General features: G+C 37.7%; 2 protein-coding genes across 10 annotated transcripts; both read right to left on the reverse strand.

Moving 5' to 3' along the window:
- Positions 1-291: 291 nt before the first annotated feature.
- On the reverse strand, positions 292-102,327 carry bach2b (BTB and CNC homology 1, basic leucine zipper transcription factor 2b). 4 transcript variants are annotated; one of them, XM_084432540.1, is made up of 6 exons: positions 102,013-102,315; positions 88,517-88,792; positions 34,340-34,594; positions 16,002-17,495; positions 6,748-6,954; positions 292-4,986 (listed from the first exon to the last, which is right to left on the reverse strand). In XM_084432540.1, exons 2-6 carry the CDS (start codon positions 88,580-88,582, stop codon positions 4,510-4,512), a joined length of 2,499 nt encoding a protein of 832 aa, XP_084288666.1. In that variant the 5' UTR covers positions 88,583-88,792; positions 102,013-102,315; the 3' UTR covers positions 292-4,509. The 4 variants fall into 4 exon arrangements, with proteins under 4 accessions (XP_084288666.1, XP_084288668.1, XP_084288667.1 ...); XM_084432543.1 differs by lacking the exon at positions 292-4,986 and adding an exon at positions 6,088-6,663 and having other exon boundaries at positions 102,013-102,316; XM_084432542.1 differs by lacking the exon at positions 88,517-88,792 and having other exon boundaries at positions 102,013-102,327.
- A 13,280-nt stretch (positions 102,328-115,607) lies between these two features.
- Positions 115,608-134,889, reverse strand: map3k7 (mitogen-activated protein kinase kinase kinase 7). 6 transcript variants are annotated; one of them, XR_014629933.1, is made up of 18 exons: positions 133,776-134,859; positions 133,285-133,395; positions 133,093-133,158; positions 132,921-132,966; positions 132,181-132,319; positions 130,585-130,709; positions 128,826-128,954; positions 128,581-128,711; positions 128,391-128,472; positions 127,676-127,782; positions 127,436-127,586; positions 126,717-126,797; positions 123,228-123,295; positions 122,488-122,551; positions 121,215-121,276; positions 120,669-120,784; positions 118,370-118,636; positions 115,608-117,279 (listed from the first exon to the last, which is right to left on the reverse strand). XR_014629933.1 is itself a non-coding variant. In XM_084431527.1 (17 exons), exons 1-17 carry the CDS (start codon positions 133,860-133,862, stop codon positions 118,456-118,458), a joined length of 1,746 nt encoding a protein of 581 aa, XP_084287653.1. In that variant the 5' UTR covers positions 133,863-134,859; the 3' UTR covers positions 115,608-118,455. The 6 variants fall into 6 exon arrangements, 4 of the variants coding, with proteins under 4 accessions (XP_084287653.1, XP_084287652.1, XP_084287655.1 ...); XR_014629932.1 differs by lacking the exon at positions 126,717-126,797 and having other exon boundaries at positions 133,776-134,889; XM_084431527.1 differs by having other exon boundaries at positions 115,608-118,636.
- Between the last annotated feature and the right edge of the window lie 9,290 nt (positions 134,890-144,179).

The following is a 144,179-nucleotide window of genomic DNA, read 5'->3' on the forward strand; positions in this document are numbered from 1 at the left end:
TAAACTCACCAGAGTGTGTGAAATGTATAAATACAGTTGTGAAATTTGACTGTGAAATCTAAGTTAACCTCTTCTTTTATGTGGACATGTTAGTATTTTAAAAACTCGTTATTCCTTATCTCAAGAATTAATATTACACAACATTTTTCTAGACAAATTTGCTGAATAAATGAATTATTTGTCTATTTATCATCTTATTTATCAAAGTAAATTAAAAAAAGACTATAGAAAAATGGTTGTATAGGCTACACTCATTCAACAATGGGAGAATCAAGCAATCACAACACAATGTACATGATATGTTTCTTTATTTCATAAACAGAAATGGTGTCTAGACATAATCTGTAATTTATATAACACTAGCAATTGAAATGCATGAAAATGAGTTCTGCACAATACCGTATGTACAATGGTTTTTAAGTCATTAAATGCATTAGGGTCATGTAGCATTTCAAAATGAAAAAAGTAAAAACTCTTAGTACAGAATAAGCAAAGAAACAGCTACCTCAAATCGACAATATTAACACAAAACAGTCTTCTAGAAAAAATGCGATAAAGAGAGTCAGAAAGAGATAGAGAGAAGAAAACAACTCGTGTGACTACTAGCCAAAGAGCTATTCCATTAAAAATGATGCACCAAAATCTACCAATACAATAATCCATATAATCTGTGTAAAAAGCATGTAGAAAAAACACCTGATGCAGTTTGCTGATACAGTCATTGACCAGTAATGAGAGGTATGAAGGATTTCACAGGTAGATAAGTGTGAGAGAGTCCGCTCTGCTAGCCGAAACATGGGGGCTCACAGCCCCTGCATACACACTTCACTTGAATGTGAACTATGGCCTCTGGAAGTTCTAAGGCAAAAGTTGGAGGTGCACTTTGTATTCATGGTACACTGGAGCATCCCCGTCGGGCGAAAAGACAACTTGAGGAAAAGGAGCATAGTTATCAAACGGCCATTTTCTCTGTTCGCTTGTAAAAACGTACAAAACAAAGAGACAGAATGCTAAACCTATCCATTCGAACGAGCCTCACGATTTCTATGTACATGGCAAAATTCTCGTAAAACACAACACCTTTTTTGTAAACATTTTGCCTTTTTCTTACGCCTGCGCGTTCAGTCCGAATATCAAATGTTTTATAAAGTTAAGCAAATTGTGAAAAAGGCAAGTTTTCGAGCAACCCTTTGGAACGCCAGTGTTCATATTTCCGAGAAGCAGCACGAATGAAACAAACCGACCAAATGATTCAAATGACATTAAACAGGAGCTTACATGTTAGATGAAGAGATGTAGGGTGTTTTCCTGTACAGTATTGGGTTCTCAATACATTTACAGAAGCTTAAAATACGCGTCTTTTGACCGTAATTGCAGATCGAAAGCTTAAACGATTAGCTGTATCAGCCGATTTACAACCAAAAAAACTAATTGCTGGATTTCATTTTAGCCCTTGTTGGGTTTTTTTTTAATCCAAAAGAATTGTGCAAATCTAGGTTTTCTCTATGCATCAATTATTCTTAGCTTAGAAACAAAAAAAACAACAAAAAAAACGTTCACCCTTTAGCTTTATGAGAAGACAAAAATGCAAGACACAAAAATAAGTGACAAATGAAAGCTGAGCTCACCAGCTCCCATCAAAAATGTCCGAAGACCAAATAAAAATAACAAAAAGACGTTGGCACGCACCCTGAGACAAGATACAAGAGCAACCACGAGTCCGATACGAAAATAAAACCTCTGTAAACCAACAAAAACTAGCAGAAGTGTTGTTGAGAGGAGAGCTAATAAGCTTATTTAACCTGCGAGGCTTTCTGTGACCAGGACGAACCCTTGAAGTCACTGTGGAGGCAAACATGATGCAGCTTTTAGTAACAGAGGCTAACAGAGGTCAGAATTCCAATCCTTGTCGCTCAGACTCTCGGCTTCTTCCACGTCTTCATCGAAGCATCCCCAGGCTCTTAAGGCCAAGTGTGCAAGCGTGAGGAGTCAGCCATTTCATGTACAGCCCAGAAATACACAAGTACACGACAAATACTTTGCTATGCGAGGAACATAAATAAAAGCAGATTTGGGAAAATGTTTTTGGATAGCCTTGATGCAGGTGTGACCTTTTAGTTTTTAAATTGTGTACGACAGTGTGCTTGTCAAGTGGAAGGTCATGCTTTCCACGCTTCATTATTTATACAACAAGAAATAAGAAAAACGCATCATTATAGGGATGATTTGCATATGTGTGCACAAATGTCCACTTGGACCCATAAATCTTTAGTTCTAGTCTTGTACCTGATTACAATTTAGAAATGGCAAATACTGTTAACATTTCTTTAGAAAAAGAGAAAGAGAACAGATCCACAATGAAAACAACAGCACAACTATCCATCACAACACCTCTAGATTCTACATCCCTAGGAGAGACACGTTCGTGTGTGCGCGCGCGCGTGTGTGTGTGTGTGCTTGCATACGAGAGGGAGAGGGGATGTATTACACCTTGAAACGTGTCTGAATATCAAACTATCAGACTCGCAAATGCACAAGCACGCACACATAGAGCTCTAAGGGTCAAAGGTCATTCAAATAATATATGGGAACTATGTTAAATGAGTGGCACTCCCAACTGTGTCGCATTACTTATTGAGAGATCCATTTTTTTTTTTTTTAAGATAAACGCTCTTAGTTTTCGCTCAACTAAACCGTTTTTCCGAGGCCTACATTTTGAGGCAAAGAAACTCTAAACAAACTATATAAAACATACAGGCAGCATGCAATCCCATTAGTATGGATATACGTGTCTAACAAATGTACAATAAAGGGAAATATAGGACGACTTTAAAGAATTGGCTTATTCCATCCAATTCAGAGCAGATTTTCGATGCTCTCTAAAATAGCTTTTTAGTGTCTTCCATAAATATGCGATTGAACTTTTATTTATTTATTTATTTAAATGAACCTGAAAACGTTCTTTAAAAGATAGCGTGTCGCTAAAGATCATCTGCTTGGAGAGACACTTTTAAGTGTCCGCGTTAAGTGCTTCAATTTCAGACTTTTTAGGGTCCTGAAAAAGAAATCTACCCTTTTCAGAAGTGCTAAATGGTCAAAGAGTGCTGAGGGGGGAAAACAAATGTAAGGGCAAGGCCCTTTAATTGAGTTCAACATCATTTCCTGTTCCTGTCCGAGCAGTAAAATGGGGGGCGAAACTGAAAGTGTGTGGGATCGTGATGACGTTTGTTTTACGTAACACTGTGTCTGCAAGCACACTGCAAATACTGATAAAAGAGCACGTTTTCACATTTAAAGGAGAACAGCTCACCACTACGCACACCATTTACATCCAGGTTACATGCAAGGGCTCTATGCGCTGCACTGGGGGGCTCGTATGCGAGCGTGTGTGTGCATGCGTGAGTGTAAGAATGCTAGTTTCCTGAGTTTAAGCACACCCATCGTCATGGGGAATTCATTCGAGACAGGAAACAGCAACGATTTTTCCTTCGTGGCAAAAAGGTGCTTGATCAAACCCCAGAGAAAAGAAAGAAAAAGAAAAACGAATCAACGGAAAAAAGCCATCTAAACTCCTACCTGTACAATATTACAGAGACCGTCTCCATGCGCCGTACTATTTACAATACGCTTTCTGCCGAGCGAGCACTCCTCGAAAAAAAAACATCCAATGGTACGGTATTGCTGACGCAAAAGGTGGCCGAAACTGCGATTCGAATCGTTCGTCTTTCCGTCGTACTTTCTTTCGTATCAGTGCTGTGGAAGGCAAAGGAGGAATGTTTTTAGATACCACCATCTGTACAAATTAAGTGTTGCGGTACACAGACACTACAAACGTATGATGCAGAAGACATTTTTGCATATGGACATTTACAGTCTAGCTGCTGTAGAAAAAAAATCTGTATTCTTTTTTTTTTCTTTTTTTCATGAGTTATACTGAACATTCAGAATATTTCCTGAGTTTGAATTTACTGTGACAAGGGCCACAAAGAGAAAGAGACGAGAGGTGGAGTGATAGAGGTTTAGAGGTAGAGGGCAGAAATAGGGAACGGAGGTGGGGTGGGGAAAGAGAGAGAGAGAGAGAGAGAGAGAGAGAGAGAGAGCGCACAAAATGCTGCTGCTAGGTCCATAGAGGTCTGAATTTGAGATGTGGTCAGAGCCCATCCCATCTGAATGGACTGTAATTGGAAACAGACAGTGTTGTACTGTCATGGAAAGGTGTAGCACCATCGTGAAGTTCTGTGAGAAGGTCTCAGCCACTGCCATGGCTGAATGAGAAAAAACCTGGAGAACAGTATTGCTGCTGTTAAGACAACTGTAGTGTCAACCTTTGTTTAAAAAAAGACAATTACAAAGACATAAATATGTATATAAAATAATCAAAAACACTGGCAGAGGCTGGCCATCTCAACAGCCCTCGAGTTTTGAGGGGTTGTCAGAAGACGTAACTAAATTAAATAATAAAAAAAACATCCAAAAAATAAATCAACACAGAGAAACAAACCACCATCATTAAGTACAGTCCTTTCTGTTGGGCTGTTCGTCGGTTGTACATTTATCTGTCATCTCCTGACAGAAGTCTACTGTCACCGTCTGATTGGACTGTTCCAGGGACAGCCCCGCCTCCAGGTAGGCAGAGCCGGCCTCTTGCTCCTCCCTGTCGTTGCCTACGTCTTCAGACCCGTTTCCGGTCTTCCACTGGGCCGGTCGCGGTTTTCCGTCTTTTGCGTTGGCCGATTTAAGGAAGCTCTGTTCGGGGGTGGAGCAAGTGGTGAGGTCGATGCTGCCGGTGGGCAGGGCCTGGTTGCCGGGGGCGACGGAGGCGGTGTTGCCGGGGCGCAGTATGGGGCAGTAGTGATGGACCTGTTCTGGGCTCAGCTGCACGTCTCGACACACCTCCTCAGACAGACAGGAGAAATTCTCCCATAACTCTCCCATGCACGCCTTCAACTGGTTGCGCTCCGTTAAGAGCTTCTCCTTCTCACACACCTGTGGGGTGGACACACATAAAAACACATTTTAAACCTGTGTGTAAGGCAGCTTATACACTTTTTGACCAATAAATAACCCGTTTTCTTTGCACGACCCTTCCAATCATTTGGGATTATTTTTAGAAATCATTTTGCAGAGAAAATTTCTGGCAGATTTGTAGGTCAAGTGACAGTTTATACTTATTAATACATTTTCATGATTTAAGCAGACATAATATTTCAAATTAAGAATGCTGAACAAACTGCATAATAGTTTCCACAAAAATATTAAGAAGCACAAATAATAAAATAAAAACATTTAAGCACCGAATCAGCATATTAGACTGATTTCTGAAGGATCATGTGACACTAAAGACTGGATGCTGAAAATTATGCTTTATTTAATATATTGTTTTTAAAATCTATATTAAATATATTTTATATATTATTCTATTTTAATATATTAAAATATTTTTTTTTTAGCTCTAATAATATTTCATAATATTGCTGGTTTTACTGTATTTTTTATTGAATTACACTGAACATAAATATTATAGAATACCAGCATACATTCGTTTTTTACAATCACTAGGACACATTTTCTTAGGTTACTTTTTCAAAAAAAAGTATTGAAAACAAAAAAAAAACTGTAATGATTTAGTGAGTTTTGGTTTTACACAGCACTGAAATATTTCATTACATCTATATCGAATATAGATATATTAATTTGACCAATTTCCATGACTTTTCCAAGATTTACAATCACAAATTCAACCCTGATATTTACAAGTTTTGCTTAATTTTGGGGGACCCTGTACATAGAAATAAATACTTTTTGAGAATATGTACAGTATGTTGGTTTTCATTTAACATTATTCAGTATGTCTATTAAAGGGATAGTTCATCCAAAAATGAAAATTTTTGTTCCAAACCTGTATGAATTAATTTCTTCAGCTGAACACAAAAGAAGATATTTTAAAGAATGCTAACTGTTAGCAAACTGTTTGGTTACAAACATTCTTTAAAAATATCTTCTTTTGTGTTCAGCTGAAGAAAGAAATTCATACAGGTTTGGAACAGTCTGAGGGTGAGTAAATGACAAATTTTTTTTTTTTTTTGGCGAACTATGACTTTAATAGACATACAGTACATACAAATCATTTCGGGATCCCCACAATGCCCTTGGTCTTCACAATGTAGTCAAAACCTGCTCCACACGCATGCATACACGCTTTGTTATGAACGTACAGTGATCTATAGGGACCAGCTGAGATATGTAGGTCACCCTGCAGCACTAACACCGTCATCCCGCTCTCAGTCTCCATGGATATCTAACACACATCATATATTTCCTGTCCTCATAAATTCATTCATTCTACAACTTCATTTCAGTTGTGCTTTAATACAGCTGTCAAACTCCAAGATAAGACCAGGAGGAGGAGGAGAAGAGGAGCAGAGGTATCACTCCTGCTGCTTTCTGCGAGATTATATGGAGGATGCGCATGTGGCATCAAAGCGCAGGCTGTCAGGCTTCATGCACATACAGTACATGGCTTCACACATCAAAGACATTCGGCTCCGCCTCCATCACGGAAACACGTGACCGGCTCTGTGATTGACAGGTAGCCCTGCTGCCATGGCAACGTGACAGCCTAGGAGATGAGTTCCCCTGCCGCTTATGGGGATTGATAACAACCTGAAGGCCGAGGTGTACAATAAAGATGTTTTGTCACACACAACAGGACCGAGACAGCGAGAGCTGTTTGTGTAGGCTACTTACCAGTTTGTGTATTTCACACTCAAGGTTCAGGATGCAGTCAAGTTTCCTCTTGCGGCAGCGCTGGGCCGCGATGCGGTTCTTACTGCGTCTGCGCACGTCGTGGATGAACTCCAGCTGCTCTGAGCTCAGCTTGTGCATTTTCACCATCATTTGGAAGTCGTTGCGTGGAAGATTTGTGATTTGATCGACGGGGAATGGAAGCTTGACCTGTAAAGACATACATTAGCAAAGTGTTACTCTATGAACGTTTTGCTTTTCTTCCATGAGAGCATTTCTCCTCAAGCCATTAAATCAACATAATCTGCTGATAGCAGAACAAGAGAATTCAACACAATCAGCATCACACAAGGAGATTTACTACGCCATTCGTTTCAAAAAACATCTTTCTCCATTGACCACCACTGAAAATGATCTATGTATTCTGATGAAATAAAAACGTACTAAAATGTAACCTAACTTACTTGCAATGTATTTCGTCACCACTAGATGGAGGCAGAACACAGTTCTTCACATTCACAAAGTGAGGTCTAACAACACAAGCTTATAACACCTAACTAACTAGCAGCATCACTTATTAACAAAGAGGTCAAAAGAGTAAAAAACAAAACAAAACAGAGGCTGAGAATAAAGAGTGAGAAAGACAGGAACACGAAAGCATCTTTCTGTCAGAGAATTTTCTGCACAGCTGCTTTAGTCCTTTCTTCCTCTATTTCACACTCCTGTCAGGTGATTTCCAGAGGGCATGAGTATGCAAATTACAACTGTTAACGAGTTAAGCTGTCAGCGGATTCTGAACATATCACCCAGTAGGTAACAATGTCTCCTTCATGTACAATGAGCATGATACGCAGGCTGTTTGACAATATAAAGCAGCATTTGACTTCTCTCCATCATAGTCTGGGTGGCATGTTCTGATAGACCCCCTGCTGTTGTCAGAGAGAGCTTTCATGAGGGATAAGGGATTTCAGGTTAAGAAAGCGAGAGGGATTGAGCCAGTTCTCTATAGGTGAATCTGCTGAAGTGCAAAGTCGATCAGGGTTTTGAGGGAGACATTGACTCTTGTCTTTGGACCTGCTTAACACTAGATACTGGTGACAGTTTCTTATATCTGAAAAAAATATTTTTTTATGTGTAGCCTAAACATCATAGTTCATAAGTTCATTTTTTCATGTCTTTAAAACAAGTATTGTATGCACACCAAGACAAGTACAGTTAACAGTAATATTTTGAAATAATATTTTTACAATTTAAGTATCTGTTTTCTATTTGAATATATTTTAAAATGTAATTTACTCCTGTGATGGCAAAGCTGAATTTTCAGCATCATTACTCCAGTCTTCAGAGTCACATGATCCTTCCAGAAATCCTTCTAATATGCTGATTTGCTGCTCAAGAAACATTTCTTATTATCATCAACGTTGAAAACAGCTGTGCTGGTTAATATTTTTGTGGAAACCATGATTTTTTTTTTTTTCAGGATTATTAGAAGAATATAAATCAACAGCAACGTTGTTAATGTATTTACTACCACCTTTGATCCATTTAATGCATCCCTGCTGAATAAAATAATAATTATTATTATTTACCAAACTCCACATGTAAAGATGGAACATAATTTGACATACATCAAATGCACAATATATAGGTACCTTATTGATAATCATTCAAGTTTTTATCCTTGTATTGACCGATATTGGATTGCGTTCAATTTTCCCTATATTTACATTTAGATTACCTTTGCCATCATCAATATTTAAAACACTAATAATTCAATAACACTTTTAAATGGCATCTTTAGCAAATCTCAAAATATGTACAGTATTTTCATACTGTACATTATAATTCCTACATTTACTTTCAGCATCACAATTTTTTTAATTTATTTTTTAGCATTTTAATTTTAATTTATTTACACAAAACCTTACAGAATTTTTATATTGTCTATTCATCAGTTTTTGACCATAACATGAAAATAATCTAGTGTGGTAAATGAATGAGGCAACCATAGTGTAACCAGTATAGTGGCTATATGTGCTGCCCTACTTAAGAACTCACATGGGTTTAGTGTGATTATGACCCCATAAACCTGGACCACAGCGGTGCAGCGACTCTTCCATGTGAAGTGCACCGCTCCGCTGGGAAGCCCACTGTGACTCTGGTTGGGACTGAGAGAAGATGAAAGTGTAGATCTGGCCCAGTCTGGCTCAGAGCAGCAGGGGGCCCGGAGCACTGGCAGGTCGGAGCAGCATCATTAATAAATGATGGACAGACCTACTCTTTTTCTACTCTCAGCTCAGCCGACATCGGGAATCGCTGTGTGTGAATTTGTGTCGTCTTGATACGATTTTTAAGCTAGACTAGGCGGAGAGAAAGGTCTTTTTACACGGTCCAAGGAGACACTTTTTCTCTATGACCTTCTCATGTGTCCTTTCCTCTCTCTGGTATATTGGTTCGAGGTGTGTGTGTGGCAGTAGCCTAAGAGTGATGTCTATATTTAGTGTCTTACCACCAGAACCAGTGTAGAAAGCCGGCAGAGATGACAGAACGTACACCGGTGGCGTTTATAAATTCGAACGTGATCCCGATTCTGTCTCTCTCTCTCTCTACTCTTGTCCCTTTACTCTTTCTATAGGTCATTATTCTTGAAATGGGTCTGGAGTGAAAAGTAGGACTCCTCTGTTACTGGGAGCAAAGTGGCCCCACTCTTTTTGTCCCTTACTTCCTTTCTCTTACCATGGACATCTGCAGCAGGGAATTGTGGGAAGGCGACGGACAAAAGAGAATGAGCGAGGCCAAATGCCTGAGGTCTCACACAGATATTTTAGCAATTTTACTGGCACAGTGCTTAATTTCCAGTCTAATGTGAGTAAAAACTGTAATGTGTGGAAATGATTTAAATGCGCAAACAAGAAGGAAAGTTAGCCGTTTGGTCAGTTAAATGCCTTTAGCGGCAATTAGATTATCTGTTTGCTAAATATCATTACTGTCCTTCAGAGATTCCCAGAAACGTTACTGTGCTGCTATGCATCTCTTCGTTTCACATGTCTCGGTAATGAGACGCCATGTGACACAGATAAGAAAACAGTCTGAAACAACCCCTAAGATATTCCTCTTTTTTTCTTCTTCCCTCCTTTCTTCTCTTGTTTTTCTTCTCTCAGCCCTGTTGCTATTACTGGAAGTCTCCACAGGGGCTGAGTAATGGGGGAAAGCTATCCGCGTACACACACATGCATGCACCCCCCCTTTCAAAGACACGGGACAGACACACATGCACACACTCACTCTGTCTAATGGAGTGATGGGCCTGTCCGTGGTCACCATGGGGCTGCATTCCCATCAGGACCAAAGTGTGCTTGTGCGGGTATGTGTACACCTAAGATAAATGGTGAATGCCTGTCTAGGTCAGTGGTAAATCCCTAATGTAACACATCTGGAGTAAAAAGCACCATCCTTTCTCTTAGACGGCAATGAGATTAAATGGTGAGCAAATGGAGAGTTAAATCTCTTTAATCAGTTTCTCACATTTTTCTTCTGAAAATCATGATTCCAATAATGCAGTTTCAGAGGAGGTCTCAAAGTGTGCTCGGATTTCCCAAGATATCAAAAATTTCAATGTAAACTAAAAACATTTCTTATTCAACAATTATTGCAAGCCCACATTATATGAGCAATAGCAATAATAATTGTATATCCTATATTTACAATTTATGTATGTCAAAAACTATCTTTTTGATTGATTTTTTTCCCAAGGAACTGAAGGAGAAACATAATATAATTAGGGATGCACGATATGTTCATTTTTTATGTTATCGTTATTGACGATATGTTAATACCGATAAATAATGGATTATTTCCTTCAGCTGAGACACTTCAGATGCGCACGGTTCGTCATGATGGTTTTGAATTGCTTGAAATATGATTGAAATCACACCAAAAAGGAAAAAATGGTTTGCATGCAGGTCTTCAAGCTACATAAAATTATAATGAGAACATTATGTAATTGTGTGGACATGGATTTGAATGGTGAGACTTTTGTTTTTGTAATCAGGCTCTCAAAACGCACATAAAAATTTGGATTTAGTATGTTCATGCGAAACAGGACTGTAAAATAAAGTACAGTTGTGCTGCTTAATATTTTTGTGAAAACTCTTAATGACCCCAAATTTTTGAACGATAATGTCAATTCTATTATATATACAGTATATATATACACATATATATAATCGAATTGGCATAACTGCAAACTGCACTCTACGTGATATCCACGTCTACTTATACAAGCAAACAGTGAGCGTTCATAATATTTCAAGCTTTCACCTTGAACATATTTCAATCGTGCGGTTTTACACCTCACCAATGCGACGTCTGACGAATAATTTGTAGACCACAATCGGCTCATATTGAGAGAGCGGCTTGGCTTTTAAAGTCGGAATGAGAGGAACAGAAATGGTTCTGACTTCACTCTTCACTTCCTGCGATGCAGGCGGCTTCACTAAAGGGTTAATGCTTCTTGCACCGTGATTTTTAAGAATGAAAATGAAGAACTGAGAGTGAGATTTTCGTCTGTGGGCTTTTCTGATCACACCCACTCACTCCGAGATCAATACTTCACCCAGTGTAACCGAATGACTAAAGAGCGTAAAGAAAATGATAGATAAATCTTCTCAAAGATCTCAAGATTTGATAACTGTCCTTTTTTTTACTTCAGGACCTTTCTTTGCCCCCACAAGTGAAATCTTTCCGGTCAGTCTACAGCGAAATCTTCAGGTTACCGTCAGAGTGAGTAAGACTTCAGTCCTCCAGTATCGGCTTCAAACAGTATGTATTATTGTGTGTGAAACAGATTAAATTAAGGACAAATCAAATGATATGGCAATATTCTTGGACCTGAGCTCTTCCTGTTTGAATAGATGCAGGTCACAGAGGGTAAGTGATACTGCATATGACTCATGAAAAAGAGAGTTCAAAGTTCAAAGACCTGACTTCAGTATCTAGACTGGCCTAGAAGGACTACACTAGTGCTATGATTAGCCTACAGTTTAACAACTTCCTTCCTCCTTTGAATTCATTGTTTCGAGCAGCAGGCTGAAGCTATTTTTGAGATTGTGTTTCCCTCTTTGTGTGCTGCTCATCTCTCTCTCTCTCTCTCTCTCTCTCATGCTCTTTCTCTTACATGCCATTTGCTGTGCAACAAAGGACTGTCTGACAAGTCTGTGTGTTTGTATTGCATATCACTAGGAGAGAGAGAGAGAGAGAGAGAGAGAGAGAGAGAGATTTTCTTTAACTATAAGTTAAGCATGATTTTTATCACAAAAAAATAAAAAATAAAAAAATAAACCATTTTCTTTTTGTTATAGACTACCATACAAAAGATTTTGGTCAGAATGACAGTAAAGACATTTATAATGTTACAAAAGATTTCTGATTCAAATAAAAGCTGTTCTTTTGAACTTTATATTCAAAAAATCCTGAAAAAATATATATATCATGGTTTTCACAAAAATATTAAGCAGCAACTGTTTTCACCATTGATAATAATAAGAAATGTTACTTGAGTAGCAAATCATGGTCACACTTCAGTTTAGGGTCCAAATTCTCAGTATTAACTAACCATTAACAACGACTTTTGCCTCAATAAACTTAATTACTGCTTATTAATAGTTAGTAAGGTAGTTGTTAATTTTAGGTATTGAATAGGATTAAGGGATGTAGAATATGGTCATGCAGAATAAAGCGTTATTATGTGCTTTATAAGTACTAATAAACAACCAATATCCTAGTCATATGCATCCTAATAAGCAACTAGTTAATAGTTCATAGAATTGGACCCTGAACTAAAGTGTTACCCAAATCATCATGTTAGAATAATTTCTTGAGGATCATGTGACATTGAAGACTGGAGTAATGACGCTGAAAATTCAGCTTTGCTACCACAGGAATAAAATACATTTTAAAATATAATAAAATAGAAAACATTTATATTAAATTGTAATAATAATTTACAATATTAGTGTTTTTACTTTATTTGTGATCAAAACATTTTTACACTTGGGTAAAAAACAACAAAAAAAACAAGCATAACAAGTATATGAAAAGCATATATGAAAGGTAGCATTTGCTCTCGAGATGAAGTTTCTGAATAGAAGAGGGGAGATTTTAAGTCCTTTTCTCAGACTTTCGTCATCTCAGCTTCACAGAAATGGTTAGGTGTTGATGAGAAAATGAACAACACCAAGAATGCAACTGAGAAGAAGAGTGAAAGCTGGAGTGAAAGAAAATGTATCAGATACTAGACTGACGAGAGCTTTCAACTTCAGCAGCTATCTGAGATCTTGACCCTCATTTTGAACATCTGTAGATACAATTCCAACCCCGTTGTACTTTAAATGAATCCATTTAGTGAAGTCAGGAATCCTTAAGTGATTTTGTGTCCGTTTCTAAATCAAAACTGGAAAGAAAAGTAAACTAGTTGAAATACAAAGCTCCATTGAAAAGTCAAATGAAGAGTCAGATGCACTATGAGTGTGTGGGGAGGGCAAATATTTTGAGGCCGACTTTTTCAGGTCGGGTGCAGTGTGTCTCAAGTCTTTTACAAACGAAACGGAAACAATGCACAAAATGCTGAAAACTAGCCAATTCGCTCCTGAGTGCTCTGTGTTACCATGGCAACAAACCATTTTCTCCATCAAGGCCCCCACATGCATTTCTAAAGGTCTCACCCCCAATCTCGAAACATGATCTCTCCTTCTCCTTTATAGTTATTTGCTCTTTTAAAATATACAGCATCCCAAGTGAAACTCAACTTGCATCCAGATCAAACAGCAGCTTCACTCTATCCATTCTTTCTCTTCATTCTAAATCTCGACATTTAAACTCTTTTCTATCAGTGTCTCACCTTTCAGTGATATTACAACTATCAGTAAACAGACACTCATTTACTGACCGTCATTTAGAGGAATACAACTATTTGTTTTCTACATCTCCCTTATTAATAATTTTGCTTTGTTTATTTTGTGTCAAGAGAACATATACAGTGCTGGTCAGAATTATTTGCCCCCTTGGTAAATATGATCAAAGATGGCTGTAAAAAGCACCTGACAAGAGATCAGAGACCATTCCTCCATACAGAATCTCTCCAGATCCTTCAGATTCCCAGATCCATGTTGGGACTTCTCTGTGGTTTAGCCCTCTCATTTTCTAAAGGGTTCAGGTCTGGGACTGGGATGGCCATTGCAGATGCTTGGTTTTGTGCTCAGTGACCCATTTTTGTTTTGATTTTGATGTTTGTTTTTGGATCACTGTCCTGTTGGAAGATCCAAACATGGCCCATTATAAGATTTTGGTTACCACAGGGATAAAAAAAGTACCCAATGTGTAAAATGAAATACTCTGCTGTATCTTTAATGCTGTGGGCCTAATTTTCTGCCAGAGGTCCTGGACATCTTGTTCAGATACATGGCATCATGGATTTGATCAAATACCAACAGATAAAAAATCAAAACCTGACAACCTCTGCTAGGAATCTTATAATGGGCCATGTTTGGATCTTCCAACAGGACAGTGATCCAAATACAAACATCAAAATCAAAACAAAAATGGGTCACTGAGCACAAAACCAAGCATCTGCAATGTCCATCCCAGTCCCTGACCTGAACCCTATAGAAAATGAGTGGGCTGAACTGAAGAGAAGAAGCGCCAGCATGGATCTGGGAATCTGAAGGATCTGGAGAGATTCTGTATGGAGGAATGGTCTCTGATCTCTTGTCAGGCGTTCTCCAAACTCATCAGGCATTATAGGAGAAGACTCAGAGCTGTTATCTTGAAAAAAGGAGGTTGCAAAAAGTATTTAAGTATTTATAAAAGGGGGCAAATAATTGTTCCCAACGTGTTTTGGAGAAAAACATTTATTTCATAATGTGATTTCCCCCCCACTTTCAATTCTTTTACTTCAATAAAAGGTTTGATTTTTGCAATTTTTTAAAATAAAATTTCAAAAGGATTAACAATTTTTTTATAGCCATCTTTGATCATATTTACCAAGGGGGCAAATAATTCTGACCAGCACTGTATGCTATCTGAACTACACTGTATATTATGTTTGCAAAAAAACAGAATATACAGCAAACTTTGAATGGCTGTCAATGGAGAACGTCTTTTCTGCATAGACAGATTTCTGCACCCAGCATCTACCAGCAGGGGCTTCATGGATCATGCTAATAAATAAAATGTTTGACTGATCAACCAAACCTTTGACAAAATGAAGAATAGCGTGTGACTGTGCCACTCACCATTAAAGGGGAATTTCTTTAGAAAGAAGCATCGTGTGCCTTGAGCTTAGGAAGCACTGGGGCTTGGTGTAGGCACATGTGCTCTGGCTCTCTTTTCTCCTCTCTGTCTCTCTTTAACATGTTCAGAGGATGAGGCTGTGAATCGTTGCTTAGTATTAACCAATCACAGCACAGAGCAGACCCACACCCCCTTATTAGTAATATGGTATGTGAGCAACATATAAATTAAGTTTCATATTCAATATTACTCTGCTACAGTGTACATTGCTGTTTTGCATTGGGCTATATTGTTGACATATTCTTAACTGCCCTATTTTGCCCGGTTTTACTTTTAATTTTCAATGCTCCTTTCTGTTGCATTGAACACTGTCAGACGAAAAGGAAAAACAATGAGACTTGAGAAAAATGGTTTCAAATGTTTTGACTGAATTTTGATTTGAACGATTTTAAAGGGATGGTTCACCCAAAAACCTTAGGTGAACTATCGACTTTCTCAGAATCTGAGCAGAGGTAAGCCAAGCACTTCTGTTACAGGACAGGTCATTGTCTGGGAGACCCGATTCCAGGCTTAGCTCAATTTTGATAAAGTGTGTAGTTACTGTGTTTTCTCTTTACACAACAGGAATCCAGACTTTATTGTCAAATTGAGTTTGCTCCTCTCTGCTGTATGCTACTACATTAGTCTTCCCTAGACACCACACAAAAGGTCAGAGTAATATCATTGCAGTTATTCCGTTTATGTCAGCCCAGACATGCAAATTATTACAGTGTTCATTGGTCCATTAGCAGTCAGCAGCTCTGAATCAGTGAAAGTCAAAGGGAAAGTCTCTAATAGCATAAGGGCAGCATGCACATCTAATTGGTTCCTGCATGAATGAACGTTAGGGTATGAGATGCAAAGTGTGCTTTTGGAAGGAATTAATAGACAACAGGTAAACACATGAGAGAGAAATTGGTAAGACTCACCTCAGGGCCTTGCTCTCGAGCATGACATGATTCACTGTCCCCCTCCGAAAAGGACCCTGACTCATCACTGGAATTGGTTCCATACGACTGCTCACATTTTATCTTTGGCCGCACCCGTGTGAAGAGAGCATCTGTCCCACCGCCTGCCTCCTGCGGGTCAGTGGTGAGACACCGTGTCGCATTGGGGCAAGGCGAGGATGAAAACTCAAACTGTGGAAGGCTGCAGGGGGACCCGCCGCTCCCGTCCTCAGCATAAGAATACGAAGAACAGGAACTGGAGGTCCGGGTGCGGGTCTCTGAAGGGGGCGATCGAGAGCATACCTTAATTGGCACTGGGCAGCTGGTATTGGGCCTTTGGCGGCAAAGCAGGGGCGGGTCACTGGCTATGGTGCTGGGGGAGTAGGTCTGGGAGCTGGGGAGGGACTGGCTGGCGCCGGCCCACAATCCCTTTGGCATGTGTTCTGAGAGCTCCTTCTCCAATGAGTTTCCGCTGGGATGGGAGTGGGTGGGAGTACCCAGTCGGTCACAGGCCCCTGGGGGGAAAATGACACTGCGGCGGTCCAGCTCCACCTCTTGCTTGCACACACCATCGCATGAACCCGACTTCAACGAAAGCCCTGGCGGGAAACCATCAGCGTCTTTGGGGAACGCCACAGGCATGCCAAGCTCATTGACAAGCGAAGGCCTGTAGTCTTTTTTGTGGTCTGCCTGAGTGGTTCCTTTATCCTGGGCATTGATGAGTCTGTTGACAAAAGGCTGCTGGGGTGTGCTAGGCAGGTCCTTACTGAAAATAGTTCTTAGGCAGGTCGGTGACTTGTTGCTGCCTTTTGGTTGGTCCACTGCGATGGAATCATCCAGCTCCATCTCAGCCACACCGTCCTTTTCACCTCCGTCCTGCTCGTCCCCTGACAGGCAAAGCGAGATGGACTCTTCCTCGCTGCGTGGCTCCTGCTTGATTTGCATCACTGCTGGCCTGCTCATCTCCTTGAATGTGCTTGGAAAACCTGAGGTACTGGTGTGTGAGGAGGCGTCGTTATTGTGCTTGTTGCATGCCCACTGGTACTTCATGTACTTAGGGCATCGTGGCAGGTCTGAGGTGCCGTGTCGCTCAAAGTCCATCAGGCCATCAGCGAAATCTTCCGTTGCCACCAGCTGCTCATGGTCTGGTCGCCGCAAGGAGTTCAGGGTCTCTGCACAACGACGAGAGCGTGGAGAACCGGACAGGGTCACTGCAGTTGTCGTTGTTGTCAGCAACTCAGGTTGCATGCTCTCATCCTCCGAGTGATTGCTCTCAGGCGCCATCTTGCGACACAGGAGCAGGCCATCCTCCTCGCTGCGCAGTTGGGCTTCCAGGAAGCGAAAGCAGGAGTCTTCCAGGTTGTGAATGCGCAGGAATTCGGCACAGCGGATGACCTCCTGGATGTTTTCTCTGCTGAGCAGCAGCTTAGCCGTATAGGCAAACTGTAACAATGGAGCGAATCCCCGGGCACTGACCTGCGGACACACACACAGAAAAAACGGGAAATTGCCAATGTTACCATCAGCACTGCTATTGTTCAAGGCACTTGGAGTGTGTTGAGAGAACTAGACAGGTCAAATGACCGTAAACAAACACTGTAAAGTGCCAGTTAATCTTTTATCAGGTCAGCACCGAACGTTCTATACAGCGGGAAATAAAAAGTGAAAGGGTGGAGTCTGGCAGTAAGGTCAAGAGACCAGCCTCATTTATGTAACAAAGACATCTGACATTCCACTCTCTGCTCAAGTCAGCCCTGTAGGTTCAGCTTGGCCCCCTGTTTGTTGCAAATGATATTGCAGGAACAGGTAGAAGCATGCAGGCTTGTAAACATAATTTCACTTCAATCCCTCAGGTGAGGCACCTTAAAGCCTAATAGGCTCTAGGACTCTAACAGCTTATCCCTACTACAGCCATCCCAAGCTTGCTGAGAGAGAGAGAGAGAGAGAGAGAGAGAGAGAGAGACAGACACAGACAGATATGGAAGCTTTCCATTTGACCTAATGCTAGATAATTAGGTAAATGCCTGAGCCTGCAAAAGCTTGGCTGGCCCACTGTGGTCTTTGCGCTGTAAGGGCATACGAGTAAGTGAATTTAAACAAGGAAAAATAATAAAATAATAACCCAAGCTCACAGGTTTTCTTTTCACAGGTGTGAAGCAACTTGTGGAACCTGTAAACATAGGTTCTATAACTCTCTAGTCTCACCTGTAAACTAGAGCTGTCAATCAAATACAGAATTTGAATGGAATGCTGCTAATTAATAAATCAGACTAGTAATAGCGTAATAACAAACTACTAATTAACTAGCAAACTATCATATTTATCAATATTTGCAGAGAAAAGCCTCCAAATGAAGATAATTTAAGACTTCTTATTGTGGCAGCTGAGTAAATCATTTCACAAGAGCTTTAGATGCCAAAACAGCTATTCAAATGGTGTTCTTTCTCTGACAGTGAGTCAGACTCTGCCTGTGCTATGCTGGAGTCAAAACGTCATGGACAGACATCGATGTAGGTGTTGTGGTTCTTCGTTCTCAGACACATTACAATGGCTGGACTTTGATCTGGGTCAGCATTGTTCAGTCCACAAAGCGCTCTCTCTTCTCCCTCAATTACGTAAAGTGCTCAACAGCACAAGTGAACTTGTGCTCATAGATGGGAGGGAATGAGATCAACACTTTATGTTCAATGAATGAGGACAAGACACTGTTTACTATGAGTTTGTTTCTTTTGTTGATAGGGACAAACTGCTAACTCTTCATAGATGTTATCATCAGATGATTTTTTTTTTTTTTTTGTGGTTAGAAGGGAGTGCAGATTATCTCTTTCCTACTATAAAACCAGAACCATATAATTTGTTTAGTAGATTTTTCCATGTGGAAAAAACTATTTAGAGTCAGGGCCAAGGCATGGAGGGAAAACCCAAGTCTGAGGTTAAAAGGGCTTTTTCTGTTACAATGAGTTGAAACACAGCTGATTACTATAGTGTGGGGAATGTGAAACAAATTAGACACACACAACATACAGACTCCCGATTAAGCAAACTGATGTCTTTTTGATTATAGCAAAGTCAAACACAAAAGTGCACATTCCAAGAATTCTGTAGTACCATTTCAAGCCTTCTTTCCTGTAATAATCCTATTAATAATCAACTATATCTGTATATTTTGAGAAGGAAATACCAGTGTCTGAAAAGCAGAACAAGCACGGTGTTAAACTTTTGGCTTTGGTTCTGTTTTGAAACTTTAATCTTAAATGTAAATTTGAAATAGAGACAAAGTAAAAAATATTTTCAACTGGATATTAACTCAAAATAAACCCAGACAGGTTGATCAGAATCTTTCTGAAGGGGTTTATTTTGTAATAATGATCAGCTGACTGTACATTATCCTCCTTTTTATATGGCTTTTTTGCAAATAAATAAATAAATGCTCATGAAACACTGATTTGAGTCAAAATGATTGTTCTGTGTGAGAAGAAAGATACAGCAGAATGATACAAAGATATGAAACAAGCACAGTTATAGGAGATTGGTTGCCAGGGAAAACAGTAAACTGCTTGTCATTATACAAAACATTTGACTGTGAAATGCTTTCCAGAGATATGTATACTGATGTATGATAATCTTCACATTTATAGACTTCCATTCTACAAAGAGTAGAATGAAGAACAGATCAAATCTTAAGAAAGGGTTAGAATGGATAGATCACATTTATTTTCCATCTCCTTCAGAGATGCTCATGCAATCATACACAAACAAAGGATTCTAAAGCATCCACAAAATATGCACACAAACAAAACTGATGACTACTGACTCTGAGTCATCCGGGGCTGTCTGTGTCCAGTAGACGCATTATAGTACAGAGAGAGAGAGAGAGAGAGAGAGAGAGAGAGAGAGAGAGAGAGAGAGAGAGAGAGAGAGAGAGAGAGAGGCTCATCTGCCTGCTGGCAACACTACAGCGCCAATCAGTCACTGCTGAGAGGAAGCTGCTGACTCGTAATCTTTGTGGGGGATGGTGTGTGCTAGTGTGTATTGTATGTGTGTGTACAGTGTGTATGGGTGTGGGGGAGGATGGCATGTAGAGTGTGCATGTGTGTGAATGGGATGATCATGGCTCTTTGATAGGAAGTGTGTCCACTTAGGAGAGAAAAGAGGAACCAGAAAGAGGGAGAGATTTCATTCAAACATACAGTGGATTTTTTTTAATGGTTAAAGCAGTCAGTGCAGCCTTATCAATCAAGACCCCTAAATTAGTGAATATAATTTAGCTGGAGATATAAAAATGAAACATTACGGACGATTTTGATGCAATTCTTCTTTCCGTTATTTTCAATATTTTAATCACGTCTCTGATTTAAGATTCAGCAGCAATTAGAGTTCGATTCATTTCCAAGAATCAGTTCAAATTGTCAATTTGAATTAACTGTTTAAATGAAGCATTTAAATTAACGTTTCTCTGCATAGGAATTTTCATATATTAAAATGTTTGAGTAAAAATGTAGCTGAATATTGCTGAAAGTGATTCGGTATTCTTCCTAGTGTTAATTTATTCATCCTTTAGTGTTAATTTTTGCTGTTTTAGTTACATTTTAAATTTCCTTGGCTAAAAAAAAAAAGAGGAACAAATACATGGATAATTAGCAAATATATTGATCATCATTAAAAAGCGGACACATTTGTATATTCAAGCTATGCAGCTGTAGTGCTCTATAATGGGCTCAGATCCAATTGGACATACCAGGTTGTGACTGAAAGTGGAGAGAGACAGTGATGTTGGGGGTGTGAAGGTATGGAGAGGCTACGGCTGACAAACAGCTCTCTCTGCTGGGGGAAAAAGTGCTGAAATGTGTTTTTCAGCTGACATCAGCAGCATCGGCTGCACCATCTGTGACTGCCACTACAAGTGTTTCTACGACACACACCATCAGCCTGATGAAAAGAGAGATGAGGGGTGTGGACAAAAAGAAAGAAGAAAGGCAAAATGGATGGAAAGGGAGTGAGAGAATGAAGGAATGAAAAAGAGAAGGAATAAAAAGGTGGAGGGGTTAGAATTAAAATGGGATGGGGGATGGGGGATATGGTCTGAGACAAAGGCTTAAAGGTATAAAAATGCATTCATTATTTACTCTCCCTCATCTCACTATTAAAATAGACAAACATTTAGTCTGTTTTGTTACGACAATCTTTCCCTTCAGTGAGCTGTTAACCGTTGTGACTGGACCATCGAGTCGGTGAGTTGAACTTAAAAACTGGTTCAGTTTGAATTATCATTCATGAACAAACCATTCAGAAAGGTTTGTGAATTGAAACAACCGATTTATTCAAAATGATTTTGTTCACAATTCTGACATGAGGTTGAGTAAATGATGACGCAAATTTCATTTTTGGGTGAACTATCACTTTAGCCGCGTAGCGCTACGAATACAAACAACAAAAGAGAAGATAAAATGTGCTCACAGAAGAGGAAAAATAAAGCACAATTGCAGCTCATTAAGGGACTGACTTTGACATATGAGCCACTGGACCTGTTAACAACATTTATTATGTGGGAAACAGACAAAGGAGCAAATTTATCTCCACGACAGATCTGGGACATTTATGCTAATTCCGACTACAGACTGTTCTCCCTCACTGGGCCTCAAAAGGGTCATATTGTTACAAAGCAGGAAATTACGTGAATTGTGTATCATATATCCTGACAACTCCTGACTATTCGGGAATTGTGCCAAGCGTTTCCTTCCATGAAAAGGTTGCAGAATGCTATAAACCCCATCACACCTGCCCTCTCGTTCATTCATTCCCTCTCTCTTTGATATTCTGCCTTTCCCCTCTCAGTAGCAGAGACGGCTAATTTATGTAAATTTGCTCCGCCAAATTCCTGCATGTCATGAATGTTAATGAGGCAAAGATCCGAATGCAGGGTGTACAGGGTTGTCTGAAAAAATACAAAACCTCTACTGAAGACGGGGCGCCTGCGATATGAAATCTGCTGACTAACCTGACATTAAACTCCACATGCAGACACAATCAAATGAGCCGCGGTGCAGCACAAAGTCACGGCTCACGCTGAACTGGAACATGCGGGGCTACGGTAAGGGCATTTATTGACTGTGCTTTAGAACCTACCGAGACAGCATTTTTAGCCATCATTATAGGCAATTTGAACGTTCGAACACTAAATTGAGCAAGGCAGTTCAGCAGGCTTTGAAACACAGACCTTCAAATATGCCACAAATACCACATGTAATAAGATGTAATAGAATTTTAATGCTGCATAAAAAGTAAGAAAATGTCAAAAAAAATTATGAAAGGATAATGTAAGGCTCAATGCTCTTTTGTTTTTGGTTTAACTATTAATCACATTGATGTGATGTGAATACTCCTCTTTTATGATGAGCTTGTATTTCTTTTTTGAGGTATAAAATACAAAATGTCAGGGTGATATGACTGTCCTGATATCATAATGAAGAAAAACAACCTCAGTAATATAATAAAATTCTTAAAAATAAAAATTCGGCATAACGTTTTATTATTATTTTTAAAATATTTATTTATATAAAAAAAAAGTATATATATACAGTATATATATATATATATATATATATGTGAAAGGTTTTGTCCACATAATCACAATTATGTGAACAACATGCAGAAAAAAACAGGACATGATACTTTGATAGAAAAGACATGAACAATTAATTTCTAAGAAGTTAATTTAAAGGAACATTTTCATTCATTTTCAAGAATTTCCTTTCAATTTCACTTCCTTACGCTATTTTCTTTATTGTGGACATCTTGTACATCAGTGACCCACAAACAGCTAATTATAATTCTCTCTCTCTCTTTCTCACACACACACTTTGAGTTTTTTACGTTTTATGGGAACTTTCCATAGACATAATGATTTGTATAATACAAGCTGTATATATCTCCTAACTCTAACTCTACCCCTAAACACAACCTTCACAGAAAAAAAAAAAAAAAAAAAAAAAAAAATGCCAAGGTCAAACATTTCTGGCATTACTATCCTGATGGTCCCCATAAAGTAGGGTTTACCAAGAAAAACACTAACACACACACACACACACACACACACACACACACACACACACACACACACACACACACACACACCATTTCAGTTGGTTAAAAGTAATTGGAAAAATAGCTAAGTTAATTCTGCAACATTTGTTTTCAGATACAGACTTTATGTGTGTCTAAGGTGCCCAAATTCATTTTGTGTCCACTGTATAACATCTCAGACATGTACACACACACAAAGTCACAAGCAGACGGTAAACACTTGACAGATTTAGAGTTAGCCCTGCCTATAGTGCGATGGATTAAATCAGATACTCTACTGGATAATCCTCTCAAAATGAGGTTTACGATACACAACCAGACAGAGAAAAGGACATGACCTCTCTGTCTTTAAAAGCTAGACGTCGCTGTGTCTTCTGGCCTTTAAGACTCTTTCACTCTTGTTTCCCTCTTCTCGAATTATTTCTCTTCTTACTGAGATTTCCATTTAACAGACGGACTTCCTCTCTTTTTGGCTTTCCCTCGCAGCCCAACCCCCCCGGCTGTGATAGAAGACAGATCTCCCTCCATCTGCATGATAGGCTGCAAATGTGTGATAGTCTCGTGATGGCATTTATGTAGTCTGTTATTTCCTCCCTGACCTGCTCTATCCCTCAGGATTACCCCCTCGACCGTCCCAGCCAGGTCCTGACCTGCTCAAAAGCCTCTCACTATGTTTGTGTATATCACCAATTAACCGTAACACCTGTTAAACATTTAGCCTTTCTCTCAAATGTGACATTTTCTGTATATGATGTGGTCCGACTAATAACCAACAGGGGGGTGTGTTTGAGAAATCTGTTTGGAAACAGTAAAATTAGTATTGTGATGCTAGTAGCACAGAAATTTAGTTATAAAAGTTCAGTAGCAAAACCAAGCAGAAAAATATAATTCTACAAAAATACAAAGAACATGTAAAAGTAAACCAATAAACGATGACTGGCAACATTTTAGAAAAAGGTTAAATTCATTAACAAATGCATTAGGTACCATGCACTAACAATTAACAATACATATTTATACTTGTATTACTTTAGGTTAGATCAATTACTATAACTAATTAAATAAATATAATATTGTTTATTGTTAATTCATTTTCATTCATAATATATTTAGCTTACATTAATTTATATAACTTGAAATGTAATATATATATATATATATATATATATATATATATATATATATATATATTAGTTTATGTATTATTACAATTGCCACTAAGTGCAAATAGCCAACCTTGTTGGCAAATGCTATTTACACTAACTTCGCCTACTGATGTCTGGTTGGGGCAGACAAAATTACAGAAGACACTAGATTGTGTATCTAAGTAAGGTGCGTGGCAGAAATTTTTCTATGCAAATCGACCTGAGGTTCGAATCCACTTTTTGAGGAATTCGCTCTACTTCACTTTTCCCATCACATATCAGATCAGAAAGGCATTTATTTTCACAAAAAAATGAAGAAAATATTAGAAAAAGTGGAAATAAAGTGTCTAACGTGTGTTTATGGTTTAGGGTTAGGGGTAGGTTTGAGGGCTTTATTGTCCCAATAAGGCGGCATCCATTTAATAATTTTAATAAATAAATATTTTAATATAATTATTGCATACCGTTTAATGTAGGCTACAACAACAAGGAGGTGCAAATAGTATCTGCCACTATTTATGAGTATAAATATCATCTAACTACTATTTTCCACTTATTGCAAAGAAAATACTGCTATTTTTACATAGTGTAAATAGAATCTATCGCTGTTTTCACTTAGTGTAAATAGCAGCTATCACTATTTGTACTTACTATTTGTAAAATATGCTATTTTCTCTTAGTGTAAATAGAATCTAGTTGCTATTTACACAGTGTAAATAGCATCTATCGCTATTTGCACTTAGTGTAAATAGCCGCTGCCTTTAAAAAAAAACGTTTTCTAATTGAATATACGTTAACGTTTACAATTATGTACGGATATATGTTAAAATGTACAATTTATTCCTGTGATGGCAACATTGCACACTAACTAAAGTTGAAAAAGTGAAAAAAGCATAATAGGACCCTTTTAAGAGAAGGAAATCTCTTTTCCAAGCCGAAATGGAACGACCCCCTTCAGAAGGAAGGTCCTTCAGGTTTTGAGGAATGAGGATATTTTGCAAATCAATCTAGTAGGGGTTGTGATTAGTTATGTGTTTTGATGAATGTGTATTTTGCAGTGATTGTGTATGTGTATATATTTTGGTTTGAGAGTGTTGCAATGGTGCTGAATTTCATGTGGTTGCTGTTCACAAGTGGCTCCATGTGGAGGACCGTAAACTTTATAACAGGAGGTGGTTTGAGGTCGCTGTACAGACTAGTGCTGAATCAGACTACCCGAGACAGACATACATAAACATAGACACAAACCGACACTGGCTGTCTAAAGCAATGCTGAATCACAGTGACACAGCTGCAGTGCACAGCTGCGGGACTCGATTATGCACACACACACACTGGAATACATCAATAGTCAAGTCCAATCAAGCTCTGAAGGACTGCATTAAAATAAATTGTACTCGGCGAAAAACAGAAAATGGAAAACAGGTAGAAGGAGGAGGCTTTCTCTAATGATGGGCTAATGACTGTACATTATCCTGCTTGTTATACAGCTACTCGCCTAGGGATGGGACGATACACTTAATCTCACGATACGATGCACCTCGATATGCCAGGGTCACGATACGATACGTCACGATACGATATCAAAAAAGAAAAAAATATTACTGTATAACAACAACTTTATTATGGTGACGTTGAAGGTGGTGGTTCATGTTGGATGTGTTGGATGTGGTGTACGGAATGACAGCATGGCATAGCTTACAGACAGTCTTAAGGCCATTGCACACTGAGTCCGAAATTTTCGTATGCGTTTTTTCGTGTTCGTCAGCCTTAAAATTCGTCACGCACAGAAACCTTGCACACTGAGTCCGATGCGTATTTATTAAACCTTTGCGCAAAAAATACTAAATGGATTCGTCAAGCAGTGAGGATGATTTCGTTGCCCTCTTTCTTCTTAAAAAGAGAAAAAGAAAGAGGAAAATATTGGGTCCATCCAATCCTGAGATTGCGCCGAGAGGAAGGAGAGTTTCACCTCCTTATCAAGGAGTTGCGAAATTATCCCGAGCAATTCAAAATTTACCTCAGAATGTCAGTGGAACAGTTTGATGCTTTGCTAGCGATACTGGAGCCACATATTAAAAAGAAGACGACCAATTTCCGTGAACCAATCGATCCTGAACAGAGACTGGCAGTATGTCTAAGGTATGGACACACACACACACACGGCCGGCGGAAGCGCTGGGCAGACAGAACCGAACAGCTGGATTTTGTCGTTCGCTTGCACGGTGGCTCTGAATTGTCAAACACCATTCAAAATACAGGCTGTGGATGCGAAAAACGCAGAAAATCGAAAAGAAAAGGTGAAATGTGACGTTCAGAGATATGTCTTCCTCAGCATAGGTCTTATGATACAATTTCCGGTTTCTTCGTGTGGGAAAATCACGCATTTATATTACACTGTTTTCTATTGCAGGTGCTCACCGAGACTGGGGTTCGAATCCAGCTAAAGCCAACTTTTTGTAATATTTATTATTGAATTAAATAAGCATTCTTTTTGAATGCATACTGTTCCAGTGTCAATAAAATATACATATTTTATTACATATACTACGCAAATCATGCAGCAGTGCCATCTATCTTTATTTCGCGATCCATTTTTTTCGACCTCGATGCGTTTCGTCACGTTTTGTATCGCGATATTTCGTCAAACGATATTTCGTCCCATCCCTACTCGCCAAATAAATACGCAAGTGGACATAAAACATTGATTTTAGTTTCATTTATTGTATAATATTACCTGCATATTATCTAAAAGCTTCTGCTGAGAACAAAGTAGTCCATTATAATGTACAAAAATTTTCTGTATAACAGCTCTGCGAGAAGTAGCGACACTGACAAGTGGAGTATTTTGAGCTTAGACTAAAGGCCATTGCACACTGAGTCCGAAATTCGCATCCGAAATTTTCGCACGTTAAAAAAAAAAATTCGACCTCACGTTATGTCAATCATGCTTGCACACTGTCTACGAAACTTTCGTCCGTAAAAAAAAAATTCGGATTGGGTTCGATTTTCTGCGTTTTTCGCATCCACAGCCAGTGTTTTGTGAGGTTTTTTGAAAATTCAGAGCCACCGGTACGACCGTACACCGAACGACAAAATCCAGAATGACGTCTGACAAGTTGATACACTTCGTCTCGCAGCACAAGTACTGTATGAAAAACAAAATGCGGATTACAAAGACACTGAATAAAATATAACCTGTATACAGCTGTTCTGTCTGCCCAGCGCTTCTGCCGGCCGCGTGTGTGTGTGTCCGTTCATAGACATGCCAGTCTCTGTTCAGGATCGATTGGTTCACGGAAATTGGTGGTCTTCTTTTTAATATGTGGCTCCAGTTTCGCTAGCAAAGCATCAAACTGTTCCACTGACATTCTGAGGTAAATTTTGAATCGTTTGGGATAATTTCGCAACTCCTTGATAAGGAGGTGAAACTCTCCTTCCTCTCGGCGCAATCTCAGGATTGGATGGACCCAATATTTCCTCTTTCTTTTTCTCTTTTTAAGAAGAAAGAGGGCAACAAATTCATCCTCACTGCTTGACGAATCCATTTAGTATTTTTTGCGTTTTTTTCCGCAAAGGTTTAATAAATACGCATCGGACTCAGTGTGCAAGGTTTCTGTGCGTGACGAATTTTACTGCTGACGAACACGAAAAAACGCATACGAAAATTTCGGACTCAGTGTGCAATGGCCTTAACACTGCAAAATTATAACAGTAAAGGCCATTGCACACTGAGTCCGAAATTCGCATCCGAAATTTTCGCACGTTAAAAAAAAAATTCGACCTCATGTTATGTCAATCATGCTTGCACACTGTCTACGAAACTTTCGTCCGTAAAAAGAAAAATTCGGATTGGGTTCGATTTTCTGCGTTTTTCGCATCCACAGCCAGTGTTTTGTGAGGTTTTTTGAAAATTCAGAGCCACCGTACAAGCGAACGACAAAATCCAGAATGACGTCTGACAAGTTGATACACTTCGTCTTGAAGCACAAGTACTGTATGAAAAACAAAATGCGGATTACAAAGACACTGAATAAAATATAACCTGTATACAGCTGTTCTGTCTGCCCCGCGCTTCTTCCGGCCACGTGTGTGTGTGTGTGTGTGTGTGTGTGTGTGTCCGTCCATAGACATACTGCCAGTTTCTGTTCAGGATCGATTGGTTCACGGAAATTGGTGGTCTTCTTTTTAATATGTGGCTCCAGTATCGCTAGCAAAGCATCAAACTGTTCCACTGACATTCTGAGGTAAATTTTGAATCGTTTGGGATAATTTCGCAACTCCTTGATAAGGAGGTGAAACTCTCCTTCCTCTCGGCGCAATCTCAGGATTGGATGGACCCAATATTTCCTCTTTCTTTTTCTCTTTTTAAGAAGAAAGAGGGCAACAAATTCATCCTCACTGCTTGACGAATCCATTTAGTATTTTTTGCGTTTTTTTCCGCAAAGGTTTAATAATCGGACTCAGTGTGCAAGGTTTCTGTGCGTGACGAATTTTACTGCGACGAACACGAAAAAACGCATACGAAAATTTCGGACTCAGTGTGCAATGGCCTTAATAGTAAATACGGAGTCCTCTGAGGTCATTTGGGAGGAATGTCCATGAGAGGAATGATGTCGCCAGTAGCGTCTGCATGAAACACAAGAGCGAGCAAATCTGCAGTGTGACAAGATATTATTTGGTTATTGAAGTATTTTTCCCATCATTTTTTCCCATAGGGCTTTAAAAAAGTCTTCGTTAAAGAGTTATAAGCCTTGAACCCATCCAACCAGTTATCAGGAGAATCAACATATTACAAACCTGATACGAATCAAAAAAATCATTTGAAAATTGGACAAAAATACAAAAGGTACAAGACTGTGTACTTTACGGTTTTAATGAGGGAAAGAACTACAATCCATGAAGCATTTTAAAATGACAATCAAATTAAGATGATGGGGCAATATAAAACTACTGGTTTACAGAATTTACAGACTTGCAGATATGCATATTATGCATAGAAATCTTTAAATAGTCCGTGCTTCATGCGAGTGTGTGGGCGCTAAAGTGTTCTTCTGCTGTCGTTTTGTGATTGGTGGAGATTTCTCTGCAGAACTATGGGTAATGCAGTGTTGCATCAGGAATTCTGCTGTTTAAATGACTGTTTAAAAAATTAGTTAGGCTGATGGCTTCAACAATGGTTCATAAAATCATAGTTCACAGTAGGTCTTTTTTAAAAGGTTTGTAAGTTAACGTTCAATTCAAAATAAATGGGATGTTTACATCTGGAACCTGACTGTTGCACTATATTAAAAAAAATATAAGAACATATCGGACCACTGGATGATGCGATTAACCAACCAGAACTAAGTATTCCAGAGAGCTGTGCATAATAAGTGCACTGAATGATGGTTTTATTACATGACAGCTTTAAGACAACTCTCGAAAGTAATGCATGAGTCACAAGAGGAGCAGTGAGGGGAAAAAAAAAGACAGACAGAGATGAACCAGGGATGAAAACATGAGCTGGGTGGTGTCACAAAATAATACAGAAGAGAGAATCACTTGAATCAGCAGAGGTTACACGGGTACGGCAAATTATATGATTAAGGAATATAATAGAGGAACAGAGAAGTGAATCAGTTTCCCTTGAAAATTAGTCACACTTAATACTGTTTATGCCGAACTGTGTCTTATTCACAGATGAAGAACGAACTAAAAGAGATATAAGCTGACAGAGAAAGACCTAACGCACGGTTTCATCATGTGGCGAATGGCCATTCATAGGGTGCTGACAGCGCTCGACTGCTAAAGCGCCAGCTAATGAGACCGATTCACACCCATCTGAGTATCTAACTGGTAGATTGCCATCTTGGTAACACCCACTGGCAGTTATTTTTATGTCGTTAATTTGCATTTTAACTACAATACAAGTGCAGACCAAAATCTCTGAAAGTGTTTACCAAGATTAAATTGCAATATATTTCAGATCTGCAATAAAATTGGAGAATCGGAGTTACATGAAGCCAATCGAACGAATGAGCAACCAACCAATCAACCAACCAACCAATCAGCTGCCAAAACTACAAAACTTCTCCCATTAATTTTATGAGTGGTTCACCTTTTGCTGTTACTGTGTTAATGTATTTGCTTGCATAAGTATAAAAAAATTAAATGCAAGTAATCATGTATGCAAATAAGCTTGCATAGCAAAATAAGTAGGATTATCACCTTAAAAGGGGAGAAAAAGCTTCCATTATCTTTTAATGTAGACAAAGGCAGTGCAATCAAACTCTATGGTATTTTGATGCAAATTCATGTGTCAATTGGTAATAATTAATACTAAGAAAATATTTGGCCCAGTGTTTATTCCATGTGTTAGACTGGCAAATCACTTGTTCATTTCCTCAACCTATGTCATGTTAACAATTTTGCATATTGTTGTGCCTTATGCAGTTCATGATCATTTTAATAGAATTCAAATGTCAATTTTGTTCAAAAACTATTTTGGTACGGTGTTGGGTTGCCATTAGTTGTCCAATATAAAATCTGTAAAAGAGCGAAACCATTAGAAAACCACTGATCTAATGTGCGGTTTGTCTCTTAATGACTGTGGCTGGAGGGAATCCAAGACCGTCATCAAAGCAAAACCTCTATTGTGATAGTCAAATAATAACCACTACTGACATAATAACCATATTAACCTGATAATCATAATCAGACGTACAAATACAACCTATGCATTATTCATTTTTTAGGCATTAAAAAGCTTCAAAGAAAATCTCTTTGTGTAAAGACATGGCAGAAAGTACAGACAGTGATTTCTTCATGGATCTCTTCGTATTGGAATCCTGGAAGTCTAATACTGGTTTTTTTTGCATCTCCGTAGGGGGTTGAAGCTGTTTTTCTGTCTCTCTTCATGATCTGATTCCCAACAAAGAGCCGATTAAGAGCCCCCCCCCCCCTCCTCTCTCTCTCTCTCTCTCTCTCTCTCTCTCTCTCTCTCTCTCCCCCCCTGTGCTCAACATTCGCTGGCTAACATAGATGATGTCACTAACCCGATGCGGTCCCCACGACTCAACAATAACAAGGTCATCTGGGAGGGGTGGGGTGGATGTGGGGGGTGTTGCAGAGGGGAAGAGAAGGAGGTGGCAGTGCTCTTTGTTTCACATTTCATCTGCAGTGGATTTTTTTTTTTTCATCAACCACCCCACCAGCACACCCCCAACCGCAGCTTAAACCCCCCATTTTTCTTTGCCTTCACTTGCCTCATGTGACATGTAGGGGGCGATGTTCAGCAAACCCTGAATGCTGTGCTGAAATCACTGGATGCTGCGGCGCACAAAGCACAAAGTCTATACATATTTACGGCACAGCAGATACACCGCCTGAGTCTTTCAAGAGCTGCAGACTTTGAATCAGCATGACAAAACAAATCATCCATTATTATACAAAAAAAATAATACAGAAGGCTCTGTTACTAAAAGAAACCGGTTAAAAAATTTGAAATGCTCCTCAATTTTCTGTGCTATTGAAAAAAGCCTTAAAACAAACTTATCTGGAGTATGCATGACATTTACCTGTATTAATAGTAAGAGACATTTTCTGTCACATCTGAGGCGAAGATAAGCACTCAATTAAATCCTCAGACTCTTTTTTTTTTAATCTTTGAAAGACGCAATTCCTTCCTCGTTCACACTCACACCTGAGTATGAGAATGAGAGACTGATGAATAATTGATGGAGGAGGCAAGATGTGAATGAAAGAATTATTCCAATTAGCTGGAAGTCTCTAGAAATCCATTAAATCGTATTAAACACTATATTTATGCACAGAAAAACCTGTTAACATGTTCCTTCCTAATTCTTAACATTTCTCTATCACAGAACAAGGGCATGCCAATACTCTTCGACAGGCATAAGATAATAAATACATACTCATCACTAATGTTGTCATTGGCATTGTTATTTTACTGTTTTATATATTTTATTATATTATTTATTCATATTTTAAATTGCCTTTTATTTTTATATTTCAGTAATAGTGATTTGGTTATGTGCTTTTGTCATTTTTATTAGTTTTAAAAAATAAATTTCTAGATGGCTTTAATGTATTTTTCAGTTTTAGTCATTTTGGTACTTCAACAAACGTATTTATTTCAGCTAGTTGTCAAGGCAAGATTTATAGTTTTCACTTTAAGTTTAAGTTTATCTAATATTTATATGTTATTTTACTTCCACAGTACTCAGTTACCAAAAATAAACTTCAATTGTTAATTGTTAGCAATAACACTGGTCGACGCCCACCGTAAACCACATTACAAGTGTCCCACTTCTGAGCATGTGCATGTGAGAGAGAATATAGGAGCAGAGGTGTGAATACATCACTGGAGGCGTTCTTATGTCACATTAACACCCCTGTGGAAAACTCAATCACTGCAAAAGTTGGAAAGCAGGGGTGTGTGTGTACATGCATTTCTGTGGTTATGTGCATTGCGATTGCAAAATCCCAGCATGCCCTTGGAGTCCAATGCTGGGCTTGGATCACCGTTTTAATGGTTACATTTCATTAAATGAATCAATCACATTGCTTTAAAACATCTAGAGGTATAGATTGCTACAGTCCGATTTATAAGTCATTACAACATTACAAACTTTGATTTGAAGTACAATGAAGAATGGAATGTAGAAACTACTGATTTAAAGACATTAGTTATATACACTGAAACAATATATTTTACATTTATTGTAAAATATGCATTTTATGCACACAAATATGTATATTTGCTATGTTAAATATTTGATTTAAAAAATTACTTCAAATAATGTGGACTGGCGGCGTCAACAAGTTATTGTTAAAAATGAATTCCCCTATGGAGAAAATGAATGGAATTTTTACTTCCGGAACCAGACTGTTGCACTCTATAATATTCAATTCTCTTATCCATCAATGTGGTAAATCAGCAAGTATGCCATCAGTCAGGACAGAGACAGTGGGATGCTAATGAAACACACGGTTTGCTAACTAAAATAATGCTTGTCACTACAGTCACTTTTTAAATCTGAAATTAGTCTCTAAACTAAGTCTTATTATCAGTATTAGAGTATCAGTATAATTTTACTCTGTTTACCAATAGCTACATGAATTGTTTTCTAGCTGCTTGCTAGCTTACGCAAACTTTAGCTTCTTTGAAAACTCAGCCTCGATTAAACATTTTTATTTTATGCGCAAGCACCTTTCTTAAAACAGTTGTTACGGACTTTAAATGTATGCACATGTCATTAAAACACTAAATAGCTACTTGACAGGCTAAAAGGAGGATATGGATCAAGTACATCCCATTAAAATCACACTGTGTTCTTACTGTGCTACGTAACAGAAACCATAATAAATGCATCCATTTGTTATGCAAATGCTCTGCTTTCAAGAAACTTTGCATCTTAATTTTGGATCCATGGACCAGAGAGTGGAGATGGAGGGTTAATGCAATAGATGCTAGTTCATTAAATGTGCACTTTGGGCTGTGGGAGAACACAAACTCATGTAGGTGCATGAGTGCGTGTTGGAGAGACATGGCTATTGCTCATAAAGATGGGGAAAATAATGGCTGCTGCCATATGGTAGTTAGACAGGTGATGAGTGGTAATTATAGTCATTCATTTATGTACAGTGATCATATAGCCATTTTCATACCTTATACATTAAAAAAGCTGATGCATGGAAGACCATGCCACAATTTTGTTTTCCTAGCAATACCTTTTCTATCAGACTTTTAAAAGCTTACCAATAACATATACTACCATTCTAAAGTTTGGGGTCGGTAAGATTTTTTTGGGATGTTTTTAATAATATTGTGAAATATTAATACAATTAAAATAACTGTTTTAAATACTACATATACAGCATTTAAAGTATAAATATTTTGTAACATAAATGTCTTTACTGTTACTTTTGTACAAATTTAATACATTCTGGGTGAATAAAAATGAATCTTAAAAAAAAAAGGAAAATCTTACTGACCCCGAACTTTTGAACAATACATTATTAAAACATTAATGTGCATGATAACAAAACATTTTAAAATCTGTGAATGTGGATGTGTTTATTTCATACCTCCTCTGGCATGCTGAGAACCAGTTCATTGTCAGTTTGGGTGACGAACCCCTGTAGGAAGTACCCGCTGCAGGCCGCTAGGACAGCCCTGTGCGCGCGGAACTCCTTCCCCTCCACCAGCACGGTCACATCACAGAGCAGGCCCTGCTTCCGCTGCTCATTGAGACCCAGCAGGATGTTGGTACAGTGCACCGTCGACTCATACACGTACATGGGAGCTTCAGACTTCTCATCCACGGACATACCGCTCACACCCTGTGCAGAAAGAGACAGACAGACATCGCGGGGTCAACTTATGTCATCCAGATGACCGCAGCAGTGCAACACAATGCATCCAAACCTGGTCCAAATTTAACACTCAGGCTTTGGAGAGCTAGAAAGGGAATACATTTCAAATCTGAAGTTGTTTTATCTGGTATAAGCGACATAAGCCAATGAAATCAAAGACAGGTGCACTATTGAAGTGACTATCTAATACCGATGGAAGTGTTTGTGTTTACATTGCACACAGTTCTCTGATCTTTTGAAAGCAGCTTGTAAGTGACTGTCGTGATTTGTGCATCTAACATTTGGTCTCTCTAAACCCTTTTTCCGAGAGCCTACTCTGCTCTGATTGGTCAGACAGTCCAGCCTATTGTGAGTGGTCTACTGCTTACAGCACGTATCCGGAACGATACGATACTATTCCTCAGCACTTGATTCACAGAGAGCAGCAAAATTGGTGTTGGTTATTTCATATCAATTAAAGTGCATTCAAAGGGAACTGGCAGGGCTAAGAGTATTGACATGTCGACAACACGAACCAAACTCTTCCAGGCCTCAGCTACAACTAGTGTAAGAGGGCGGGTCAAAGTAGACATCGTTCATGAGCAGCCAATGAACACCATAGGCTGGCATTATGCTAATTTGTTACATTGTTATGTAGGTGAAGTGAGACTTTAATTACTGACGAGTTTTTTCGGCAGTTCAGAATTGATTCTTTCTTTTAGTAGACAAAAACTTTAATTGTTGTGCATTTTGATCTTTAAAACTTTGCAGACCTTTTACAGGTAATAAGGTAGAAAGGTAATATTCGCAAAAGCATAATGGGGCACTTTAATATGTTTTCATGAACTAACAAATTAACAATGAGCAATGGTATAAACTTAATCAATTATATACATTTAATTAATATTTTTCCTAGATTAGTCAGTGCTGTAAAAATGGTTATTTATTGATAGTTCATGACACCTATGCATTATGTTAATCAACAGAAACATATTTTAAAGTGTTCCTGTTTTCTCAAGGTAATTTTGCATTCTGGCTTCAAGGCTCAACAATCTCACCGTGACCACCTCCTCAAAGATGCCACCTACAGAAAGCAAACGCACAACCACACACAAAAACAAAGCCCCAAACCCTCCCACACGACCAGTGTGGGGATCAGCTGCTGTCGCACTATTCACACTCTCTCTTTTAACATACACCCCCACGTATAAGCAGGTTCACACTTTAAACAATGATCTTATGCGCACACACAGTGGTAGATTAGCTGGGGAAGGTGATTTAGCTGTCAAAACAGTGGGGTCTCTGCTATCGGTTCTTTTGTAGGAGGCACGCAGAGAGATTCTGGCGCATGTGATCTTCAGACATCCAGTCACAAAGATTACCTTGAGCTCTTTTTCCTTTTCCTTTCCCCTTATTTCACCCATCAAAGCTGCTCAACCGGTGGATGTGTGATTAGGGACTTAAGTGTCTCAGGAGTCTGGATCAATTGTGTGTACACAAACCTGTCCTGCCCCCGTACCTCAGGTCCTGTATCAGAACCCTTCGACAATCGCTCCTCACAATGACTCCGACGCGTTTAATCTCATCAGACCGGGAGCGGGGATTCTCGTCGGATCGGCTGCCTTCTGGCTGCCAAGTGAATATCACTAACCTCAAATTAGCATTCCGCCCTGCAGCTGATTTGAATAAGTGCAGATTGAATATGACGAGTCAGGAGCAGACCTCAGCATAAAGCGCAAGCTTAAGATCCTCTCAAGGAATTTTATTTGCAGTATTGGCAAGGTGTGCATGATCTCTGAACATATACCAGCCAAGACAAATCCGTTCATTTAGAAAGAATCGAAAGAGAGAGATGGGCTTGAAATTGTTACCCCATGCAGTGCCATGCTAAACCCTAGGTAAAAGTAACTTTAGAGACTTGAGATGAATTCAGCTTGCCATGGGCACATGACCTGCTTTAATAACACAAAGTAGAATACAATAGGGCTAATAATATTACATGGTTAAAAAAAATAAAAAAAATAAAAATGTAAGAGTACGGTATCTTGTTCACGACAGTTTACATTTTCATTATTCTCTCAGATGCTGAAACTAAACAAAATGCAAATGGTTCAGTGACTGTGCATTCAGAACTGGATTTCACCAAGTGCAACATGTTCCTGGATCCACATCTTTGTTAAACCTGGAACAAAATTCCAATCAACCAATCAGATTTGAAGGACGCGTTTACAGTTTATGTCAAGTTTAGGCTTACAAACAGGCTTTGGTGCTTCTACAGAGGTGTCATTCACCTATCATTTCCCTCTGATTTTACGGATAACTTAGGGTTTGGTTTAGGTGTAGGGATACGGTTAGGATTAAAGCTTCGGACAGGAATGTTGTTCCAGGATCAACAAAATATTTTGACCCAGGAACACGTCTGACTCAGAGAAATCAGGACATGGGCCTGTGCATAGCGCATACATAATTAATAAGGTAAGCACTGTGTAGTTTATGATTGGTTGTCCGATGCTACAAGATCTCACTGAACAGAATAATTTTACACGGTTAACATCAGTGTTGTTATTGTCAACCATTTTTAATCGCTCTCAGTAATTGAAATAAAGCTGAAATATAAATATTAGTTGAATAAGGTATATAGAAATATAGCAAAAAAGATATATTACAAAATTGCTAAAACTTAACTGAATAAAGAATAAAGAATAAAATCTAATTCCAAATATAATAATAGTATACATATATAAATAAAATATTTTACATATTCATAGTATAAAATATAATGAATTATTTTATTATATTATAAATGATACATTATATTATGTTGACGCTTTCATATATACCATATACTAGAATTCATGTACCATAGTATTAACATGGTACTCCAAGGTACTTCCAAGAAATCCCTTGGTACTGGACCAAAAATACATGGAAGTATTATTTTTTATGTTGTACCACTGTAAAAAAACAAAACAAAACACGGTAGACTCATGCTACCTCGTCCAAAAAGCCATGATACTTTGTGGCACACATTTTCAGAAGCTTCCCCCCCTAGAATTACAAGTACAAACGTTGCATTGCTCGGGGTTAAAAGTGCATTTTGCCTGGGGTTTAAAAAGCTGAACAACCAAGGTTAAGCACAGCATGAAAAGACATACAGAAAAAGAGGATGCTTAAGCTCTGAATCAGGCAGATTTAAACTGCTTTTGAAACTACACAATCTCTACTTTCAGTCTCTGCCAGTAGTCTTTTCCACAACACACTGAGCTATTTAAGTTGTCCGGGGCCAACTTCTGCTTGCGGAATGATCGGTGCATGACTAAACAATTCCTACAGAGCTCTAGTGGCAGCCAACACTGCTCTTTCCATCCCCGCTGAAGCCAGGGCTGCCCCTGTCTGCCCTGCTGCGGTGAGGATTGTGCAGCCAGCGCTCCTCCCTGCTCCCACAACCACCACTGACTGCACCTTAGGCAAACTCTGACCCACAGAGACACAGGCCTGAGATTTCTTACCCTTGTCATCTTGATTTAACTCCTGACTGGGTAAAATTGGCAGGTTGTGTACTCCGTACAGACGAAACAGACGGACGCAAACCCTCAAAGCTGGGCTCCACAAGGCAGGTTGCATGCGGTGGATATCGTTGTAGGGCTCCTTCAATCAGAGCGAGCCTGTAAAAGCCGTGAGCCTTGACGAACGCTGACGGTTTACTGCAGCACAAATTAAAACATGAAAGAGGAAAGTTGTCCTTGGTCATTGGAAATGGCTGTGTGCGCAAATGGAAACTCCTCAACCAAGAGAATGGAATCAGTGGGCCCGACGCCTCTCTTTCTTATCTCTCTCAGTCAGTCTCAGAAATTCAAACCACACGGCATGTGGGTTTAGGGATCCTATACTGCAGTGTGTGAGTGTGTGCGCGCATATGTGCGTGTGTGTGTGGGAGGGACACTGTGGTTACCATGAAAAGAAAGAAAACGAAAGACAAAGATAGGTGGCAATAATGCATCTGTGCAAAGCACCAATCACATCCATAAGAAACAAAGAATTATTTTAACCCTTAAATGCATGAATGTTTCGCCAATCATTATTACATATTCAGGTGTTTAGCGACCCGGATCTATTTCTAACACGGATGGATCTCTACGCGTCACGATAATATAAAACTCTCCTGATATTAGAATAACAATTACAGAAGAATAAATTAAAGCATATTTTGTTACCTTTTGGAGCTTGGAAGAGTTCAGTTTGAGCAGATGTTTTATACCATCATCACTGTCCTCTTTAGAGCTAATTTCCCAGTACATTCAGCATCTGGCTCATATTCGTGATCTCAACCATATTCTTAAAACTATCATTTTCAACGTCTTCAAAATCAATATTTTGATCGCTGAAAGCTTCTTCACCAGATCCACCAATATTTGATTGCATTCAGTACTTGCTCGGTAGTAAATCACTGAGCCATTTCAAGTTTTGCTGATGATTCATCCTATTCTTTTGTTTTCTGCCTGCGGTGACTATGAGTGAAAGTCACTTCATCATTGTGTATCAGACATTGCTACCTTGTGGAATAAAGTTTATTTGCACTTTAGTCAGTCATCAAAGATTCAGTTATTGTTGTGCAGAGCCTCAGTTCGTTAGCGACCCTATACAAATTTGACAAAAAATTAATGGAAAACCAGGCATTCTTTTATCATTTTTTTATTGTTTTGCTTGTTAAATAGTTTATGATGAATTGATTGAGGAATACTAAGAAGGCTGATGTCTAACTTTAAAAAATGAATGAGGAGGAGGGTAGTGAATGTCGTCCCTGGTCACTAAAGATCTGAGGTAAGTGCTTAAGGGTTAAAATAATTAATGTAAATTTTACTTGTGCTGTATGTTTTTGATTTGCTAAAAAGAACCGGTTTAGGATTATACAGCACAAACAGGTTAGTTTGATTCCTGAACTAGTGTTTCTTTTATGAGCCGGTCCTTTTAATCAAATCCAAAACAAACAGAGCAAACAGTCTGTTTTTGATTCACAACAAAGAACCATTTCATGAGATTCAGTTGTTCTTGAATTCGACTGCACCGGTTGCGTCGTATGTTGTTTAGGCCGCAGCCTGCGAGGACAACTCAATAATAAGACATTTCTTGTCAGCAGTATTTCACAGTATACAGCCCCTTTTATCGCATCCCATTCAATACAGTCTGCAAACTCTCATTCACAACAATTTATTTTGCCGTGTGACTGAAGATTCAGTAGCGGGGGATTGCCGCTGCTTTAAAAGTGGTGCAGGAAATACTGAGTCGAACTGTGAGATTTGACAGAGCTGTACCCATGTATAAGCAAGTTTGTGTCCTACATTCCCAGACATTTAGAGCAACAGTCCAACTGGTCACTCCAATTATTGTTTTTCGTTTTGTTTCTTTTCCTCGCTCTAAATATGTTTTCTATCCTGCCTTTGGTGGATATAATGACCTGTCTTCCAAGAATAATATTTCCAGATGTGGTTGCAAGGTTCATATGATGCCAAACACACTATTTCAAAATTGGAATGTGCTTTCTTTCCATGCTGTGATTTTCAGATGTGTGCATTTTGTGCACAAAAGGATGATGCATGTGCACACAAACTCACCACAAATGACTACTCTCGGACGTGTTACCGATTAGAACTGCTGAGGGATGCAAGGGGTTTGTGCTCCGTCTCGTTCCCTCGAGAAGTTCCCTTTCTTCTTTTTCTTCCGCAGGCCTTTCTCAATCTTGTTAACTGTGGCAGCTAACTGGTTTTGCAAGGAACACTCCCACACACATCAAAAGCAGAGCCCTGTGATGGGTTTCCGACAGCTGTCGCTGGCGTTCTACTTTTGCCCGCTTAAGGGCCTGAAAGACTACCAGAGCACTGGGACTATTCTGAAACCAGCCGATTGAGCATGGAGCCTTACTTTCAGAGATGAATACCGCCAAAACAATGAACAATTATTGTGTATCCAACAATACAGACTCCGTTACCAATTGCTAGTAAAAAGAACAAGTTTTCTCAAGGTGTTCTGATATGATGGAAAAGGACTATCTGTGCTGACTCGAGAACCTGACTGATTTCAGTCTGATTTGAGAACGAATTGTTCAAACTGGTGTGGTGAACCGGTTCAATTGATTCAATTGAAAAGATCTGATTCAAAAGAACAACCCAGGCTCATTGGGAAAGCATGTCTGTAGCATAATCAAGTAACATTTGCACATTTCAAGACACAAGGTTAAATGCCACTAAAAGTGCTAAGAGTTTTATCTGAAACAGATGAACATGAATCTGGCAATGTTTTATTACGTTGATTGTTGTACGTCTCGCAGCAGTCCGGAAATGAAATGTCCAGTGAGTGGCGCTAAAAGGTTAATGCTCTATTGCGCTTAAAAATATAATGTACTACCTACACTAAACCCTACTGTAAACCTAACCAATAGCATCAGTAAAAGCAAATGTGAGATAAAAATGCATTTGCTAAAGCAACCATGTCATTTTAGCGTGCTTCTGAAAGTCTTTAAGCACTTATATAGAGTGTTGTGACGTGTTTCATGGGACTTATATCGCAAATGCAAAGCTGTACGATACACTATGGTAAAAGTGTTTTCAGGTCTAATATAGTATCGTGCAAGGAATCGCACTAAAATAAGAATTTATTAATTGATAAGCTGCCCCGTAATAATAATTTGTGTGAAAAGGAATAAAAGTTGTTGGTGTTTTATTGCCCCAAGTGGTCATTTGAGCTGGAACTCAATTGGCAGTGAATTGGACGTAAAGGCACGTTTTTTGAGTTTTGGAAAAATTTAGGTAGTAGCACGTTTTTCCGAAAGAACAGTTTATTCACAAATCGGACATAACTGTCCACTTCAGTTTTAAGCTGTTGAAGAATGCATCTCTCATCTCTTGTAGTCCCCCTGTAGTGTAAATCAAGTTTTTAATAAACACTTAAATGTCTATGTGGTGTTTTTAATATGCTTTAAGACAAACCATGAATAAATTCATAAGTCAACACCATTGCTGAGTATTTTCTCCTTAAAACTCCAGTGAAACAAAAACACGGTTTGAAATCGCATTTGAATGCATTTGAAATACATTTGAAAAAACGTTTAAATACTGTATGTAATTTTGGTGATCAAAGATTAGTTTTAAATGAAACAATTATTGACTACAGGGGGACTTTAAACTACAGCCCTTATCATCTTCTTCCAATTCTCTCTCTCACTCTCTATGACCACATTTAACAAAGCAGTAATTTTCCTGATATAGAGTACACTGACCTAATGTCCTTATAATTAGCACTTGAGCAGTCTTCTCTGGGCTTATTCAGATTTCAGACGAACTCTTTGGAGACCCTAAAAATAAACAAAACCCCAAGAGGCCTTCTTTACAGCTTCACTATGCCAACAAAGCAGATATTGGTGTCTCCATGCCTGTCAACCATTAACCAGTTTAAATATCTCAGCTAACATCAGTAAATGACAGCTCAGATTCTGTCCTGAATGGGAATGCGCTCCGCAGGAAGGCCTGACATTGCGGTTTGGGGGATGACAGCATTTGATGCGTTCTGTGATGCATGTCCTCTTTCCCGACTCCACAGACACTCTCTGCTGCTGAGCAGAACACTTCTGACAGAAAAAAGCTGTCTGCGCTGCTACGTTAACAGAAAACATTCAGCTCACCTGTGACAATCTCCATACACAAGCCTTGCTAAAATTACCACAGTAACCATGGTTTCCATCCAGAGACCACAGTTACAGACCTAAATACACTTCAGTCTGATACTTCTACAGATTGTTACTACTCGGGTAATACAATAAATCAGACAAATGATCAAGATTACGATTACAGCTGTTGCGACAAGAAAAGTATCATTTACAGCATTGATTTTGGTCAAGTTTCATTCGATCAAAAACATGCGTATCTTTCCCAATATACTGTAAATCAACAAGACAAACAGTGTAAATAAGAGATTTATTGCGCATTACAAACAGCTCCACTGACAGATTGAGTGACATTCTTGTCACATCGCTTGTTTTATGTGTGTCATTTATTCAAAATTGTAATCACAGTTTTGTTATTTATGCTGCTAAAAGGATCAATGTGAAGTTGATTTACTGATGAACTAAACAGCAGTAAATTAACTCAGAAACAGCCTGCTTTGTATGAAATCAACTTGTTTTAAATATCTACACTACTGTTCAAACGTTTAGAGTAAGATTTTATTTGAAAAGAAATTAACACTTTCATTCAGCAAGGACGCATTCAATTGATCAAAAGTGAAGTGACAGTAGAGACAATGTTACAAAATTCTATTTCAAATAAATGTCTAAGATTTGCAAAGATCACGGTTACCACAAAAATATTAAGCAGCTCCACTCTTTTCAACATTGATGAAAATAAGAAATGTTTCTTGAGCACCAAATCAGCATATTAGAATGATTTCTGAAGGATCATGTGACACTGAAGACTGGAGTAATGATGCTGAAAATTCTGCTTTGCATCACAGACATAAATTACATTTTAAAATTAAAAGAAAACCGGTATTAAGCATATTAATTGAAATGAATAATCATGATTACATTGTCACTGTAAATAATCAAGGAGCTATACTTGCACAAGTCTAAAAAGCTGATGGTAATATGGCCACTGAGTGAACTGGACTTTAAAGGAATCAACCAAAAATCAAGCTAAAAGACAAAAATTAAGATAGCAAAACAATTGTGCAAAGCTTCTTCAACTGCACTGTTTTATAATCTCACATTGATTTGTGATGGTTTTACAGTGAAACAAACAGATTTTATTTACATGGTACGTTTTCTTCTTAAGGGAAGTGCCAACGACACCTTTCTCAAATTGCTGGCCACTTAGATTCATTGCGCTACTGCTGTCAACATTAGCATCAGTAACTAGTTTAGCCGATTGCATAATCATTACCAACACTCATTTTACCATTACTGCAGATGAAGTGTTAAAAGCCATTGATTTGCTTTATGCTAATCCTCACACTAAATCCTAGCATGATATAGGTTTACATTCAACTTGGCATTTTAGCAAATGATCCGATGAACTACGTAGCGGTTTTAGATGTGATGACACCAAAAAGCCAAACCTGCAGTTCGACGGGTTTGCTGCCCACCAGTAATTATTGGCTATTAACTGTTAAAAGCCCATTTACCTTGTGCAATCAGAGTACACACGTGTGAACACACACACACACACACGCACACACACACCTTGTACAGGCTTGTGATTGAGCCTAGAAAGCGGTAGTACATTTCCTTCAACCCTCTGACACTGAAACAGACTTAATGGCTCATTACATTCCAGCTCTGCTGGGTATTAATCATCAGCGTCTATGACTAATCCTACTATTCCACATGCACATACTCTGGCAAAAGTGCACACTCACTAATGGAGCCCTTTTAATGGTTCTGTCTCAGTGGGCTTGAATGACAATAATGGACATTTAGAGCAGCGTTTGATAGTGTTCATCGTCTCGACTGTTACCATGCTGGACTCTAACAGCTCTCCTAGAATTATTTATCTTAATTGGGTAGGAATCTTAGTAAATACCTCTTGTTACAGAGGGTAATGTGTAAAGACAAGGGCCTGGAATGAGCATAATTCCTCGGCTTTGTTGAAACATTAGCCACTGGCTACAAATTGATTCATGCGCAGCAGTGCAGGAACAACCCTCTCTGGACCTTCTCACATGCAGTGGGCTTGTGAGATGCTGAGAGTCGTTGTTCTCGATCATTAGATGACAGAAGATGGATTTTTTTCCATGAAACACTCTTGACTGCAGAAATAAAGCTAAATGATACTTCAGACCCTCAAAGGAAAGTCATTCTGGCTCTTTCCGTGCACGAGTGTGCTTGTCTGAAGGAGATCCTCCACATGCCTCCTCAGCGGCAATCACTCTTTTCCAGTTGTGCATGTGTGCAAATCTGGTGCATGAAATGGCATAATAGGCTTGTGGGAGTGTCCAGAAAGTGTGCATCACACATTCATATTACTATTGATCCTGCAGGTCTCTGTGATTAAGATCAAATGAAGAACTAAGAAGCTTATTTAATCTGTGCATGAGAAAAAAATATATTATTGGGTGTGGTATATTATATAAGCTTCTAGCAAAGTTTGGCTTACTAAGTGCTAAATGCTTAAACTGAGACACATTTATGATATTATTTATGTTGTGACATTTATCCTACAGATATTTTATTTTATTTTGCTGCTTTAATTTTACTGCAAGGCTGCAGGGTTGTCAGGCAAAACTATATAAACAAACACATTTGCAAATGCATCATCTGGAGTCCTGTTTGCAGTCACTGCCAGATGTTTTTAATTAAGCTTTGAATGAATGTGGATTTTTGTCATGTTTTTTAATCATACTTCTACTGACTAAGGGAAAACGGGTGCTGGATGTGGTGGGAATAATTACAAAAGCCTCTGGGAAATATCACAAAACAACACAAGATATAAAAGCAGGCATTACTTGTTGCTAAGATTTTTGCACCTGTAAAGAATCTGAATCTAGGCTGTTTTTAAAAAATAAAAAGACACGTCAATGTTTTATAGACAGCTCTCTGGAATACTTGATTCTGTTTGGTCAAATCTATTTGTATTGCTATGATCATCCCAGGCATCTGATTTCCTACATCACTCTGCTGTCTCTTTCTTTTCACATAATAAAATCATTTCTCAAATAAATAATTGATATCTATTTATTTATTAATTTGGCATTGTAATAAGCAGGTAGAAAAATGTGTATTAAGCCAGTTGTTATAGCAAAGTAAACCCCAACATTATGATACAAGACCACTTTAATATTTTTTGATTTTGCAATAATGACTGGCTAACTGTACATGATTCATTTTTATTTCTGATAAAAAACAGGCTCCAGGCTCATACCCTGTTCCTTCAAATTGATCTATACATGCAGAAAGCCTTAACCTTGCAATCATATCGGTAATAAGCATTTGATGAGAATAAAATGACTTTATAAATACACTTTCAGTGATGTTCCTAATGGGATGCAATTACTATTCTCAATGCAAACTGTATATCCAGGATACATAATCATGCTTCATTAGTGCCGAACATAATCAGTCTATCGTTTCTCTGTGAGACTCTCCTACGCACTTATGAGGAATGTACCTCTTTCTTTCTTAAAGGTCAAGAGACTTTACCAACTCACTTCTTATTACTGACAAGAGCAGAAAATTTCCACTTTCCCACTAAATTTGTTTCAATTTCATCACTTATGCAAAAGCTGAAGTCTAGATTTCACGTGTGGGTGCCAAGTTTTTGATGGGTGATGACCTTAGAACACATCCAAGATATTGCTCTGCTCTGTCTGTGTATCCATCCAATTATTAATCACATTTTTTTTTCTTGCTTGTCCACATTAGCTAATTGAAAAAGCTTATCAACTGATAGTGTATATGTTAATATAATCTATCCACATAGTTTAATTTAGTCCTCTACTAAATTTAAAGCAGAACTCGGCAACTCTAGTCACTTCTTCGCTGATTTTCCCTTTTGTTGTCGCATGTTTTCCCCAAGAGCTCCCCATACAGCTGTGGGGGGCGTATATTTCACAACACGGTCGTAAAAAACTCACTTGCGGCGGCCTCCTCCCCCTCTCTACCGCTGCTCATGTGTGTTTATTTTGATCGGAGCAAGCCAACTGTATCGTGTGGAGCTATGTCTACCGAGTTGGGTAATCTGGTAATACATCATACATGCGTGTGTGTTTATGTCGAATTGCCGTAAAGCAATTTGTGTTTCGCGCTCGTTCTCGTTTCTCACGAGACTTCCAATTTCTATCTTGCCGGGACGGTAGTCCCCAAGTTGCAAGGTTGGTTTTCCACCTGGGAACGCTGGGGGGAGCGGGGAAAGTCACCAATATCACCAGAACAGGTTGTTTCTCCAAGTCACCAATATCACCAAATGATTTCTAGACAGTTTTATTAAGTTAAAAAAAGTTACCAAGTTCTGCTTTAAAATATGCACCTCAAGCACCATATGTCGCTATAGTCAAGGCCTAAAATCAATGTTATAATTGAATGTTTACCTGAAGTTTCAACACTTAACCATCATTTGTTCACCCTCAGTCCTCCCCACTTTATTTCACCCTTATCATCCATTATACAGCTAATGACGGCTCATTCCTATCCTGCCCTTGTCTGAGACTACTCAATAAATCTTCTTGAGAACTAATTAAAGCCTCTTTAAATTTGGCTGGGTCTTGACACAATAATTCACAAACGATCACACACATAAGCATCGCACAGGGCACCTGCTTTCAGCAGACGTCAATGAGTTCAGGTGTTTTGTTTTATGGAAGAGGTCAAGGCGGTATATTGCCACAGCATTGTATATACATTTAGGTCAAAAGCACACCTCACCAAACATTTGACAAGAGGAACTAGGTTATGTGAAAGTGTAAGAAACCAAATCGCCTGACACTATTCAACACCCTTCTTTCAGTATTACTAACAGTTGTCTGTGATTTACATGAACAGACAGAGAGGCAAGGAGAGAGAAAACAGCAAAAAGCTGGTGACAAGAATGAGAAACGACAAAAACAGACAGATTTAGAAATGAGAGGACAGGAAGAAGGGATTTTTCTTTATTCTTTCATTGGGGCTTTCCAGTTCAGCCACATGCAGATAAATGACTGGGGACCTCTGGGTCTGCACGCAAAAGGCTTGATACAGTACTTCCCAAACTTTCTTTGCCCCATCATTACACACTTTACCTTTAACAAAGCCATGTTTTTACTTCTGGTTGGGAATAACTGGCACAGTAGACACAAATTTGGCTATGCAGTTTTGTTTAAGATGTGATCTAACTGGTCCAGGCAGTGGAGAAAGCATGAAATCTTACGCATGGTGATGAAGTTCATAAGATCTTTGGATCGATTGGGAATGTGCCTGTTCGATGCAGATATCCCATTATGCCTCTGGAAGCCTTGACCGACATCCTGACTGAGCTCTTTTGTGCTGAATACACAACTAAGTGTTATCTGAGCTCACTTCAGTCATACTTCAGACATGCTTATCAGATTAAAGTCAACACAACCGCACAGTTTCATAACCGGCAGACACAGCAGACGTAATAAGGATATTCTACGTATATGAAATACCGATAACCATTTTATGACTTCACTGCAGATTGAGGTCAAAAGTTGTTCCTTCTCTCGTTTTTAAAACTATGATTACACACACACACTCATATGTGTGTGTGTATGTATGTATATATATATATATATATATATATATATATATATATATATATATATATATATATACAGTGTGTATGTAATTATAGTTTTAAAGATTATATATATATTTATTTATTTATTTATATTAGGGGTGGCATGGTTCACAAAACCCACGGTTCAGTTCGTATCACGGTTTTAGGGTCACGGTTTTCGGTTCTGTATTAGTTTGTTATTTTTTCTTTTAATCTTTAACACTCCAAAAATGTACTTCAGCATATGATATATAGCTTAATTATCTAATTATTAATTTATTTATTTCATAAATGGGGCGTGTTTGCAAAACGAAGTAATATAGTGAGTGAGCGGTCACTGTGAGGAAACTTTCATTGGCCCTGGAGGTCCATTCATCTGTATTGAGAGCTACGTGGGCTGTGTTGGACAGTTCTTTGTCAATTTCTCCTCGTGTCTCATAGGCGTAATTTACGGGTGGGACATGTACCCACCACTTTTTGCCAGGGTCGAGATCTCGCGGCGCGGATGTACCAATACAAATAAATAAAACATCTCCAGTTAACTAGCAAATTATTCGTTTCGTTCGTTTGTTAAATAAGAAGCAATCTAGCGCTGAAATTAGTTTTTTTTTAATCAAGTGATCAAAGTGCTCGTTGCCACTGCGATCAGTGGCGCTGATACAGTGTTCTCTTGTGGCTCGCGCACACGCCGCACAGTCTTCACTCGGACGCACGCTTCAATCCGTTGAGGAGACTCTCTATTCGTTCTGGTGAAATCACAAAAAAAATTCACACAAATCTGTCCCTGCTTGATATACAACCACTGATAAACATAATCGGTTTTGATGAAAAAGAAAAATATATATACGAGTGTGGATTAGAACTCAGAACCTATGACACGCTTGGCAGAAGTTCTGCCACTGGACAATTAAAGTAGGCTACATAGGCTACGTGAAACTGTCGATCTATTCACGTGAAAAAACAACCTAGTGGAGTAGATCTCATTAAATGTCTAAGTAAACCCAGTGTAGCCAACTATTTAAATCGATTGCTGGACATCATAATGTTATTCTACATACATCTGATTTATGATTTAGCATTGTATTAGCACGGGCACGAGGCTACATTGCGCATGCGTCGAACCGTGCGACGCACACACGCACCGAACCGAGACAAGCGAACCGAATATTGTATATTCTATTTTTTAAGTGATATAGGCTTTATATATTTTTTTATGTAATAACATTATTTTTTCATTTTAAGAGGTCATCACGCTAATAAAATGTGAAATATTACAACTTTATAGGATATTACAATCCTATAAAGGGGCCAAACATTTCACACTTTCATCAACATTACAACATCGCTGTTGGGCGGAAACCTTGAATGTGTCATTATATTATTAACATAATAATACAACGTTTTTGAAGTTGAACCAGCAATTTTAAGTTTTGTCCATCATTAGAATGGTTGCATCTGAGGCAATCAGTGCATCATATTACGTTTTCATAAACTTACAGGTTATAAAGTTTACTGTAGCTATATGGGCACTATGTTTTTTCTGTCATTTGGCCAAAATCCCATGTTTTTAAAGATGAAATGCTATACACAGGCTATTTAAAGCTAAACAAATGCTAGACTAAGGGTGTGTTCACACTTGTAGTTCGGTTCGCTTGGTTCGGACCAAAAAAAAAAAAAAGGTAGATAATTTGTCCTGGTCCACTTAACACAGAACCTAAAGATACCGAAACTAAAGGCATAGGGGAATGTTCACAACCTGATTGGTCGGCTTTTGTTGTGTATATTTCGCGACGGAACTTACCGAACATCCAAAAAAATGCTGTGTGCTAGAATAAATGTGCTCGTTGTGTGTGCGTAGCCTACATATGACGGTATGCCAACTCGTGAAGAGCTTATAAAATGTGTAAATGAATCAAAACAGCGGCAAGAATCCCTCCGTCACACACACAAACGACGATCTGCTGCGAAGAGAACTGTGATAGGCAACATACATCACGACTATGATGAGAAAAAAACGTTTCTGTCCTTTTTAGGGTCGCATCTTGACATCATGTCCCGTTTTTTTTCCGTTCGTTTGGAAGCGGACCGAGACACATCTTTTCAGTGGTCTCGATCCCGTTTTTTGGTGCGCACCAGGGTTCGGATGGCAGCGTTCACACTCATTCAATTAACCCGCACTAACAGAGGAATCACACCAGGGTTCGTTTTAATCAAACCAAACATGCCAAGTGTGAATAAACCATAAGACACTCTTCTCCACTCCTCGAATACATAAACATTATATAGTCTTTATATATAGTGTTTCTTGCGTAAAGAAAACGCTGTACTTACTCAAATGATCAGTTCTTTATTTACACTTGCATTGCGATGCCATCTTTATACATGTAAGCATGGTGATCTAGTTGTGTGAGGAAAGTTCAAGGTAAAGGTATGAAGTCATGTCTGTGTTCATTATGCCCAGCTCAATCTCTAAATGGATTCAAGTGCCTCTTGCTCAGGCAGAAATCAATAGTATTGTCTGCTTGTGCTACAACCCTAGGGAGAGAAAGAGCTATGCATCATCCCTTTCTCTCTCTCTTTCCTGGAGTACGCAGAGACATTGTTAATTATTCATGACTGAGACTGCCAGCTGTGTGTGTGAGTGCGACTTATTCATAATGGAAAATGTAGAGGGGGCACGGCTTTGCTTGAGTTATTGTACAGCTGGGGTAGGCAGAAGCCCAATCCCATCATCATCAATCTCTCACGACCCCTACCGCCCGAGGATCTGCGTGTTGCAGACATGTAGAAATAACAAAAGCGACAACAAAATATTACACAATCGACAATATCACTGACCCTCAGATGTGTTAGACCACTTTTGGTAGAACAGTTAGAAATCAAGTGCCAGTCAAAACTAGTCTTCTCTCACCGTTGTACTTGATGTCACAGGGAGACGCAGACCAAAACACTCTTTGAATAAATCAATACTAAACACAGCCATCTAGGAAAACCACTCAGTAAAAAAAGCACAATGTCTGCCTCAAGATAGGTGGCGTTTATCTCCGCTATGATATGTTGCTTAAGATTATTTCTAAATATGAGACAGAATACGTGTATAAACGGTAACATTTTCAATCATCCGCAGAACATTATGCCAAATAGAGCATGTCAGCATTTAATATAACACAATATAATATAATTAAAATAAAGTTTATATTTATTTTTTAAATATAATTAATCAGCAAAAGGCAAATTTCAAACTTCTCAAATGTTTACAATTTTAAATTCCAATTGATTACGCATAAAACAGAAAAGCCACACATTAAATAAATCAGTACTCTTGTCAAAAAGCCTTCACAACAGAAAGCCTGTGATCTGATGAAAGCATCGTTACCTCTGAATGATGTCACAGCAGAACCATGTCAGTGCAAGGGGTGATGGGATAGTCTGGAAATTCCAATGGCAAACAAAACCATTCCAATGAAAAAAAAAAAACTATTCATGTTGTTTTAGATCTACGTAAACGTAACCTAACTTTGAACTCAGGCCACTGCAAGCACAATGACACAAGTGTGGCGGCATCTGTGGAGATGATCGTTTCTGTGTGTGTGAGTGCAGGGGAGGTGGGGTCACGCATGCCGGAGTATTTTGAGCTGAGGTTGATTAAATGTAGCTTGTATGAATCATGACTTCCCACATTGCAGGTCACAAAGCAGCATGAGTCATGAACAAGTCTTATATGGTAACAGGCAGGGCACATACACACACTCTCACTATGTTATGCCTGAACGGGTGCAGATCTCTGCTGCTGAACTGAAATCGTTACACCCTGAATCATCTAACTCAACCGCCTCAAGAATCAAAGTAAAATGCATTTAAGACATTTCAGACATACAGCTATAACCACATTCACAAAAATGTGTGACTCTCGAATAATCCTGTTCACACACAGCTTACAGAAGCGATGTCAAACAACTTTTATATTCTCTTTCAAAATGTTTCTGTATTGTTGACAAACTATCAATCCGTCCGCCCGTCTGTCTATCAAATTCTTCACGTTTCCAGACACGCACACACAGTTTTGCTTCAGCCAGTGTCAATCATCAAATGCATTATTGCAGCTACCCTGCAGAGATTTCCACCCAAGACATCACTGATATGACTAATTAAAAAAATGCATGCTTACTTGCTCATAAATCCATTCACACGTAGATACAGTATCAAACACCATTGACAAGCCTGACCGCTGAATCAACAAACCCAGATAACTAACTGGTGGTTAGACCCGTTAGAGGACTGTTTTAGAAAATGGGATGCACATCTGCATCACTGGAAGAATTTAATTACACATAGAAAAATCATATTAGAGTTGGCAGGATTTTTTTTTTTTTTGCAACAAACCTCAACCCAACAGAAGCTGATGGAAAATCTCCCCATAGGAAAGAAGTGACACTTAGAACCACCCACATCTGCACTCTCACAAACTGTGTCATGTGTGTCTTTGAAAACAATGCTAGTCTAAATGGAATATGAACATTTGCACAGATTATATATGTGCAATTTAACTCTCTTTGCACATTCCTTTTATCTGACACACTTCCGTTTAAACTGCGTCTCTCATGTCAGAAATATATTTCATCGTTGACGACCACTGTTCACGGATCACCTTTTTTTGGTGTCAATACAATAGCTGCTTCATTGATAAAGTAGCTTGTTCCTTTTCTGCAAACCTGTCATGTAGGCCTATACATTCAAAGCACTATTCATTCAAAAGGGAACTAAGATTTTTTACGCTGAGGTTGTCAAACTTTATATTACTATATTACTCCAAATACAACTACTGTACATGCTGTTTACCCTTGAGTAAAATGCAGTCCCTGCATGCGTTAAGAGAAGCTACAAAGTAGAAATAGAGAACGGACTCCCTCAGGATCAGATAACGTGCTGGCAGCCCTGGTGACAAAATGCTAAGAGCTAATATAAGCACATAGAGATGTGCATTTGCTAGTGAGTGTCTCATACGCGCACGTAAGACACGTAGGTTTCCAAAACAACGGAGGTTCTCCGTTCATAGGTCTCAGCAGCTGAGAGATGCGACAAATATAGCGAGAGAGAAAATAAAGGTGTGAAAACATGATTTCTTCGAAAATGACAAGAGAAGACAGGAATATGGACTGGGCCTGAGTGAGTCTCAGACTATCAGGGGCCGCAAAAGCCTCAGGCCGCACGGCCCAACACTGCCAAAGGATGCTGAATGTGCATAACACAGGTCCCCTCTGCACATACAGCGCAAGCTGATCACTAGGGCCCCCAGACACTATTTATAAGTGTCTAATGTTAGCCAAACAAAATTTCCGTTTTTGTTTTTTGTAAATCTAAACTCATTGTCTGTCTGTCTATTTCTCTATATGCTTGTCTGTCTATCTAGAAGTCAAAATTTTATAAAAAATAAACTTCTTTGAATTAAAGTTTTTTTAATTCTACGTCCTTGCATACAAATTGCATTTAGTTTGCTACCTCAATTCAAACTGAGAAATTTAAAAAAGACATTTGGGTGGTGCTGTAGAGGTCTAGACATTGTGAGAAATGACCAATATTTTAAGACAATATTATTGCCATTTTCACCTTCCTCTTCTTGTATTCCATGAAGTCATGACCCATGTTTTTTCCCCTCTAAACGGCTGTGTATTTGCCTGGGTGCGTGAGTGCACATACTCTCCTTCAGATAAATCATAGTTTTAAAGGTTATGATCCCAAGTGTGCGCAACTGAGACTAGCTGTGGGTTTGGGGTTAAACACATATGAGGCTGACTAAGAACTAGAGGACAAATATTTCTCTCTCTCAGACGCACACACATAAACATAAAATGGAAATATTCAGATCAGCTTAAACCTGTAGAGTGTTTAACTGATGTCAGAATGTGGGAGGCTTCTGCCCACTGCTTGCTTTGTGCTAGTGACAGGGTTTCCTTTATCAGCCATCTGACATTTGGGATGTGATATTTATGCTGTTGACCTATTCGAATATTATCCGTTAACTGTTTTTATACAAGGCTCCCACAAAAACTCAGCACTTCAGTCATCGAGATGCTCTAAAAATGCCAGAGATCTGCCTCTTTTTCTTGCACACTGACATCCACCCACACACATACGCACTTGGCCTGTTTCATATCAATAAAGATGTAGCATCTGTTTTCATACTGATTATGCCACGGAGTCTCGCTAGCCGATGTAGGGTCACCGGCAGCACTGAGGGATCAATATGAATCTTGCAGAATATTGATTCAATCTTGATTAAAACACTGAATCTTAACACCGTGTGTAGCCTTGGAGAGTAGTAATGCAGATCTTTCTGAATTCCATCAGTATCGATACAGTCCAGGGAAGCGGGGCGAATTCACACATACATTTGCATGAAGGGCCCAAGGGTCCCTCATGGGATGTACTGGCCAGCTGAACTGTACAGCTATTGTCTCAACTCAATGCTGCTCTACATTTACTTCATGTGCATTTAATTCACTGCAAGTGCCTATAGAGGTTGACAAGTGTATGGCAAATAATGTAACAAACATTTGAAATGCCAGATATCTGCAATATCCTGAAGTTTGTTTTGAAAAGAATGTTCTGAAAATGTGTTGCGTCCACAGCATCCAGCACAGGCTCTCTCTGCAGTTACCCATTCTGCACCATACCTGCCCGCAATTGAAGGGGCAAATTTTTTGTATCTTTTGAGTGTGGCTTAGTGGTTAAAGATCTAGACTGAAAGAGCGCGTGTTTGAACCCAACAATGTGTGATGAAGAAATTCTATCACCAGCACTGAGCAGGGTCCCAAAAGATACACTTAAAACTAGATACGCACCAAATTTCCCAATTGTGAAAAGTTTTGATGTCAAATTAATAGTGGTGTCAATAATCGATTCGGCGATGCATCGCAATGCGGGGCATGCACGATTCAGCATCGATGCGGCAAAGTGCCATAATCGATTATGTCACTGTTTTAGGGGTGTAACGGTATGCGTATTCGTACTAAACCGTTCGGTACAAGGCACGCATTTTCAAACCGAACGGTTATTTCAAATGTAAGCGCGTCGCGAGCGCGCTTATAATGTAGACGCTGGCGCGACCACAACATCAAATGGCAAACGCAATGTAAGCGGAACGAAACTGAGCTACTCGTGACGGACTGTTTATCAGTTTGGACCAACGCAGCGCGAGCCGATCTTGTACTACACAACGCTAAGAGATCCAGTAAAGAAAGCATTTGAACTCGCCACTAAAGTAATAACATCGCTGCGAGATCTAGTGAGAAACATTCACATTTCTCCGTTATTAACGGATCAAACAGCGCTGACGTGGAAACCAGGAAGAAACATTGTGACAACTATCCAGTGTCCACAGATCTGCAATATTCACCATGGATTTACTGTAGTAGCCTAACACTAACTGCAACTTTGGAAGTTTGGCAGGGATAGTAGGCTATAATGCTTTCAAGTAACGTTATGTCGGATTTATTTCGACATTATGAATAACATTGCTGCCCTCAAATGTTAATCTGAACTAAAATAAACATTTGTTTATAAGCACAAAATATTACATTAAATTTTTTCCAAGGAGCTGTTTTGTTTTATATGCTCCTAAGAAGAGTCAATTATAGCTCCATCATTGCTCAAAGAAAAAAAATGTCATACTTTATGATGTTAGTTCTAATAAAAAAAAAAAAAAATCAAGGAAATTTCTCTGGCATTTCTTTCTTTTTGCTGTATCGAAAACGTACCGAACCGTGCCACAAGTGTATCGTATTGAACCGAACCATGAATTTTGTGAACCGTTACACCCTACACTGTTTATTTTCTGGCCTTGAGTTGGACAATAAAGTTGAAATTTAATTTCAAATGGTTCTCAAGCAGAGAGAAGAGAAACATTTCTCATTCAAAGCACTGAAAGCAGTGATTTATGCTTTCTTTTTCAGGTTTGAAAATGCCATATCCAATACCCTGTACCATTCAATTTTATTTTATTTAATGACATTTATGTCAAAGATACAGGAGAGTGATAATACACACATAGCAGCCAATAAAATCTGTTGTTCAATATCTGACTGCTTGTATTGCCTCATGACTGATGAAAATTTTGCCTTGTTGTGTGCAGTAGAATTCTGATGCATCGCAATGCATCGTAGAATCGAATTGAATCGAATCGTTACCTGGTGAATCGTAATCGAATCGAATCGTGAGGGCAGTGCCAATGCACACCCCTACAAATTAATCTTGTACAGATAGTCAAGACATTCTTGATTACATTGAATTCCATTCAATCTTCTCAAATCATACTGGAGAACATGATCATCAGGTTTGATCATCAGCTCAAGTACTGCTTTTATTAAAGCAAAAGCAGGGCAATCCGAATACTAAAAACATGATATATTTGAATACAACTTTTCACTCAATTGTTATGCTGATAATATGTAAACATGTTTATTTAGGAAAATGTAACACTCTTAACATGTTTTGAACCCCACTCTGTACATTACAAGCTGAGGAAAAATCCACGAAGATGACTTTTAAGAAAGAGATGGATTTATAAGAAAGAGAATAAATAGTATCTTATTCATAAAGTAATAATGATATTACCAGTGATCATACATTTCCAAACAATAGAAGAAAAATCACACTAGAATGATTCAGCTCGGGCCCAGGTTAGTCATTCAGTGGCAGGGTAACGACTGAGGGAATTCAATCAGACGAAGGCTGTTACAGTCTTGAGTCAATCTGAATGACTCAGTACAGTGAGGACAGGTAAAAATGAGCCCCTCTTTGGAAACCACATTTTCCAGTAAGAAGCTTTCGAAAATCTACCAGCTGTCATTTGACTAAAAGAAACCACTTCTTGAAATAGAGCTTAAAAGGGATAGTTCACCCCAAAATGAAAGGTTTGTCATCATTTACCCTCCCTCAAGTAATTCCAAACCTGTATGACTATTTCTACTGTAGAACACAAAAGAAGATATTTTGAAAAATGTCTAGCTGCCAGATTTTTTGGTGCATAAAATGGAGGCCAGTAGACTATTTGGGTGTTTCGCAAACAGAGATGACATGTTTTTGTGGGCGGAGCAGTAGCAGTCTATGGAAGCCATGGGATAAAAGGGTGAAAAAGGTCTATTTTACTATTTTTACTTGTTTTCTTGTAATTCCAAGTTTATATCTCAAAATTCTGAGAAGAAAAATCTGATTTTCTGCCTTTTTCCATCAGAATTATGAGTTTAGATCCTGCAATTTTCTCAGAAACATAATATAAACTCGCAATTGCGAGTTATAAAGTCCCCTATGAACTGCATAAATGAATATTATGTAAACTTATCAAATTCATTTTTTAATAGTATACTAATCATTGCAGGTTTCATCAGACCAGTCTGTCCGTTTAATGGCTTGTTACTATAAACGTCCACATTTAGCTTCGAATGGCATCTTCGACCACAGTATTCTGTAAGAATGAAGACTCTCTTTTATTGCATTCTGATTCTGACATCCAAAGCCACAACAAGACATTTTGTCTCTTATTCCGAGGATTTCGCCTGTTTTCCTCCATTTGTTACCACTGTTTTTCTACAAACACAATGCAGCTGCAGTGACAACTGTGACGTCTGCTCCCAAATAGTCTATGGTAATGCATGAATGGTATGATCCACATCAATGGTATGTTTCAGTGTTTTTTGGAGCTTACTGGCCTGTTGTAGGTAAACACGTAATGACAAGTTCAAAAAGGTTAAAATTCAAAATAACTTTTTGTTCCACAGAAGAAATCATACAGGTTTGGAACGACATGAGGGAATGTAAATGACATTTTTTGTGTGAACTATGCCTTTAAGAGTGTGCTGCTAACTGTACATGTTAATTATTGAACCCTACAAATCAAATATGGATGAAGTCTCCTTCTCTTTTAATTTATGAATATAGCCTCCCCGTTTTTTATGATGTGATGCTTCAAGCGCTGAGTAATAGAAAGACCCAGTACGATTTCATCTTTGTCTCAGAGAAAGACAAAGGGATAGTGAGAAACAGGAGGAGGATGACAAACAATTAGCATGAGAGAATAGAAAGAGAGAAAGGAAAACGTCCCTTCTGAACCAAGTGTAGTAACGGCCCTCGCTAGTTTCGCTTCGTAGTGAAACTGCCGTTTCTATTTGCAGACAGGCCACGCAGCAGGTCAGCAGGTTGAAATGACATGTCTGAAACTGCCTCGTCTGGTCCGGTCCGGCTTGGTTGGACTGGTCTGGTCTCGGTGCAGTTCTCAGAATGCGAGGGCTGGTGCGTGCCGCTAGCCACGGATGCGGTTTAGCATCATTAAGCGTTTTGGCCCGTCTCTTGCGTTAATACTCCCACGCGTTGGACTCCAGGCTCCATGTTTGCGTGCGTCTCTGAGGCAGCGAGCGAGAGGGAATCATGCATCCGACAGCGCCTGACCGAGGTCAACCTCCCACAGGCCACAAATGACTCCCTGTAGCCCTGGGCAGACGGGTCCGCCTAGGCCAGCGGCGCAGATCCACGCTTGTTTGTTTATGAAGGAAGCAGCGCACTAATTCCCACTCTGCGTAAGTGCCTATTTTTAGCGCCTTTAATCCTTCAATGGATTTATAATGGCTCAGACTGCAGAGATGAAAAAACAAACAAAAAAACATGAATAACATGGAAAAAGAATGAGAAGGATAGAAAAGATGATGTCAAAGTATGTCAGAGGTTTTTATGTGATCTTTCATTATATTCTGGGTGAAAACATCCACCTGGAACCTGCATTTCCAGTATTTTCCAGTGTCACGTTTAGGTTAATAACTGTGCCATATTTAGATTTATAGTCCACCATATAACTATTCCAGGGATGATTACTAAGTACATAGACAGGACATGGTACATGGTAATCCACACTGGACAGGATTTTGTCCACCACAAAGAGGAAAAAAAATTAAAATCAGCATCTTCTCCGTCTGTGTGGCATCCTGTCTAGCCCATTTGTGACTCCGTTTAACTCTGCAGATACACAGACGGCTGACTGTGAAAACATGGCTAATCTGCTCTCTTTATTAAACAGGGATGTGAATTCCCACACTAAACGCGGATCGTGCTCAGGAATGAAATATGAATCCAACTCAACTCTCAGATGATATTACGAAACATTCTATGCAAGACAAGACACTCTCTCATTATAAACTGCTTAAGAAATCACTTCTTAAAGGGGCACTCAGTACATTTTTACACAGCAAAAAATGTTTTAGCACTTAAGAAATGGATAGTACTTTGGACAGATATGTTTAAGATGACGTACACTAACGTGAGATGAAGACTCCAGCCGTTTAATTAGCCTAATCAAATTATTTTTTAGTTCACATGGAGGGGTGGACTCATCATGGGGGCAGCCATTTTGAAATCACATGACCTTTTTGCTTTTTCTTGGTAAACCTGCTTGTATATCAGGTTTTTCTTGAATAAACACACTCTTGTTATTTCTACAATTGAATGTTTGAATTTGCATGATGTTGCATCGACCAGGGAAAAAGCAAAAAAAGAAAACTAAATAAAAAGGTCAAAGTGCACCTTTAGTGATACATTTTCTGCAAAATCTGTCTTTCAGAAAACATTTTTATTTATTATTATTGCTTATCTTTATTACCACTGGATCAAGACAGTGAGGACACGCAGGTAAGTGTACAATACAATCTCTCTGCTCTCTCTGGAGCTTAGCCAGTTCAGGGAGCAATAACAGGACCTTGTTGCTGGTCAGCAATAACTAGTAATTACTCTCTATGATAGGAGTAGGACTCAGCCTAAAATATTAAAACAATAATATTATTGATAATAATAAGAAATGTTTATTGAGCACCAAATTCAGCATTTTAGAATGATTTGAATGAAGGATCATGTGACACTGAAGATGGATGGATGGATTGACAGACAGACTTGTAACAGGATCAAAATCAATATATTCTCATTTCCACAATCATATCTCTTACTGTGAGAATTTCCATTTAGTTGACTATTGTTTCTGACTTGCTGAAATTGAAGAACTGTTTTGAAAGCAATCTCCAGCTTCCATAGCCACAATCATTTCACATGCTCTCCCAGCATGTGTGTGTGTGTGTGGCCATTTACAGCTGCGTCACTCAATCTGCTCAATGTTTGCTTCTACAGACCTCGCATGGACCCCGGCCATTGATTCATTTTGTTGAATGTGTGCGAGTACATTCTATGTGATTGATGCCTCACATGAAAGGCGATAGGAATTGAACACTAATTAGATGCACAATTAGTCACATGCATTATAAGGCTCGGGTGATAGGCTCAAAAATACATAGATGTGGAATTCGCAAAGATGCTTACCTCCTTGTATTTACTAGTACCTGATAACAGCACTGAATACACTGACTATGTTTGTCTGTCTAGATTCTGCACAGATTGAAGAAGAATGCTCAGTGCAGACATACTAGGCTCTGAATGAATCACCACGCATCAAGCTGTGCCTCTCATACTGTAATCATTGAGCCTGATAAAAGCCTTTTCACAGCCCTCCACCTGCCAGCGATCTCGAGTGATGACTCACCAGGCATCCATCACCTCGCTGCAGAGTGACTCAGTTACAGCAAACTTGCAGGTCATTTAAGGGGAGCGCTGACGCACTGCACCGTCTGAAAACACCAAAACTACAGCCTCGCCCACCGAACCAAAGTAACCTATGAAAGTTTACAACAACAAAATCAGTTTCCTGTTTACAAAGGTGCACTCAGTGGCACAACAGATGTATAGGGTGCCATTGTATAGCATGTTTAGCAACAACCTTCAGGCTAGATTTCATATCAGTTCATGGAAAATAGGGATAATAATTACAAAATATCTTGCTTGGTGTGTATATATATATATATATATATATATATATATATATATATATATATACACAGTGTTGGGTGTAATTAAGTACTAAGTAATCTAATTACTTTTCCCATGAAAAAGGAAAGTAAGGGATTACTCTTAATTTTTCTGTTATTTAATTACGGTTACTTCTGATGTATTTGCATAAAATTCTGTATAGACAATACAACAAGTCTAAATAAAACAACAGATTTAACATAAAAATGTAATGTTAAAATGTATGTTTTTAAATGTAACCGTCTCCCATTACACACTTTGGGCAGTTTAAGAATAATTTATGGCATTTTATATTATTTATTTGAAAGAATTAAAAGAGCAGTTTCATGTCTATCCTTGTATTGTTCAACTGGTCGAGGTTGATATGGGATTTAGAAAGTAATTAGTAATAAGTAATCCGATACTTTTTAGAGAGTAATTAGTGCAGTAATCTAATTACACTGTTGAAGATGTAATTAGCTAGTAATTAATTACATTGTAGAGTAACTTACCCAACACATATTTGACCTAGGGCGACCTTTTGATTCACACATTTCTTCATTTTCATTCAAATACCTCTTTGTTTATTGCATTTTTTTTTTTAAATAGACTGAAGCAAAGTCAATTTTGTCAGAACCAATGAAACAGTAATTTCTTCAGAATCATGATCTCTATGAAAAATGTTATTATCAGTTGATCCAAAATTGTAAAAAAGAAAAAAAAGGGGAAATTAGCATTCACAGTTAGATATTGTGAAAAAATAACTTGAACTTGAGGGGAAACTGAGGGGATCCGTTGGTTAAGTAGAATAAAATGATTAAAAAAAGTGAAGTTCACTTAGTTTGATATTTTGCTGTCTACCCAATAAATTTCAAGTTCTTTAAATATTGCTTGGGTGTCCAAATCCTTTTTGGATCTACATATAAAGAAACTATTAAAACATACACGTACACTGTGTGGTCCCTGCATACTCCACAAACCCACATGCATACTTGAGATGAAAGGATGCACCTTTCATGTCAGTGCCACATGTAAAAAAAATATGAGTTTTCTGAACTTTGCACCAAAACTCAAAGCAAAGACAGAACACCTCAGGGGAGAAGTCTACTACAGGAAGATAATCCTCTTTTCAACTTTACGTGGAGAAATCCCCTCTTCCTAAGCTCTCGAGGCGGTGCTGTCCCCTTTAAGAGGGGAAAATGACAGGTTGAGGATGGTAGACTGGGGCACGGGGTTTGAGACGAGACGAGGAAAGAGCTTGCGAGGGGTCCAACAGATAATTGGGACCACAGCTCTCGTTCAAAGGGCCTCATAAACTCCACGCAACACCCACCGATGCAGTCTCTCGTAAACATGCTCATGCGCACATGGAAAAATGCTGCTGTGGTTGTACGGAGAAATAATGCCACATATGAACATGCACGCACACCCACGTGCAGAACACACATGCGACACACACTAACTGAGCAGACGTGGTTGAGATGAGATTTGCATGCACACAATCTTCAAATGCATTAACAGCCAAAACAAACAGCTTCACAAATTCTTGCCACATTGTTCTGATTCATATTTTCTTTAAGGCACACATAATTCACCAGAACGAAACGTCTCTCACCCTGAACACACACACATACACACTTGAATACACACGCATGGCACAGAACACAAAGAATGTTCTGAGATGTGTGTGCTACTTCCTCTGAGTCATAATTTTTCAGTGGGTGCCAGAGATGAGTCATAGAATGTTCCACAAGCCCAATAGTACAGACTCGCTAGAAACGCCTGAATGACTTCCAAACACACTATTCATATTCTGTCCACATTTAGGTAAACAAACCACATTTGCGCTGCTATTATTTACTGAATGAATAAACACTCTATAATGACATATTATAAGCGTCTCCTCAGGTGTAACGGTACTTTGAGTAACCTTTCTTTAGAGGTGAGCAGGGTTAGAAATCTCAGTGGGTAAGATGTGTCACCTGCAAACTAATCATAATATCTGGTGTTGCACCATAAATGTATCATATTTAGAAAAGGCTGTTCATATGTATGTATGTATGTATGTATGTATGTATGTATGTATGTATGTATGTATGTATGTATGTATGTATGTATGTATGTATGTATATATACACACACACACTACCATTCAAAAGTTATGGGTCCATAAGATAAAAAAAAAAATAATAATAATAATAAAAAAAAAAAAATATATATATATATATATATATATATATATATATATACACATACATACATATATATATACACACATACATATATATATATATATATATATATATATATATATATATATATATATATATATATATATATATATATATATACACATACACAAGACTTATACACGTTGATGAATTGTCAATGTAAAGAACACAGAAATTCAACATTAGTACTTTATTTCCCTCCATCCACTGTCTTTGAAATTCAATTCCGTTTGAGAAATTAATTGGCTTTGCAGATGAAAATGAGAAATGTATTGTGAAATGTTGAGTCTTGAATAAGGAGGCTTAGCAAACATGCACCACATCAAAGGAAGTTCAATTAGAGCGGGACTCTCCTGTGTAACCGAAATTTGGGAGTAACTGATGAGAAGGGCGTGTCAGAGAGGGGTCCCGTTCATTATGCATTCAGTAACTCTCCCTAGACGGCTCAAGTCATGGAAGCGCTTTCCGAACGCGCTGAGAGTGTACTGTATCACTGTATTGTGAATTATCCAGACGGCTGCGCATAAATATGCCCTGTCCGCAGACATCCTCACACTTACATGAACATGTGATAATATACAAGATGATCTCATTTGGCTTGGTTGAAGCGGGGCACAGAGAAGAGCCTGATGTGAACAGACTGTGATCACATGGCTGATGTCTGGCTCTCGCTCACAACTCTCTGTATGTTGATACATGTTCTATATTGTACATTTTTCAAAGGTGCTCAACTGGGTCAGTGACAAATGACAAAATGTCCACAAAAAAGAAATATCCTCTTTGTATTCATATTGGCTTCACAAGGTTTTGAAAATCCTATGTTATGAGGTGTGGAACCATCAAAAAAGAGAAAAAAGGTCTTAAATCTTGGAGTGTACACATCTTAATATTTATTTAGAGTTATATACTGTTCAAAAGATTGGGGTCAGTAACTTTTTTGTTTGTTTTTTGAAAGTCTCAAAATTCAGAAAAACAGTGCAACACTGCAAAACGTTATTACAATTTAAAATAGCTCTTTTCTATTTTAATATATTTTAGCAAGGCTGGATTTTCTGCAGCATTTCTCCGGTCTTTAGTGTCACATGATCCTTCAGAAATCAGTCTACACAGTAAAAAAGTTGCTGTCTAAAATGTTTAAGAACAATAAACTTGTATGTTTAAGTTATTTCAATTTAAATTACATTAAATTGACAAAAAAAAAATGACTTAGAAAAAATATATAAAAAAAGTTGAAAATCGTTTAACTTATTTCGATGAGTTAAAGCAATGTAAAACATATATTGTCATAGCTTATTGATCACAAAATGTTCTTACAGTGTAATATGCTGATCTGATCTTTAATAAATGTTTCTTATTATTATTATAAATGTTAAAAACAGTTTAATATTTGTGTAGAAACCATGATGCATTTTTTTCCAGAGCTCTTTAATGAATTTGTTTGAACATTTATTTGAACCAGAATATTGATACTACAACTTTTGATCAATTTATCGTTTCCTTGCTGGATAAAAGTACCAATTTCTTTAAAAAAAACAAAACAATCTTACTGACCTAAAACTTATGAACAGTACTGTATATCATAATATCTCATTTGGCTTGCCAGGAGTGATTCAAGAAAGGACCAACACGCCGCTCACATGCTGATAATGTGGTGAAAGTAAATCAAGATCTGCCACTTTTGTCCCAGACAAAGACATCCCTGCGTCAGGAGGATTTGCCTATGGGTACTACTACAGTTTCTCAGCAGAGGTTGAGCCACTCGACTCCAGAAGAAGGCAAAAGAAAGGATTAGCATTTGAAGGCCTGCAACACAAAGCGTGGGTTCCCGGCTCGTGAAACGAGAGAGTGCCTCTTCCGTCACATTTATTGTTACCATGTGAGCCTCAAAAGGAATTAGAGGCATTCATCAAACCTCCAGAGCCACTACCCATGCGCCGACGTTTGAAGTGCGGTCAGCTTTGCCAGGCTATTCAGTTGTCGCAGGGCTACAGAGCCAAAAAAAAAAAAGGGTAGTATAGAACGTGAAAGGGCTCTTTTGTTCTAAGTGAGGAAGAGACGTCAACTGTGTGTGGACGCAATGTACAGGGATGATTTTCATAACGCCTGCTAAAAAAAAAAGAGAAAGCTCTTCGGGCAGACGGACACCTTATGATGGAGGACACATTCCTGGAATAGTCCAAACTAAAAAAACGTATATTTATCCTGTCTTCCGTGGGCAATTGAGGGGTTCTTGTAGGTACAGGTGCTGTTTTGAGCATTAGGAGGTGGTAATCTCTACTGATGGAGAGGGATTATCCAGACTCAGTCTGATTTATTGCTTCCTTTATTGGGTTAGTCGGCAGTTCGAGATGCCATCAGCATCTTCCAGCAAGCTCTATTCTTTCTTGCAGTGATAACTATTGATTTACAGTCACAACCCTTATGAGTCTTTATGTTGTACTGTCACTAAGAGGTGGTGTGCACCTTCTTCGGATGTCCAAAGGAAGGAGGCTGTCAATAAACCCATGGATAGCAACAATAAATTCACCTCGTATACAACGGCTAGGGGAGGCAGAAGTCAGAATGTTTATTTTATGATTCAATAAATTGCCGCACACGAGCCTCACAAGCATCAATCAACGTCCAAAAGCTCTGAGGTCATCATTTTAACTGTGATCAAATCGCTGACCTCTCCTTTGCAGCCTGAGCATCAGAGGCGGGATTAGCGCAATTACAATACCAACATTTTAGTTGCAAATGTGCTATTGAACACACTTTATTAGTTATACATTAGAGTATGCATATTAGATTATAGCATTTCTTAAAGCTTTCCCCAATATATTTACGACATATTTTTGCAGGGTTGAGCATTGTAACCAATCACAGATATCTCTGCTGAGCACATTTGTAATGGCCAATCAGAAGCATTTAAATAAGCCAGGTGCAGAAGATATGGATTTCTGTATTAATTATACAGCATTTTTTTGTTGATTCATTTTAACATTATACACAGTTTTTTTAGCATTGACTTTGTACCAAAGTACTTTACACATCCCTAACGTCTTAACAATAAAGATTCTTTATTGGCATCCATGGATACATGAACAACCTTTAAAATACAGAAACCTTTCCATTGCAAAAAAGGTTCTTTATACTGGAAAAAGGTTATTAAAATGTTCTTTACAATAATAATAATAATAAAAAAAAGGTTCTTTAGAGAACCCAAAATTATTATTCTATGGCATCGCCTTAAAAGCCCTATTGGAACTTTTTAGGAGTGTATAGGTGAGACTGTAGAAAATAAGGTGAGCAAGTGCACTTTTCAGTGAGCGTGCAATCTTAGACAATGCTGAGAGTCACTGAGAGCCTGCAGGGCCCATCAATGGCTGTCAGTGTCCTATGGGTCTCTAAGTGTCTGAACATGGAGGGGATGGAGGGGGTGATAGAAACACAAGAGCACCAAGATCTCAGCGCCTGATATTGATGTCAGTGCGCATCTCCACATTATCCCTGCTACTGATGAGTCTGATCTCAGTTTGAGGGAGAAGTGTGGTAACCGTGTGGTCTCTCTTTCGACTCGCATCACTATAGCACTTGCCTTGATGACCCTGACCTTCAGCATTCTATTAATTACAGCATAGATTCTCATACAGATGCAGTTCATGCTGAGTGGAGACAACTGTAAAGGCCACACATTTGTATGAGAATATGAAAATCTACAACTGTGCAAAGCATCTACAAAACACCACTGCATCTAGCTAGTAAATCTGCATGCATTTAGCTAGTAAATGCATTAAATACTTCTGAAATAAAATTGCACACTCAAGTGCAATGTGCAATAATGAACTAGCTTATTTAGCTGACCAAGGCTGAATTTATTTGATCAAAAAATACAGTAAAACAGCTATATTATGAAATATTATTACAGTTTTCTATTTGAATATATTTTAAAATGTAATTTATTCCTGTGATGGCAAGCTGAATTTTCAGCATCATTACTCCAGTCTTCAGAGTCACATGATCCTACAGAAATCATTATTATATGCCGATTTGATGCTCAAGAAACATTTCTTATTATCATCAATGTTGAAAACAGATGTGCTGCTTAATATGTTCGTAGAAACCGTGTTACATTTCTTAAGATTCTTTGATGAATAGAAAGTTCATAGAAACAGCATTTATTTAAAATAGAAATATTTTGTAATTTTATAAATATTTATTGCTTTTATTGCATCAAGCAATTTATTGCATCAAGTATTAATAAAAAAAAAAAAATAATAATAAAAAAAAAAAACTTTTGGACAGTTTTTTTTACTGTTTTTTGGACAAATATTACATATTTAAGGCATGTTGTCCATGCAGGTTTTTTTTTTCCACCAAATAAAAAAAGAAATGCTTTTCTTACACGAGCCAGTGTTACAAGAATATACTACAACATTTACAGTACCATATATTTTTTCTAAAACATTTGAATTTCTGAAAAATGCCACACAGGGAACATTTTTGCATGACAACGCAATTGTTGAATAAAAGTTCTGAATCGATTAATTTAAACAGTTTTAATTAATTCATGGAGTGATACAGATTTAATTGAATCAAATTGACTAACTCAAACAACATTTCATCTCGGATTTAAACTTCATTTGTAGTAAAACATCTGTCTTTCCATTCATATGCGTTTAAATTGCAAGGCAAGGAAGGAATCCCACAACTTTAGAAAACGTAATAAATTAATTCAATTTTATATCACCAGCAAAATCATCCTTAATACAACATAAACATTCAGTACATCACCCGGCCATAAAATGAATACAGTATAAAATGTTTATCTACTCCAGTGCATAAAAAAAAAAAAAAAAAAAAATTGACTCACGGTCTAAGATATCAACATGCACCATTGGCCTCAATGATGGAAACTTGAACTCGCCCACTGTAACATTTAATGAAATTAAAAGAGGAAAGGAATCAAAGACACGTGGGCTGGGTCTCTCTCACCCTCAGTATTTCCATAAAGGGAAGCAAAAAATGCATTTTCTGCATCATCATCATCATCATCATCACAACTGGTTATCTTTTATCAGCGAAAATATGTCAGGAAAAATCTGATTAAACAATAGAGTAATTTCACCCTTTTTTGTGGTTGAAAGAGAGTATTGATGACTGAGCAGTGTATTTTTTTTGCTGCCTCTCTTGTCCATTAGAGAGCCAATAAACACAGACATGACTGGAAGTTCTCTGTGAGTGGCTTTCCCGCTACAGGATCATTTTCCACAAACCGAATATGGCACGCAGCCATTAAGATAATGTGCAGCAAAATAAATGATGATCGCCAAAGAGGAAAGAGTTTCATTGTGGTGGAATGACATCACCCAGGCCGGCTCACCTCTCCACCTTTCTCCCTCTGTCCTTGCTCTTCCAACTCCTTCATTCATCTCCAGCTCCTCTTTCTTGTAATGGAAGGTGTACGACATGCTTAATTGGTCCTCTGCCGTCTGGTAGGACACACTATCCGAGTCTCTAAAAATATCCCCGTGTGCACGTCGACTCATGTGCACGGGAGCCCCGAAAACAGTAGAAGGGAAGGATTTCGTGGAGTATTGATAACGGAAAAAGACAGATAAGATGCATATCCGCGGCGACCTGAGAGGAATAAGAATGTCTCTGACGTCACCAGAAACTCGAGGAGGTCTGGAAGAGGAATGAATTTATGCTTTTTGCACGCTTCACTCAAAAGGCACATCACATCAGGTTACCTTCTCACGGACTTCAGTTACCCATCAAAACACTGTCTCTCAATGGGCTGACCTCATCTTTCTAGCGGGGTCTAATGGATGAAAATGGAGTGAAATTACAGTGCTGTTTAAGGCCGATGATAAACGGTCTGGGTACAAGATGTTATTTTTATAAGAGAGAAATGCTAAATATGAATGTAGAATCTTTTTGTTCATTTTAGAGATGCACGATATAAAAACTGAATGGCTGATAATAAAATGATATAAAATACAAGTGAATTTATGCATCACATAGGCCTAACAATAAGATTTACAGTATGATAAATATTTGAGATTTGCTAAAGTTTGTATTTAACAGTGATATTAAATTATTCGTGTTTTTAAAGATTGATTTTAATCTTTAATCAAATTAAATAGATATTTTGAGCATTAGATGACACCAAATGTAAAAGTAATAATAGGGGAAAGAAGCATGAACAATATATATATATATATATATATATATATATATATATATATATATATATATATATATATATATATATATATATATATATATATTCTGAATAAGAGTTCAGATGCAAAAGCCTCTAAGTGCCATCTGAAATTTTCTTCTAGAATGATCATTTTTATCAAGCTCGTATATTTAAATTCAGTAATTTCACTTAAATGGCAATGAAAATTACCTATTTATTGTCATTTAAGTGAAATTACTGAACTTAAATATACAAGCTTGATAAAAATGATCATTCTAGAAGAAAATTTCAGATGGCACTTAAGAGGCTTTTGCATCTGAACTCTTCATATATATAATATATATATATATATATATATATATATATATATATATAAAAAAAACATTGAATATTTAATTGTTCATCGTATATATATAGGGTTGTTCAAAACTAAATATTTCTAAACATAAATTTTTTATCTTTATTTTAATCTTATGTATAAAGGTGCAGTCATATTAGCAATATTTCAGCGAAAAAAACTCCATTGTTCATAGTTAATATAGCAATTTATGAAGCACTGCTTACACATTAGTCAATTTCAAACCAAGCAGCTTTCTGTTGCCGAATTTGGGTGACCAACCTAAACATGACGGGGAACATTTTCGAGCTCACGCGAAACTCCCAGATGTGCAGATTCCTGTTGAAATGACTGGATTTGGGCTGTGAAATTTCATTAAGGCCTGCATGGGACACACTAGACTAGACCATTCTCAGATCTGAACTGATTTTAAAACTGTGGGAGACCACAGACATAAGGACAGTTTCAACAGATTTTTAACATTATAATCCTCTGAATGCACACACAAGGCAGTTCGGCCAGACCACAAGACAACACACACCTGACGATTGTAGTAACGATTTCAGTGGCAATTCTATTCCACAGACACGAGATCTCACAGAAACACGCGTAATCAAATGTGACTTAGGACGAAAAACAAATATGGAGGACGCTCGACGTCGTCATCGGGACCAAAATCGTGCATAAAATCTTCAAGTGAGTGGCCAGCATAAGCAAAAGTAAATATGACGGACAATAAGGCAGGTTTTACGTTCAATGAACATCAAAATAAGCATTAAAAAAAAAATCAAGATTAAAGATGAAGATGGTTGCTTTTTGACATTGATTTTCTGTAGGGCATCACAAATGAACTGCAAATCAGTATCAAAAAGTCATAATCTCCATTTAATTTTCTTTAAATTGTTATTATGGATTTTCACAGATGAATTTAGAACCAGCCTTAAGATTATAATAGATTTAGAAATATGTAGTTTTGCACTGTCCTTATCATGAGCCCTTGAATTAAGCCAAATGTCTGTGTTGAAATCAATCATATTAAATAAACACTCTCTTGGGCTCTGGTGAGAGAATAGTAGGCTATTACCTTTCCCCCCACAAATCCACATCCACCTGGCAAACGGCTGTCAGGCCTGTGGGTTCTCGGTGGAGCAACCAAACAGTGTAGAATATTGTTAGGTCTGATCTTATCTCCCCTGCTTGTTTTTCTGGGCCTGGGTTCAAACGATAGACGAGTCATCAGAATATGAGAGGCTTCCAGGGGACAGGCTGAAAGAACAGTTAAACTGAAAAGTGGCGGTAGGCCTCTTTTTGCCCTCATGAAACGAGAGGTGAGGAAGTGTGTGTGTGTGTGTGTGTGTGTTTCTGTGTGGCCGCACTGCCTGCTGCTCTCATCTTATGGAGGGTGATGGAAACACATGTCAAAAAGGAACTGAGTGTTTAACGTCTCCTGTTCAGCGTACTTCCTGAAACAGGAGGTTTGTGTGTATGTGTGTGTATGCATGCTTTTGTGTAAAAGTGCTGTCTCATACTTTGTCTTTTCCTCTGATATTTCACTGACCCACTTTCAACACACACTCAACAGTGTATATGGGCCTGGGCCGTCAACGGTGCGTACCCTGCATACCCAGACGCTATGCCACTGGTGTGAGCGTGTGCAGTTTACCTTGTACAACAAAAAGGCAAAGTACCACAGGCTTTGTTTTACTCATAAATTAAAAAAAAACATCATAAAACCCTACAGGAAAATGGGAACCAGGAACGAATTAGTCTTCAGGGGTTTTAACGGCATCCCTGCACCACTCTATAGTATTTGAGGTAGCAATGAAAAGAGAATAAAATTAGAATAATCTGTTTTTTTAATGAATAATTACAATAATTACATTATTATTTAATATTAATAAATGTATCATGCTTTACTGTAAATAATACATTTATGCAATGGTGTTGGTTACTGGAAACTGGAATACCACAGAAATAGTGTCAGTAAAAGAGATAACTTTTCTGAAAAATAGGTAAAAAAAAAAAAAGGTACAAATTTATTACCAAATTATATTATTAATTATATATCATTATAATTAATAATATATAATTACATATTTATTTTATAAATAAATAAAAGTATATATAAACAACTAATTTATACAAGAACAGTAATAATGTATATAATCATTTTCAGAAGATTAAATTATATAAATCCATATATTGTGTAGTATATGTAACACACACACACACACACACGCACAACTAATTTATATAATTTAAGAATTGTAATAATGTAAATAATAAAAAAAAAAAAAAATGAAAACAGGTACTGCCTTTAAAAAGCAATGCATTTAATAATATATAATTATAATTACCTATTATTTATTTTATAAACAAATAAAAGTATATGTAAACAACTCATTTATATAAGAACAGTAATAATGTATATAATAATTTTCAGAAGATATATATATTAAATTATATAAATCCATATATTGTGTAGTATATGTATTACACACACACACGCACAACTAATTTATATAATTTAAGAATTGCAATAATGTGAATAATAAAATAAAAATATGAAAACAGGTACTGCCTTTAAATAGCAATGCATCTCACGTCTTTATGGAAAAGGACTAATATTAAAGCGAGTGTGTGAAAAAGCCACCAGCACGAAGAGGCACATCTCTCTGCATGCTTTAGCAGCTCTGTAGTGCTAATTGAGCGAGCGGAGTTAGCGCCAGCTTTGGAGGCCAACTGTTCACAATCCCCCTCAGAGCTAAAGATAGATTCTCCCACCAGTTAGCAGCAAGCAGCACAGGTTTGCAGAATGACATTACAACTACTATATCACACCCACGCACGCTCAAACTTACACACTGCCAGCAAAAGAACTTCTGAATCAGCCACACATGTACACACACTGCCATCACTGGTTTATAAAATATGATGAGCTCCTGTTGTAAAGTCATGTTGAGCTCACAAAAGGAAAATGTTTCTGCCTGCTACTATCTCACTGGGTGGATAGAGGGAATTCGTTTAATATTTTAAAACACACAATTTCAATAATAAAAAAAAAAAAATAGGATCTAAAGTATTTTCAACGTGACTCGAGGGCATCATGGCATGATAATAATACTTTTGAGCATGATACCTCATATTATATTTCATTTTAATACTCACATCCGCACCATCTGACTCTCTGAGAACGGAGATCACATGTCAATGTGCGGAAAGTGAGTGACAGGGTGACAGTGCAAAGGACAGGAAAATCCACACAGTCATGGATAACAACCGCTCAGAGAAACAGAATCTTGGCCTTGTTCACCATGTCAGCTTTGGAACAATGGTAAAAATCACTACTGGAAACTGTAATTATTAATGCAATATCAATAATATGTTGATTTATCGAGGTTTAGGACTACATTAAATATCTATGGAGAGAAACTCTACGACTATTGGTTGCAAACAACATCTGGATAGTTAAACTCCAGGGCTAAATATGTAAATACTACCATTCAAAAGTGTGAAAGAAAAGAATACTTTTATTTCAGCAAAGGCACATGGACATTTATTATGTTACAATATTTTTTTTTCCAGATAAATGCTGTTCTTTTGAACTTTCTATTCATCAAAGAATCCTGAAAAAAGTAAAATTACAATTTAACTTAAATTGTTTAGTACAATCAACTTGGAAGTTTAAGTCATTACTTAAATGACATTAAACTGATTAAAAAACTTTGTTGAATCTTGTATAACTTAAAAAAAAGGTTAAAAATTGCTTAACTTATTTTGAGGAGTTAAAGCAATGTAAAAACATATGTTATCATAACTTATTGATCTTTTTTCAATAAGTATCACGGTTTCAACAAAAATATGAAGCAGCAGGATCACGTGACTGAAGACTGGTGTAATGGTGCTGAAAATTCAGCTTTGCCATTCCAGAAACAAATTACATTTAAAAAATATATTAAAATAGTTGTGTAAAATATTTACACAATATAACTGTATTTTTTAAATAGAAAAAAAAAACAAAAAACTAAGAAACCATTCATAGTAATAAAACAACATAAAAATAATAACTTTAATTTATTTGAATCATATAAATTCTCATAGTTACCCCTGGAATCACTGCTGTATTCGCTTTGCACTGATACATGACAGCTTAGGACAGAATGTGCATGATTATCAACACACAGCTCTTCATTACAGATAAACAAAGATCAGTGCAGCATTTCAGACCATCCGGGAGAGAGAGAGAGATGCGTGTCTTAGAAGGTCAACGGACAGATTATCCCGTCTAAAAGAAAGGGGGGTGAGGGCTAAAGGGTGCAGATAATGATATTTATCACAGCAAAAATGACTCTTAAGGTTTACATGCGTTTATGGTGTTGTTATTAATTGCTCTATTATCTAACGGCTCTGAGTTTTACATTCACCAAAAGGGAGAGTCTCATTGCCATAGATGTTTCATTACCCATTTTCAGCATATGTTCATCCTCACCTCAGCCTAGACAGGAGGGCGAGAGGAGGCGGCGTTAGAGGGGGAAGGGTTGTTTTTGACACTGAGCCAGGAGTTCTGCCAATCACACAGCAACAGCTTGAGTCTCAATCGATGAGGGGGGTGGGGTGGGGGTGGAGGGGGGGTAGGGAGCGAGAAGACGGGACTAAAGAGAGAGGGACAAAAGAAAGAGCGACAGAGAAGGACGAGGCCCTGACATGCGGCGGGCTGATGAGGAAGCCGCTGACTCAGGAGTTCCTGGTGTTTAGCGAGTGAATATGTGACTAAACTGAGTGCATTCCACAGCCTTGAGTCACCCTGCTCCCTTCCCCCCTAACAGCCGCCCGCCCAACCTCCCTCATGCCTTTTTTTCCAGGGTGATCCCTACATTTCTCTCTCTCTCTCTCCCTCTCTCTTTTCTTCATTCTTGGTATGTCAACACTTCCAGACTCACTCTATGCCAGGTCCACTCACTGACCACGGCACTTTTAATTGGGTGCGTTTGCCACACAAGGATCGCAGCCACCCCCGCCTCCCCTCTCACTTCGTCCCAAACAAAAACATCCTGAGGGCCAGGCCTGCTCAGGGCTCCACTACAGGAAACAGGGATTGAGCCGAGGCCAGGCACAGACCCAGACAATGTGTTATAAGTCAGGAAAAAAAAGGGATGTTATTCTGGAAACAATGATTCGGAGGCTTTGTGAGCGATATATTGATGTTAGCATGTATGCTAATTGAGGAATACATCTAGCTATGAGTAAGATTCCACACAGAATCTATGCATGTTTTACTTTTCTTTTCTTTTTTTCACTGATTGTGAGGGAACGTGTGGAACTGAATGAAATGGAATGAAATTGGTCCGAATTTCAAAATATTTCATAAAATTGCAGATTTTGTGAATACAGGCAGAAATTCTGTGGAAACAAACTTTAACCATTTCCAGTAAAATGCTATACATTTCTTTAAAAACAGATAAATATATTTGAGAAACTAAATTATGTAAAATAATTAGACTTCTTTTCAGATGATATATCTCAAATCAAGTTGATTTTTTTACCCAATTATCAAATAACAAAATTAGAGGTTTATATACAGCTTTTTCATTACAAGAATGAACTACATTTTAAAATGTATATATATATATATATATATATATATATATATAAAATGTTGATTACATATAAAATCAAAATATATTTGTAAAAATATATACAAGTACAACAAATAAATGAACAAAAAAAGTGTTCATAATTCTTTATTAAAATATTTATATATAATTAATATTATAATATTTAATTGTCTTGTTTTATGGAAAAACAGTTGACAGGGTAAAAACAGTTTTATATGATATTAATGTGCACCCGATTCACCCAAGTCATTGAATGTTAAGTATCTGCCGTTACCAAGTCCCAATACGATACTTGTATTTTTCTAGTGTTTTTGCATCAAGTACATTCAAGTTATTCAACTCAATCCAATGTTTTCAGGGCTGTGTAGAGAGTTTCTCAGGGGCATCTATCACTATAATTCCAATAAAACAATTATATACACAGAATAGCCGATATGGATCAGTAAAAAAAAAATAAAAAAAAAAAAATAAATAAATACAACTAAATCGGCCCCATTACCGATCCTTGAGGACACCCCTAATAATAATTATATTATTATTATATATTTTCTGACAGCAATTTTAAGGATTTTCCGATATTTTCACTGGCCAACAGGACAAAAATAAACATTAAACAAATAATTTTGCAATAAATCTACAGAGCTTTCTGTGAAATCCCATGAGTGCAGACTGAGTGCAGGGATAGCGATGAGCTCTGCTAATAGAGCTGGCCCTGTAAGGAAGTATGTGTAGATTACCCCCAAAGCTATGAGGAAACTAGCCATGGCACCATCTGCCCAACTTCAGCTAATCACCTCCGCCAGATGGAGGAGAATATGGAGCTTTTTTTGAGGTTGTTTCTGCAACACTGCTCCTCTCTGGCTGTTGCAGCTATTGTCAAAAAAAAAAAAAAAAAAAATGCTGTGTAACACAAATGGAGCAGGGATTATTTATTCACCTCGCATACACCTTATTAATAGTGCTTTGTATGTTTTTGCGCCATTCAACCTAACTCACTCAACATAAGCTCTAATTTTCCTGGCATGTCCTGTCACACGATTACAGGATTTAATCTTAATGCATTTTCAAGAGTCATTGATTTGAGCAGGTTTAGCTTAGGTTAGGTCCGCAAAGAGTGAAGTCGGCCATCTTAGATTATTGACAAATCCACATTCATCAGATGGCTCTGTGAAGGGCAGCCAGTCCTTGACTGAAAGCCTTAGTATTCAGCTCAGCTTCAGCTCTCAGTCAATATGTCTGACTTGAGTCATCGGCTCTTTCATTTGATGGGAATTTGATTGCGACAGTGCACACTTTTCAATGGGTGCTAAAAGAAATGTGAACACTATTATCAATCTATGATGCCTAATAAAAATTCACAATTAAGATCAGTACCATGAATTACTCCATGTTACTTTAGGAGGAAGCTAAGCAAACTGCGTGAAGAGACAAAAGCGAGGCTTTGCAATCTGCCAAACACGCTCAGCTTCCAGTAACCCATTATAGCGGTAACCATGGCGATCGTGACTTCAGAGCGTGAAAAGGAAGCCATTCAAACTTTCAACATTCATGCTTTTATAAAACCTGTTTCATGACAGTGGAAAATGTATTCTTAAATAATTTAGAAAGAATTGAAAAATGAAGAATGATTTTTATACTTCTCTTTCCAATCACATTAATGATGGTGTGTAGTCATTCCTTTACATTTCATGTGCTATTAAGCCTGCATTCCCTCACGCGTCGGTCAGGCCTCAGAGGCGTTCATAGTTTCCCATTGGAATTCAGTCAACTTTCAGTTTCCAGCACACAGTGGGATTTAATATGCCTCAGGAGATCTTTAGCATCGTCACTTCAGCTGAGACATTATACAACAAGTGCATATTAAATGTCTTTATCTCCCAGTGGTGAGTATATTGACATAAAATGGCTGCCATCAAGCTCAAGAGAGAAAATTTACGATGTTTTGACTGTTTTAACACCAGAGGGGTTTTCCCTTTGAAATATAGCACAGGAGGTCATTTTAATGTGGATATTTGTCTTTCGGCAACCCACATTTGAAAGCAGGTTAGAGCTGACGGATTTCTCTTCTCCTTGACACTTGCATTACAAAATTCCCTACTAGGCTTTCTGTTTCTTTTGGACTTGAATGACAAATACAGCAATTGTGGGATAAGTGATTGGAGAGTTGGCCGCTAACAACATGCTTCAGAAGACTCACTCAATCAAACACTAACTAAATCCCAATAACAGCAAGAGATCTGATCAATAGGTGTGAAATAGAGGCAGAATGCCAGTGAGCTTGAAAAATTATTAAATAAAATATAAAATAAATAATACAATTAAATAAAAAAATAAAATGATGAGAAACTGGAAATTTGGTAATAAGAAAGCATTTGTTGAAAAAATTTAAATAGTTATTTAATACGTATTTTTTCATTTATTCTTTATCTCAGTTTTTATATATAAAAATAAAATCAACTAGAGTTTGGATTTGCAGCATTCCTCATTTCTAACTCAAAAAGTGTCTGCTAAATGAATACATGTGAAACACATAAATAAATAAAGGCTGGTTTTGGTGTTGAAGGACTGGTAGATGGAGCCTCAACACATTTTTATAACTTGTATATAAATGTTAGCTTGAGTTGACACACCATCTTAAAATGGCAAAGCTCACCTACTAAACATTGAACGTCTGATAGACGTGCAGATCATGTCTATATAGGGTCTGTCGGTCCACATAGGTGTGATTGACAAAGGACAAAAAAGCAGGAAATTTTTTTGCGCGCGAGTAATGAATTTGAAACACTCGCTCTGCGCCAGTGGACGCGCTCCGTTATGACTTTAATCTCGAAATGTTTCGACTTTAATCTCGAAATGTTTCGACTTTAATCTCGAAATGTTTCGACTTTAATCTCGAAATGTTTCGACTTTAATCTCGAAATGTTTCGACTTTAATCTCGAAATGTTTCGACTTTAATCTCGAAATGTTTCGACTTTAATCTCGAAATGTTTCGACTTTAATCTCGAAATGTTTCGACTTTAATCTCGAAATGTTTCGACTTTAATCTCGAAATGTTTCGACTTTAATCTCGAAATGTTTCGACTTTAATCTCGAAATGTTTCGACTTTAATCTCGAAATGTTTCGACTTTAATCTCGAAATGTTTCGACTTTAATCTCGAAATGTTTCGACTTTAATCTCGAAATGCTAATTTTTTTTTACGGATTTCTTTTTTTCTTTTTTCAGGGCTTCCGTAGGCTATTCTGATCATGCTATGACATTTTCTCGTGGTGCAGCTGCTCTAGAGGCAGTATTTTCTAACCATGTCGGGGGAGTTATTCTTATGCGTTTTAGAATAATGTCACTTGCCAGGTCATGTAAGGGGTAGACTACAGAATTTATTATACTCGTCAAAACTGAACTCCACTATGTCTCTCTTTACATTTATTTTGTCCCGTTGTCGGCTTCAGCTAAGAAAAGAAATAGTTCACCCCACACGTCCAAAATTCTTAGCACACTTTAGATAACCTTCGGCAACGAGCGCAGGCTCTTTAGTGGAGCTCTGCTTTGAATGAAGTTCCATCGTGACAAATGAATGGACTACTTGCGGAGTGACATGAAGACAAGAATCAGAGGCACAAAAAACGTTGACAGCAGTGAGCGGTCATTATGTTTACCAAATGACCAAAAAAGCGGATTTGCATGATTTACGAGAGCATAATTTTCAGGATTTTCGGATTTATCCGGAAGGATCACACCCCTGGGTCCATGACCAATTCTGGACATCTATTCGACGTCCAAACTAGGTCCCCTATTTGGACATCCAACCATGACCCAACTTGGACGTCATATTGACGTTCAACATTTGACCTTTGAACTGGGTATTTTTTTGTCATTTGGACGTCTATGACAGGTGCAGGAAATTTACATGATTAATAATATTGTTGTTATCAACATGATTAATACATATGAATACAGATTATTTATAATTATTTAAGATAATTTTCCCAAAACTCCATTTGATTGTCTCAGCAGCAGGTGATAACTGGAGACGCATACAAAGGTGTAATGCTGTAGCTCAAACAGTAGAGCGTTGGCGCTTGCAACGCCAAGATCATGGGTTCGATTCCCAGGGAAAGCTAGCCTGGGTTCCCCCATGCTGCCTTGCGCGATTTTATTCACGCTGCTAGGTAGCCTGGATTCCATGGACCAGATTTTCGCCTCAGCGAGGGGACCAATCACAGAACGGGGAGGGAGCAGCAAGACGATGACGACGTCTATGCGACACACCGAAGCAGTTTGTTTATATCTATGGATCCAACATGGCAGCAGACGCGAAGTTACCTTTCGATGCAGCCTTAGATAGTGTTCTAAGTAGTTTAGTCGCTGAACGCCATCGTGTACACATATCTCTGACCCATCGTCTTCTTCCTCGTCGAATTTCTGTCGCTCTGTATACGTCATCTGATATAATTGAAACGACTGGCTATGAGCTACGTACAGGCGCATTTGATAGACATTCGTAGCGCCCAATAAACGGTTCTGGGCATTCGTAAACAACGCCTCAAATACGAGAAAATGAACATGTGGTTCCCAGACCACGTCTCAATGAGACGAGGTCTGACGTTAGCCAGGCTAAGGGAAAGCAAGAACTGATAGGAATGTAAACGTGTAATGCAATGTAAGTCACTTTGGATAAAAGCGTCTGCAAAATGCATAAATGTAAATACATGGTAAAGAAAACATGTCCTCCACCCTTTTGAAACATGGGACTACATTTATAGAAGTTGTATAAAAACGATGTCTAAAATTAGTCTAAATTTGATGTTGAAAAGACGTCCACAAACGACCACATTTGGACTATAAATAACCCTTACAAGGAGGTCCCACGGACGTCAACATTAGACATGCGGTAGACGTCGAAAAAAGACGTTGCATGGCGTTACAATACAACCCCTTCAGTGGACAGAAATTGGACGTCCAAAAATTACATTGAAAAGACGTCACTCGGACGTCACATTGCGCAGTGTGCATGGTCGAATCCTCAAAAAATGATCTGTAAAACCTTTTTTACTTTGCAAACTGTTTAACAGCTCAAGCACAACACACAGTCATCACACTCATTATTTAATACACTATTAAACATACCACAATGAAAAAAATTTAGATATACCATAGTCAACTTCACTAATCGACTAGCCGACCATCCTGAAAACCCACAAACCTGCTGGTGTCAGACAGCACGTACACACACATTCTGATGTGGTAGCGGCCTGTGCGGTGATGTCACACTGGATGAGATGTAGTGTATAGGATGTAGAAACAGATAGATAAGTGAGGGTACATCAGGGCCGTGTCAGCGCCTGCTGGAGCTTGTACTTAACCATGGTCTGACTCTGAACCCTACCTCAGGCTGACAGGCAGGACAGATCCCGACACCATAATACTCAAATTAGATTTGAGAGGTGCTGAATGAAAATAACACTGACAACACTGGAGGGATGGAGTGGGGCCACAGATGTTACATGTCCATGTCCGACATACTAAATTTATACTGTTCTGAGAAATGCATAACTCAGAAAACCAAAATTTGCTTTTTGGGGAAGAATAAAAAAAACATTATAAAAATCTCCCACAAGCTTTTCAAATGCATTTCAGCCATTACATAGTTTTGCTGAATCATGCCAGCTCACCAGTAGCCAATTGTTGACTGACTCATCAATAGTTAATTAGCCTGACGCTGCATTCTTAATTTGTAACTTGGTTTAGATGAAAATCACCAACTAAATGAATACTTATAAGAAAGAATTTTATTAAAAATAAATATATAAAATAGAAAAAGAGAAATAACCAAAAAAAGAAATAAGTAAATAACCAGAAAATAAAAAAACACAAGCACCCAGACACGTGTGCAAACACACACTCCTCTCCTCCTTTCCGCCATATATCTAAAGAGAAACATAATACGGTGTGGCCCTTGCATAATACAAACCATAAATAAGCGTAGTGGACACTGAACTCAAACCATGCTTTAGAGCGGGACTGGAGTCTCTGGAGTGCACGCAAACACATTACAGCCTGAAGAGAAGCGGTCAGACAGTAACATGCAGGTTAATAGGTCAAACTCAAGGCTGACACTTGCCTCTTAGTGTGTGTGTGCGCTTTTCAGCTTGTTCTGGCTTTACTTTACTGCTATGTTCCAGTCTGCTGTGAACGCTGGACTGGGCAGGCAGTCAGGGCAAGAGAAAGGGAGATAGGAAGAGAGGAACCTGGCAGGCACCTCGGTTCCCTCCCCTGCTCTCCGTCTGCCTGCTGTGTGTTAAAATATCTCCGTGCACATGTCTCCCCTTCCAGAGTCACTAGACATTACCTTATAAAAGAACCAGAGGGGAACGTACCACCTCTCTCTCTCTCTCTCTCTATCTCTCTGTTGCTCTTTCTCTGTCTCTGATCACATCCCAACCCTTGACTATATCTGGACTGCAAAAGAATCACTTTCTTAATCCTTTTTTTTTTTTTTACTAAACCTATTTAAAAACATATTTTTCATTTTTACGAACACATCTTAGATTTATGCTAAAAACTATTTTATTTTATTCTATTTTCCCCCGGTTGGCATTTAATTTTTAAGATCAATTGTTAGATTTATGCTTAAAATCATTATTTTATTTTATTATTTTTTACCCAATTTATGTTTGTTTTTAAGAACAATTGTTAGATTTATAATAACAAACAAACAGATATAAATATTACTAAATAAAATAAATAAAAAGGGATTAAAAAATATAAAGTAAAAATAAATATTCCCTGAAAAAAGTTTTTTTTTTTTTTTAAATAAATGTATAATTTAAAACTTTTAAAATAAATTTTTACTTGAAAATAATTAAAAATGCTGATTGAGAAAACTACATTTTGCAGTGTGTCACCCTCATAAAGCAGTGGCGTCTGTGTGTAGTGTGTACACAGACTCACATGACTCAACATCTCTGGCGGTCTGAATCCAGCCTCAACCCTGCTCTGTTTTTCCCAGGGGGGAGAGGAAGAGAGAGTGTGGGGATCGAGAGAAGAATGACGGTGTGGAGTGGGGGGCTCTGGAGCATTGCCCCGCGCTGGCTCAAATTTCCCGCTTGTCAAGCCTGATGGATTTGGCTAAAAATAAAAGAAGGTAGAGGCCCACGTCGGGCGGGCGGATCAATGAATGAATGAACTTAGCTGCAGCTTTACCCCCTACCTCATCCAAAAAACTAAACAAAAAAAAAACACTCCCCAATAACCCTCGGCGGCAACTCCTAGACCTTCCTCCCTCGCTTTCGAACAAAGATGTTCTGATGCCAAGCGTGGCTAAGAGAAGTGCATTCCAGAAACAAACGTCCCCCTATTTCCCAAAGTCCAGACAGTGAGAAATCACCAGGGAGAGATAGAGAGAGACAAAAGGGACACAAAACACCCAAGAGCTGCACGAAGACTGGGGATTCCTCTGCTTTCATTAATGCCACCCCCTTTCAGCTACATGTACAAACATAAGGTTTATGCTGGACAAACTGCTGCATATTATACAGTGGGGGAGCTAGTTGTAGTCACAAATGCTACAACTCACTAACAATAAAATAACAATACATGCATATATAAACACACACACACACACACACACACACACACACACACACACACACACAATGCATACACTGCCATTCTAAAGTTTAGAGTTTGGGAAATTAATACAAGGACATTACCCTGGTAATCCAGAGTTCTCGCGAGAGCACAAGTTGAATTTGCTCAGCGAGTTACTCTGGTGTCGAGTAATGATGCTCATTAAATATGCCCCTCTATCTGAGCTGCACCAATCACATCGGGTTATCTGATATAGGCGGGCCAGAGGCGAGATGACGACAGCGCTGCGACGTCGAAGTCATTTGTAAACATTGCAAGATGGCTATGGATGAACACCATTTGTTTGAAACGGCTTTGGCCGCTACAATGAAAGATTTAGACTTTTTCTCCAAAAGAGGAACAGAAGACGCCGCTCGAATCGTTCCGTTCCGACCGGATACGGTAAGAGTCTAATCTACTAGTTAGCTCCGCTGGAAGCTAAGCGATAACTTGTTGTGATTGGTCGAAGTGTTATCCAATTGCGTGCAGTGAGATTTTCAAACGCATGCTTGGTGCCGCCCCTCGAGCTGGCCGATTTTCATTAGTCGACGCCAGACCATTAATCTTTTAGATTTAGGTCTGGATTTCCAGGCTATAAGGACATTACATTTGATGTAATTTTAGATTTGTGTAATTTTAGATTATGTAATTTATTTATGTAAAAAAATCTTACTGCCTCCAAACACAAACTGTATTCCTTTTCAAGTGCAGTATAAAGTCAAGATTTTTATTCATTCTGTAGAGAAATCAATTTTCAAAAACTAACCCCGGTCGCCCCCTATCCCGACACCCCACATGAATAGGGTAAGGCAGCGGCTGCATCATGGGAAAAATCATGACTTGGTACAAAGAAATAGGCCATTCCCAGAAACCAACTGGAACAAAAGAGACACGTGTGAAGGAAATAAAATAAAAGAGAGGAAGTGAGAAGGATTCAGTGTCACCTTTGTCAGGTCAGAGATTTATCTAATATCTGATTTATCTATTTATCTAATGAATGTCATCCCAAAATGCATTTGCTCATACCCTTGCAGGCATGAGAAAAGCATTCCCCAGCTATTTACCATATGTTTGAACAGCGTCTGAGCACTGCAAAGGTACTGTACTGTGCCATCTGTGACTGCAGCTGTGGTAAACACTCCATCCACTGCTGCAAAACAGTTCTAGCATATATTCAACAGACCCGTTAAGTGCCACTGGCCACTGTGTAATGTGCATACACAGTATATTGCCATGGCTGATATATTGTCCTATATTTGGTATTTTAAATGACTGGCATCGACTGCTAAGTTTATCAGCCAATACGTTTCAGATTATTTGGACAGCAACAGGACTTTTACTTTGACAGCGCTAGCAAAGTGACATCTTTAAATCTTTGATTTCAAACTATGCTGCCAAATGACCAGTTTACCGCTATATTATCATTTTTATATTTAGAATAAACTGGTCTTTATTTGACAAAATATGATTCCCAATGCACACAAACTTACCAGATTACCGAAAGCACAGTTGATTACAGTGTTTACTTCTTTTTATTCATGTTTTTAACCATTTCTTTATTTGCAATAAGTAGTACTATAACAGGGTTACAGAATCAAGTTGCTAAAGCATAAATCTGTTTTTTTTATTTTTTATAAATTTAATAAAAAAAATTTATATTGATATCTAATATAGCAAATACAAATGTTGCAGCAACTGTTATAGGCTATTTATTTACTGGACAGTGTGATATTTTATATGTCTTATCTCAGCCAACAGCCACTCTTGCTCTCCAACAAATCGGTATCACCATTGGCCATAAAAAAAATCCATATTGGTCAACCACTACTGACCATGGATATAGATTTTTCTTCTTCAGAAAGCATAATTGGATGAAAACATGAGAAAAGAACAGCACCTGGTTTCACCTGGCCTAATACCCAAGAGCATCCTGAAATATCTTCCCTCACCCAATCTCATGGTAGGAGGTGATACATGATACAGCAGGGTTAAAAATAACCTCTTTCGTTCTCTATGACCTTTCGCTCCGTGCTCTCCTTTCCGCCCGGAGCATCGGAGGAAGCCTCAACATGCAGCTCTTTGACACAGAGGAGACTCCTCGAACCAAACACACACCCAGAACAGGAGATGGTGTCATAGCCCGTAGTTTCTCACGGGGCAGTAAGATGAACTCAGCGGCCGGTGTCACATTCGTGATTTATAGAAGAACCAAAGGAAATAGCTGAAAAGAAGCCATGCAAGCCAACACAAAATGGTCATTTACGCACTGAATGCCGTCAGTCATTTCCAAAGGTCTATCTGTCATATTAAAAAGCACACGAAACATCAACTAACCCCAAGGGTGCCAATGAATGATTCACTCTTTAGGATATGACGAAATGTTCACTTGCACTCCTTTTTTGAAATCAATAGGCAATTTTCTGTCATTTAATCCTTGGAAACCCTTACCGACTGATTTCCCACATAGCGTTTCCCCTCGCTGAATGGACATAAACGTCGCCAAGTTCCATGACGTAAGTGCCAAAACTCACGGAGAGCAAACGCTCCTCTGCGACTCGCCGAAAACAAACGAGCACGTGTTTCGAGAAATCTTGAAAACTTTGTTTTCATATTTGCGTTGATCCACTCGTTTACCAGACCTCAAAAACATTACATCACTGCTCGCCGGGAGCCCCCCGTGGCATCAGGACACTTCACTTGTGTGGTTTCATCAATCAATGCTCTTTGAGAGAAACGAATGCATGAGAAAGAGGGAGAGACGTGAAAGCCATTTGTTTTCTTTGTTAGGCACAAGCGGAAGACTTGAATCAATAGCCGAGGCCTGTGAATCAAACTCTGGAGGTGGTCTGCTCACAAACAAGCCGTTCTGAGTCACACGTTTTAACAAGTCATTGCTCTAGGACATGGGAGAGAATGAGAAACACACCACTGTACGGTTCGGCCCTGATGCAGCTGTGCTGGGCATCTTAATCCATGACATTACAACATACTCAAATCACTCTTTCCTTTATGTTCTTTTTCCTCCATCCACTTTGTTGGCTGGTTTAATACATAAGTTATGTTCCCCAGTTACATCACTTAAAGAGATAGTTCACCCAAAATTGAAAATTCTGTCATTTACTAGCACTCATGTCAATACAAATGTTTTGACCATCAATGGGGATCATGTTGTTTTGGACCCCATTGGCTTCTATTACATGGAAGGACATTATAAATAGTCTTTAGAATGTTGTGTTCCACAGAAGAAAGATTGTCTACAAGTTTGGAATGACGTAAATGATAACAACTTTGTTTTTTCAGTTGAATTACCCTTTTAAGAAAGCTGAGTGACAATATCACTGAGTTTGCGACAGAGATAAGAGAGCAAAAAATAAAAACAAAAGCGTTAAACGCCTGCTGCTTTTCCCTTCCACACAATCCAGTCATTCAAAGGCATTTCTGGTGCATGATGGGGGAAACTTCACCCACTCACTTAGAGTTATAAGTGCATGCAACATGCCTCACTACGACACGAACAATGTCCTCTTTCACTGGCTTCACCCCATGCTGCACACGCAGAAAAGCACACTGGGAACGGGACAGATCGCTGCCTCACAGTTTGCACACACTCTGAGGAAAGAACTGAGGATAGATACAAAAGACTGACGTATATATAGGACATACAGTAAACTTACAGTAAAATTTATGAATATGCCAAAACAGTAGATCACATGAGATAACTTCAGATGTACAAAATCAATCAATGTGCTTTAAAGCCAACTTGTTTTTTTTTTTATTATGTTATAGGATGTTTGAAATACCCAACTATTTCAATATTTATTTGAAATATATTTACTGTTATTATTTTAAATAAAAGTAAATATAAATTTACACCATGCTGATAACTTCAGGTGTGGTGCACTTGGAATATAACTTTTTTTAACCAGATGGTTAATAAAGAGGATGGTACTTGAATCATATTGTAGTTACATTTTTAAGTTGACTAGTTAAACATAAAAAAAAAAATATTTAAAAAAATCGAAACCGAAATTATAAAATTCAAAAAAAAAATTTTTTTTAAAGATTTTAAAAGATTTTTTTACCTTGTTGTAATTTTTTTTAATCAAAATGTGATAACTGGACTTCTCTCTGGTGACAAATGCCAGTATTTGTCCCTGCAGGCTTGCAAGCAATGGCCACATATCAAAATCCAACAAGAACCAAGTCCTCACCCTAAATGTTTTCTTTTTCAAAAAATCCATTACACTCAGATATACAGTATGTCACAATACAGAAGAAACTCTGTTGTTAACTCTGTTTCATCGTGACAAAGAAATGCTATGTCATAAAATGAATTGGAAATATTTTGAATTGTGGACTATTTCTAGTACACTATAAGAAGTAAATTTGTGGCTGATTACGTGATTCTTTGCACAGACAATCGGATGTTCTTGCTTCCACTGACGCTCAAGATGCTCTTTGGGTAATCTCAAATCATGCTGGAGAACATGATTATCATCAGCTTTGACACAAACTTGTAAAGTTCATGCAGCTCCTGTCATTAAAGCAAAAGTCTGAAATTCGGAAACTTTTGAATCAAATTGTTATGCCGAATTTTGTATTAAATTCGAAAAATGCAGAGGCATTTTCACTATGCTGGTCTCAGACATTTGAATTCCCCTGTCATTACAATAGTCAGGTGTGGCATGGCTAACATCAAAAGCCTTTAGAGATCTGCATACGTTCTGCTCCTAAAACAAAAATCATTGTTTTGTGCTCTTCTGACCTGCATTGCACCCAGAAATCTGATCTCACACTTAAGAACTTTCTTCTACACAACAACAGAAAACGCTGAATAACCAGAAGCATCACCTATGCAAGTCTGTGAGTGAGTACAATGACCCTGAGACAAGTTTTCCTTTGTCCTTTTTAATAGTTCACTAATGAAGATGGGACATGAAGCTTGACTTTACATACACATTAGGTGTATGCGAGACCGTTAACTCAAGGATTTTACGTTTCAAAATGATCAAATTTTTCCCTCTCACAGCATGACAAGCCGCTCCGCCGTATTAATAGTTCGACTGGAATGTGTGACTGAACCTTCAGGGAAAGAAAGAATGGATCCAACAAGGCACTACAATGCATTCATAATTAGATTGAATCTTTTTTGCAGAAATTCACCAACAACGAAAGTTGTTTTACAACATCGAGTTAATATTACAGTCACTTTGCGGCTCGATATTTATTTACACGGTTGATATTTGCAGCACCTGGAGAGGAAACTGAAAAGGAAGCTTTATTTCCTTTGTAAGGCACTTTTAGAAATTGACGTACACAAACTAGTGCAGAAAAGCAAAACTTTGAACAAATCTTTTGTTTATTGGTGCAGTTTCGCCCTCAAAGTGCCTTCTCCTCAAAATGGCAGACTTCCTAACTGAAACTAAACGCTTGATATGCAATTTTTTAATGGAGATATTTTGCAAGATGGTAGGTTGTTTCATTCAGCTCTACAAGGGGACCACTGGATATCTGTAGGGACGTTTGAGGACACGTCAAACATTTACCCGCCCCGCGACTGACCTGATACTCTGCTGTGAACGTGATCCACTTCATTGATCTTTTGAGGCTGTTGGGTGAGTCTATACAAAATCTGATAACGTCTTAAGTCTTTCAAATCACGTCCAGCAAAACACAGCAATAGCAATCCCAAACCTGGTGACACAGCCGGACAGAACAAGCCGCCCATTTTTTATGCATATGCATGAGGTGTAAAAGCAAAAACTCAAATTTGATCACTCACAGTGGTCTGTTCCATTGTTTGACTGCTCTGACAGGAGGTGACAGTGACAGCTCCGAGTGTTAGCATGCGCTGAGATGCTCCTGTGTGACTGTGGGATTGAGACGCATGTTGTGGTGCAGCGCCAGCAACGGTTCTCGGCTGGGTTGTTCGGGTTCGACAGCACAGGCCTCCTAAGAGAGGAACGTCTCTCTGTGTGTGGAGTAAGCTCCACCTCTGTCACGCTAACACACGCCCCTCGGACTTCATCAACTGTAAACCCCAGCCATACTTCCTTTCCTGTAATGAACAGTGCAATTCTTATTATCATACATGATATCTTTCTCAGATTAACAGGCTTTACGTCTTATCAGGCAAAACAGACAGGTTTAGGTGCTCGCTCTAGATCACGCTTGTTCTAAAAGAATGATGTCATGAACTTCTGGCAGAATCGGCTGTGAAATATAGTTTACAAAGTGATCGACGTGTCATGTTTGAAAAGTGATCTACATCATTTGTAGTCTCCGAAACATTTGAAACTTAATTTGGCAGTCATTTGATTCTGTGTTGGAAACCTGTTAACTTACTAATGTGTGTCAAACTACTTTTAGCATTCTCTGCCAGCTGACATTTTTTGAAGACTTTCATAAATAGAAATATTAAAGTGGTTTATTTTACCTGCACATCACCATCTATGTATAAAATGCATAATTCTAATAGAATTGATTTGACCATTAATTATATTAGATTTGCATTTGACTTTTTCTTTTCTGTCTTTCTTTAGGTTTAATTTAGGTATTACTAAAGGTTCTACTGAAGTTTAAAACTTCTAACTGTAAAATTGAAAAGCAAAATGTAAAGATTTTCTGTAAAAAGTTTCAGCTTCACAGTTGGTGAAAAATATATTCAATGGTAAAATAAACAATGTAATGGTTAAAGATAAGAAAATGATCTAAAGATAATGTTCTAATGTAAAAAAAAACACAATATGATTTAGAAAAAATTTATATAAAATGCATTTATTGAATAGAAAATCATTGAAAACATACAAAGAAAGAAATACATGTCATAATATTTTTTTTTTCTTTTGGAACAAGCTTCATGGAAACATTTCTAAATGTTGAAAACCATGTGTCAGACAGGCTGAAATGTTACATCACCCCACATTTTTGCCTTTCTCTTTTTCCACTTCTTTTTTTTTGTTTACTTAGTAATTGCTGTAAGCATTTGCCTTTTGGCAAAGGTGGAGTCCTGTTCTGCAAGACATTCCCGGTCTATGTCTATATGAGAAGACAAACAAACCGGACTAGTTATCTTCGGCTTCCGTACATCTGCATATAAACGTTCCTCTACTACACGGCATCGAACTGCACAAATATTTCTGAGTTAGAACACCATGGCAACTTACACACCTGCATACCAAAACAGAACGAAATACAGAAATTACTGAGAAAAATAACACAGAAAATAAAAATGTTTTGCTTTTAAAAAGTCTACAACACATATAGGAAGATTACAAATAAATGGCTCAATAACAAACAAATAGAGGAAGATTAAAAATAACTTAATTTAAGATATGCCATAAAAATGAGTTAGTTTCAGAATGTTTCTCAGAATTAATCTTATTTACAGTTATTAATGTTGCTTTTTTGTTTGTTCTTTAAAATGATCAAATGATCTAAATAACAAAAAACTTTTTTTAACAGCCATTTGAAAAAATAATATATATATATATATATACATACACACACACACACACACACATATACATACATATATATAAAATAACATTTAATACTTATTATTATTGTATTATGTATATTTTATTAAATGTTATTTAATACTTATTTAATAACATTATATAAAATAACATTTAATACATTATTATTATTATTTTATTATATATATATATATATATATATATATATATATATATATATATAAAATATAATCTATATATAATAATAATAATAAAAAATACTAAAAAAATAAAATAAAATAATAATAATATTTATATATATATATATATATATTTATTTTTTTATTATTATTATATATAGATTCACTGATTTTTTTTTAAAGTTACATATTAAAAACGTTTCTAAGCATATGGCTATGTATAAATAATGTCCACAAAGAAAAATATAGCACATAATAACACTCAAAGCAATCTAAAACACTATTAACCAGTGAGTCTTTGACTATTAGAGGCTGCTGCATGTTTTCTTTCAAGACACTCATCATTGGAATGGCCAGGTCTCGGACTCATTGACCCCTGCCACTTCAACCTGTTGACTGTAAGTTAAGGTCGCAACTATTGACTGCAGCACAGAGCTGCAGTCACATAAATCTGTCCGTACCTGAAGCTACCTAATAAACAGAGCTCGACTCTGACCGGTGTGCATGCAGAGAGAGATCCATTTATGGATCAATGCATTCTTAACAGCAGCATTACACGCGTGTATGTACAGAACATTCAAAGCTTTTGAGGTCTGTGGTCGTGACCATTGCATTCTCGGGTTAAGGACCTGTAACTCTGTCCTGCGCAAACTCACGTCAAGCTTCCCACCTCAGGCAAGTCAAAGCGGCATTCTATACATCAAACTCAACTATATGACGGGGCGAACTCAAATACCACGTCTAATCTTTTCCATTCAGCATAGCGGGGTGAAACATCATTTCCTTTCACCTCAGGCTTTTCCTTACGCCGTTGTTTACCACTGCAACATTCGGCAAAAAGTTGTGTTTTGTGTGTGTGTCGCAAACGATGTACTGTTGTTATCGTTCTCCCTTAAGACACCGCGAAAAACATCTCTACACGAATAAAGACAGAACAAAGAAAAGCTGTCTCGTTCTGCAAGCCACACTGCAAGAGCTCAACCAATGAGAGGATTCTGCCAGGCAGCGTAAAGCCACCACCGGTGCACGGTGTTGATTTGGTAAAAACACGACCGATTTACTGTACATTTGAGACAGGAAGTGGTCACGCCACCCCTGCTGCTCCACTCCCACCTCTTACCCCTCCCCCTCACCACCTGTGCGAGTCTCACAGGATGCACGCACATTTACACACCTCCAGCTGCACAAAGAGTAAAACCACATATCATGCTTGTTTTTATTCATTCACACCTCAGTGCCCCACAAATCATCAATTTACTACAGAAAACGTAAAACGCCTCTCAGACAATAAACTGTTGTTTTGAAGGTTAAGTTAACGGTCAGTCAACGATGCATATTGAGATCATAACGGTGACAAAAATAACGAAACGATAAAACGGAGGACGGTCCGTGTTGTCTAAAAATAAAATGGTAACACTTTACAATAAGGTTTCATTAGTTAACAACAACTTGTTAACATCAACTAAGAATGAACAATACTTCTACAGCACTTATTAATCTTAGTTAATTGCAACAGTTACTAATACATTATTCAAATTAAAAGTTGTATTTGTTAACATTAGTTAATGCACTGTGAACTAACATGAGCAAACAATGAACGACTGTATTTTTTATTAATAAATACAGTAACAAATGTATTGCTCATTGTTAGTTCATATTAGTTAATGCATTAACTAATGTTAGTAAGACCTTATTGTAAAGTGTTAACAAAAATAGATCTAAATGAATTATTAAATATTAAAACACTTAATCCTTTAATATTAATGATTTCTTAATCTACTTTATTATTTATTTATAAAAATTATAATTATAAAGATTGTAAAAATACAGTTAATAGTTATGTTATGCAAAAAAATATTACTAATAAAGATTTATACCAAGTTATTCATCTAAATATCATTTTAATTGGCAAAAAACATTAATCAGATTAATCAATGAATGATGCTGAGTTAATTGTTAACATAAATGTATGATAAAATATTTGTTTAAAAAAGTAACTGGCTGTTATATGTCACTGTTTGAACTTTGCCAGCTAGTAAACATCCCTTCAGTTCATTATCTAAAAGTATCACTCTGAAAATTTTTTTTTATATATATATATATATATGTTATATACACTATGTGAAACTGGTCACCCCCCAGATCACCCTTTTTTAAACCTTCAAAGCAGTTAGTGTAAAGTAATAAATCCAACAAACTTGTTGCCATTTTTTTTCACACACACACAAACTTGTGTTAAAACCTCTAAGTTACCAAACACAGTGAGGAAAGCTTTACAACTTGAGGTGAATACATCCATCACTCCTCTAGGGTGTTAAACATCACTGACTTGTTTGCGCTGACGACTGCTGAAAGATTATTATTTATTCATGATTATTCATACAAGCGTTCATCATTTGCAGATGTTTCCAATAGACCGCTGTGTAAAACAACCTCCACACACACAATGGGAATGTTTTGTTCTTCGTTTCTGAAGTGCAAAGCAATACAAATAAATCCGTCTGGGAGGAATTCTGACCTTTGCCAGAGCCGACGTTCCCTCCGAGTGCAGTCCGCCTGCTGAGTCGCTCTGGCAAACGGAAAAACAACTCGCCACACAGGGGTCACCCCTACTGCCCTCCCTCCCTCCAGCTCTGATTCTCCTTTTACTTGCTGTCTCTCTCTAAAACAATGATCTCACCCACTTACCAGGAATCCGCTGATTGTTTAAATACCTTCCACTCTTGTGGACTCAAGTCACTTTTTCCCATCCAAAAAAAAAAAAAAAAAAAAAAAAAATGGCAGAGGGGGAAAGAAAATGACCTTGGCAGGAAGTTCAGAATCTAGCATGCCTGAGACTCAGTTCATTCAGGCTCTTAGCCGACATTGTTTGAAATTACTGCTGTCCCATACAGCAATCCAATACGAAGTAATGGAGAAAAAGTAAGAGGGAACGAGGGGGAGAAAGAGGTCAAAAAACATTTTTCTGCAAGTTAGGGTTGGCTGGAAATCGAAGGAATTCGAAAATTAAGTTGCCAAGGTGAAGGAACCGTCTCTTTTGTTTTTTCAATCTAGCAAAAGCATTTCTCTGACGAGGTTTTGACAGCATAGCTGTGGTATGTTCACCTGGGATAAGCCTCGACAGAGCATCCAATGACGCAGGGAAGCGGAGAAAAAAAACATCTACACTTCTGTAAATCTGACTTCTGCTGGCACAGGTACCCAGACGGACATTTCTCTTAAACTTTTAAATCGTTCACGTAAACGTACACGGTTCGGGTGTGTAAATCTGGCATGAAACATTTATAGCAGCATTTCACATTACCCCTGGAATGCTCTATTTTTCATATATGCTAAAATACGCATTTGATACCGTCATCCTGACAGAAGGGGGAAAGAGAGAGAGAGAGAGAGAGAAAAAAAAAAAAAAAACATTTTCCAGGCTGGGCGGCACTAGTGTGTGTGTATGCATGTGCTTTAGGAAGTTTTGTGGTATAGTGTGTAGGTTTAGGTTATATTTAGACTGAGCATCAATATTGACACAGCACAATGCATATGACTCATCCGTCCCGACACAGGCCAGTGACACCCCTGCCCTCCCTCACAGTTTCCTTAGTCCTTTTGTGGTGTGAGACCATTTTAATTTGTGTGGGTGTGTTAGTGACAGCGTGTCATGTATGTATGGATGTGTATATATATACTGTGCGTGTATGTAAATTGCCTGAGGCTATGCCTGGCCCACATTCACTGCAGCACTTGGACCGGCTGTTTGCATGGCGGGGTAAAGACACTCCTGCCTGCTTCACTCGGGTCACTGATTGCCGGTTTGTCATTTCTGGAGAGAGTAGCGCTGAAGTGGTAGCGCTTAAGGCTTCAGAGCAGCCAAGCATTGATAAGGTGTCCTGGAGAATTCTGCAGACAGCAGCACATCAGCGCATAAATAATGCTGGGACAGTTAAGAGAGTGAGAAAGAGAGGGAGAGTTGCAGACAGAGATCCAGTGACACTACCTATATGCTGCTTTCCAATTCCCATGGTGCACACTACTGTACACTCATCCCTCCATATACTGGACACAGGATATCTGGAGAAGTTAACTTGGCGTTCATTTGGAATACTCTGCCATGTTAAATATTATGCAAAAAACATACTTTTAAATACATAATACAAATAATGGATTCAGTAAGATTTAAAAAAATACAATTAATGCTATTTATTATTAATTCAATTAAACTAAATAATACTATTATTCCACAAGGATGTATTAAATTGATCAAAAGAGAGATTAAAAACTTATATTACTAATATATATATATATATATAAATAAATAAATAAATAAATAAATAAATATATATATATATATAGTAAAAATGCTGTTCTTTTGAACTTTCTATTTATCAAAAACAATATACACAACTGTGGTTAACATTGATAATAATAAGAAATGTTTCTTGAGCAAATTAAAATATATTCAAATAGAAAACAGTTGTGTTCAATTGTAATAATATTTCCCAATATTACTGTTTTTTTTTTTATAATAATAAAATAAAATAAATGCAGCCTTGGTGTACATTCATATATAAATATAAAATCTGCATTTAAATATAAATGTAAACATAGATTTAATATTTACAATTAAATGTAAATATAAAGTCTTAATATTAAAATAATATATAATATTTAAATTAACATAATGTGTCAGTCATTAATGATTGTGTGAAAAGATTTGTTTAATTATTAATACGTATGTGTCATTGTAACAGTCGCTCCGCTTATTTCCGCAAAAGCACATCTGAGATACATCAAGCTTACAAAAAACACACCCTCAACTCCTTTTCACCACATTTATTTTAGTACTCGGGTGGTGTGCAAAAACTGGCGGGTAATGTTCCCTCATCACCTCCTATTAAGTCATGATGCGATAGATGTCGACTTGTTCAATATATGCCTGGTTGCTGTCTTTATTACGGATCATACATGCTTCCAATGATCTGGAATCTTTGAAGGCTACCAGTTGGACCTAACTGCTCTAATGATAGTGAGCCACCTGTTGGACCCCTCTATCTATTGTTAGCAAGTCAGCACAGCGTAAGCTGTACTGTACATTGAGATAAGACAGACAGAACTGAGTCAGCCTTACTTGGATCTATAGTTTCTATTGGTTAAACTCCCACTCTAAGAGGAATGCAGAGGAGATAAGGAGAGGAGAGAGATGTCTGGCACATGGGAAATGTGAGAATGAATGAGTTGTAGACTGCAGAGTAAGAACAGCTACATGAATGAGTCTGCAAAGTGCAGTGAAAGTCTGAAAGATGGAAAACAGTGTGATATAGTGGTCTGTAGTTCTCCAATTGCAGTGCACATGTGACACAGCAGCTGCAGGCATGGATATTCTGACAGGAATGACGGATCTAAATTTAACCACAGAACACACACACACACAGGACAAATCATCCACAGAAATCTCCAAGAGATGCACTTAGCTTTATACTTATATAGGTTGTTTTGTGCAATACAAAATCAGTACTTCTTTAAATAATTGCGAGATAGGGTGCAAGTTTAAGTACAAAACGGGTTAAAAACACAACCTAAAATACATATTGATATGGAAATAAGTCACCGAAAACACAGTAGAAACAGTAATATTGTGAAATATAATTACAACCTGATATAACTTATTTTAATATGTTTTAAAATATCATTTATTCCCGTAATGGCACTGCTACATTTCCAGCTGCCATTACCCCAGTCTTGTGTCACATGATCCTTCAGAAATCACTATAATATGCTTGTTTGGTACTTAATATGTTTAAGGAAACGTGTATTTTATTGATACATATTCAGGATTTTTTGATACACAAATATTTTTTTTTGTTTTTTTTTTAAACTAAGTAAGTGATCACCATGTCCATGGGAAAAAAATTAAACCGGTTTGAAGAGACATAAGGATGGGTAGATGAACACATTCAGACATTCAGTTTAAAGCAAATAATCTGCTGAAGGAAGGTGTGACTCATGATAACTGCCACAGCGTTTTAGACTTTTTTTTTTTACCTAGAATAATTGTGCTAATTCATTTTTAAAGATGAAAATGACATGGAAGATGCATTTAAACCTTCTTGGCTCAAAAATTTTGAGTACAAACTTTGATTAGAAATATTATTAAACGTGTACTTTACATAAAGAATCTAAAACTTGCAGGGCAACGTGCTCAAATGGTGAAACCAAACTTGTCGTAAATTGAAACTGAATAGTTTCACAATGCTGAAGAACTTTGCGGTTTCAATACCTGCCAGAGAAACAGCAAAACTAACAAATGACTGCAAATGATGTTCTCCTAAATAAGAGTGACAGATGAGTAAACTATGACACTTATCAGCTTGATCTAACAAAAAAACAACAACACATGAAACGGCCCCTCGCTGTTACTCAGACAGGTACGGCTAGTTTTAATTTTTCTTAGACAAAATTAGAATGGCAGTAAACCCGCTTCTACACTCCTACACAGAGCTCATAATGACTTGGATCTAAATTTAAGCTAAACTGACAAATTATGACAAATGTTATTAAGTCTTAGAACAACTTGCATTTATACAGGTTTGGGATCAGTACGATTTTTTAATACTTTGCTACTTATGCTCACCAAGGCTGCATTTATTTAATCAGAAATACAGAACAATACAGTAATATTGTGAAATGTTACAATTTAAAAATATTTAGTCATTTATTCCTGTGAAGACAGGCTGAATTTTCAGCATCATTACTCCAGTCTTCAGTGTCACATGATCCTTCAGAAATCATTCTAATATGATGATTTGCTGCTCAAGACACATTTCTTATTATTAGCAATGTTAAAAGCAGTTGTGCTGCTTAATATTTTTGTTAAAACTGTGATACATTTATTACAGGATTTTTTGATGAATAGAAAGAACAGCATTTATTTGAAACAGAAATCTTTTGTAAATATCTTTTCTTTCACTTTTGATCGTTTTAATACTTGCTATGGTAAAGTAGGCTATACATTTGTTGTTTTGAATGATAAAAAAAAAAAACAGTAACACTTTAGTTTAGGGTCCAATATGAACTAGTTGCTTATTAGCATGTATATTGCAGCATGTTTATTAGTACTTATAAAGCACATATAAATGTCATATTCTACATAATCCAATACCTAAACTAAACAACTACCTTACTAACTATTAATAAGCAGTAATTAGGAGTTCATTGAGGCAAAAGTCGTAGTTAATAATTAGTTAATAGTGAGAATTGGCCCCTAAACTGAAGAAGTGTGACCAAAAAATCTTACTAAAACCCTAAAGTTTTGAAAGGTACATTGACAATCTCCATCTAACTGATAATCAATGAGATAGAGAGCAGAACGGGAGAGGTTTTCTATGTGCGAGACGGGCTGACAGTATCAAAACAGCAGCTGTGCTACAGAAAATCCTACAGACACGTCATCCATTAATAACTACACACATAAATCCCCCGATTCAGCATAAAAACAGAACTCCCGCAAAGAAGGAGTTTAAAAAGCAATAATCCAAACGTGGCGGTAATTGTGTTAATTCAGCGCTCCGAGTGGAATTCTCTTTCTGCCCGCTGCCGTGGGCCGGAGAGACTGTTGACTGTTACGGAATTCCTGGTGTGGATTTTATGGGCTTCCATTGAGTCGAACGCTTCCACTATTCCACCCATAAACTTCCTGCTCGTTCGCGCTTGTTGTTTTTAACTGGAGCTCAATTCAGGCCAGATGTGGAGCAGCCTGTCAATCTTTTCATTTATACGTTTATTTGCGTGTAAGAGCATTGGATGACAAGATGGGCAAGTGGATGCCAAAGTGCACAGACAAAGTGATTTACAATCCGAGTGAGGTAACAGCACACAGGCACGGCAATCCCAAAAATCCTAGAGCAAAATGGTCCAGTCAGGATTTGGCCTGTGGTTACAGCCAGTGAGATTTGCCTTGGCACAAACACTGATGAGGGCGAACACAGAGAGATTCCTTCTACTGTCTGTGGGATTGTGTTCCATTATAGACACGCTCACTGCACAGTGACTGATGATGCCAATCACTCACTGCCACCCAAAATGCCATGCGAGAACAGAAAAAAAGTCTCGTCTGAACTTAAATGGCTCAGCTTGCTCTCTCGCTCTCATTTTTTTTCTTCTTTTTCTCCTTCTCAAAGGCTGGAACTCGGTCAAACATGCCTTAGTGCTGACGTGGGACGGCTATGGGAACATGTTTTCATACCCAAGGCTCTTATTCTCTGCGAAGAGCTTTACTGGTGGGCTTATTCAAACAGGCGGGAGAGAAGAAATGCTAAAACTTGTAAAAACTCAAATGTACCAGAACACTGCTGTTCAAGTACTATGATGCATGAGTGTTTAAAATACACTTAATCCAATAACAATCATTAGGCATTAATGAGGTCGACGTAAAATATCCGTTTGTTTTCCTACTCCAGTTATTCAACGCCATCCGTAAACTCAACCAAAATGGGATAGGCTCTTTAGAAGAATTATTGTTAAAACCTGTCAGTTTATGAATCATCAGCATGAGAACGCCTGGACAAAAAAAAAAAACATTGCTGTTAAACTGACCTTGAATGGAGTAAATTCAGTCATGTTCTTTAAAGAAAGAATAAAATCACAAGAATACATTACAAATAATACAAATCATTAATTTAGGGAATTTGCATTTGATGAATAATTCATTCTAATTCTAAATATCTAGTTGTGAGCAAAGCAAAATTAGCAAATCATGAGAGAATGACTTGCAGAGAAAACAAACTGAGGGTGGATTTATATCAGAAATGGAGGAGGATCTTAATAAAGCTATTAACTGCGCTGCAGACTCATCCTCCCTGAGAATATGATTTTATTACGAGTGCTGACAGTGGCCTTTCTTTCCCTATAAGAAAATGTATATCTGATCAAATTGAACAAGATAGCTTGGCATAAGGAGGAGTTTTATGCATAGTACTTTAAAACAGGGGTTTTCAAACTTTCGGAGACTCCGAGGGGGCTGAAAGGGAGTACCATGGAAAAGTTTAGGGGAGAAAAAAAACTGTGTAAAAAATGCAAAAATAATAATAGAGAGAAAATAAACAAATTAAAATGCATTAAAATACATCAAAATAAAAAGACGTTAAAATAATAATAAATTGATTTAATGAATAAATGTGCAGTATTTTTAGTAGACAAAAAGAATCTAAATATTTCCCATATATTATTTTCCACTTTTCACAATATAAATGGGGTCTTTATGTATGAAAATATATACAATAGCTGCCTTTTAAAATGACACAAGGATGATCATATTTAGGGGGTCTGTGGAATCTAAAAAACTGAAAACCCCTACTTTAAAAGAGAGCACAAATACTTTTGTTTAGGGGGAAAATCTAATAAACTTATTATTATTATTATTATTATTATACAGTTCAGGTAAATTACCTTAAACCAGACCTATAGCACAACACAAAAATGTGTAACAATTATTAAGATTATATTCAGTTTGCATCATTTACTTGTACTCGAAACCCATAGGACTACTTTCCGTGGAACACAAAAGGAGTTATAGGTAGAATGACAGCTTTAGTCACCATTCACTTTCAGTGTATGATGCAAAAAGATGCAATGTTAGTGAACAGTGACTGAGGCTGTCATTGCCCAACATCTCCTTTTGTGTTCCAAGGAAGGAAGAAAGTTGGACAGGGTTGGAATAATATGAGTAAATGATGACAGAATGCTCATTGTTTGAAAAATAAAAAATAAAACTAGCCTATCTCTTTAAGGCATCTGCTGATGGCAAATGTATATAGCCTATCTTTGTGATCTCCATCAGGGAGACAATGGCGTCATATATCTACAACACGAGATTATGCACGTGTTTCTATACATTCAAATCGATTTACAAACCTAAAAATCATATTTATTTTAAACAAGACAATATTTGTTGGTATATTTTGTTGGTTTGCTACAGTCTGTCTTAAAGGCTTATAATAGAAGGGGGAGGGCGCAAGTGTAAACAGTTTTATAAAAGGGACAAGTGTAAAAAGAAGCAATGCCAAGAATAGGCTATTAGGACAATGTGAAATTAATTTAACATTCAAAACTACGTAAAATTACTTAACGATACGTTGGCGGTTGACCAATTCAGTCTGTGGGCAAATGAAAAATATCCTGGACGATTCAATAGCGCCGCAGACAAAGGAATGCACGCGCAGCTCAAACTGCTGCATCACCTCATTTCAAATGCCTTCATTACATTGATTCATTCAGACGCTTGTCAACTCACTTACTGAATAACCGGAATTAATTAATTAAATGAACTGAATCATGTCCAAAAGAACAAAAATACATAGGTCTATATATTTCTATTCACATATAGCCTACATTATTATTGTCCAGGAGTCCCAACACAAAATCATCCTTCCGGTTCATGCCTATTTTTATTATTACTGAGTGGCTTTTTGTGTCCATGTGTGGGAATTAGTGATTTAAACCTGCGAAAAAACCGCCAAGTCATTCATAACAACTTAACCAATTCACATAAATAAATAAAAAAAAGAGTAATTATCACATCGCATTCCCGAATGCGCGCTCGCGCTGATTACATCCACCTCTGCCGGTGTCCGTTAAATTAGTCATATTATTCAAGGCGGAACTTAACGTGATAATGCGAAACACCTGCATCACAGAGTGCAGTTCGTTGAGTTTGTTCATCATCATTGAGGGAAGACCGGAGATCCAGCATTCCAGCGTGCGCGCGCTGAAAACGCTCCCTCGTTCCTTTAAATGGTAGTCGAGACGTTTGCATTGGTTGCTGAACCAAATAAGGCTCGCCGTCCCTTACACAGCAAATATGCTGCTGGTTTTATGGGGATTAATCAGAGTGTGTAATGCAATGGCTGTGGTTTACATCAGAGATGTGCAGAACAAAGACAGCTTGCTTCCCATTTTTACAACCCACTGCAGTAAGCACATTTCCCAACCAGCCGTGTGTTTTTAGCCGATTGCTCTTTGAAACAGAGATGAGCTGATATATGCAGCGCCCACACACTCGTGTGTGATTCTGATAATAATAGATCACGATTTTAAAATCAAATCACGTTAAGAATATTAAACGTTGCGACATTTATTAAACTACTGCGATAAAAAAATAAAAAAAAAGCCCCACTTTAATTCTCAACTCCTCCATTCATGGGAAGGAAAGGAGGCGGGAATCTACACCGGGGGTCTCCGTCGTTGTTATGATCGGTCAAGGCCGAGTGACAACTTCTTTTCTTTAAGCGAAAACAAGCCATGCCTGACCCCTCCTCCTCCCCCCGGGATCGCAGTGCATCCCACTACTAGCAAACACACTCAAACTATTGTCACTGCTGCACAACAGGATGTGGTAACTACGTTAAAACGGGAGTGTGTTTTCAGCTGAAGTAAACCCTGGCAGGCATGCGGTCTAGCTTTTTCCCTTTCTGTGATATTTGCCTGTATAGCGTGAAACAAAGCCTCCAAGAACTGTGAAACAGCCCACTCAAAAACACAAGTTTGTCTCTCCGTTTCCATTTACGACAGATGAACCGCATGTAACGCACAGGAGGCATGGATAAAAACATAATAATAATAATCATGCAACTCACCTTCAGCCTAGTTTTTTTTTTTCCCTTGTGATGCAGCCCTTTTGTCCGTTTAGCAATTTTTTTTCCTCTCACATGATGACTTCCTTGCAGACTCCTAAAGTCCCCGGGCTGCAGGGAGATCACGTTTTTTTGGCGGTGCACTCTTACAATAATTCTTTTTCTTTAAGGGGGAAAAAAAATAAAAATCACGTTTATGGTTGTAAAAGTGTTTATAAAAACGCGTGTGTGTAAATGTGTGTGTGTGTGGTGATCTCTGCAGCGTGCGGCTCCGTCTCCTCTGTTTGTTACACTCGAATGAAACGCCTACTCTCAATCGCTACATTGTTGACATTCGCGCACTGACGTCATCCCAGCCCTCATTCACAACAGCGCTGCGCTGCGCATTGCGTTGCTGCCTCCAGTGGCAAGGCACTTTACTCCAAATATGTGCGCTGCCGCGGTTCGCGAATCAGAGTAGCGGGGAAAAGCGATGTGTGTTCCGACGCCAATTTCACGAGAACAGGCTGATCCCAGACGAGGACTGGGACCCACGTCTTGAGAGACTTTCATATAGAATAGATACAGATTGAAACTGACATGCGGTTTGAAATGCGGTAGGCGACATAATCTTCTGCCATGCTGTTATTGTGTTTTCACTTTTTGTAATAGCCCTATCAAATAAGTTTATTCAAAAATGGTTGTGTGTATATACACACACTTACAATTATTTTTGAAAGATTTTTTTTTTTTTTTAAGAGGGGGGTAAACTTAACTAGCCTACAGCTACATGTTTTATTTTACTATATATATATATAAAAAAAAAAAAACTCACAGGAAAAAGCATACATTAACTACATGATTAGTTATTAATATTTCATTGGTTCTCTCTTGTTTTTGCATGTGTTTATAATTTATTATTATGACAGCCCAAAAATTATGCCCATATTTCATTGTTAATACAAATAAAACAACTGACTCAAAGCAAAACTATGCAATATGCTTACAAAATCAAATTTATTTATTAGGATTTGAATATAGGGTGAAGTCAGTTCTAACATCACTCGAGGTCACTACTATGTTATGACTTTCAAATTAGTCTATTAAATACATTTTTATTTGTTTTACTTTTGTTAGATTTGTTTTACAAGTGAAATTTTTCAGTGTTTATTTTTGAAAGTCGATTAAAATATAGGCACACATATATCTTCAAGTGTTGGTTAAAAAAAAAAAAGTGATTATTTCCACTGTTATTGTCTTACATAAATAAAGTACCAAACCAATTCAGGCAATGCAATTAATACATTTACAAGACAAAGCAAATGTGACAACTTGCCCCGTCCTGATATTCATAAACAACGCTCCTGTCCTGTGAAGTTCAACCTTTCAGTTAAAATCTACCTTCATTAGTTGACTCTTGAATGAATTTATGCCAGTGTGATTTCATTGTGTTAATTGTATTGCAAAAAATATGAAAATGTTAAAAGCGTTTTAAACCAACATACAAAATGCATACAAAACACTGGTATAAAAAGATACTATTAACGCAATAATAATAATAACAACAATAAGCTACACTGATTATTTTAAACATCCAAGTACTAGAGAGCTGAGATGACTTAGTGCATCAGTGACTTTGTATAAGCAGCCTATACCTGCACACAATTCCAGCAAGCTTTGTGCCAAACCATCCTACTGTTTGTACAAGAGCGCTTCAACTAAAAATATTCTCATTTCTAAAGTAGAATTCTTCCCCTAGGGAGCATGCATGTACTGTAATTATGAATTATCAAGCCGCCGCAGACACTTAATTTGTTTTTCTTATTTTATAATTCAGGGCTCCCCATCACAATGTGGATTTTAGCGTACACGAAATTGAGTAGTTGCTTGATTTTGAAAAGAAATAGAAAGTTATTAAAAAAACAAACAAGCTAAGTATAGCTTCTGTCTATGAAGTGTACTTACTTATCAAGTTACCCTTTTCTTCCACCTTAAGAACATCATCTAGTGCTCCTAACTTAATAATATTAAAGTTATTGTATGATTCCCAGGCAAAATGATTTAAACGTAATCTTCCACACTGCACCTTACATAGATATAAAGCATTCCCATTAGTCTTTTTTTATTCAAGGATCAGAACACTTCAATCATTTATGGCGTTGACTGTTGCACAAGAAACATTTTACAAGGATTAAATGTACACATACGAAAGTGCCAAGGAGTTCAAGAAGCATTCCTGCACTTTGTGACCTTTCCCTGTGGTCTTCTCCCAGGGGCCCCACAGCGCCGTCGGATTGACTGAGTGACTGATTTAAGGCAGACCATCAAAGTCATGGGACTTTTGATTCCCACCATCGCTCTATAGTGGACAAACAGACAGGTATAGGGAGAACAGGCGAGATATAACGTAGACTTTGCAGTTTGGACGGGGCCATTTATTTAACTAACTAACCTACAAGTGAGAGAAAGTGGCCCCTCACTGGTGCTAAAACAAACAAAAACCCACCAAATCTTCCCTCTGCAATTACCACTTCAACACAGTGTCATATCTAAGGCTCAGATGGCACGTTTGCAGAATGAATTTCTCTGAACCTCCTCAAGCAAGATAGTGGACAAGTACTGACACGCATGTATGGAAATGTATATATATGGTAGAAAGCACATGTTCATATACATATGCAATTTAAAATAAAATTTTTCTCTGAATATATTTTAAAACGTAATTTGTACTTGTGATGGCAAAGCATTACTCCACATCGTGCTGCCTAATATTTTTGTGGAAATCATGATCATTTTTTGATCTTAGTTCAGCATTTGCAATATAAACTTTTCACATTGCCATTTACCTTATTTTTATGGAATTGTACCATCCGTACAAAACCTACTGGGAAGTTTCTAATTCTAAAGATCTTATTTAGCTCTGCTAGGAGCAGGATTGGACACCCCTGGTATAAGAGCTTAAAATTATTGTTTATATAGCGTATCGGAAAAGATAATCAGAGTTCTGTACAGGAAGAACTGCTAAACAGTTGCATGAAAATGGCTAAATAAGTGGTTTTATTGTTCTGGTTGAAGTTCGCAGAGGTACAGCGCAATATCAGACGACATGTCAAATCCCGCAAGCTGCCGAAAGGTATGAGTCATAACAGTAAGGACTGGTGTAAAATCAAAACAGGCCCCCTTGAACCAGTCGAATGCACGACAGTCGGCCACACTTGATGACTCATTTCGGAGAAGATTAATTGACTTTGCGGTCGCTGCAGAGCAACACGGTGCCAAATGACATCCTTATATTGGCTTGCTAAGGTGCGAGGCAAGCCCCGACAGAGGTGCAAAGACGTAAACTCCGAGGCCAGCCAACGAAGCAGCTCAAGCCAAGCGCTTTGATTACGTCAATCGCTGCTTCCCCGGCAGAGCCTCGGGGAGCAGGCTAACCGCCATTCACAACACGGATATTAACAACAGCTCAGGTTACCTACAGGACAGGTAACACTTCCCCCCCTGAGAACACTGCGCAGCTCTGCACACAGGACGTACACTTTCACCCACACTCTCACATATACTTCATTCACGTGCAGGCTTAAAGAGAGAGAGAGAAAAACAAGAAATAAAAGAGATTGTTCCAAAAAGGCACATATTCTGAAGTTATACAATTCATACAAGTCATTATTCACTGAATATTTGGACCTCTTATTGAGAGAAGTAATGCCTGATTGATTTGTGAGAAAATCTTTTTTTTGAATGGGATCTTTTCAGGTAATCCAGTTCACAAACCTGATCTGAATGATTTTGTTCGATCTGGTCCTTGAGTTTAACTTATACTGCAGTGTTATTTTAGTATAGTTTATATACTATTATAGTCATTTTTAGCTTAGTAATTAGCTTTATTTGTAATTTTATATTTTCCTTTCAATTTTAGTTATGTGCATTTGCCATTTAAAAAAATATATAAAATGTAAAATGTTTAGTTTTAGTAATTTTAGTACTTTAACTTATTTTTTTGAATTGCCAAATTGAATTTTGCCATTTAAGATGCACCTGCTTCACTGGGAAGCAGAAATGAAATCATATAAAAAATTATATTTTATTTTAATTTATTTCATTTTATCTCAGCTTAGCTTACTTTCAGTTACCGCAAGCCTCCGTCCCCATTCATTGCGACAGCAAGGAAAAGAATGACCAGCACATCATTTAAAATTTCTGAGGAAAGAAAGACAGAGGTTTTGAACGACATGAGAGTGAGTAATCCTTTAAGCTTCGCTTTTGGCAGGGGTCTCTTAAAATTCTAGACAGAAAATTGTACTCTGCAGAACATCTTCAGACATTCAGATGAAAGACAGAACTTCCATGCTTGACAGGTTGTTATTGTTCATTTGTCAGCTGAGGCCAAGAGTGGGTGTTTATGCGTGTGTGTGTGTGTGTGTGTGTGTGTGTGTGTGTGTGGTTGGTTAAAGGTTCTTTTAGAGTTCAAACTAGAGCCAAACCAATTTTTGTTCTTGTTCTTGGCTTTAGACACTTTAGCCACATCTTGTACTGAGCAAACCAACCAGTCAAACAATAACAGCATTGTGTTTACTTATTTATCTCAGTGATGAGGTTTGTGTGAAAAATGAGAGTGCACGGAAAAGGAAATGACATTTGTACTAGATTTATCAGCGATGAATCATAAGTGAAATCTTGATATCAAAATGTTTTTTTCTCCAGGAGGATACTTTCAAAATGCATGCACTTAAAAAACAAACAAAAAAAAACACCTTATTAGATAACAGATGGGGCATTCTAAAAATAATTACAGCACACGAGTGCACTAAGATCAGCGTAACAAGAGATCTAATCTATTTGTGCACATTAGAGAACTTTTGCACACTATAATGAAGTGCAAAGACAGGAACAATGGCCTGGCCCTTTGTGCAGTTTATAAAAAATTTGAATCTGTTAACTCAGGTGCTTTAGTATGTTTACGTCTAAATACAAGAAATATCTATAATTGATGCTTTAGCACACAAAGAACCACAGGAATTTGCGCTGTGCTGGAAACAAAGCTTGAAAACACCTCACCACAGAGCCATGTGAAAGTGTTGCTGTTCAAAGGTGTTGCTGTGATACCGCTGACACCCTACGAGCTGTAGAAATTAAGGATCGTACACTCAATCTCAAATTAATACAAAAATATCAAAGCTTCTCCGCAGAAAACATGTTCCTTTAAAAAAAGTTAGAGGCCCTTGAGAATGTATAAGTGCATAACTTAGAGGATAAAGCTACGCAAACAGGATACAGTAATGCAGTCTCAGGCTATCATCGTCTCCCCATGTGGTCTGCTAGTGTCTGTGTGGATAAAGCCCCTGTTAGCTGGATTAAATGGATGAAATCCTGTACATCCAGACTCACTAATTAGATTTCTGTAGGTGAGCAGCTACAGTGCGCCCTCTGGGCCATGTCTGACTAAAAACGAACAAACGGGGTGTGCGAGATGACTCATCAGTTTTGAAACGGAGACTGAAGCTCCTGTGTTGTGCGGGGAGATGTTCATCACTCCACATGCTCAAAGCCATTACCTTTCCACCCACACCATTTCGCCCACTCACATACACACACGGGCGATCACAATAATATAGCTGGTTGCACTTTGTCTCTCCCCCTTTCTCTCACAGTCACATTACCTTTCAAGTCACTTACGTTTACCTTCATTGAACTTAAGACTTTTTTTCAGAATAAAGCGTAGTCGTGCAGTCCGTTTCTTTAATGTGCTCCATGGAGAATGCAACAGCACTGGGGCTTTTCCCTGTTTGCATTGCTCTGCTTGTCTGTGTTTGAGCGTTTCAGTCTGCTCTTTAGAGGTGGGGATTTTTTCAGTCTTCAGCAGGTATTTATGTCCAACAAGGGACTTTTTTCAATCATTGAATCATTCACTCAATCGATTCTTTCAAACACTGATTCATTCAGGAAAAAACCAAAAGATTTGCATATCCGTCCTGAATAGTATTCAAATTTAGAATTAGGTAAAGCTAGGGTGGGGCGGTATATCGAGTTTGTGCGATATATCGATATATTTTTTAGAAACGGAATGGAATGAGGCAATACAATTTATATCAATACGGTAGTTTGATACGAGCACATCTGAAAAATGTGTGAGCTGCTGCAGTGAAAGTACATAGAACAATTTGTCCTAAACATGACATAATTAAGGGCTTCAAAATAACTGGTAAGTTATAGTTAACAAGTTTAAAGCAGCTTGCCCTATCAGACACTCTGACAGATACTGTTGCTGACTGACAGATAAATACTTGCGCTGTTTAATGCATAATTTTGAGATGTGGTGCTTTCCTCTGTGCTTAACTTACATTTCACAGGTATATTCTCCATCTGTAAATGTTAGAAAGTCAAACAAATATGTCCATTTCACTATCAGGAGAGCCTAGGGCGAGCCTTCTGCAAGTAAATCTCCGCTAAAATTCAAGCTTCTGTGAATGAGCGCCGGGGCACAATAGAATAGTAGCGCAATAATTCTGACAAAAATTTACATATCGCTCAAATATTTGTTGTTGGAGACAATAAATGTGCCATATGTGGAATTTTAAACCTACAAGTATATTTTTATGAAAGTATGGAAGCTTGTTTCCGCCACAGAATAAAACATTTTAAAAGATAATTGCGACTTTTTATCTCACAATTGCGAGTTTACATCTCGCAATTCTGACTTTATTTCTCAGAATTGCGAGATATAAAGTCAGAATTGCGTGAAATAAAGTCGCAATTGTGTGTTATAAAGTTAGAATTGCGTGTTATAAAGTCAGAAGTCGCAATTACGACTTTATATCACGCAATTCTGACTTTATAACACATAATTGCGAGTTGATATCTCGCAATTCTGACATCTTTTCTCAGAATTCTTCTAAAGACTGGTTTCTGAAGTAGGCCTACTTCTTCCTGCCTCTATGTATTAATGCTCATGGGTAGCCTAAATGGGTTCCATTCAGACCTTAACATTTTTACTCATTTTTAAGTATTTTACTGTTATGTGTTAACAAGATTGAACTAGACATTTTCGCCTGGCTATACCCAATGTTTAGATCTGTTGTGGTATTTATGCAAATTAGCACATATGTAATTAGATTATGCACCGTTGTCCATGTTAACAAACAATAAAAAAAACTTGTAATACATTTTTTGTTTGTCTTGTTGTAAGTAATCAACTCAGTAATTTTCATGGTGATATCTAAAGGGTAACATTTTTACCCTATTCACGTAAGAAAAAGAATGATTAGGTGTATGAATAGGCTACATTTGGGTCTTTTTTCCCCAAAACTTTCCCCTAATGGGATTCTTCTGGGCTTTTTTTACTTACTCAGGACATATTGAGGATACAAAATCAGTTTGAGTTTGCTTCTGTTGCAATTTGTTCAACCTTTTTTCATAAAATGACTGGACTACAAGGACATACAATACAAATATATGACTAATTCTCAAATAGTCATATATTTGTTGTGCTGTACTTGAAGAAACTGGGAATGTAAAAACCTGCTCAGAATGGTTTGTATGACCAGTGAAAGGGACTCACAGTTTCAGCATTGAATTGCAGTTTTGCAGTCTTTCAGCAGATATTTATGCCAAACAAGTGGTTTTGAATGAAACACTAACTTTTTTTCGACTGATCATTGAATCATTCCCTCACACTACCTTAAACTAAAGACAGAATCAATCTGAGCGCGAGTCAGAAGAAGAAACATTGGAAGAACTCGAGCAGGACGTTTCTCAGTGATACACTACTCAGTCTGAGGTATATAAAATGTTGCAACTGTAATTCCTCACCATTAGCATTAACAAGTGTATGTCCATCAATAATCCAATGGGTTAACTGTTATATTTCTAATTTATTACGGTGAACATGCGGGAACTGTATCAATAACGGCCGAGCACTAAGGACTAACATAAACATTGGTAAAATAAATCTAGCTCCATCATTCTCTTTACTCAAAGTAGTGAGAATGACAGACAATCTGCATTAATAGACATAGTTTTAGGTAATAGTGGCCCACAACTGATTAACAGCTAACTTAGCATAAGTATTTCAGTAAGACTGTAATAACGTGAGTTAACGTTAGCCAGTTAGCAGGAGACCTACACTAAGCTAAAACACAAACTTGAACACTGGTAGAAAATAAATACATCAATAATTAGTCATACTTACAGGCTGTGATTCTGAGGAGCAAGTTGGTCCAAATAAACTGGGTAACGTTACTGACCCATCTTTCCAGAGAGCGTTTAGCGAATCCTCCGTTGAACTTGAGAAGCAGTCGTCAGTAAAATGAAGGGAACACAGCTAAAGTTTAGGATTTAAGATGCATTTTAACCACTGATTCTTCACAGCCTCATCCTTTAGAAGTGAAAATAAACCGAATTTACTTTCACAGAAGAGAGCACTGAATCTTGACGACATGATATCCACATAAATGAACAACAGCAAGATTATTATGGCGGGCATTATGCAAATTTAGTAAATCGTGACATATGAACTTCACGAAAATAGATTCGAAATCCAAACGACTCGTTTGAGCGGTTCAGAGTCGACTCTTTCTTTTAAAATAAACTAACTTTATTTATGATGCACTTTCAGCTGTACAACTTTGCAGACTGTTTATATTCGCATACAGCTATATCACACACTGCATGAAAGGTCATTTTCAAAAATCCATGATAGGGGCACTTTAACTTTTAAATTCATCGTTATGCAAACACACGAGGAGAGTCTCCGCATGAAAGTCACAAGAATGGCAGATCAACTTGCTGCTTCATTTCTCTCCGACACGGTAGGAAATTAAATTAAATTAAATTAAATTAAATTAAATGTAGAGGATTTTAACTGTGACAAGATAATTGATATAACTAAGCGGCAGAGCTGTCCGTTAAAGACGCAAAATTATGACAAACTAGTAACGTTAGGCCTATGTCCCAAAGCTTGCCTAACGTTACTCTTATGCCATAGCCTACACTCAAAAAAGTATCTACTTTTTCTTCACAAAAACAGTACGTAGCCTACTTTTAGGGCATAGCATAAATAGGCGAATTGGTACGCAGCAGTTAACTTTATAAATTAGCCATTTGAATCATTCAATCAACCGATTTGTTCAAAAACACAGATTCATTCAGAAACAAAACAGACTCTTTGAATCATTCTCTCAAACAATTCTTTCAAAAACAGATTCATTCAGGACCGAAACCAATAACTGTCTTTATGAGTGAGTGATTGAACTGACTTGTGAACTGAATAACTGATTAATTTGGAAAACGAAACAACGAAACAAATCAGTGCCTTTATGAGTGAGTAATTTTAATTATTCAGTCAATTTATTCGTTTGAAAAGCCACTAGCCCTACTATGTACTACTTGGGGTCGTGTGGCGGTTAATCAACTTTGACCTTGTTTGGAACTTTTGGTGGCAAAAAAAACCCTGCCAATATTGTTTCTAAATTGTAAGTAACTCAAGATTAATTTCTTGTTTTATTGAAGGCAAGTTTACAGCACCCTGACTCTTAGCTCAGTGGTGTTCAAACTGAAGGTAAAGCACAAGGTCGCATACATTACAAATGTGACCCTGGACCACAAAACCAGTCACATGGGTCATTTATTTTTAATTATTGATAAATAGATGTATAGGCTACGTAATTTGAAAGCTGAATAAATAAGCTTTCCATTGATGTATGGTTTGTTAGGACAGGACAATATTTGGCCGAGATACAACTATTTGAAAATCTGGAATCTGAGGGTGCAAAAAAAATCTAAACATTGAGAAAATTGCCTTTAAAATTGTACATTTATGTTTGCACTTTTGCTGCATCCACTCACAAAAATAAATGTTTTATATATACCCGTGCGACTTTTGACTGGTTTTGTGATCCAGGGCCACAAATGGCGTCATACCGAAATGCTCCAGTCACCGCAACAAAACTGATTCTCAAAGTGTCATAGATTTGTTGTTTTGTACTTGAAGAAACTGCTAAAGTAAAAACCTGCTCATGATGGTTCGTAAGACACAGGATCCCTCAAACCAGCGACAGGGAGTGGGACTCACAGTTTCAGCAGTTGCAGTGTGTGAAAACGACACTGTTAAAATCAGGCCGACATCTCACATCTTAAACGTGCTGATTCGAGTGAGAGGAAACATGCATCTTGTTAAAAAGATCTAAAGCATCTTATCAGCATACAAAAAACCTTTAGGGACGAACTATTCACATTATGTGTCAGAAGATCATTTTGAATGTTCTCTGTCCTTTAGATGCAGAAAGAAAGAAAGAAGAAGAATGAAACACCTCAGACTGTTGCACCAGCAGCAGTGAGATCTCTTTGTCTCCTCGGAAGGGTCTCGGAGGAGCTGTGCTTGCAAGCATGTGAAGAATCGCCCATAGCCACGTTTGAACAGGGCTGGCCAGGGAATCATTCTGATTAATGAAATAAGTTATCTGGAACACTGTGCAATTTATAGACTGATATACAGATATTATGACCCAAATTCTGGCCATTACTAAAAACTGCAACCACCTCTACCATTCCTAGCCTATTTCCAGGCAGTTACCATGGTTACAGAGAGAGAATGAGAGGGGGAGAGGAAGAAAGAGAGAGAGAGAGATCTAATACAAATTTCAGAGAAACTTTGTCACCAACAAAAAAAGAGAATGATGCTGCATTTAAAATGAGTATTTCGAAGGAACGCCGCTAAACAAAAGCCTTGCTGTCTGCGTAATGCGTCACATTGCTATTAACAGCTCATATGATTTTATTGCATCAGCTTTTAACTTACAGTTTATTCACAAACTGTACGCCTGGTACACAGAGACACAGAAATGTCACGACCGCCCTGCAGTTTCTGTAATGCGTAACCATTCCTGATGACCTCATCGAAAGCCCTGGGTCCCTCCGGTCACCCTAAACCCTCCGTAGTCTGCTTCTCATTTCTCGCCATCACCATCGAACAACAAAAAACAAAAGGACAGGATGACAGCATCTCATCCGATGGCCCCTAAACAATACCCTCAGTTCCTTTCTCAACCTCCTGAACACAACGCTGGCCAGAGAAGCCACAACACACAATAAGGAGAGAGGAATGACATCATGTGGATTGAATGAGTTTGATTCAAGTGGCTCCAACCTCAAGCGCATGGCGTGACAACAACCGAACTGCGCAGGTAACGTGTATGCATAATTTGCACAATACTTGTTATTCTAGGCTGTAATACACACCACCTCCCAAATATCCTTTTATCTGAAGATTTTGGCTTCTACTTATTTTGCTAATGATATTATTTTAGTTCAGGCTACTACTAAGGTAAGAAATTACGGTTCACTTATTTTTGAAGAAATATTTGAGGCATGCTGTTGTGTTTATCAGAGTATTTATTTATTTATTTTAAATCAGCATCACATCCACAGCAGATTCCTTTGTTTGAGAGAGGAAGCGTTTGCGCAGATGAAGAGCCAGCTTAACCTCTATCGCCCTCTTCTGGTTTAGAGAAGCATTACACCCTCATTACAAAGGGATTGTTCACCCAAAAATGAAAATTCTGTCATCATCTACTCACCCTAAAGTTGTTCCAAACCTGTACCAGTTTCTTATGGAAGTACTATGGAAGTCAATGGCTACAGTCAACAGTCTGGTTACCAGCATTCTTCTAAATATCTATTGTGTTCAGCAGAAGAAAGAAATGAATTCAAGTCTGGAACAACTTGAGAGTGAGTAAATGATGACAGAATTTGCATTTTTAGCTGAACTGTCCCTTTAAAGGAATATTTCGGGTTCAGCACAAGCTAAACCCAATCGGTGGCTTAAAGTTGATTACCCCCCAAAAAAGTAGGGGAAGTGCGGGGCACAACGTAACGCGGGGCTAGTTGTAACAGTTGTTTTAAATTCCACAGCATGACGAAACTTACTGTATTTACTAGTTGCCATATCAACATTATATAGAGAAACAATTGCGCCAAAATTCAGAAATCTTTGGAAGCTATCACTGAACATTTATTTAACCATAGCAAAATTAAATTTCTTACTTATGTTAATTTTTCATCTCTGTTGTTTGTGTTTATTTAAAATTAGACAAACCTGATATTATTTTAATCTCCAATATGTTATTTAACAGTTGATATAGTTATTTAATGCTTCGCTAACTAGCAGAAGACACTAGCCGGGTTCAAATCTCACACTGAAACAAATGATTAGTTGAAATTAATTTTAAAAAATGATCGTAAGTGGTTGCATTCAATTGATTTTATCTACATTTAAACAAATGCATTAAGTTGAACTAAAAGTGATTAAGTTCAACTTAATGCATTTGTTTAAATGTAGATAAAATCAATTGAATGCAACCACTTACGATCATTTTTTTGATTAATTTCAACTAATCATTTTTTTCAGTGCATGTTGCTCAGATGGGGAACGTTGTAACACTGCGTTACAATGAGCCCCTATTAGAACTATTCTATTCTATACTATTATGAATTCTATTGAGAAAACACGAGAAAAATGCCATTATTTATTTTATATGAAAAAGTTAATAATTGTATTTTATTGAGAAAATATTTTAGTTTGTCTTATTTATATTTTTAATTAGATCAGATAGTATTTTAATCTGTCATATGGTTCAAATGTCTCACATGTTACAATGTATCCCACCTATGGGGCATGTTGTCACATTTCACTTCCATTATTTCGAGGTATATCAAGAAAAAAAGTATACAGTGTATTAATAAAACAAAACAATATAATTGTACTAGACATGTGTGAAATTAATGTGGGGAAAAAGAAATACTCTGAAAATTAAGTAGATTTACACAAACTGAGAAGGTCAAAAAGCGATACGTTGTGCCCTGCTCTCCCCATCCCTCGTTCTTTCGCCGAAATCTTTACAGTAGTGAGACAATACTATCTCAAAAGCAAAGCCCAAAACATAAACAATATACATTTAAACTTTGATAAGTACTAACTTTCTCTATGTGAAATTATATAATTTAACAACATCATTATGACAATGTAACTGTCAAGCTTTTAGAACATTTTACAATTCTGCAAATTGGCCGCATTCACATTTTTTAGGGAAATTTTAAAGAAAAATTCTAACTTTTTTTTTTTTTACAACTGAAACTTAGATTGTTTTAAATATTTTTATCCTGCCGTACTTAATATAAATGCTCCAATGAAGTTTTTACTCTTATTTAATATAGTTTATTCTAATGTACACTGTATGAATTCATATAAACACTATAATCACATTGGTTTAAAGTTGGATACACAACAAAGAAACAAGAACACTGAAGTCATGATTAAATATGCGTTACAATATTATATGTAGGCTTACAATACTAAATGCTTTTAAAGCAAGTGCAGTGAGCATATTCAGTCACTGCAGAACACCAGCCTTATTAATTCATAATATTAAATAAGATGGCAGATGTTCATTTGTTATGGTTATATTGTATATATTTTATTTTCATGTATATATTTTTTTATAAATGTAATTACAAAAAAAAAAAAGGTTTTGAATTATGAGTGTTTGCAAACAACATTCTGTTTAAAAAAAAAACTAAAAAACTGCTGAACTGAAGAGCAGAGACAGCACAGACAGTCTGAAGCATGATGTTTACCTGTTCGATTTATTTCAAGATGCGACCTTCACCTGTGTATTCCCGTTCCCAACAACTTAAGAAATCAGACATCTTATTTACAGCACATAGTACAGAAACTCATCATTGAACTCGGAAAATAATAATACACCACTTTACTGTTAAACAAAAAGATTAGCAGAAACTCACTTAAAGATCTTGAACATCCAAATGTGTCTTTACCCTGCTCAAGATTTCCTCTGTATATTCGTAATCAGTGATAACCAGTCGGGACTGTGCAAAAACCTGGGTGGGAGGGTGTGTTGGGGCCAACGAAGTAAACAAAGCGTGATATCTAAAAGGAATTCATACTATGTAACAATACGGCTTAAATTAAGTACAGGGATGAAAAACTAGTGGTAAGAACAAGGAACCTAACTAAAAAGATCCAGAGTGTGTTGACTGCCCTCATCGTGATTTCATGATTTCTGCAGCATATTGACAAGATCATACAGACCATCAGATTTCAGGTTGCATTCGCAAGCCTTTTAAAACTCTCATTCACGTTTCTAAACTCGTAATTGCATTAAATCACGGCATGTGTGAGCGGTCTCGTTGCCAAACAGTCAAGTAAAACGCAAACAATTCAACTCTAAGGCATCATGTGAACTAAAAATACGTAAATCAAGCTCAGAGAAAGAGCGTCTTTCCCACACTTACAACAAAAAACTATGAAGCGGATCTCTGAAAACCCTGGATAAATTACCATACAAAGTTAGATAAAGATACACAACAGAGCAAAGAAACAAGAATACTGTAGTCATGATTAAAATGTTTGTACTCACAATCACATACACTCAAGTCCATTTGTTTCGGTCTCTTTTAGAGCGATGATTTGAGCGCTACGTTAAAGGAAGCGGATTACAAACAAGCGTTTTTCTTGTGAGGCCGCACATACACACAGATCGACCCGCGTTTGTCCATAAACACAAGGTCAACATGCAAGGCATATGTAAAATACATCCCCCGATTTCAAATCAATACATTATAACACTTTTTAGGGCTGACAATTAAAAAGAAAAGAGGGAACATCTGTAGCACTTTTTTGCATAATTTGGGGATAAAATGAAAAAGTACACAAAGTGAACGCAACAAAATAAAAACCTAAATTTAAAAATGATAAAACTTAAAGCCACTTTGCTTTCACATTCTTAAGGACCGACACCTAATCGAGAGGAATTAGGCAAACCCCACAGAGAATTCTGGGATGGTTAGAGGAAGAAGAAGAAGAAAAAAAAGTGACATTCCAAGAGATCTCATTTGTTCCTTTTACATCCTCTCTTTAAAATCCCTGGGATAAGATGCCGGGTTCCCAAAACGTGTTTGCAGACACACTCTGTTTGCTGGCTAGTTTAGACTTGATTTGTGAAGAACTGTCTGCATGTATCACGGCCAGCAGTTGCGGGCTTTAATCGTGTCCCTGCTATTGCATATCCTGCCGCAGACTCACGGGTACATGCAACGCAGCATGCTTGTGCAGTTGAGCGCAGGGTCTCAGAACCGTTTGCATGGGGCGGAAATGGCCCATGGTCACTGTGGAGTATAGGTCATACGGGTACCATCTTCGGGTTTTATGGGCACACATGATCATGGGCGGCCGGGGTGGGGTGCTTTTAGGCAGAATAAGGGGGTTTCTGGGCCAAACTATTAGAGATGCACCGATTACAATTTTCTAGGCCGATTCCGATTTCCGATTTTTCATTGAGTTTGACCTGCCGATACCGATTTTAGCCGATTCCGATTTAATTTTTTTCTAACCACTTTACAGCACACACAAATATTTATTTTCGATCTTTTCTTTAACCCTTTCACGCGTAAGTTTAAAATATTCTAACTGACACCCTCACCCCCAGAGTGAGTTTTTTCAAGGCGAACGTTCCCTTTAATGTTTCCATGGCGACGCGTCACGCGATACACCGCAGCCACAATAATACTGTATGACAGATGTGTCGCTTTTATTTCGCTTTTTCTTTTTTATTCAAAATATTCACAAACTTGCTTACCATGTCATGAACTAGCCTATCTGATATTCCGATGCTCAAATACGTGTAAGGTGAGTGTGTTTGGTCGTTTAAAAACCTTTATAAATAATCTTGATCTATAACATGAGATGGGCGCCGCAATGTTGTCCTGTCAGTCGGATTTACAGCACGTGAATTCATCAGTTTCTCCCGAAATAAATGCAAGAAAGTGGCCGGTGAACTGAGAAGAATAGAGTAAACTTTATAGTTACTTCCACTATGTTTGTCTGATATGAATAACACATGTCGGCAAATTAAATTTGAATAGATTGTTATTGCTGCTTCCACAGTGTGTATTTTACAAACTCCAAATGTATTGTTTTACTTGTGCTTATGTGTATTTAAATATCTGAAACCTAAAATAAACATTATGAGGTTGAAAACACTGCTTAGTTGTGACATATGACAGCGCTGAACGCGTCCGACTCTGGCTCAGCGCCAGCCAACGCGCGAAAGCACAGTTTGAATCTGGCAGTTATGCGACGTCACTGAACATTCTAAATGTGGCACCGTAACGTTACTCAAGGGGCACAGAAATAAAAATCCCATATATGAGACCGGACCGCTCAAAAGGTTAATCATGCGGCACCCGAGTGCATTTGACCGGCATAAAATCGGCATATGTCAGACTGACCGGCCGGTCGCCGGTCATGGCCGATCACGTGAAAATCGGCCAATTCCGGTCACCAGCCGATCAATCGGTGCATCTCTACAAACTATAGCTAACCCCAATGTTTGGATCGGGGTGGACGAGATAAAGGGGACTGTGATTATACGAGTCAGTCATAATGAAAGGGGTTCATGAGGTGCCCTGTCTCTTTTGCTGCTGCGCTCGGATCAGCTCCAGTTGCTTCTTGCACTGCTGGTAGTAGGTGGACAGACTCTTGTTCTCCTCTAGGAGCTTCTTGTGCTCCTGAGCGAGGCGACATGCGTTCTGCTGATCCTTCTCGTCCTGGTCCAGTTCTGCTATCAGCTCTTTCCTGTAGAGATGAACAACAGACATCAGAGGAGGAGGGAAAATGGAGAGAAAACAAAACACAGATTTTCAAAAGTACCGGTAAGTTTGGAGTCTAGTTTATCTGGTATTGTTGGTTTAGGGCGTTTTCACATTTGGCTCATTTGGAGCATTTGTTTTGGAATCTGGCACCCTTAGTTAAGGTTCGTTTAGAAATGTGTAACTAATAGTTTGAATAACAACAGTTATGGACATATTACATTGTTATGCTTTTCAATGCCTGTTCCTATAGACTGTTTATTTTTGTACTCCGTGTAATATAAAACAGCAGCTTTATCTTTATTGTACATGATATCTTTGTATATATTTTTAAATGTCTACTTGAACAGATGATACTCCTGTTAGGTACCTACAATGCTTTGTTTTATTGTTTTTAGGTGATTTTCACCAACCCCGATAACCCAACCAAAGAGTTTCGGCCCTTGACTTCAATTGTATGATCAAAATTATAATGGAAACCTAATTATATAACCATAACCTATAATGGAACCGAAACTGTTTGGTTACTAACATTCTTCAAAATATCTTCTTTTGTGCTCTGCAGAAGAAAGTCTGTCATAGTTTATGTCGTTCCAAATCTCTGAGTAATTTTTGGGTTAACCATCCCTTTAATTACTTCAAAATTTGTTTTTATTACTTTTCAGAAAGAGCAAAAACGAATAGCATACATACAACTTACAAACAGAATATAAGTACATTATTTCAACATAACTTTTCCATATTAGGTGAATTAAAACATTTATTTACTAATAAGAATTTGAATATTTATAAATATTTAATATATTACATATTTAACTTTTTATATAGCATTCATTTTTGCTGTGATAATAGAATTAGTATCAAGTAGTGTTAATTTTGTCAGCTATTTTTTTATTTAGTCTTAGTCCTAGTCCTGTCAAATGTACTTTTTAGTTTTTATATTTAGTCAACCTTGTCCTGTTTTTGTTTTTTATTTTTAGTCGACTAAATGTCTGGGCATTTTAGTCTAGTTTTAGTCAATGAAAACTTCACATTTAAAACTGCATAATGGTTAAACTGATAATAACGATTATTTTGCTCAAAATTATCACAATAATTGTTGTTTTATAAGAATTTTTTTTTTACATTTCATCAGAATAATTGCACTTTCACCAATAAGCACAAATCAAGAGTCAACTGATTTGCATGGTTTATTTTACCATCTCGAGTTTCTTGATTTATTATAAGCTTGGTTTTACCAGTTTTATATACACTGGTAAAACAAGAAACTTCTCTCAAATTAAATCCATTCCTATAATTCCAAATTACATTGATGTTTTTCTAACATCAAAAACAACAGCAAAAAAAAAAAAGAAAAGAAAATTGTAGTACAGAGGTTGATAAGTAAATTTTTTTGCAAACAATATAGTCGAGATCCATGTTTGGATTTATTACAGTTTATCACTGAGAAGGTTTGATCGCATATTTAGTCGCAGTAAACGCATTTGAAATGATTTTGGTTTTTGAAGTTTATATATTTTTTGATATAGTCACAGTTATTGTTAAATGTCCTTATTGTCGTCTCATCTTAGTCATGATGAAAAAGCTCGTCAATAAACATTTTTGTCATAGATTTCAAGGATTGTAAAATGTCAATGATGGTATGGAAACCCTTGTGTTATTTTAGTATTATTTACTATTATAGTTTAGATTAATATTTTGAATGAGCTTTTAATTTTTGTATTTTAAATTTACATTTTTATGTAAATTTTTTTGTCATTTTCATTAGTTTTTCATATTACTATTTCTTTTTCATTTCTGTTCAGTTTTAGTCTTTCTAGTTAATGATATTAGTGCTTAAACTTTAACCTATTTCAGTTAGATGTCAAGGCTACATTTCTAATTGTCGTTAGTTAACATTTCCATCTAATATTTAATTTCAGATTTCATTCAATCAATAAAGATTAATAAGATAACCCTGAGCCACCCTAGTTCCTATTGTACATACTGATGATTTGATTCAGATTCCTCAGACTTACTTCCTCTGTATGAGAAGAGCGATCTCAGTCTGCACCTTCAGGTACTCCTGTGCCATCTTACAGTGCTGCTCAAACACTGCCATTGATTCTTTGGAGTTTGGACAGGGGGCTAGAGGCTGCAAACAAACACAGATTCATTCATCAAATGTCACCTTTTGGCTAATTAATCTGAAATGCAGAAGTGATATTTATACCAGTCGTGGTCTGAACGCCAAAAATATCAAAATGTCTCGCTCTCAATTTGCTGCCATGTATTTATAACTGAATTACACCATATAAATAGCATAAAAAGGCTCGTAAAACTGTAACCCAGACTTGATTTAATTAGAGGGCTGTTTTTACATCTTGCGAACCTTTTCTGAGGGGAGTGATACCACAGCACCCTGGAAACAAAATCATCCACACCACAGATATAGACCAAACAGTTTCCATGCACATGCAGTCATACTTCATAGTATTCAATCATTTCACATTTTCAACTTATTTTTGGTGGACAGAATCATTCCAAAATATTCATATCGTATTGGTCACATGTGAAGTGTGTACCTGTAACTGATGGTCCAGGGTCAGGTAGGCCATGGGGATGGAGTTATCTGAACCATTGGTGTCTACAAGAATGAGGAAAATCGTTTTAGTAAACATCCGAAAACCATGAATTGAGGACAGCAGATCTGAACTAATCCATCTGTATTTATTCACTGGTTATTTATATTATTTTGATATGAAGAGTGAAGAAGTCTACGCAGAACAGCAAGTGTTTTTTTTTAGTTTGTTGAGTAATGCTGTTATAGTAAACTGTGGTAATCGGCAGAAAGAGAGTGAGAGTTGAGCAATAAATAGCCCAGTCTCATCTCAGTCCAGGACTGCGACTGTCAGACAGAAAAGCGTCCTAAATCATTGATGCCGCTTACGTAATGTCTGCAGCTCTGCCGGAGCCGTTTACTGTCACTGATATAGATTTACAAACACACTGAGGAGGTCAAACTGAGGGAACATCAAGTGTTCAGAAATATCTTGACAAAATGTCACAATCTGCAATGATGTCATTCCAAACATGTACAGGAGGCTCATAAAAATTCATCAACTATTATCCCAGCTTACTGGGTTATTATACATTTAGGGTGTACTCACACTAGGCACAGTTGCATTGTACCGTGTCCTGGCACGATTGTCCCCCCTCCCCACTCCCCCTGCACTTAACGTTCTGGGCCGGAGCACGCTTACGTCATTTACGATGCAACTTTTTGTTTTGAAGAAAACCGAAAGAAAAGCTTGTTTGCTAATAGAGTGCCTAATAGATTTATAATTTATGCTGGGCAGCGATTTTTACTTGATTGTGCTGCACGTATCAGAAGATTATTACGGAGGCAGCTGACGTTGATGGAGGAATTTATAGCATTAATCGCAAACTACAATTCCTGTTCAATAATAAGGTGAGAACCAAACTCGTTATAAACCTAAATATACTCGATTTAATTTAATTAAATGAAAAGTGTACTGTCCAAATAGCAATAGAAGATGTTTGCTGTCGTAATGACGATAGTAGCACACACAAGAGTAGCTGTTCCGTGCTCCGGCGCGGTTAGCGATCACACTACATGCGTACCAGGCCCGAGCCCAACTGAACCATGCCCACCATACCAGATCCCACCTCTTCCAAGCGGGCATCTGGGCACGATATGATCACACTAGTCAAACGTGCTCGGGCACGGTTCAGATCGCCTAGTGTGAGAACACCCTTACACAATTGTGTGTGTGCATTTACACCAGTACAGTTCTTACAGGAACTCGTGTGTGATGGTTAGAAGGAAAACTTTACCTGTCCTGTCTGGCGTAATCATCCTCACACTGGGGCTGGATGATCTGCTGTTGTTTCTGCTATCCTGTGATTGGTCAAACAATATGCCAGTTATAAACTTGATGATAAAAGCTCAATTTTGGAATACTGTGGATTCCAAAATGCTGTTTTTGCACCCATCAAGAGCACTGAAGGAAGGAGATGCTACAGTTCCTCTCCTAAATGGAAAGTATTACCTTAATATTACCTATTACCTCACCTTAAAGAAAGTATATAGCCGTTTACAATTACGTGATCATGAGTGCAACATCCTTACAAATCCTTTATGAACCCTGAGGTCATTTCTTGAAGATCTTACCTGGAACTGAATTGCTCTCACACACCCAGGGATATTTGGCAACAATCTTTACAGCAACAAAACCGTTCAAAGGTTTGGGGTCAGAGTTTGCCGTTTATTCAGCAAGGTTGCATTGAACTGATTAATAGTGATCAAATATTGTTATAATATTGTGATCAAAAAAGCCAGGTGCTGAATAAACTTTTGGTTGAATCTAGACCCACCTCAGTTTCCTATTATAAAACAGACCTTATGCCCTCTTTATTTTATTTGATAAACTATCGTGTCCTCCCAGTACACAAGATGTGAGAGCTCTTATTTCACATATTTTTGTTACTTTTTGTGAATTCTGTTTGTCGCACCTAAAGTCTTCCCAGTTCCTTACACGTCGCACCACTGAAAGTGTGAAATTGAAGCATCTTACCTGACTGGACTCCGTACCAATGGCAGGAAGATCCTGCACTGATCTGCGTCTATGAGGCTCACAGGTCGCTGCGAAAAGAGACGAGACATAGAGAAAGGAGAGAAAAGAGGAATCTGATAAGTCTTATTGGTAGTGCATGAGCTCTCGTCCAACGGCTGGAGCAAGAGGGTTGTGACACCCAGACAGCTGCACTGATTAAATCCCCAACTCATTACCATGACAGCATCTCCTCTAACGTGGCCGTCACGTGACCAAACCCCTCACGAGGCCATCGCAACTCACACACACACTACACCAAAAACAGTAGACCACACCTACAGAATAACACAGGCAGCTTGGCCTGCATTGATTGGACAGCTCCTATCATGGTTTGATGAATGTTTTTTTGGTTTTGGGAGTTGATTAGTGTGTATTTATGGAAAATGAAGCAGCAATGATGATAGGAGCTGTACTCTTTTAAAAGACAACACAAGTTTACTAAAGAAAGCCTATTCACAAACACTCACACAAATCACTTTATAGACAGACTATAACTCAGGTAAAGAATCTAGAATAGCACCAGCAGAAATTAAAAGCAACCATTACCGACAGACTGGGACTTACTAAATACTATATGTTACTACACATGATGCAAATGATTAGTTGGAAAATTCCAGGTTAATACAAATTAAGCTCTATGAACTTTATCTGTGGCATTTTAACTGAACAGGTGTGACAGAATTGCTAACTACCCTGTGGTCTATGCAAAGTCGCATTCAATCTTTTACCTCATGTTATGCCTAGCTTAAAAAGTAAACCTGATTACTTGAAATTCCTCTGAGGATATATGGAAGGAATGTGACAAAACTATTCGTAAAGCAAAACTCCAACCAAAGCAGTAACCATTTAGACAAGTAGCCCTACCTCAATTTTACTTAAATTCATGCAAGTGCTTTCAAAGAAATAAATAAATAAACGAATACATTCATTTAAAAAATAAAAAAGGCTGCCAGCTTCTACAAGGCTTCTATTGTACGTTTATCACTGTAAATGCATTTTAAAACCTGAAGGACGAGTCAAAATTATTGGCTGTAATCATCAGCTGCATGCCACAGATACTGTTCATAGATCCTAATTTGCATTTAACAAATAATATTCCTTCAATGTCTATGTAATCTCTCTTATACCACAAAATCAGCCTATTCAAGCAAACAATGAAAAAAAAAAAAAAAACACAATAATAATACTCTGATGAATATGGCCCTAACTCTTTTTACTAATAATGATAGTTACTGATGAGGTCAATTCCATGTCAAAATGATTATGAGAATAATAAAAATGATTGACAGGCTAACAGCATGCATGCAGGAGGGATACAATTCAAATGCCAATCAGATTTTCTCATTGTTACACCAAATTAATAACCTCTTCATCATGCAACTCCTGCTTTGAACTTTTTTTTCCCACTCCGCAATCTTCAATGTCTCCATTTCCTCCAGCATTATTAGGGAAGATGATAATAATAGCGATGACCCTAAATGTGAAGGAGATTTATCGCAACCACTGAATTAATGAACAAGTTAATGAACTTGTGTGTATGGAGGAGGGAAGATCAAAAAGCTGAGCATTTGGCGACATCCTTTCTGCAGGCGAAACAAGGACGAGCACGAGCTAGTGTACGACCACTGAGAGAGAGAAAGAGGGAGAGACACACAAACACACATGCTGGCAGATGTTCTTTCACCTGCTACAAAGCCAAACAGGAAGACTGAGGGATGGCATATCAATCCACATCTCCACCCTCATTCACCAAGCATGCTTTAAATCACTGCTTATGGGATTTTCGTGATTATTTTTTAAACAGAATATACAAAAGGTGCCTCTAATTGTCAGAGGCAGATATGAGGATGGGGCGTGAAAATCATTGCTTGCAGGACACCATAATCAAAAAAGCAAAGAGAGATGAGCAGGAGAGAGAAAGAAGAGATTGTAATGGGTGTTACTCCAGGATCACTAACCACCGTCAAATCTGGGGGGGGGGTAACTATCTGAAAATATAACCCGGAAATAAGATTAATAAACTGACTGACTTTGGATTTAAAATAAGGAATCAAACGCCAATCAAATAATCATCTAGAGCAGGGGTCACCAACCTTTTTTATGCAAGTCATTTTTTAAGTTGTTCATTACTGGACTATTTCCCAACATGCACCACAGCATGAACAAATCAAGCCACACTTCCTGACCAATTAATTTATTTTATTTTTCTAGTCATTTGTGAAGACTGCATATGGAACTTATTTAAAAAAAAATGTAAAAGAAAATTTTTATTTTGAACCAAGAATAACTAGAAAAAAAAAAAAAAAAAAAATATTGTATATATATATGCTATAGAAATTTCCTTGCCCTTTTACATTTTTTAATTTCCATTATTTTTCCTGACACTTCTGAATGTTCCTGATGTTTCCAGCGTATACAGGACCATGAGAACCTCTACTGCACGTCTTGTGTTGATAACTTAAGGTACATTATGCAACTTTCTCTGGTTCAAAATTAATAACATTTTAATAATGAGTCAATACATCAATCCTTCTTCCAAAACGGCCTATAAACAATAAGACCTAGCGGGACGGTTTTCACAGGAAATTGCGAATGTCACTCGCTCGTGATGCGGAGATGACATTTTTATTTCTCAACAGCTGAGTGAGGTATTTTATTAAACAGAGTTTAAACAGAGTTCATAGTAAAGCATTATCTATTGTGAAGAGTCATTTCATTATGGTGGAATTTATTTTCAAGGAAGTACCGCATCTATTAATAAGTATAGTTACAGTTAGCTTGAGATTCTTTCCACCTAAACTGGTCATATTTCTTAAGCCTATTAGTGAATGTTTTACAAGCAGTGGGATACACACTCATCAGCACAGTCACGCAGAGCCGAAGCACAAACAAAACAAAGCTCTTCTGCAAAATGCATGCAGTTGTTTAACCACTAGACGGCCAAAAGTACCTTTAAAGTGCACCTCTACTTCTCTAAATTATGTGATTTTGAGTGTCACCATTGTGTTTTGTGTGGCATGTTTAGAATCATGTATTTACAACACTGCTCCCTGTAAATCTCATTAATACTAAAGTATTATTAAGTGCAAAAAAAAATTACCATATAAATGAAATCAATTATTTTGTATAAATGATTCATTAATTCAAACTTGTACGATTTGTCTAATGGATATTTGTGGTTCACCTGGAGTATATGGCTTAAATACGGTTCATAACTAACCACAAGGTTACGACCCCTGGTCAAGAGTACAGTCCACAGCACAAATGCATGTGTACCGAAAATGTTCAGATGAGGATCTTACATTGTTCTTCTACTCTCCTTAAAATTAAAGTCAGGCTGACGGGGGATATGTGACATTCAGGAGTAACAACCAATGCGTGCTTGTGCGTCACAGTGACGCCCTTCTCTGATTAGGAGCTGTTTGCTGGGAGCGCCTGGACTCCCGGTACCTGTGATGATGATCTTGGGAATGTCCAGAATGGTGCCATGTGATGCCGTTTTACGGTGACCTCGCTTATATTGTGGACGTGCTGCAAAAACACACATACAGACACGCGCATGTAGCGACGAACACAGGCATGCAGACAATGTGTGTACTGAGACAGAGACAGAGAGAAAGAGTGTGGTGCAGACATCAAAGCAGACTGGGTAAGGGACGTCACTCCAATCTTCTGCTACATTAAGACATACGTGCAACATATATACACACACACATACAGACACGCAGCACATACATCCATGCAGTGACAGGAAGCCTGATGAACTAGTGACTGCAGAAGGACAGATCAAAGGAGGGATGGAGATGCCATGCAGCTCTTTGTGTCTGATGTGTGTTTGGGCGCACTGACTGAGGTCAGCGGTACACTGGGTACTAGTGTACACACTATTCAGCCAGTGCAAGTACAGAAAAGTGAGGTCAATGTCTATAAAAGGGACATTGTTAGTGGTGTATATTCTTTGTTAACATATCAACCTGAGGAGAAAATTGACAATAGGAATAGGAAAGTGTGGAGTTTACAAATATATCAATATGTGTCTACTGCAAGAGAAAAAAAACCTCAATGTTAAATAAGATCAAATGATGTATAAACTGTAAAATGTCATTGTATCGCAAGGAATTTCTGGGTAGGTATGAAACTTTATGACAGGTGTTGAGGAAAAATGTTACCTGCGGGAGCAAAGGGTAATCTGTGCTCCAGTTCGGAGAGATCGGCACTCATTCGTTTGCTGTCGGATGAAGCCAGACAATGTGACCTGCCAGAAAGACTCTCTACGCTGCTGCCTCTGGAGAGAGGGTGGCCAGGCCTTAAGGGGTCGCCCTGAAACGCACACAAACACGGATTCCACTTTTGAGCTTTCTTAGAGGACACAGTCTTTGTGTGGTGGTGTAAGATTGTTGATGCGTTACCTTTGGTTTATATGGGAACTTGATGGTGTCGTTGCTGCCAGGGGAGTTGGTGTGCTCCATGTTGATGTCGTTCTTGTTGCTGGTACATGTGTAGTCTATATATGAGCCTGGATTAAAGAGATATGGCATTTTAATGTGAATTCAGAACACATTTCCACATACACTGCTGTTCAAAAGTGTGGGCTCTGTACATTTCTAATGTTTTTGTAAGAAGTCTCTTATACTCACCAAGGCTGCATTTGATCAAAAATACAGTAAAAACTATAATAGTGCGAAATATTATTGCAGTTTAAAATATTTCAAATGTAATTCATTCCTGTAATGAAAGTGTTCAGTGTCACACAATCCTTCAGAAATCATTGTAATATGCTGATTTTCTTCTCAAGTAACATTTCTTATTATTATCAGAGTTGAAAACGGTTTCATATTTTTGTGAAAACTGTGATACTTTTTTTTTAGGATTCTTTGATGAATTGAAAGTTCAAATGAACGGCATTTATTTGAAATAGTAAAGGCTTTCACATTGTTAGAAAATATTTCTGTCAGTTTTGATCACTTTAATGCATCCTTGCTGAATAAAAGTAAATTTCTCTCAAAAAATGTAATCTAAACCATTTGTTTCCCATCCACACCATAAGAAAATGATTTGAATAAAATAAAATGAACCAGCCATGAACAAGTATTTATTATTCAAGCCTATTTTGTTATTCTGTACCTGTGCTGGCGGCAGAGTTACTCTGGCCTTCATCTGAATACTGATATGGGTACTGAAGAGGCTCTTCTGATCCTGGGAAATACTAGAGGGGGGAGAGAGGGATCAGACTGAAGAGGCCGATTTAGACGCAAAATAAGACAGCCAGGAACATTGGAATAATTTGCCAGGCATGCTGGCGGTGTGGCGTTACCCTCATGAGGTGGCTCATAATCTTCACTATCTCCTCCATGGAAGGCCGCTGAGACGGGTCTTTGGACCAGCAACGATTCATCAGACTCTCTATGGGCTTCGGTAAGTTCTTAATGAGAGGTGGTCGCGTGCCTACAGAAAGACAGATGACTGAAACTCCTAATCTTGAACCTAGACGATCTCAGCAGATTCTCATCATGACAAGAAGTCTTGAATGGGGCACAAACAAGCGCACATAAAACTCACCGCGGTGCACAGCCCACATGATGCGGAAAGCAGGGCCACCAATTTCATCGAAGGGCTTCCGCCGTGTGATCACCTCCCAGAGAATGATACCCCAACTGAACACGTCACACTTCTCACTGTAGTTACTGCCTGCAACACACACATACAGAGAGTAATCACCTACATGTAACAATCTCCTGAATAAAGTCTACATTCTGGTTATAAGATCCAAAGCTATTGTCACTACTAAACCACAAAATTCTGTGAAAGAATTATTATTGTATTATTATTATTATTATTGTATTAAAGTTTTTATAATACTTAAGTAAGGAATGCCATTGCCATGGACGTGTTAACTTCTGAATTACGCTACCGTTCAAAGTTTGTTCAAATGAATACTTTTATTCAGCTTGGACACATTCAATTGCTCAAAGGTGACACGAAAGACATTTATAATGTTACAAAAGATTTCAATTTCAAATAAATGCTGTTCTTTTGAAAATTGTATTTAAAGAGTTTTTTGCAGCACAACCGTTATGACAATACTAAAAAGAAATGTTTCTTGACCAGCAAATCAGTATATTAGAATGATTTCTGAAAGATCATGTGACACTGAAGACTCGTGCTGAAAATTCAGCTTTGCCATCATTTTAAAATAATCAAATAAAAAATGTTAAATTGTACTAATAATTCTCAATACAAACATGTACTACCATTTTACTGTACTTTTGATCAAATAAATGCAGCCTTATTGAGCATAAGAGACTTGACATAGCACTAAAACACAAACAATAAATGTGTTTAATTTTGTGTAAATAAATCTTCTAGTTTAATTTAAGGATTTTTCAGAAATTATTTTGAATTATCTGTCCACAACACAAGGTGTGCACCAATACTAAAAGGAAATATTTTATATAGTTTTCTTTTATTGTTAGTTTTGTGTGGTGGATAAACAATGAAATGTACTTATTATATGACATTTTTATATAATTATAGATGTTTAATACAGTAAAATATAGACCTAAATTAATTTGGTAAATAATTCATTCTTCTATGTTATGGTTGATTTTGAGCTGCCCAAAATAACAACATAGAAGCAAATAGTACCACACACCATACAAAATGAAAGCTATTTCCCAAAAGTTCATTTTCTGCTGTCCAGGGTTGCAGAGCCTTTATCTTGTCGCTCCTATTTTGAACAGATGAGCTAATTTCCACTCATGCTGCCCTGGAGAGCCTTAATTGCTGCTCTTATTATTCTTAAATTACAGCGCCTCGTACTAGTATGTCTTTACGCTGCCTTGCTCTGGTCTTCTGATAATAATGTTGTCAGCGTGGCAAATGAGGAGCGCGGCATCTCCTCTGCTGCCAGTGCTAGTGGAGTAATAACATGGGATTTCTGATCCTCCCTAAACAAACAAGATAACAACCTGCTCCTAATTGAGGTTTCCTCCGTCCCCCCTGACAGCCACGTGCCCCTGAATGTGTTTGGTAAAATTGAAACCCATTAGCGGTTGATTGCAAACGCATGCATTAAATTATAATGGTTTCATCCATCACATAGACCAGGAGCGTCCAGTGACTGGTTTTAGGGAAATATTTGTACGAGGGTTAGTGAAGCCTGAAGTGGCATATGAGAAGACAAGTAATAAGAGAGACTGGGTGAAAAGGAGAATCGGAAGTCAGTTTTGATCTTCTGATACGATCAAAAACAAGCCAATGATAAGCCAGTGACTGTTCAAACATGAACAAAAGTTCTTGGAAAGCTCCTGAAACTTGCCTTCAAACACCTCTGGGGCCATCCAGGCTGCGCTTCCCTTGTTGTTAGTCATGTGTGTCTGGATGTCACATGCTGTCCCGAAGTCACAGATCTTCAGTACAGTACCTCCAGCAACCAGAAGCAGACTATGAGGAAAAAAATATACAAAAAAAGATTAACAGAGATGTCTCCAAGAAGAAAAACATGTCCCTCATTAGCAAGCTGCTTGGAATAACTCATTAAATGTAATTTCATGTGACTAATTAGTTTGAAGCCACAGGAAAAGTATTGCTTCATGGCACCAAAACAACATGTACATTCCCGACCCCATCCTGCTAATGTATGCCAACTTAAAAGATTGTATTCGGTTAGTCAGCAAGTAAGGTTTCAGGACAGAGACAAAGCCTTTTTGGTTAAACAGAACATTCACACTACCATTCAAAATGTTGGGGATGTTTATGAAAGTCACTAATGCTCACAGTAAAACAGCAACATTGTGAAATATTATTACAATTTTAAATAACTTTTCTATTTTAATATTGTTTTTAAATGCAATTTATTCCTGTGAATTTTCAGCAGCCATTACTCCAGTCTTCAGTGTCATGATTCTTTAGAAATCATTCTAATATGCTAATTTGCAGCTCAAGTTTTTCTTATTTTGACTTATTGTCAATGTTGAATCAAAAAAGTTAATATTTTTCTGGAAACTGGTGCATTTTTATCAGGACTCTTTATTGAATAGAAAGTTGAAAAAATATTTTGCAACCTTGTAAATGTTTTTACTGTCACTTTTGATCAAGGCATCCCTGATGAATAAAAGTATTCATTTCTTTCAAAAAATACGATGGTAGTGAATGGTGCTTGAATGGCAGAGTACATCTTGAAGGTTGAAGACAAGAGAAAGAAGAAGTGTGTGTGTGTCTTAATACTTAAATCAAGAATTCCATCATGAGAACATTAATAGAGCACATATTTTTAAAATACACTTCAGTTGGCAATATTTTGAGCAGAAATACAGATATACACAGATGACAGTTAACCAACTGTGCTTTAGTCCAATTGTGAACTGTTCATGTGGGTTCAATTTATCAAAAGTTAGTAATAACCCAGTTCTTCCAGAGAACTTCATTCTAGGTGTCTGGGAGAGAAGCCAGCTGACCATTTCCATGGTGTGCTGCCAGGGATTTTTACAAACAGTGCCTCATAAATAACCAGCCCTGGCCTGGACAACACAATACGCTGCCATGTTGTAAGTAATGCAGGGTAAGACTCCGAACATACGTCCTCTGACACCTGGACCAGACAGCATTTATGAGCGATGGCAGTCCTGAATGATCCAGTAATGTTTCCACCACCATCAGTCAGAAAACAGTCAGCACATGTGTGAGTTTACACCTGGTGTTAAGCTCAGGTGATTAGATTGCAAATAGTCAGGCAAGACTCAATGTAATCAGGTACGTTTAAAACCCTTAGCTTTGAATTAAATGGTAAGGGAGAACTTATATGACAAGGACTAAATTTAACAAGCACATGAATGAGGAGAAAAGGGAATTCTCATGGGGGTTCCAGTGACATGAGGCAAGACAGTGTGATGAGAGAAATGATGGAGGAGCGTACTTGGGAGGTTTGAGGTCCCTGTGAATGAGAGCCTTTGGTTTCATTCCGTGGAGATACGAGACCCCCTGAGAACACTGCAGGCACCAGCTCATGGCATGAGATGCAGTGTAGTGAGGGAGAGGCTCTGCACCGTGCAACACTGTCAACACAGAATACAGTCATAAATACAAGCAAACATTTAAGAGATATCAATCATTTGCTCACTTGTGAAACAGCTTATGTGCTTGGACAATGACTAGAACTTTAGCACTTGCTACTACCATAGGCTAGGGATAAGGGATACATGTTTAACTATTTTTGAAATGCAAAGTTCCATGGAATCAAAGAACGTGTAAAATAAATGCACAAAATACAGCACCAGACAATCTGTTGTGACGCTCTGAGCATGTATGCACATTTGTATATATACACACTGAAGAGTATTTTCCCATTTCTGTAAATTAATTCTACAACAGAACAAAGAAAATATCTGATTTGTCCAAGTACAACAACTGGAGGCAAAGTATTAAAACGACAAATCCAATTTCATTTGATTTAATCCAATTTTATAACTGCAAACCCAATGCCAGCCTTAAAAGTCCTTGAAACTTGTAGGCAAAAACTATTAACAAGCCAAAGTGATTTTTCAGAGTGTGATTTGGCCTCACACCAGTAGGTTTAAAATGATTAAGTCAAAGATGTCTAGACCAGTGGCCTTTTCAAAAAAGTGTTGCAAAGTAACTTATAATAGAATTACTTACCATTATACAATGAACCCCCCTCTGCATATTCCATCACCAGACATACCTGCAGTAAGATCATTAAACTTCTTATCACAGGAACCAAAAAAAAGGTTGGATCATAGCAACACATCTGAATCAAGTTTCACGATCATGATCAAAATCCACTCAATAGCAACATGTAGAGACTTACAGGGTTACTGCAGGAACCATACAGCTTCACAATGTTGGGATGATTTACACGAGACAACTGGCGAAGCTGGATAGAGAGAATGGAGAAGATGGCTTTTTAAAATAAATGAGACCAAATGTCTGTTTAATCAGTTCATGCACGTTTTATGTTTCTGACTACAGTAGTTACTAACGTGAACAAATTAAACAGTACCTCAACAATGAAGGCATTTCTCTCTGATTCACTTTCTATAGTCTTGATGGCCACATCTCTGCCTTTCCACTTGGCCTTGCACACAACACCAAACGCCCCTCTGCCCACCACCTACAAAACACACATGTATGAGAACATCACACAGAATGAAGGTACACATTCACAAACTCACAGCACCGCAAAGAGTTCAAACTAAACATATAGGCTAAAACTCAGAAACCGAAACATTACACACACAGAACCACATCTAGAACAGTGCAAGACTTGTTTATTTCAGTAGAACACACTTTGTACACCCTCAAACACACTGTGGCTTGACAAAAACAATGAAAAACATATATAATGAAGTTAAAAATAGAGATTAGGTGTAGTGTGATACAATGTCAAGTGTCCTAGTTATAGTACAGCTATCAAGGGAATGTTTGCAGGACATTTCCACACTATTGTCAGCGTGTTTATTAACTTTATCACTTGCGTATCATGTCACTCACCTCTTCCACCTCAATATCAGCATATTCTATCTCCTCAAACGGGTACATAGGCGGTGTTTCCAGCATATCGGCGGAGGGCATTGACATCGCTAGCTCGCTAGCCAGCTAATCATTAAAACAAAAACAACTGATTTTACAGTCTTAAAAATTCACAACCGAACCGTTTCAGAATAACAACGGCAGCTGAAGCACCCTTTCCTTCGACGCGGCCTGCATTACACAAATATAGGTGTATGTTTTAGTCACTTTAAAAACTTGTTTAACGGCTAACGAGCTAACCCGAGTGTCAATCTAATCCGTTAGCCAGGCGGCTAATAAGCTCCGAGACAGATTAAAGTATGTCAGACATGCCAAACGACGGGAAATGTTGTCATTCAGATAGCGAATACGCCCTAGGGTCTCTGAGAAGTGCAGTTAATGGTATCCCATCGACATAAAAGCGCTGGCTGTGTGTGTTAGCGTTAGGCCGCTTGCTGGCTCGCGCTGGTGCGGTCGATGGATCTCCCCTCCGCGCAGCGCTCACTCCACGCCACCGCTGCCGCTCCGCACATCGGCCTCTCTATGTGCCCGAAAATACCGCTCGATAAAACCTGCTTTACGTGTCCCGTTGACCAGGACAAAGCGTCCGAGCCATCGGATGCGGGGCTAGAACTTTACAGCTCTCTGCTCCATGGGCTCGTTTGTTTTTCTTGTTTTCTGTGGGGGTTGTTTAAGCTCCAGGAAGTGTGCGCTCTCTTGTATTGTGCCCCCTCTAGTCCATGCCAACTGAAATGTCTCCAAGATTGGAGTCAAGGAAGGCCTGCCAGAATCATTTCCAGTCGTTATTACAGAGGATTCGTCTTGATTTTAATATTTATCTGGGTGTGTATTCCTATAGAGAATAAGAAACGGTTCAGTTTCATTATCCTGATAAGTAGCATCCTTACTGCACCAGGTAACATCAGTTGCATGGACGCCCGAAAAGAAATACATGTCATCCTTATTTTTCTCTGAAGAATGAAAAACTCATTTTATGTATGAATCTGTTATTTATTGATCAGCATGTTTAAAGATAAATGTCTATGTTTGGGTTCAACTGCTTCCATTTGCTAAAAAAAAAAAATCCCTCTCACTCAATTTGTCAACACTGTCAGGTATTTATTCATAAAATTGGGAGAAATATTTATTATAAATATTGACAAGATTATTAAAAAATATCTAGAATTCACATCAATTAAGGAATGAATTTCCAAAATGATTTTCATTCAGTTCTTTAATTGTCTCCACATCCATGTAATCTGTCAGCATTGACAAGATGATATTTTGCACTATTTAGACTACATTAAATGTTAAAGCAATGGAAATGATCTAAAAATCCTAAACAGTTTCTTATATGACAGAGTTGATATGTTATGATTGTGACTGAAAATATAAAGAACAATTGCTTGAAATGATATTAGAAATCTAAAACTCACCTGAGCCTGTGCAATGTTTGACCTCATAGCAAGTAAAATATGGAAAAAGAGCAATCAGGAAGAAGGCTGACTTAAATATTATCAGATTATTTAACAGTGTTGACACAAAGTATGGCACAGCTTTGAAACCTGACAAATTATAGGCAAGTTTTTTTTAAATTAGCCTCTTCCTTTTGTCAGGACATAGTATTTGTTGTACATAAGGTTTTGTCAACAACATTGTGAATATCTCTCATTGTGAATCAGTGGTTGGCCTGCAACAGCCCTTATCTGAAATACAAACCTATTTATTATTAAAAGGTGTGGAAAACTATTGTTAATGATACTTAATTTGACCTAAAGTGGCTTTACATGACCAGTGTCAGTAATGAGGTTCTTCTCTATGCCTAGGTTTCATAAGGGAAATAGTTTGATCAAGACCTCACCGTTGGCTTGTTTGAAAATAATCATAATTTTATAGGTAAGTGACCACACCACATCAACGTCTCAATTCAGTATGTTATTGTTGATTCATACTGTATGTCTGGGGACTTTATTTATACAGCTGTTTGTATAATTGTGTAAATTGTTGTCCCTTGTACTAACACCTGTCTAAAAATCCTTTGTGATCCCCACCTATGTAAGTGTATTTGTACAGTGTTGTGTTATCAAACCGATCGACGAATCAGAATTGGTGAGCAACCTGATCACATGCCCTCCGTGAGCTAAATATAAGCCCAGAATTTCAACCATCATTTCATGACAGCTGAAAATGATCCCTATTCATCACTGGAAAGAAACACTGCTGGAAAAACATAAACAACATTCGTTCATATGCAAACAAGGTTACTGAGATGAAGTAACCTTTCCAGCGGTGCGCTGTCCTCTCCAGGGAACTGATGACATCATTTCCACTGTGGGTTCCATGAAGTGAGTAGTGGTGCAGGTCTGTCTCTTTCATTTAATTTAGATAGTACGGGCAGGAAGTGGAGGAGACCGAGGCTAGTTTTCAAACGTTTTACCCTGATGAATATTCCATTGCTATTGCCCAACAGGCCCCACTCCACAGGGGGCCAGGCCTACCCAATTATGAGCTTGGTCCACCCTGGCCCCACGCCAAATAACGACCATAGCTAAATTGATGTGATGTTCAATTCAGCTCCATATTTTGAGAGAGGCTGCTCACTGCAAAGCCCTGGGTGGAGCATAAGTCCAGCTCACCCTCTCTAGATGTACTTTGGGTGTATTTGGTGTAGCTAGAAGGTCCAACAACACCCTAACGCTAATAACGCGATCCCTCCACCTATTAGATCGACAGAGGTAGCTGGACTAGGTCAAGCTCAATCCATGCGTCCAGAGAGGAGGAGCTGGACGTCATTTGTCTCTGCAGTGAGCACCATTTGGATTTTGAGGGAGATCCTGCTTTTCAGCTGCTTAGTATCAAAAATTGTTATATGCTTGTTATTTAGAAACTACAAAGCAATGGGCTATTAGAATGTGACCATGGTCATCATAAACATTCAAACAATTTTAAACCGTTCAAGAGCAAGAAGACGTGAAAAAAAAAATTTAATTCAGTGAAAACTCAATACCCACCCAAGTTCTCTTTTGCGTCTTACCACGCTTAAATGGTCAAGTGCACACAAAATTACATCAAAACGCCCGTTAATCCTCGTAAGCACAGTCTTAACTGAGTTAAAATAAAAAATCAATGAATGTAACAGTTGGAAGATATTTTCATGTGTGTCATATATCCATGTATTTTGGTCCTAAAGTGACAATAGCTCAACATACCTGCTGCTGTCTTGTGTAACATATAATGTTAATTAAAGAACAAAAGAAAAACTCTGCTCAAGCCTGCTCTTGAATAACTTATTTAGGATACGTATATATTTAATATATATACCCCTGGTTTCACAGACAAGGCATGAGCCAATGCATGTTTGAGCTGAAAGCAACTTGCACTGGAAAATCTTAAAATATGTCAGTGCCATTGTTTTGTCTCAAGATGCACACCATTTTTTTCTAAGGCATATTTATAAAAGCTACTTAAATGTCCTAATTGAATTAAAGCCTAATCCTGGCTTAATTTAAGCCCTTTCTATAAAGCCAGGCCATAGTATTTCGTACCTGTATACTTTTAGACCTACCTGGATTTTATTTTATTTTTTCATTATTTTTTTTTTGTTCCATTGTATTTATTTGTGCTGCTTGCAATTTGTTCATTCTTTCTTATTTTATTACTGACTGTTTACTTTATTATTATTTATGTCTTTATTTTTACATTATAAACGGGTCAAAAATTAAATGATGTAACTCCAGCCCACATTTAGTCATTTACTTTTACTACCTTTACTTTTAACTTTTTGTGTTAAATATTGCTATTTAGGTTTGATTTAGTTTTAATTCAGTTTTAGTTTTAGTTAGTTTTAGTTTTTTTCCCCCCAGTAAATAATTAATTTCCAGGTACCGAATTTAGTGCTTCAACTTAAACGTATTTCATTTAATTGCCAAGGCAACATTTCAAAATTTTGTTAAGTTTACATTTTTCAACTAAAATTTCTATTTTATTTCAGCTTTTTTTTTCAATTACAGAAATGTTTTTAATAGTTTTAGTTTTAGTTATAAGTACGATAATAGTGCTGCTTGTGACATCTAGTCCCAGCTTCTCTAACTAATAATCTTCGCACTTCCTTTCAAGGCCTTTCTTTCTTCAACATTTTTAGAGGAATTAAAACTTAACTAGTTGCTCAAAAATGCTCATAAAAATAAACTTTTCAGTAATGATGTAGGACTGTCTTTTTACTTCATGTTAGTACTACTGGCAGGAAGTGGGGAAGACCAGGGCTAGTTGTCAATACCCCTATATTTCAATTCTGTAGCCACATACCTTAATGTCCGAACTACTAAAAGAAAATACTGCTATTGCCAAAAGAAATAATGATACAGTTACTTGTAATGGGTTTTCAGCATAGTATATTCAATAATGAAAGACAAAACAATTAAATAAACAGCAAAACATTTTTATTCAATGAAAAAAAGAATTGCAAAATTAGAATTTTGACTCAAAACCTTAGAGTTCCTCAGATATAGCACATTTTACAACTATCATCAATATTAATATTTCTGGACTTTTTTTAATTTATTTTTTTAGATTTTCAGTTCTTGATGATGATGCAGTGATAGTAATTAAGCTGAGCAGATATATTGAATTGTAGCCACACAGGTACCATTTATATCCCCGTGTAATAATTAGGCTTAATGATAAAGCCAAATGGCTCATTAGAATGCTCATCCACGACCGTCTGAGACAAAGTACAAGGGTAGGCATATGGTGTGGGATCTGGCTCTGAACAGATGATATTTGCTTACCTTGTGTTGCTAGGTTGTCTTCATCCAGAATGCCCTTAGACACACAACATTGCCCTTGTCTGCTTGCTATTTTGTAAGTCGTGGGAACAGGCATCATTCTGTCTAACAAGAACCTCAGTGAGAGTTCATCTGTGCACTTTGCCATCAACACAGCCACAATCCGCGACTATTTTGAGCTTTAATTGGGGCTATACTAACTCTATAAGGTGGTTTCTTTGAAGGACTAACAAAGAGGAGTGAACAGAAATCTCATTTACTTTGTTGTTGTACCACATGGTGGCACTAGTGCTCTATCTCGTTCGCGTCAGCAAGAAACGCTCCATTACCTTCACTGTGATAAAGCGTTGAAGCAGCCACAGAACACATCGTAGGTACATATGCAGTGCTGCGATACAATTAAAATAAATTCATTAATTTCCTCATGCCAGTATCAGCACTCTGTTGAAGTGGAAATAATCTTTTGCCTTTTTTAAATTGATTGATTGCATAATGTTTCTGCAGCTGACAAACATTTGTCTTTCGTTTATGGCTTTTTAGATGCCGCAAGCTCTTAAGCTTGGCATTATGAATATCCATGTCCCAAATAAGACAAACAATGTTTAATTGGAGTAGGAAGAGTGTGTATGCGTGTGGGGTAGGGGTGCGAGAAAAGGCTGTTCTTTGTAAATATTCATGCAGATCATTTTGTGTAAGTAGAACAATTCCCTCTGCTGCAGCCAGACAAGCAAAACAGAGAGAGCATCAGGGGACTGTGTGCAGTCATTTTGTTAAAGAATTTTAACTCTATATAAATGCTCCATTCATTTGCTCTGGATTTATGTGACACTTAAAATAAATCAGCTGAAGAATAAACCCAACAAGCTGATTAGTACTAGTCTACTGCTGCTGTAACAGTGAGCACCCACATAAAAGAGCCCTGTGAGCAATTGCTATACACTCACTGAGTGCTGTTGCTGCAATGTATATATTTTATACAGGATAAGCTTAGAGCAAAATAAACACACTGTATTGTAATTTAGAATGACATGCAAAGGGCTTTTTTTTTTTTTAATCAGAAATGTGTATATATACAAATATTATTGCCTTTATCAAACAGTTTTTTTGGTGAATGTTGTTTTTTATTTAGAAATTTTGTGAGGGTGTTTTACCGCGAAGATAATTATAAATGAATTTTTTTTTTAACAAATCAGTTGAACAAAACACAAAGTTTTAAAAAGAAACATTCTTGCTCAACTAAAACACAAAGTTCACTTTTTGTGTTTTAGTTGAGTAAGAATGTTTCTTTTTACCTTGAACAAATCAGTTGAGTGAATGATTCAATGATTCACTCACTCGTAAATGCATTTTATCTGTACTACATAGTAGGTGAAAATCAGTATGTGAAAAGAGCAAAATGTCCGAATTCCCAATGCTCACAAAACAGTAGGCAAAAATGACCAGATGAGTAAAGTGAGCATCCAATGGCCCTGTCCCAAATGGAACCCAAAAGCCTTTGCGATCTTTCTCTCCACACCTTTAGTGACGTAATGCCGCCACGTATCCAGCCATTAAGTCCAGAGAGGAGGAGCTGGACATCATCAGTGCTTTTGAACAAATCATCATTCATAAAGAATAACTTTTTTTAATTCTTGAATGAATCTGTGTATACGAATGTATTGGTTGAGTGAATGATTCAATTTCTCACTCATAAAAGCAGTTGTTTTTTCATTCTCAAATGAATCATTTCAGTGATTTTTTTTAATGATTCATTCATATAGAATAATTTTTTTCATTTATGAACATATCGGCTAAGTGAATGATTCAGTTTTTCACCAAGAGAAAGGCAGAAGTTTTTTTTTGTTTTTTTTTGTTCCTGAATAAACTTTTTCAAATTTCGTTCCTTTAGATCAATCAGTTGTATAAATTATTCAAATGACTCACTCATAAAGACAGTCACTTGTCGCCACCTACTAAAAATAGAGAATATACTCTTGTAGGAAGTAGATATTAGAAACTTTTTTCATTTTATGAAAGAACATATTTTACAGTGTGAGCTAAATGATGATATATCACATAATACATGATCTGGCTGTTTTACACTAAACTTAGTTATTGGAATGCTCATAACCGCATTTGAATAAATGGCCTGTTCTCTCTTCGTAAAGCATAATTTGAGCTCAGCCGTCCCTGCAGGGTGTTGGGTGACAGAGTTACTGCAGCTGCTCTCAGCTGGAGCCTGCTGCACAGCCAAAGAGACCAACTGCTGAGCATGGGGACCAGCTGAGACTGACCTTTCCGAATTGTTCCACCCGAGCTGGGGGACATTGTGCTTGATAAGTAGTGCCAAGCGAGAAGGGGGGTCGCCAGGGGCCGAGACTGTTCTGCAAAGCACCAATGTTTTGCTTAGACCATGCAGATCCCAGCGATAAGACCTCTATTGTCTCTATCCTGTGGTAATTTGTCAGTCAGAGTTTAAAGAGGATGGAAACAAGCATGGTGAATGACCTTTTCTGTCTTTTGCGCCTGCTGCATCTCCACTTAAGAGCTGGGCTTTTCCATCAAAGGCGTCAGACTCTTAATCTTTAAAAGATTCATACAAGTATGAGAGCATTATCCTCATGTGCCCTGGTTTATGACTATCTGAAACCTTTTTATCAGAAAAAATGGAACGAGTACCACTTCTAATCTGATGCAATGGTGTCATGTAAATTTCACAGAAGTCTGTGGTAAAAAAATAGAAACGTTATTAAGCGCAAACATTTTCTCTGGGGAAATAAGTGATGTAAAATTGGCTAAAGTATAAATGCTTCACATCTTCAAAAACAACCTTACAAACCAAATCAAACCTTTAATGGAGAATTTTCATTGAAATTTAAAGCCAAAGGCAAAACACTTGCATCTGAAACCTAGGTATAAGTCCTGCAACGGTATCTCATAATGATGCAATGGAAAAGTGTAAAAATAAACAAAATAATAACAGTGATCTCATGAGAGCAGGAATATAGACGAACGCTGCGCACCAAAGGAATGGTATTTGTCTGGTAATGAGCTCTAGGGGCCAGAGCTTTACATTATCAGCAGTGGTACAGAAAGAGGTCTGCTGAATATCTGTGAGTCACAGTGTTCTGTTCTTTATGACACACTTTGCTTATTTTCTCTCTTAGTTTCACTCCATTTGTTATGCAGTGCCTACATCTGATTTCAAAGAGAATCAATCATTTTAAAAAGTGATTTATGCCATGTGGATGGTGTCCAGAGTAGTAGATTAGCTCTTTAAAACAGTCTCCAAGGGATTCGGCCCAGTAAACACTCGCTTTTTCGGGACCCGTAGGTCAGCCATTTTCTTTTTTCAGGGTCACACCATCTCTGAATAAATGACGCATAATGATTGTAGCATAAGGGCTGCAGTACGAATAAAGAGATCTGTTTCGGAGGCACTTATAACCTCTCTAATTCTGTGAATCTGCTGTGACAACTAGAATAACTAATTAAATGAATAGTTCAGCCAAAAATTCTGTCGTCATCATCATGTTCTCACCAATATGTCGTTTTAAAATGATTTTCTTTCATCGGCAGAACACGTTTCAGCTGTTTTTGTCCATGCACTGTAAGTCAATGGGGTCCAAAAATGTCAAGTTCCAAAAAGGACATAAAGGTAGCATAATCCATACATATTCAGTGATTTAATCAGTCTTCTGAAGCCTTATTGGTGACCACATGACATTAAGTCATGTGACACACAAGAACCGATAGCTCTGATAGTATGATCATTTTCTCCATTGATTTGAACAATAACTTATAAACCTTTAAAGACGTGCTACAAGGTTTTATTTTATTTTAATCAATATACTGTATGCTTTAGTTGAAGCCATCAGACTGCATTATTTTAGCTTATTTTTTAAATAATTATGTTTAACAGCAGAATTCTTGGTGAGAACTACATTAATGACCTCCACCAATCAGAGAATAGAAACAAGAAAATCCTATCAAAAGAGCTCTTTAATGCACATATAGCACTGTGAGTGGTGTAATAGTCTCCTTACGCTCTCTTAAATTTCGCTGTTTATCATACAAAGTGAATGAATCATTTCAGAAAACTTGGATTAAACCACTGGATTACTTTTCAGTAGACTATATTGAAGTCCTTTTTGGAACTTTTTGATGCACTGACTTGCCCTGAATGGACTAATCTTCTTCAGATCTTCTATTGTGTCGGAAGGACATGATTAATGATTACATGACTCTCATTTCTGGGTGAACTATCCCTTTAAATACTGTTCATACACTAATGAATTCCACCCAAAACATCTTCGAAAAGTTTTTCAGGCTAGTTCAGGCTCCATGTGTGTCTGTGTGAAATTTGTCAGGGTGAAGAAATGGAAGACAAAAATCCAGGCACTAATGTGCCACTTTCTGCTTTTCTCTGTGACATTCTTACTCCCTCATTATGCTGTCCGTCAAACCCCGGCGCATTGGAGTCAGAGTGGCCTGAAATGCGTATGCATCCCTCTGCCAAGGCCTCAGATTTTGTGGTCACTGGCACTTTATTCAGACATAGGTCCATTTCTGTGATGAGAAGAGAGCAGCATTCGTAATGAGGGTAAGAGCACTCACCGCAGAAAAACTGCAATAAAAAGAAGAAGGAGAGGAGAGTCGTGTCTGGCTTCTCTGGATAAAGGAGAGTCTGTCGGTTAAAGTCTGCATCTGCTGCAGAACCCCCGCTATGAGGGAAAGAGAGAGGGGAAGAGCTCTCTCAGTCTGCTGCACCAGACAGACAGGGATCAAGGACATTCTTGTTATTTGTGATTATTCCTCCTGCTATCTCCTCTCCTGCTTTCTGTAGAGGAATGGAGTGATAAAAAAGGCAGACGACTCATAGGAGATTTTAAGGAGCCTTCTGTGGGGCAGGATATGGCTGAAGACATCAGCTCGCAGTAGCACAGCTCATTTCTCTTCAGTGCCACTGGGTCAGGTGTGCAGGAAACTGGGGTATTTTGTGGGATTAGGGCCACCCTGTTAGCACTCCGTCTATAAAGCTGACCACTGATTTGAACGTATTGGAGGTAAAGCTTGGCCCTTGGTGTGATCAGTGGGAATCAAACTGTTTTCTGTTGGTCAGGACAGAGTTTGAAGGTTGTTTCTAAGATTGTCAGCTGGGACATGAAATAAAGGCTCTGATTTACGACTTCTATCTTTTTTTAAATTTTTGGTTGAGCACATAAATGCAATTTTTAGGCCAAGGACACCATGGAGTAGAGCCGGTGTCATGCAAGATCCCCCCACACACAACTTTGTATTTAACTTCTGTGCCTGATTAGAAATTATAGAATTGTAAATGTATTCTTAAACGTGAAAACATACGCTACTGTTCAAAAAATTATTTTGAAAGAAATGAATAGGCTAAGTTTATTCAGCAAGGACACATTAAATTGAGCAAAAGTTACAGTAAAAACATTTATAATGTAAAAAAAAAAAAAAAAACCTGAGCACCAAATCAGCATATTAGAATGATTTTTGACGGATCATGTGACACTGAACACTGAAGTAATGATGTCGAAAATTCAGCTTTGCCATCGCTAAATTACACTTTAAAATATATTAAAATAGAAATCAGTCATTT

The sequence above is a fragment of the Rutilus rutilus genome (genome assembly GCF_951802725.1).
Source record: "Rutilus rutilus genome assembly, chromosome: 15".
In the NCBI taxonomy this organism is placed as follows: domain Eukaryota; kingdom Metazoa; phylum Chordata; class Actinopteri; order Cypriniformes; family Leuciscidae; genus Rutilus; species Rutilus rutilus.

Excerpts from the sequence above, each read along its gene's own strand:
- bach2b (XM_084432540.1), bottom strand. The coding sequence starts at position 88,582 with ATGCTAACACTCGGAGCTGTCACTGTCACCTCCTGTCAGAGCAGTCAA. Across the intron at positions 6,955-16,001 it reads CTCGAGAGCAAGGCCCTGAG|GTCAAGCTTCCATTCCCCGT; the intron begins GTGAGTCTTACC and ends ATGTCTTTACAG. Across the intron at positions 4,987-6,747 it reads AGTGTGAAATACACAAACTG|GTGTGTGAGAAGGAGAAGCT; the intron begins GTAAGTAGCCTA and ends TCCACCCCACAG.
- map3k7 (XM_084431527.1), bottom strand. The coding sequence starts at position 133,862 with ATGTCAATGCCCTCCGCCGATATGCTGGAAACACCGCCTATGTACCCG. Across the intron at positions 127,587-127,675 it reads AGTTCCCATATAAACCAAAG|GGCGACCCCTTAAGGCCTGG; the intron begins GTAACGCATCAA and ends TGTGCGTTTCAG. Across the intron at positions 120,785-121,214 it reads CCCTGGACCATCAGTTACAG|CCTCTAGCCCCCTGTCCAAA; the intron begins GTACACACTTCA and ends GTTTGTTTGCAG.